This window comes from Chroicocephalus ridibundus, chromosome 7 (assembly GCF_963924245.1).
Source record: "Chroicocephalus ridibundus chromosome 7, bChrRid1.1, whole genome shotgun sequence".
Classification (NCBI taxonomy): domain Eukaryota; kingdom Metazoa; phylum Chordata; class Aves; order Charadriiformes; family Laridae; genus Chroicocephalus; species Chroicocephalus ridibundus.
In genome coordinates, this window is record NC_086290.1 from 28862475 (window position 1) to 29006653 (window position 144179).

Below are 144179 nucleotides of genomic sequence, written 5' to 3' on the forward strand. Positions count from 1 at the left end.
GAAAAGGAATAAATTAAAAGGCATGTGTCCTACTCACAGAAAGCCTGTTGCAGGCAGTCTGTGCTCACAGTCCCATGCATGAACTGACAGCATGAGCTGAGCTCCCAACCCTCAGATTCCTCCCTCTGTTGGAGGCCGGGTGTAGCCCTGTGCCCAGCAGCACCCTGCTGCCGCCTCCACCAGTCACAACTGCAGCAGCACCAAGAAACTCCCTTGCTTTTAGCTCAAAGGTAACAACAAACACCTAACTTTATATCTTTGCAAGCCACTGTATACTAAAATGCAACGCAAGACTACAGGAAAGTAATTTTTTTTTTTTGTAGACAACTGAAATGGGATTCAAGACAATGAAAGATTTAAGACTTTCCTCTTTTCACCGTCTTCGCCTTGGTGAGCGACAGTCTAGCTCAATTATTTGCAGATGATATAAAGGCCACTGCTGAAAAACTACAGATGAGTTATTCTCAAAACACACCACCTGAACATACACAATGCTTGTTAGGTTTGCACACGGCTAATTCTTCCTGTCTTTTATTTGCCAGGGGGAGTATTTAAAATAATTACACAATTACAGAAAGCTGCATGAAAGAGTTCAGTATGGATTATTTGACTTAAATTCACACTCTTCATTGCTTTCTAGAGTCTCTTAGATTATCCAGTATAATTATATAGCTCAGAAGACAAGCAAACCACCTTTTATTAAACTTCAATAGAAATAAAGTAGCAAATTTCATAGATGCAATGTGATATTAGCCAGAATTCATATAATCCTGATGACAATTTAGGGAATTCTCTTATTTCTCTTTTCTCCTTCTATTTCCTTGATAGTTTCATGCCTTCGTGGATTTTGGATCTTTGATTTTTTTGTTTTTTCTTTTTCCTTAGCGGGGTGCTGAAGAACACTATGCCATTTACATCATTTTGGCCATTGACTTCAATGAGAATAAGGCTAGAACCAATAATGCATGTTATCATGAATGCAGCTCGCAAACTGTAACCAGCTAATTCTCACCACTCTGCTGTGAAGGTGCAATTAGTGATGCTATTATCCTCACTTTATACTGCAGAAAGAATTGTAACACAGAGGCTGAGTGACTGCCGAGGGCCTTGGAGGGAAGCAATGTTTGTACAAGAAAATAGACTAAGAAAGAAGCTCTTGGCTCAAAGGGCAAAAAGCACTTTTCATTACTCTGAAAGAAGCAGCAAGCTTTAGCTAAAACATCTGACAAGGATGTTCTAGGTGCAAAACTAAGATAAGACAAAGGAGCAATAATAGATACACCTGAGATGATTAAAGACATTATTTAACTTTTTTAGCATACCAAAAAGCATCTGTGCTTATGTGGGTAAAAATGATAACAGAGCAAGAACAGCAATATACACTTCCTCTACACACATTCACATTTAATCTGCGGAAAACACAAAGGAGATACATCTACATGTAAAGTTTAGTTAAGTTTTGAATATTTTGGAAGCTTGAGTGCCTGTACATGAGTTATGGTGCACATTCATATTTAGGTATATCCTTGGCTATGAATCCCCATAGAAGAGATATACATAGGAATAATTATCCGTGCCACAGAAATCATGGGAAGAGAGACGTTGGTACTGTGTTACCATCTATTCTCAATTCTGCGAGTACATTGTTGAAATATTTTATTAGCTAAGGTAGTGTTTCTCTCCTCTTTGCTGTCTGTATCAAGCAAAACTCTCCTCCCATGTGCATTCAGAGCTAAATATGAGATTCATTATACTTAGTCAAGGCTGCATGACTATTCACCGCCTGAAAAGATGGGTTACAGCAGCCTGGACAGTTTATCCCAGAAATTTTGCTCCAGTAAATCAGTGTAGAATTAATAGAGTCCCAGGGCAGAAAACCATAGAAATTAACACAAAAAAGACTCCTTTGATAGGCCTGATACCAGGGCAAGTAAAATCAAAGGCTGAAAAATGAGACGTATGTGCCTCAGAATCTAAAACCTGAGGAGAAACTATTTTGTCCGAATATAAGAAAAGTGGGTTTCAGCAAGCTGCCAAGTTTTAAGATCATTTTCAGAAAAGATGCAACAGGTGAAGTCCAAAGGGTTCTGAAATTAAACTAAAAATTAGCTAAACCCTAAATGAGCTAAACCACTAAAAATTAGCATTTCTTTGTTGTCCACTTCTCTCTAAACAGGTTTCTTTTGCCCACTGATAAGTTGAACCACATAACATCCTCTTCCAAAGTATGGCCATTGCATAGGTAATAGGAGCTGCCCCACCAGCTTAAGTGGAAGCAGTTGTAGGATTCAGAAGGTGCCACCTGACCAAGACTGAAAGATCATGCCAGGCAACAACTGATGCTGATGGGTCAGAGCTACCTAGTCCAAATTAATATCATCTCTGCAAAGGAGCTAAACCACCACTACAGTGTGCTCAGCTTAAAAATCTATCAGAAACACTAGGAGGGTAGTAAGGGGACATTTAAGTCTTTCCCAGTGCAGGGGCAGATTTGCCATAGCTGCACCACTGGTGGAAGAGGGGATTCTGCACTAAGTTAACCGTTTACACACCTATAAACTACACTGCTGCTGAGCTGCAGGATTTAAAGGCCTTTTGAAGAAAATGATTAACAGCAAGTTAGCCATACATTAATTTGACCTCATACAGATCTCTGGAATGAGCCCTCCATATTAAGTGAAACAGAATGAGCACCTGAAACAAAGCTGGCTGATAAAAAGTTCACTTTAAATGGTTTTCATCATATGGACTTCACTATTCAAATAATGTGTAGAAAGCATATTCTTGGCATTGCATACAACATGGGCCTTCTCTTTCTCAGAAGGAAAAAAAAAATAAAAATCTTGCCTTGGCTGGAGGTGAATTCAGTAGAGACCGGGTGTGCGTGTGTGTGGAATCAGTATCAATTTCAATGGCACATCAATTAACAGAGGTAGCAAAGACAAGGGTGAAGGGAGCTAAGAGAAGTACGAAGTGCCTGAAATTCTTAAAAGGGTTTTCAGAACAGAGTAAGCATACCTTGTTCCTTTGAGCAAGCTATAAATAAGTTCATCTTAGTGGCATCCCTCGCAAATTGCATAGCTTAAAGAGAGCTCAAGATCAAAAGCATTATCAGGCAAGTAGATTTTTGTGTGATGTAGCCCCCTTACTTAAACTAAAAAGAAAGCTGAAACACCTGACCTCAAATGGGGAAACAAGAGGCACAGACAGGGCCATTTGAAAGTGTTCAAATCAAGGGCAATGCTACTGGAAATTATTATTGCTTCTAGAAATATAAATCCAAACTAGCAAACAATTTATGTTAAAACAGATTTGCTGATCTCTAAGCCTATTGCCTGTCTATGCAGAGCTGGAATGTATGCATCAGAGACCGGTCTGGTGTTTTATAGACAGGTTTATTCGCTCTTACAGCTTCAGCCACTGAGCTTGTTAAATTGGTAAAAATCAGATTATAATCAATATAAAAATAACAAGCATAAGAAAAATATGTCTATCCTGAATTATTGTGGTATAAGATCTATAATGCATCGCATATAATGAGATTTTTTTTCCTTTCTTCTTATTGCTCAAGCATTAATTTCCATGTCAGGGACAGGGGATTGGTAATGAAATAGAGATTGGCAATGGAAAAGCAGCTTTTCGTCGGCAGGCTGCCAGCTAACTCCTGTCCCATCAGCAGAGATCCTCCTTGGCCTTCCCCAGCTAGCAGGCCAGCTGTCCCGCTCCACTTCTTACCAGATACATTTCCATATCAGAAAAATTAAACACCGCCTGGAATGGAAACTGCCCAGGGCCGGCATGCAGAACTGCCCTCTCCTGGGCTGCTGGCAGGCCTGAAGATCCAGGCGTGACACAGGATGGTTGCAGCAGTATCGTCACCTTGCTTGCTTATAAAAACAAGCGACGAGCTCCAACTGCACTACTGCATTTTGCAACACTCCCTGCAGTTACAGAGAGCTTCTGGGGAAGTTTTGAGAAGCCATTGCTGGTCTATAAGCTAGTTTGCTTTGCACCTGCGCATGTTTTCTTGCTGTTTTTGGTAAGTACACCAATACCGTTTGGCGCTTGGATTGCTCCGCCTCGTGCAGACGCATGTTGAGATTACACTCAAGGCTGAAGGCTGCAGCCCCAGAGTGGCTGCACAGACCAGCTGCTCGCCAGAAGCAGAAACCTTGGGAAGCTAAGTAGGGAATGTAATTTAATACCTGCTCCTTTGACTAAGGGAACACTTTGACCCAAGATATGAAGCAGCAATTACTTAAGTGCACTTACAAAGCTGTGGAAAGGAACTCTACTGTAATAACGAGCAACAATATTCTGCAAACGGGGTACGTGTGATGCATCATTCAAATGAGCACTCACACCGAGCACAGGCAAACAGAGGCAGAGACATGATGCTCTCAAGGAAACACTTAACGCCAGCCTCGCAGAGAAAAAGATTTCTAGTGAGAGAAAGGAGACTTTTATATCTGGAGATGACTAGGCTTCCCAGGAACACTCTGCCTTCACAGAAATAATGGCTCTGTCTGCTTCTTCATATCCCAGACATGCCAGAGCTAGGCAGGTCTTGCCAGGTGCTGCATCTTTTATACTTTTATGATGCTTTAAAGCTTATTGCCATTATTATCATAATATCAGCAAGTATTTCTTGGTACCACTGAGGTCATAAAATACCAGGCAACAGAAGTAGCGCCTAATCTTCACTTTACAGTCACAGATTTGTTTTTAAGACAGCAGCGCAGATATCAAGAAAAGGAAAATTCCCATTCCTCTACAAGTCAATGTTAAAACTGTCATGTACCCCACGGTCTGGAAGGTAGCCTGCAGCATGAGAAATACATCATCAACTGATGAATTTGAGTGCTCCAGGCAAGATATATCTCTTACCATTGAAGCCAGGACTAGCATGCTGGACTGAATTATACAATGATGGGAAGAGAAAACACTTTCTGGATGGAGGAGAAATCTCAAACTTGGAACTGCCAGAAGAGTGCTCAGGGTGCTCAACTCCTCTACTTTACTTTTCCAGGGCAAGAGCAATCCCATTAGGGGATCTTTTCTTTTTCTTGTACTGCCCAGAGCCAAGGAACAAGCTGGAAAGGGAGAGGCACGGCATCTCGGGAAGATGCTTAGGTTTCTTACTCCTGCAGTTTTGAGTGTGGTGGCGGCTTCCAAATGTTAGAAAAAAGCAACAGTGGAAGTGATCAAATGTAATTGGTTTTTTGGTTTTGTTTTTTTAACTCAGAACAGATATTATTTGTGATGCTTTTCCTAACCTCAGGTACAGGCTGCACCAATCTTCAGGTTTGGTCTATGGAAAGCTTTATAAAAAAACAAAAAACCCAAAAAAACCTAAACAAGTGTACTAAAATTACAAGACTACCATGTAAAACCACCTCCCACCCAGCAGCTGAGAAACTTAGTTTGAGGCTGTGGGACTATTTAAACCACTCCTGTCACGGCTCGGCAAGTTTCTGTGCAGTTGGTGGTTTGAGAAGGGTCCAGAGAGGCTGCCTGATCACCAGCCCTGGACATCGCCACACAGCAGGGTGTCTCCACATCTGGCAGCATTTACTATTGCTCTCCTGCCTCTGGCAGGGAAAAGGAGGAGGGAATGGGGACTGGCATGCTGCCAGCGCTCTTTGGCTGGCCTGAGGCATGAAGGGGGCACAGTTTTCCATCTTCTTCACAGCCATCAGCTCCAGCTGAGAGCTGCGCTGGAACAGCTTTACTTGCTGGCTTATCCCATCACTGTAATAGCTGTAGTTGACATCAGAGATTCATTTAGGCACTTCAATTTTGTTATCAGTGTTATATTGCTTCCATGAGCACATCACTTAAGCCAGCCACAGACAGCATGCTTTTAAAAAGCAAAGTTATTCAGAAAGGGAAAAACCCCAAACCAAAACATCTAATCCCAGAAGAATGTTGTTTTGCTAAGAGCGTTATAAGCAAATCATGACAAAGTAGTATATAGCCCTATCACCTCACAATTCAGCTTTTCTTGCTGTCCCAAGGTGGAAACAGCTTGACCTAGAGGATTCTGTCAATTTTCCTTCCTGTAGAAGGAAAAAAAAGCCAAAAAACCACTAATGCTCATTACAATAAGGCAGCTGAACAACTTCTGGTTGGTTTTTGTTTTTAAACACTTTCCCCAGTTGAAAACTCTTTCTGGGAAAAAAAAAATATATATTTCTGCATGGAAAAATTATGTTTGCGCATGGGGATAAGGATGGATGACTCCTAGTTTGCTCAAGGTAAAAAAGCTCTGTCACTCTAGAGAAATAGTTTTATGTGACACAATATCCTGCGATAATGCAGTAGTAGAGAAAGTGATGATTTATAGTAGTTGATAAAGGGGAAGAGAGAGTGGCAGCAAGAACTAGTTGGCATAATTGCAGTTTTACCACTCAGACTTCCCACTTTTCCACGCCTGGGCTGGTCTCTCTCTGGGAAGAGACCAAAATAAAATTATTTCTGATCCGCACTCTTATAGAGTGTTTTTTGGCTAATCTACTAATCAATCATAAAATAGGCCTCAGCATCCACAAGTTCTTTCAGGGTGCACCTGAAAATAAATATTCAGCAATGGTCCCGACAAAGGGCCTCTAATTAATTTACGCAGACCCTGCCTATGAAGTCCTATGGTCCTAAGTTAAAGACTTTCTTCAAAGGTAGCATTCAGGAACATTCCGCGAGTGTATTTTACAGGTTTTTATATCTGATGAGATCACTTCTTGGTTTCCTCTGCTCCAAAGCACACAGAACTCAGGCCAATTCTGTCCTCATTTAAAACCAGCCTGTGCCATTGGTTTCAGATGGCTGTGTAGCCCAAGTCACAACTGGCTCTACTCCTGTATTTCCTGAATGTGAAAGACGTGATCTCATCAGGGTATTAAAGATCCTCTGTAGGATGAGTAGTCACATACAGAACGGCCTGTACCTGTCAAACACAAAGCCAGCAATGCATGAATTGAACCGCACCCCACAGGAGTTCTCACAGAAATGGCAATATCCTATTTCCAGTGAAAATGGAAGTAAACACAAGTGGCACAAATAGCCTATTACAGTTTTAAGACAAGTGTAATTTGATAATTTTTGCTGATATTGAGACAAATGTTTTTCTTTACCAAGAAGTACTGGGCAGATTCAGTTTGGCCAGAGAATAGCTGCCATGATGCCAACTGAGGAGATTTAGCACATACTGGATTTAACCTATTTTCTTCTCTTTAGACCTCAATTCTTCAGTCTTGACAGGATTTCAAAGAATCTCTTTAGCATCAGCTTTAGTGGTTTTTGGTAGAGAGATACTTTTAAACTGCAATTAAAACACCTCAATCTGGAGTTGTGAGAACCAGGTGTGGAAATACATAGAAAGCAAAACATAAATACTGCGCCCCATTTCATACTTCACACTTAAAGCAGCAATTCAACATGGTTAAGTGCTTCTCCAAGGAACTTTGCAGATTACAAGGAAATGTAATACAAAATAGTAGTCAGGTTATCGAGATTGTACATTTAATAACTACCTTTACTGCTCTGCTACTTATAATGGCTCTCTTGTCCATGCAAAGGGTTTTCTGTGCCTGGGAGATGCAAGTAACCTGTAACATTTAGCAAAAAGATGTAGGGCAGCCTAAGAGACAGAGTTGATCTTATAGTCATGTAACCTGAAGGCATAAAACAGCTACTTGGTGAAACTTGTGCAGAGATGAACAGTCTCAGAGAATAATAAGCTAACAGCAATAACCTGTACTATAGTGAATGAACACAATTTGAAACCAGTTTTGGTAAGCATGTTGTGCGAACACCTATGCTACCTCAGAGTATTGCTTTAAACAGGGAAAAGGAAAGTGGTAAATAAAGCCATCATGTTTTGCACACGTACATACCCAATGAGACATAACCCCAGAAGCTTAGCAGAAGTAGATGGTACAGCTTTGTTTTCAAATAATTTCAGATTGAGCTTTTTGATGAAGAGGATGATCCCATGGTTTCTTTTTTGTCCCCAGAGCTGCTTAACAACTCCCAATCCCATTCGGAATTGGTCAGAGTCTTGCACTGAACACAGTTATCAAAAGAGTGTTTCGATCTCCAACAAAAATCCACATTTCTAAGTTGAATAATGCAGAAGAAATACCCATGTACTGCAAGACTGAAAGAGATAATATGTACTATCATTTCAAAGGAGAGCTCTGACTTTGTACCTCATTTCATAAACACATAGTTATAAGAGTTGAAAAGCATTTTATGGTCCACAAATAGGACACTAGTGACCAGAAAGTAAAGGCATCCGTAAAACCTACAAACAAATGTTTTGAAGAACTGAATTCAACCCACACTGAAGAGTACTTAGATTTTGTTTAAAATAGGTGGAGAATAGTGCACTCCATGAATTACGTACAATTCAGCTCACATCTGTATTGCGGAATGCAGTGAAAGCCTCCTGCCAGCCGCTACAGGGATCCAACACAAAGCCAGACAGAGGATCCGTAGTGCCTACCTCAGAGCAAGAACTTTAATACATCTCTACTCAAAGAGCAAGAGACCATTTCATGTTGTAATTCAGAAGGTGGTAGCAATATCTTTGCAAAGAAGGGAGAAATTCTTTGCATTGCTTCTGAATATTTCTTGAAGCATTTTCTTATGAGATTTTGTGAAGATTTTCAGTTTAATTTTATATAAAGCAAGCTCCCCAACTCTGAGTAAACTAATAGTGCCTTTATTTTCTGTTCCTCCAGCTAACTGCTTTATCTAGTAACTTGTCAAAGCACCCAGCTTCAGAATAAGGTAATATTACATTATCTTCTTTTTTAGTTTTTCCTGAACATTTGAATTTGAAAGTTAGTTCAACTACCAAAAATTAAATGCACTTAGTACATCCATTTCAAAATTTTGCAGTAAACTGTGCTTGTAAGGTCTTATTTCAAGATTTTTGCAAGTAAATTTTTATGCCAGAAAGGATCAGATTTAACTCTACTATACAGACAGAAAGTTAATATAATATTCCGCGGCAAACAAGTCAGTCATTGTAAAAAGAGAAACAGTCATACAGAGCAATAGCACCAAATAACCCTTTCAATGGAAGCTTGCAATTTTGCAACTGATCAGTCCTTCAAAAATAAAGAAAAATATTAAAACCTGTAACAACTGAAAAAAACCCCAGTACTTAAATGGGGAAAACCCTTCAGTTTTGGCTTAGCCAAGCCCTTATTAAATAAAACTCAAGTATGGCTAATTTTTGCTTCAGATAATGCTGAATCAGATTTTTGCTAAACTGTATTTCAGCCAGATGAGAGCCAATTTGCATTTATTCTGTCTAAAGGGAACATAGGACTTGACTACATTCCTTTCTCCATATCAAGTGTCATGCACCGTTAGTCTCATAAAACGCCATTGGTCTCAGAGCAACACTGATCAATACATTCTTTTTGCCCAAAAAGGAAAAAAAAAAAAGTGTACAAATGGGAAGCTGCAGAAAGGACAGAGCCTCGAGTCAGGGTCAGAGCACACACGTTTTCATCCACATGTGGAGGATGCGGAGGTCTCTGCGCAGCTCTTGGCTCTGGCAGATTAATTCTCACTCTCAGCCAGACACTAATGCTTTCGTGGCTACACCCATCAGTACGGAGGGTCATTATGCCTAATCCCGTATGCCAGCCAGAGTTTAGCACAGTTATTTGTCAGATATTCTGGGTTAGCACTATTCTGTTTATTCAGCCACACTATAATAAGCGAGATCTTCAATACAGTTGATTGGGCATTTATTTTTGACTTACCATATGTAATGTGTCTAAATGAATACGGAATAATTACCGAAACCATTTGTCCTGGTTTGAGGTACACAAATGCTTTGGGATATTCGCATTGTCGCATGCAATTGCTTTTGACTGTATTTTTAAGAAGCGGGGCAGGCGATTTCCTAGTGTATCAGATTTTGGGATGGCAGCTCCCTGTGACCACCTTTTCAGCTTCCAGGGGGAAACTCTTATTTCTCCCCACAGCCAGAACATCCAGAGACAAACAAGATGCCTGGGACCTTGCATGCAGCCTTGGTGATACCACCAGGGTGGTTTTATCACTCTGTGTCATGTTTGATTAGCAAGAACTCCTATAATAATTTTACCCTGCTTCTTTAATGTGATACCCTACTCCCAGTGGCATGCAGTTAGACACAAGTAATAATATTTCTAGACAGAGATAAGAAACAGCCTATCTATTGTCACTTTTTGTGGTTTCTTGGCCTCCATCTTTCCATGTCCCACTTGTTTCCATGGCTTTTCCCCACTTCCACCAGTAGGCAACCCTGTAAATACCACAGATGCTCACATGGCACTCCTCCTTCCTCCGGACTGACCTTTCTGCAATATCACATACAAGGCAGCCAGGCGACAGATTTGTCATTCTGCCACACGGCACCAGGAACCGCCGTGGGGACTGAAGCTGAAAATCCAGTTCAGACTTAAAGGCATTTAAGATATGGAAGAACCAGTACAGAGTTTTTGCTTTTTATTTGGCCTGACTTTTCCACCCCTGAGTCCTCAGACAAATTCTGACAGCACTGACCTATTTCAATTGCTACTTTTACCTTGCACTTGGCTGTGTCACTCTGCACTGCAGGCTCACAAATTGATCTGCGATTCCCTTTTTCTCCTGATAGTTAGACAGTAGCAAATCATCCACACATCTCCTCAACAAGGCAGGAAATTCTACCGTTTGACATAAAGGCAGGGGTATCCACACTGAACAACTTCCCATTTTAAGCTTCTTTTCTCTCTACTGTGTTTTTCCCTATTTTAGCAGCTCTAGCCCATCAAGTTTCTCAATGTGGTCCGCCGTTATAGCTTTGTCAGTTAAAAGTACAAATGCATTTTATGCACCGTAATCCTCACAACTCGCCCGCAACATGGGAAAGTGTTATTCATGCTCCTCTGTTATTTATACTCAGAAAAATAACTGCTCTAACACAATGCTACACAAACCTGATAAGAACAAAGCCCAATTACTATAACAGGACAACATGTTCAGAACTTGAGAGCAAGGCTGATAAGCAGCCGGATAACAGACTAATGAGTAAAATGCCTGGAGCTTATTAAATGGCTAATGAAGGTATCCAAGACACCTGTAGCATTTTAGAGAGGAAAATATAAAAAGCTCCAAATATGGCATTTAAAAAATACACCACAAACGCATAGTATATTAATTCGTCCACTTCGAGTGTGAGCAAACAAGTTATCAGAAAAATAATCTTTTTATCATAAAAATCTTACCTGGTTATATAGAAAAACATATATAATGGAAATTAGTAAACATGCCCTGAATAAACAGTAGACCCGCGTAGTGGGGCAAGGCTGGGGAAAGGTCTGGAAAGACTCTGGAGCAGCAGCTGTGGCCATAGGCGAGCACGTCCTCACAGAATTGCATTTGTAAGTGCCACTAGCCCTGAAAAGACTTAATCCGAAGAGAGACAGAGACCCTGGAGAAAATAACCAGTATTAGCACTACAGCTGTTTAGATTTCTCAGCAGGACTTATTTGTGCATGAGCATAAATAGTACACAGCACAAACAAGGTAAACACAGACCAAAGCTGAGATGAGTACATCACAGAACTAGTGACCATAAACAGCGGGTGTAGCACCACTTATAAAATTATTAATATTATCCACCTTAAACGATAAATATCCTAAGAGATATAAAGTCTGGAACCATCATAACTTCTAGCCTGAAGCAGTGTTTCTCCACTTAGCAGTGATAATTGTGTTCATTTCTTCCTGCTTGTTAGGCAAACAACTAGCAGTGGTGGAGGAAAAGTCATCATGACAAACCTTACAAAAGGCCTTGTGATAAATGGCAACAGTTAAGGCCAGCAGCAAAATAACTCTAAAAGTAATAATGATCTCCAGTTCCCCATACAGTTGGCTCCTATGAGATCTGTTGAAAAACATCTCACAGCAATAGATGCGAGAAAAGATGAGCTGCGGTTTTTGCCTAAAACAAGGCGAGTGCACAGTAGGCAAAGGCTCCAGAGGAGGACACAAGTATACTTGCTTTTCCCTATTTTTCCTGTGTGACCTTGGGCACATTACTTGTCCGACTCTCCGTTTATCCTCTGCAAAAAAGGAGATAACTACACAGGAGCATTGTAGAATCCACTAATTCTTGAAGACTGTCAAGTACTAAACTGAACCAGCAACAAGTACGTAAGTCAGAAGGAAGGCTGTCATGCTAACATACATATAGGCTGGATGGGGCTTTAAGCAACCTGGTCTAGTGGTAGGTGTCCCTTCCTAAGGTGGGGGGCATGGAACTAGATGATCTTTAAGGTCCCTTCCAACCTAAACCATTCTATGACATCACAGGGCATGTTGCAGTAAGACAAGGGCTAAGTTTTAAACGAGAAGACGGTAGATTTAGACTAGATACAAGGAAGAAATTTTTTACACTGAGGGTGGTGAAACACTGGCACAGGTTGCCCAGAGAGGTGGTAGATGCCTCATCCCTGGAAACATTCAAGGTCAGGTTGGATGAGGCTCTGAGCAACCTGATCTAGTGGAAGATGTCCCTGCTCATTGCAGGGGGCTTGGACTAGATGACCTATAAGGGTCACCCCAACCCAAACTATTCTGTGATTCTAGGATAACTGAAGTTGTCATTTCACTGTCCTTGGTGTTTTTCTCTTCTTGCCCCCTGCCCCGCAAGAAATAAAAATGATCTGCTACAGTTTTAACACCAGAAAAAGGAAAATCAATTTAACAGGAATTAGTTTAATATCTTGGAAGAGCTCAAATACAGACTTCCAAACTATCAAGCCTTGATTAGGACCTAGTAATCCAATGTTTTGATTTGATTAGGGTAAATGGAAAATGAGGCTCCTACACACTGGCCTTGACCTTAACTTGTTCTCCCTTTGAAAGGTCTGCGTTTAGGCCTCAAATACTCAGAAAGATGACACATTTCTGTTACAAAATATAATCAAGTCCCACAATTTTAGACATGCCAAGTTGAAGTTCCCACACCTATCAATGTCACATATGAAGACGGTTTGTTCATTAGGACGACAGCTGCTGCAAGAAGAGAGGGAAGTCACACCAGGGCTTGCTTGCTCTGCATCATAGAATCATAGAATCATAGAATTGTAGAATTGTTGAGGTTGGAAGGGACCTTTAAGATCATCGAGTCCAACCTTTAGCCTACCCTGACAAGAGCCACTTCTAAACCATGTCCCTCAGTGCCCCATCTACCCTTTTTTTAAACACCTCCAGAGATGGTGAATCCACCACCTCCCTGGGCAGCCTATTCCAATGTTTAATAACCCTTTCAGTGAAAAAATGTCTCCTAATATCTAATCTAAACCTCCCCTGACGTAACTTGAACCCGTTTCCCCTCGTCCTATCACTTGTCACCAGGGAGAAGAGGTCAGCCCCCATCTCTCTACAACCTCCTTTCAGGTAGTTGTAGAGGGTGATAAGGTCTCCCCTCAGCCTCCTCTTCTCCAGGCTAAACAACCCCAGCTCCCTCAGTCGTTGAGGGATGTTCCTTTCCACACTGCGGCTGACTCCAGGCTTCGCCTGTGACAGTCCAGAGCACGGCACACAACCCATGGTCCCCACAGGAAGAGGGACTCCCCTGTCCCCACTTCCACAGGGCAACGGGGGCTGCTCACGCAAAGCTGCTCTTGGAGCTCCAGCCAAAATCCTGGCCCTGCTGGAGTCAATAGGGAATGTGCTATTGACCCCCACAAGGGTAAGTTTCACCCTTCGTTATGAAGTGTAAACAGCCTTGATGTATTTCCAACACCACATCCATGTTTGCAAGCTTCAGGAACATGCACATATTCAGTGTCCTGTGTCACTCAGACTGGATGAAATTGCACTGTTCTTTCAGACCAATTTCCAGAAACAGGATGATATTTTTAAGTTCCATCTCATGTTGTAAGAGACTTTAAAATAAAATCTAATTTTACATTTATGATTCATAATTTCATGACATAGGTCAGTGATAACATTTAATACAACACATCATTGTACCAAATCAGGTCACAAGCTTTACAATCATAATGACACATCAGATTAAGCCACACCTGAAATATTCTATTTTTAAAAGCTTTAAGGGTGGATGCTGCTACTTAGTACTCCTTGAAACTTTTTACCTTTTCTAAATCAAAATATTTCCTTTTTCCCCTGTAATGAGACACATCGTTATTTTCCAGATCAAAGTATTAAACTCTATTTTCTAAACAGAAGAGCAGCTGCTTTCAATATCTTTGAGCTTCTAGTATTAAATTAAAACAGCCCCTTTTGACTATGGGGCCTGTCAGGAACTACAATTACTCAGTACCTAACCAGAAATAATGCAAAAACTATGTAATAGCTATATGTAACAGTACATTTTAGAATTACAGTGGTCTATTAGTCAATTTGAAGTTTCAAATGCCTTCTAAAATACTTAATTTCAGGAAACATTCTAATATAATTTTTTGTTTGAATATGGAAAAAGAAAAACATAACAAGATGTTGGAACTTCTACTATAACAAGTAATCCATGTTAACCAGCTCCAGGTCTGGGCTGAGATACTGAGAAGTGGAAGAAGCTGAAAGGATCCAGTTTATTAGAAAATGATAGTTTAAATTTTTATTTAATAACCTGGAATCCATCACAGTAGTTGATCATCATTTTCCCTCTGCAGCAGAGAAGTTGCTACAAGTCTTGGGTTTCTATGTGACTCTGTTCTTCCAACACTTTCAGGTTTTGGTTTGTTGGTTAGTACCCAAGAACAAACTTCCAGTGCCAGATTTTTGCATAACGATGCTGCCTCCATTAGCAGGGACATCTTACAGAAGAGAGTCAGGGAACAGCACTGCACCAGGTGGAGACCAGGAGTACCTGCGCAGACCACAGCCATACTCTGGCCACTAAGAAATTTTCCCTAAGCCAAAGAGTTTCCAGCACAAATAAGGTGCTGACTCCACCTATGTTTTCTGTCCCTGCAGGCTACTCTTTCCTTTTCATAAAGGAAAAGCTCATTGTTCTCAGTACTGTCTGCCATTCTGTAAACCATTCAGCTTACCATCTGAGATGCTGGCATAAGATTTCCTCACACACAGTTTTCACTGTTCATGCAGCCTAAACACCTCTGCCCTGTCTTCTCTGGAAACCGGCTCCCTTGAGAAGGGGAGTTTGACAAAATACTGAAGTCCTAGTTCCTTTGCCCACCATGGGCTGCAGCTCCTCTTGGGTTTCTTTTGAGGATAAATAATTCCTAACTTGTAAACCTAGCTACTTGAAGTCCTGTGCATCCATTTTGAGTAAGTGGAAGAGCACAAATTGTCCCCTGGCCTCCAAAGAAGCAGAACACTCTTTGTACAGGATGAAGAAATCGTTCAGTCTAAATAGTGAGAAATCCTTATGTTTTTGTGGGCAAGATGATGCATGCAGAGGAAACGGCACTGAAGTTTAAGTATATACAACAGGGCATGGCTTCCCCTGGAGCTGGGGGTTCTCTCAGTTTTTGGGAGGACCAGATAAAGGAAGATTCAAGGAAGAGGAGAGAAGGCAGAGCGGCACGCACATGAGGAAGAAGGAGAAGCAGAACATTTGGAGGAGTGGGTTCAGCCAAAGCTGAAGCAGAACCGGCCCCTTCCTCTGGGTTTGGAAACACGAGTGTTCCCCAAGCACAGCACCCAGAGTCACCAGTGCCCACAGGGAGGAGAGCCCTGCTGTGGGTCAGTCAGGGACCCTGCATCTCCTACCACCCAGCCCCGGGGGACAGCAGCTGTGCTGCTCCCAAATACACTCTTGTAAGCACTCTCACGGTGACCTCCACACCACCTAGCCTGCAGTAAATCCTCATCAGCATTTACTCTGAGGAATTAAGGGATTACTTCACTAGAGCTGTCTGAAATAAATACCCTGGAGACAACTTCTTTAATAGTTTACTAAGCGAACAAGCCCAGTTTAGTTGATGCATCCCCAAGAGCTGCAGGAGATTAAATAGTGGCCTCCTGTTGCCCTCCCCGTGCTGTCAGCCTCAACGCCAGCACAGGCCAGAGCAGGCATCAGCCTCCGCCTGCACCACATCTCGGGTCCTCAGCCAGACCCCTCACCTGCCTTCCCACTACTGGCAGCACCCAGCTTTTGAGCACCAAAAGTTTCCTTCTCCTTTAGCCACATCAGCCACAAGAGGCAGGCTGCGTGTACCTTCACATTAGCGCACCAAGGGCTGAAGCCATAACCTTTTATTGGTATGAGCACCCCTACACAAGCATTAATTTATGACAGGAGCCAGACAGCCCAGAACCTCAGGATGACAGAGAAGTGCATGGGCAGGCATGGAAGAAGTTGGGCGCTCACAGTCCAACCACTTTGGTGAATAGGCAACAAATTTACACGGTTGCTCTTCCAAAGATAACCCCCTTCACTAAATAAATCCCTTGTTCCTCAGCTCCAGAATAAATCTAAATGCTGTCCCAACTCACAGACTGTAGCATGTAACTCCTACAGTACATTTAGAGGGTATATGCACATGTAGAGAGAAAGAAGCTCAAGAAATAAGTGATAGCAGCTGCACACAGCCAACCAGGCAGCACAAGTACAGCAGGAGGGAGGCAGGGCACACAGAGGCATTGGAAAGCATATGGAAATAGCACTGAGTTTATCCCATCTATCACCATAACACAGGGCTGCACATCCTTCTCCAGGTTCTGCTGCACGGGGGGAATTTTAAAACCAGGTTAGCCCAATTTGTCATGGAGTTAACTTGGTTTCCTAGCAGGGCCATGCATGCCTGTCATTCCACATTCTGGAGGTACTGGCAACTTCAGGAAGTATTATCTATTTTAATCTAAGCTTCAAGCTCGTTTGGAATTTTTTTTTTTTTACATCCCCAACAGCATCACATGAAGCCTGAAAAAGTCCTAAGAATTAATTTTTCTTTAAATCAAGCACAGATCGTGCCCAAGTGCTCTCAGAGTGTCAAGTGAAAGCCACACCAAGCCAACATCTAGACTGCAGAAATTCAGGACCAATGTATTATACAGATTCAGCACTTCAAAAATTCCACAGTTTGTGCAACATTCAAACAACATGGAAGAGGAGCACGGGTGGGGACATGTTACAAATTTTCTTTTTAAGGAAAGAAAGAATCTAGCCACCTTTTTGTTAGCTTTTTTCACCTGAAATACACTTGTCCAGAAAGAACAACCAATGCCCCCAGTGGAGATACCTCAGCTAGGAAAGCAGAATTAAAACTCAATTATGAGTAATTCCCTACCCTTTCAATCAAGGTTTTCTCCATTTCAAGACATAAGCTTCAGGCCAGAACAAAGTAACTCAAGCGACCACTCACCACCAGTCAAATGCCTTAAGGTATTCCCAGATACTGACAGAAGTTCCAAGAGCAGAGAAAATGTTTTTCCCAAGGGTTTTTTCTGCATTGTTAACCATGGAGACCCCTGCATCATTGGCCTCATCTCTCCCACCTACTCCCCTTTCCTGGGAGCCCAGCAGCTCCATGCTCATGCTTATTCCAGGTCAGGTGCCACCACAGGTGCACTTAAAGTTAGGCCTCCAAATTCAAGCTGCAGCTATTTCATTTGTCATTAATAGAAATACACAACCTCCCAGCTGCTGTAGTTCAACACAGAAAGGTTGAAACTTGATACTTGAACTTATGCCAGGACCCAAGGAAATATCCAGGCTCTCTATAGAGTCCGTTTTATCTCCTTCAGACAAGTGATCAAGCCCCTGGTAAGCCCCACACCAGCTGTTACTAACCATAACCATCAACCAGGCACCACCAGATGAGCTATCAACCAACCAAAGCTCAATGACACCACAAACAGAAGCCCAAGGCAAGTGGATTTGTAGAGCCTTAAAAAAGCCAAAGGAACTCGCTTGAATTTGGTGGTCCTCTCATACGCACACACACACGAATATAAGTAAATATAAAAATTTTGTCTATTCCACTTATTTCCCCAATCACCAGGACCTGTGATAAAGTAAGGAACTTTTGGAATACAGGGTAATAAAACCAGAAGTTTAACACCACCCTGACAGATATTTTTTCTGCAGCTACAGTCTTTTTTTGGTATTCACTCTTAGGTTGTTCCTATGATGTATCTTCCAGCCAGTGCATTCTACCAGCCTGGTCTTCATATAAATTTAATTTAAAAAAAAAATAATTCCCAACTCTTTAGGGTAGGAGGAGGAAACATTACCCCACACTTACAGGGCTTCCACACAGACCACATGGAAGCAAGAGCTGTGAGGAGCCCATTTCATCTACTTTGTCAGCAATCTTGAAATGAGAGGAATTTAGGAATCTGCTGCTAACAGCCCAGTACACAACCATTTGCTGTGCCCCTTGACAAGTGGCAGGCAGCAGCTACAAACATCTTCTGTGGGATCTCAGAGAGTTCAGTAAGGGTTACGTATCTGTATTTTCATCACTTTTGATGAAGTACTTTAAGTGTTAATAATGAAATTGGCCAGAGACTATTAAATACTGACTGAAGTGACAGCTCTGCTACATTATTACAGTGTTGGCACAGCAATCATTCTGCAGGTTAAGTTATTTTAGGATGAGTGGTGTTTAAATTAAATATAGTCCCCTGTGTTCTTGTTTCATTTAAAGTCAACCACAGACTGCATGCCTGAATATTGTGCAGAGTCAGTAAGTTTTGCTGAGTCCCAGTTGTTTGTTTTGGTTTTATCCTTTATTATTCCTTTTGCCAGACAAGATGAGGCATTTGAAAAAAATCCTGCTGCAATACTTCATAGGCTTTCATAGCATGAGCCAGCATGAATGATGCCAACTCAGTGAAAACCAGGCTGAAGTAATTTAACCCAAATAATACATACAAATTCTGTACACCATCTTAACCACTGGCACTAGGCTTCAACCAAAGAAAATCTGAGTCTAAGTTTCCAGTTTGTTTTCTATAAAAATTGGTAGCACTGAGTCAGCGTGAATAAAGACAGAAAATCCCAGGTTTACTCTATCCAGATCTTCCTCCACAAGCAGAGATAATAGAGCTATTGTATCTAAGGTATAAACAACAGCTTCGGGTTTTGTTATACTGTTAATATGGTTGGACACAATTGTTTACCTATTAAAAGCATTTTTCAGATGTGTATTATCTTCTTCAGACAGTTTATGCCATTAATCAGATTTAACTAATCGCTTTCCTGGAAAGTGAGCGCACTGCAATACTTGTAACCTAGCTACTTCTTACCAGGGAACTATTTCAAGTGACAGTAGTTTATACTCCACTTCCCCAAATGGCTTGAAAACCCATAGCAAACATTAGCATTGTATCCATTATTAATACTTATACAAGTACATTTTAATAAACACTATGTACGTATACATATAAGTACACGCTCTTGCGTCAGCCTTTTGAACTGCTCATAGTAAGATGTTTCCCAGAGCATTTACTGCTATGCCACCAAGTGCAATTACTGTTGGCTGAGAGACAGCCTGATTTGCAGGACTAGAAAGAGTACAGAGAACAGTGTTGTGAGGCTGTAGGGAAACCGAGCTGGAAAATAAAGCAGCGAGCTAGATGGAGATCTGCAGGATGGCCCTTTCCCAAGGGCACCACCAGAGAATGAACACAGCCCACAGTGGGTGCGGAGGTCACAGCCAGTCAAAGGGTTCGTTTCCATTTTAACGTGAAATAGCTGCACTTGGGATGGGGTGGATAAGATAGAGAGAAGCAGCGGCATACTTAATAATCATCTTTATCGCCATGAGAACTAATAACAAGACTAGACCCCACACAAACAGTAAAAATGAAAAAGCCCTCTCACTGACATCTAAAGATATGCCAGCAGTGCAGGAACCAGTGCATTCAACTCCACAAACTTCAAATTAGTTAATCTCCAGCGCCAGTAGTAGTCTTTCAGAGATAAGATAGACAACAACCAAAAAGCCTGACCAACACTCAGCTCAATACTTCCATAGTCACAAAGCTATAAGAAACCAAACCAGCAAATTTAAAACCAAGTACTTCAGAAGATATTTGCTTAGGAAACAGTTGTGGTATCTTAATGCACTTCAGTCCCTACCTCCACTCTTGGAAGTTACTCATCTTCCAGAGCCCAGCAGCCTCAGCAATACAAAACCTCAATAACTTACCTTCCAGTCCTGCAGAAACAGGTCTCCACAAAGCTGACAAGAGTCCACATGCTCCCACCAGCTCCTGTGCTGCAGCCAAGCCCACGGCCCCAGGGACAAGGAAAAGCCTTACCCCAGCCACCCCCCTCCCAAATCAAGCAGCCTCCAGCACAGCACTCATTGCAAACAGCTGAGAGGCGATGACAGCCCAAACAGCTCCAGCTGTGAAACCAGGACCAAGCCCCCCCACAGGCAGGCACATAGCCCGCACCTGAAGTACATCATTGTAGTGGGGACGTATCTTAAATACCAGACAACTGAGAACAAGAGAACTGCAAGTGAACTCTGGCTAAATCAGGTAGGTCAAAGCCCCATGTCATAAGTTTTACTAAGGGAATAGTTTTAAAACCCATTCTGATTTTTTTTTTTCCTTTTGTGTCTAACTTAAGTGTGTGGGTTTGGATGACAGGACAAGTGGGAAGTTGCTGCCAGAAAGTACACAGGTCCTTAAAGGTACTATATGAAGGGGACACGTGGATGTCCCCTGAAGGACAGAAGGCAGTGAGTAAGTGGTGGCCCAGGGAGTGCCAGGTGAGGGAAGCCAAATGCAGGAAACTGAGAAGTTTGTGGCATCTGTGTATGTGTTAAATCACCTATTCTGTGAAAAAGGCCAGTCCTCCAGCTTAACACAATTAACAGATTTTTACTCACCACCTTTTCTAAGCATTGAACCATGGAAAACTGGGCTTTGGGCAATTAGGGAAGAAGGACATGAAATTATCCAAACAGCTACCTCACATTTAGTTGAATTCATATTTGCAGAATATTAAAGCCTTTGGACACCATCTTTAGAAAAGAGTAGTTTTCTGCATACCCAACATAACACCTTGGAAGGATCCTACAGTTCTGAGCAGACAAGCTCGTTACTTCTAAAGCTAGACTTCTTTTAGCTGTCATAAGCTGGAGGTCCCAGATCCCCAAACAACTGAAAGTCTCGACACACGCCACGTGTTCCTGGGGTTTGCCGAGCGACAAACACGCAGCCTTGTGAAGGCAGCAAGCCCCCTCGGCTGAGTGCTGAGCTCGCGCATGGGTATTTGCAGGGTCAGGGGCCTGAGCGATGAAGAACTCATGGGATATACTATAATAAAAACTGGAACTAGCGAATTCTTGCTTGACTAGCATTTATGAAGATTTATTGTAAATATATGTAAACATTAAGTAATAAGTGGTGTAAAATATCAGATTGTTACATGCTTTAGCTGCTCTGTGTGAAAACATTTCACCTAAGATAGCTTTTAAAGTAGTCCATGAATATCCATGCTTTGCCATCTGCTTTTGAATTGAATGATCCCTCGAAAGCAGCACCATAAATATTTCCACAAATGAGCGATCTGTTCACATTATATCCACTAATGCTATCTTATGGCAGAGCAAACAAATAACTCAGATGTCACATCACTGCACACTCAACAATAAGGTGCACTCTGGCTGGGTTTTAGCACATTACTGAGAACTGCATCACTGGTTGTCTCTGAGGATCTAACCTGGCTTTTTAGCGACTTATTTCTTGACAGCCTGTCAAGAAAGGCTGGAGATGCACACTGAAGAAAGAATACCTTTAGCATCTCTTTTTTATTTTTTTAGAGATGATGAATTCTAATCTGGGTTAACTCTCAAAAAGATCTGAACAACAGGATGAATAGGAAGTAGCAAAAGAGGATTTATAAAGGTGGTTTTATAAAATGAAGTCTTAAAGGCAGAATATGCAAGAGAAAATTTTTATGCATCAGTTATACAATCTGCTAGTCCAGTGAAGATTTTAAAATATAAGAAATTAATTTTGCATGTTTATACAATTGGTAGCTATTTCAAAATGCCCTCATCAGCTTCTTGGGAGACAACGAGAGCTGTACCAGTCGAGCAAATGCACACACAGGTTCTCTGAAGTTCATTGATTGAGCAAAACGGTTCCTCATCAATGTTCATAAACTCCAGCTCCCTGCTTCATCTTACCAGCAAAGTGTCCAAGCTGAAAAAAGGCCCTTTGGCATAGGGGATTCCAATATATTTATTTTCTGTTCAGCACTGGGCAGATCGGTGTGTGCAGAGAGGGGTGCTCAGCGGTGTGGGGAGCACCCCACCCTCCCTCGCAGCCCCTGCTCTCCAAAGCCCCGCTGCAGCTTTGCCCTGGGGGTGGGTTGGTTCGGGCATCTACACAGAGGCAAGGAGAGCTTAAACCAGAGCTTGTCTCTGGGGCGGCAAGGCCGGGGAGGCTTCCCAAGGCTCCGTACCAGCTGAGTGCTGTGGTGCTGGCTGAGTCCACGCCACGTCTGCCGCTCCCCAGGGGGAAGCTCTGCGGACGCCCCTCTGTTGTTCCTTTTCTTTTAAAGTAACCACTGAAGAAAACCACGAGGTGGGCGAGTGATGTCAAATGCTTAAAGGCAGCTGAACAAAACCAGTCTGGTCTACACGTGACACCCCATCACTTACTGAGTTTTTATTTCAAAAATGAATGAAGCAAACCACTGCTTTAATAAGGCTCTTTGGCTTGTCAGAAATAAAACATGAAGCAGTCGGAGCCACAAGTGGGGAAATTATCAAGGAAGATGAGTTAAAGTGCAGTTAATGCAGTTTTTCTTGTAGATGCCGTTCTTGTGACAGATGGCCTGGTCTTCCTGCTGTCCTAACAGGAAAGAAATGGCCCTGTGGGAGGAAAGTAAACAAAATTTCAAACAGATCTATTGTTTCAGCAGACAGGAGAGACACCATACACTCAAGTAGCTAACAGCACTGGCTGACTAACCTCAAAGCTGGTCTTTCATATGAGGATAGACCTTTTCCTCTTTGCTGCTACTTGAGAGTACCCTCAAGGGACAGCCGTGCCTGGGAATTAGGAAGCTGACTTTAACATCACAGCATACAATGTTATCTAATTTTGCCCTTGGGTTAACTGGTAACATCAAGGACATTACTTATTGGCTAACAAATAGGAAAAATGAGGCATGGTGGTAGAAAAAATAATACTCATATGATGGCACTAAGATCTATAGGTTCTAAAAAAATTAAGAATACCAGATGTTACTGTGCTTTCCAGTTGCCATGCAACCACAGCTACCCTGCTACGCTTCACCTTCCTAATCTCCTTAACAGCTAAGTCTAAAACAAGTACAATTAATTCCCCAGCGAACAAGACAGGACATCACCCAGTCCTGCAGTTACAGAAGTGCTTTGGCTGTTGGTATATAAACACTGAGCAGATACAGCACCAGCAGAGCACGGCACCGAGCGGTGGTTTTGTAAGACTAACACAAGTCACTGTTGCGAACTACAATTTTTCCTGTAGTACAGGTTTTTACAACGACTCCTAACAGATATTTCTTACGCTGCTTAGGAGACAGTCCTTGCCATCCCACTGGTGATCCAGGCAGCCTCTTACCCTAGAAACCCAGATGGAAACGGGTGTGCTGTGCTCCAGCTGAGCAGCATGTAGAGGCTTTAGGACATGTAGAGTATTAACAGTTTACTCACTATGCCCACTTATGCCCTCTGACAATAACTATATGAATAACGATCATATTTTCTCCTTTATGATAAACGTCTTGGGTGATTTGCTTTGTGTGTTTTTTACACAAATAGCTTCTGGACCATACATATAGAAACATGATCATTATAGCTGTGCTAAATCAGATCACTTCCATTATCAATAAAATGGATGGTGAACAGTGGCTTTGCTTCTAACAAATATTTGTATATATTTGTATATTTACAGAAAGTAATAAACACTCAAAAATCCCTTTTATTCTGAAGTGGGAGTCATTTACACCAGGCACAGACACGTTCTACATCGCTTCCTGACCACAGTGCAGAGCTTGTGAGCAGCCATGGAAATGACTGGAATTAGCACTGACTATGAAGGTGTTCCCAGAGTTTCTGATTCAGCAATGAAGATTTTATTGTAACGACTACGGATTGTACAAGTGACATGCCAGTTTTGTGCAATCCCTTATTTCACAATACAGAAAAAAATACATGAAAGAGGAAAAAAGCTGCTCCATTTAATTTCCTGTGAATTCAAGCTCTGGGCATCGTCGTGTATTTGCATATAAGACGTGTAGGAACAATAATGAAGACATTTAGTGCTTCGATAATTATGGCTTTCTGATATTTTTAAAGGTGTTCCTAAATGATAAATACTTCGGTTACACACATGATATATATGCCCTCAAACATTTACAAATGGTGATCATTCTCCATTCATCTGCTGTAGAAAATACTGCATTGGAAAGGGCAGGCAGACACACTTGGCGAAATAGGGTGGTATTAAAGCCTTTCTTTTTCAGACCTCCTGTGACTGTCCTGCTCCCTCGCAAAACTTCCCATGCACAGATTGCTGTTCCTGCCTTCAGCCCACTGCCAGGAGTCACCACATCCCCCCAACATAGTCAAGTTTCCCAGGCTGAGCTGCCCACTTCTGATACAGTGACCTTGACAATGCGGTCAAAACCAGGAAAGAGTTAAACACCTATGTGCACCGGGGCCATGTCTTCAGGAGAAGAAAATTATACGTTGGCTGTAGTACCAAGAGCAGACCTGTGCCTGGGACTCAGCTTCCAAAGATCTCCTCTGAAGATTTCGGCTGCATGGTTCGGAAATGCAGCGCTGTGGCCAGCTGTTCCAGTGGATGAAGACGAGAGCAGGACTGACTGGTTACTCCCAAAAGATACCGATAAATGGATGGTTAAATACCTATTCACCTGTCAGTTTGTGGCTTTTAAGGAGGAGGCTGATAGGAAGAAATTAGCCTGGGCGTGGGGTGTTAAAAGAATTTTAGCAGTCTGACAGGGAGCAGAGTTGTCTCTATGCTGTGTGTAAGTCAAATAGATCTTACCCTTGGCTTCATGGCGCAAGTATGTACTTGTCCAAATTATGTTCTCATGGGTTCATCGGGATTTTAGGATTTGCCAGTCTTCATGCACTGTTACTCAAAGAAAAGTTCACAGGAAACAATCACATGCTGTCTGCATAAAAAGGTTTGCATAGCTGTGCTTAAAGCCAGCTCATGTTTCAAAGTCAGAAATGGTGGTGTTAGGCTATAACTTGTCATAGCAGCAAGCACTGGTGCCGTGATCTCCCATTTCTGTTTCTCAGGCACCTGGAAACGCACAAAATAATTTTTCAGTGTCATACAAACTACTACAGAAATCAGTTAAAATGAGATTTTAACGTTCTGATTATATACTTAGATTATTAATTGCTAGTCCAGCCCTCCCTATATTTTGCCCTCTTCTCATTATCTTGTGTTTGCAGTAGATGATAAGGGAGAAAGACAGACAAACCTGAATGGTTTGTAGCCAGAGGGGCATTTAAAATATTGCTCTGCACCTGGGAAACAGGTTTAATTACTGCTGCTGTCAAAATGTTTTAATGTAAACAGATTTCCTGATGGATCACATTTCCTTACTGTGAACTATCATCCCCCAAACACAATCCCCTTTATGGTAGGGCTTAAAATGAAGGTATCATAAATTAGGGCAATGAAGCTTTTATGATTAAAGATGCTTCATCTGCTTTTAATGCCTCAAATTACAGAAACTATAACAAGCCTTCACTTCAAAATTTAAATAGGATTAAGAGTCTGAAACTCTCTATAAAGTAGGTATCATAGGCCTGATTCATTCTGAGATGGTGGAGAGCTTTGCAGGAACACAGGAGAGAGGCAGCTCCTACTTCCTCTCTTTTGGAATTGGTCTAGCTGTTGGCTTACATTAAAAAGGGACTGAGAGTGTCCTCACCCGTGTACCAGAGGTAGTCTTTGACAGAGCAAGGGAATACTGTGATTGCCTCAGCCATGCTTTCTCTGTCGTATAAAGCTTCTCCCTCTGGAGACCTTCCTAAAAGGCACATGAGAGCCAGGAAGCACACTCTCTGCCTGCGCCTACTGCTCTATTCCTCAGGGGTACTTTGGGTTCTTTAAAATAGGCAATGTATATCTATTCCATATACTCCTGTATATCTATTCCAAAAGAGAATTCACCATAAAAATACCTGCACATGAATTGAGTGATGATTCTGATTACCCTGTTGTATTTGATTTATGTAATCATCTTACCCTATTCACTTTACTCCTGATAATAACTTTTGAGAGTGTGTTTCATATTAAACAGTGTTTGTCAAACGCAGATTTAAAATCTGTAATTAAAACATTTGCTTCCATAACATATTTATATTCTGCTCATCCATTCAAAATAGAGAAACATGGATCTTACTTGACTAGGTACCAACAGGTAAGGAAACTCAGCTTTCAGATGTGCATATTACCTCAGAATTAAAAATAATAATAATAATAAAAGAAAGAAAAAAAGTAAAATAAATGAAATCATTTCCCGTAGGTGGTACATGAAAGAGGAACCTCAATTCATCTTATAAATTATTCATGGTGAATTATTCACTTGACTCATATAGAGATAAAGAAGGTGCTTTTTTATACTATAAAATCTACTCAGACTTAAAACCTGTATTAATATGAAGTAATGCATGATTATAGTTGGAGATGTACTTTTAAATCATCTTTGTGAAATCTGAGTTTGACTGAAGACACTTACTAAATATGCACTCTGTTCCTTGATATGAGTAGTCACGCGGGAAGTGTGCCAGCAAAATGCAGAATTCAAGAGAAACCAAAGGGCACCCAACTTTGTAGATCACGAGTTCCCTCATTCTTCTGGGGGATGAAGCAAGTAAGAAAAGTCCAAAACACTCTAAGGGCATTCCTCAAGATTTCTGATTTGTGTTGTGGGACCACAGCCTTCTCTGCTTGTACCACAGCAGACTTTTCAAACTGTTTGTATTTTTCCTAATACTTATCAGTTAAGATCTTTTTGCTAAATTATGGCAAGTCAAAGCCCTGATCCTCCCAGCCTTTAACCACAGTAACGGCGGTACTGTGAACATTCCCACTGATTTATTGCCGTAGTTCAGATGAGTGAAATTACATATGCACCTGCATGTTAGCAGCCTTAGAGACACAGGAAGGAAACTCTTAGTTAATCAAGGCAAGTTTTCCAACCCTGAAACACTACTGTAAATAAATGCCCTACAGAAACAGAGTTCCTATTTGAAAAAGTCCTTTTATTAGTGGGAAGCTCTTGCAGAATCTCACTACTATGAGTTAGGAATATTTTCCCCTAATTTGTGTTCTACATTCATTCACGTTTGTACCATTTTGTCCTGCTTCAGCATGTTAGCATTAGGACCTGACTTGAAGGTGCTCCAAGTTTGATTAATACCTCACTTTTTTATCTGAGATTCAATGTAACACCTCACACTTGACCAAATGCCACTGTATCACATGAAAAGTGACTTTCAATAACTAACATTCTATGCTGATCAAACATAACTGTGCTAAATGAGAGACACCGAAGTATTCTGCAGATCCAGAAACCTGTTCACACCTAACAGCATGGCCTACAAAGCTGTAGTAAGCACATGTTACCTCTATACTATAGACACAAACTAGTTTCCATGGTGATCTCACATTTCAGAGCAAATACTAACACTAGGCAAACTGGGGAGCTGGTGAAGATGTCTAGATGGTGGTATGCTACTGGACATTACAACTTTTTTCAGGTGATGACAGCAGTAAACCCCTCCAGACTTACAAGACCGGTGTCGTATTTGGTCTTTGCCAGGAAGCTCCCGGCCCACCCTTTCAGCGGTTGGAAATCAATGTCATATTTTAACTTCCCTCTCTCCAGCAAACACAGATGTCGATGTAATATTGCTGGGCATGTTGTGGGCTCCACTTGGTCCAGTTTACTAGAACACCCATGGCTAGCCCTGGCAGTTAACTTCTGATTACACCACACCATGCACAATATTGCCCATGGTCCGTTGCCAGACTTCTGTGCTAGCAGACTCCACATTTCCTTTAGAAATAGAAGCTTTAAGTCCAAATTTTTTTACGAACGGAGGGGAAAAGAAAAGCAAGTGCAGTTTACCATTTAAAATCAAAGCTCTATGTGCAATAAACTTTAAAAAAATGGTGGTTAAATTGAGATGCCAGAGATTGAATGTCACCTAAAATCACTCGGTGACATTGAAATTCATATGTTTTTTACCGTATATTTGTTAAGATAGCCAGTTTATTTGTTTTAAGCAGGATCTTTTCCGCTGTTGCTCCTTTTAACCGGTGAGATTAAGGCCAGCATGAACTCTAGCCATTTAAAGTCAGGCTTCATTCCAATAGTAAGATTGTCACTAAGACGAAGATTGATAAATTGATGAAAAAGAAACGTGATATGCACAAAAGTGTGTCCAGGCTCCCTCAGTAGGATGGCAGCTATTTCATTCAGTTCCCTGGATTTTGTTTGCTGATTTAGAGTGATACAGATTTTGTTCTGAAGATACTTTTGTTACTTCAACTTAAGAAAAACTGCAAGATATAAAACTATCTTTTGGATGATTCATTAATATTAATAGGTTTGAATTTCATTCAGAGAATTTAGAGCACTGGTTATTTTCAAGAAAACAGTATAAATCCATAAGATAATAATCATTAAGTTGTGACACTATGGTATTAATTTATTACATCACCCAATACAGTAGCAACAGTTCAAAATCAGAAACTCACCAAAGAGTTTCTATTTTGAGTTCTAACCAGATGACCAACTGTCTTTAAACAATACTTTTGCTTAAAACTATGGTTTTGTATATAGACATGGTAATTAGAATTTTTAATTATAATGCAGATTCTTAGCATCATTTATCTCACCTCACCCTGTGCTTGCTGTCAAGAAATTGCCCTCTTCTTCCATATCAGATATATTTCTATGAATTGTATAAGTTTTTTGTGCTTTACTTTTACCTTGAAACTTTTAATCCCAGGTGTTCAGTGCATTTGCAAAGGATTCGTCCTTCAATAGGCATTTTAGAGACAGGCCTACGCTGCAAAGTTTGCATCTGTACCTTCATTTTCTTTACAGACATCAGGAAAACAATCAATAATATGTCGGAGAAGTTGGAGAAAACTTGATGCCGAGTAAGAAGAAAATAGAAATTACTTTTTTCTTTTTTTTTCTGGGAAGAGATTTCCTGGAAGTTTCTACTCTGGAAGATGCAAAATGCAGCTACGAGATGCACAGCTGAGGTCTCCCTGTCCGAGCAAGGCAATGCAGAGCGTGGGAAGTTCTCTGCCTCCGCTCCTTCCCTGCCGCTAAGCAGCCACCCTGCTCCTTCTAAAAGCAATCAATAGGGATTTGGACATTGCTAGCAGACAGGCATAGAGCTGTCATCACAAAATTAAAACACAGAAAATAAATGTAGAACAATCTGAGGAAGGATAGCCTTGAAAAATAAGCTTTTACCGTTCAGTTAATTAATTCTAGGAAAAATTTTTGATCAAATCTGATTATTAACCTTGCTATCAGATGGTGAATCTGCCTGCTTTTCTGAAGCGGGTGTTGGCTGATAGCCATATCTTATCTTAGGTCATACATCTCCAAAGACTTCTATTTTTTAAAAGAAGGCTTACATAGGGAAGGGGCAGGAGGTCTTTTAAAATTACTGTACAATGCACATATTTAAGTTTATTTGTAAGATTTTGCAAGACGCTTGTGTGCCCAGCAATGTGCCTTGCATGAAAGGTGTTTTGATTTATCACTGAAACAAACATTTGAATGTCCTTTTCAGAAATATAAAAAACTGCTATAAAGCTTTTTCTAGAACAAATTATTTAATGAATACCAAGCAAAACCATTTTTTTTGTGTTCTTAAGCCAAAACTTCTACTTTGTGGGAGGGGGGAAATATTGGTTAGCAAGCACTTATTACTCAAAAGAAGGATAATTACTTTTGCTGCTGTGAGAGGGACCGGATACTTATATCTGGAAAATAGTTATTGCAACTACTTTCTAAAATGCTTCATAATTATACAGCAGTACTGCACACTGCAGAGTTGTTTCCATGCTAAACATCAGTTTGGACATGCTCAGATTTAACAGGAGTGAAAACGAGTACCCATTTTTCTCGAGAGCACTGTGTTGTGGGAACATTTGTGTTACAAATCTGCCACACAAATTCATATAGTCTGGGGGACTTCCGGAAACTGACCCTGTATCCTAGGTTTGAGATCTATCATGTATTGATTCCAGCTTTGTGTTTACACCCAGAATAGCAGGCTACCTGGTACTTAAATTTTAGTTAAGAAAAATCTTCTGGGAATGTGAAACACTGACTTTGGCTGTTCCTTTACCAGGAGGCAGAAATGCAACAAAACACACACAAGTTAATCTGCATTTGAACTCTGTCAAATGTTGGATTGACTGTTAAATGTCCCTGATGCTTACCCAATTACTGTTTTGTGTATTGCACAAAATTCACAGTTTGCAACTTTTTACAGGTCAAAAGGATTTTTTGGAAAACCTTCCTACCAATTTTATAGGAAAAATACAGACAACTGAAACAATGTGTGTATTAGTTATGTCTTTGTATTACTGCTAAGTGAGGACATTTTCTTTATGGTTCTTTCTTTATGGTTAAGAACAGAAGCTTAACAAAGGGATTTCATATTGACAGTTACTTTTGTAGGAAGCCAACACGGTCAAATCCCACCTTATCAAAGAAAATTTCAGCCCTGGACACAGAAACTGTATTAGAGAGTTAAGATCCACCTCCTGTGAGCTAGCTGCAGGTCCTCTGCAAATGTCCCCTGAGATGCTGTGCACCTTGGATCATGCTGCAGAGGACCAGAAGCTTTAATTCATGCTTTATAATATTGGTCAGGGTACCCGTCTCTTCAGTCCTTCTCTGTACCCGCTTCCTCTATAAAACCCCAAGAATCAAATTTTTCCCATATGTGGGTCAGGGTGGACGCAGAACCGGTGCAGAAATGACGGCTGACCATAGTAACTAGATGCAGACCCTACTTACGGAGTGAACACAAGCTGAGGACTTCAAGGACTCACAGCCTTTTAGCCACTGGCCCCCAACATTACTACAACCACGCCTTGAAGCAACGAGCTGGCGGCAGACTGCCAGACTTTTCCGGCTGGGACTGCAAAAGGGAGTGCTGCTCAGTAATAGAAACTTAGAGCACCATATACCAGAACAGATATTTTTATAAACTAATTTAGTACAGACACCAGATTTCTCATAGTTTTAGGGAGTGCTGAATATGACCCTTTCTATGGTCCTTGCTGTCAAACAGCAGTATGGTTAAAATACTATTACAAAACCCAGTTGTCCATCCCCACCGTATTTGTTGCATTACTACCACCTACCTACCCTTCCAGTTACGTTTAGGAAGTTGTTTACAGAATAAACATAATAAAAAATGCCGTAAATTGTATTCTAATAAAAGTTTAAAACTTATTTGTTGTTGTAAATAAAATAGAGCATCTGAAAGGATATTTCTCTGAGTGACTGCTGAAAATCCATTATCTGTAACATGTGCAGCAGAAATTTCTCATTTACGCTCACCATAGCATTAGTGGCCTGAGAAGAATCTATTTGGTTCAGTGACCTATTATCCATGCTATTTGATTAGATGCAGACAACACTTTTTTATTTGGATAAAACTCAGCTTAAAACATTTTTAAGATTTCTTTACTCTTTTAAGGAAAATGAGAAAGATATATTGTACCACAGTTGTTTATCATCCTAAAATGGCATAGTATGAATCATTCGAATTGAATTGCAAAGAAAAAAAATCTGTTCACTATATATGAAGACAGTCAGTACTTAAGAATCAGAATTGTGAAATAACGGAACTCGCAAAGTACTTTAACATCTGAAATGGAAACATTAAGGGCCACAGTTTTGAGACACTGGAGCACCTAAAAACATAGAAAGGCACCTTGCGGAATTTCAAAACCCCCCACTCGTGCATTCAACCCACATTTCTGTCAGCATGAATGTCGTGCTGGACACATCTGTCTGCATCTTTATGTTTTGGTGCCCCTATTCCTTTTCTTCGTGAAGCCAGTGGTCTGCCCGGATGGGAGCAGGCTCGGCCGCGGGCTGCTCTGAAGGAGCCGAGGGCCAGCACAGGGGCAAAGCCCTGGTGTTGGCAGCGTCACTCGCTCAGTTGTGCAGAGCAGCAGCTCGTCCTCTGGCAGCCAGCGGCTCGGCAGGTTTTGTTGACTGTGGCTGCAGGGAAAAATATCCCCCCAAACAGTGACTGTTTTGGTGGCAGTCATACTGGAAGGAGCCCATTTAGTCCTCTGCTCTCTCCTGCTGAGACGGGTAACGTGCACCTGAGGAAGGTACCGTCCCCATGCAATGGGGATGTGCAATTAGTATTTATTAGGCTGAATACAGAATAGAATTTTGTTGGCAGTGTGCTATATTGAATATGGATAAACTGCAATGTTATCAATGAAACTGCCTTCACTGCTGACTGCTTTCCATTGCGTAAAATAAGACAATTAAAAGGTGTTTCTTCAGCTGCCTTTGGGGGACAGAATTATGGAGGCACCTATGCACCCAGTAAAATCAAATGAGATGATATGTAAAAGTTTTTCACAGTTGGGCTATTAATGACTCCACTTCTCACAAGAAGTCTATTTTACATTTAGTGCTTTATAGCAGTATATAACAATAAGATAAGATTTGCACCACTCAGACTTCCAGTTTTTTAAGGCACAGTCCTCAAACCATACAACCCATAGATAAATTTGTCAGTGGCTGGGAGCGTACTCAAAGAGGGATTAATAGGAAAGAGAGAAAAAAAGGTTGCAAAGTGATTTAAGGGAGGAGAATCTCAGCAGGGATACAGAACCATAGACACACTTTCAAAATTTTCTTTTAAAACGTTAATAAAGGATATTAAGTACAGAAGTGCTCTATGGAAACACGGCAGATGCAAATATTAGGAACAAAGTAGGAGCTAACCTTCAGATTTTGGATTAACACGTGTTACAATTCAACAAAGCCTGTGAAAGCCCATCAACTCCAATTCCTTGCCTTTCTCCAGGTCCAGGTAGCAAAGGACAGTTTAATACTCTGGCTAAGAGGCTTAAGTAGTGGCTTTTGCACAATGTTACTGCTTTTCTGTCATCAGGGCTGCAGCTATGGCTGTTACTCCTACTGGCGAAGAAATACAAGTTCAGATTTTGCTGGGTGCTTTGAAATACTTACTTAGGCAGACAACGCAGACAATTCAACCAAAAAGTAATCATTAGTTTCTCCCAGGGAATGTAACAGAAAAATCTAACAAAATTCAGCAAAGGGCAACGTTTTATAAACAGATTAAATAAGATTTGGTGGATATGACAGAAGAATGGACTGATAAAGCAGAAAAGTCAGAAATAAGAACTTCAGGATATCTTTGTTCGGTTAAAAAATGATTTCTGATGGGAACATAGGCAGTACTTGAATGGAATTATTCTTAATTTTCCCAAAAGAGAAGAACAAACATTTTTAATGAAAAGTAAGTTCAGTCAAGAAAGTAGCAAAATTAATTGTCTTTACTGATGGTATTCAATGCTTTTTGTAACTAAATTTCAAAGCACTGTTTAGAGAGAGCTCATGACTATCATCTATGATGCTATGATTCTATGATCTTTATATTATAGACATGGAAACTGAGATACATGATCAGAACAAGCAGACTACAGAAAAATGTATCCAAGAAATTGCCAACACTGAAGAACAGATTGTGGAACCAGCAGGCAAATGGATGTAAAGAGGAGAGAGAGTGCACCTATAAGCCATGCTAAGCAGCTCACGTGGCTGCTATTCATCTATTATCCTCCATACATATAATGAACTCTCTTAGACCAAAAAGTTAGCCATACAAACCTGTATCTGTTTCTCTTATTGCACATAAATATTTTCCTTTATTTGATAAAACAGATTTAAATTACTGCTGCATTGTCAGATTATGTTTCTCTGGCCTATTTTATCAAATGCATTGGCTAAATCTGTGTCAGGCGACAATTTTGCCTGCTTGGATTTCATGTAATTGTCAGACATATAGGCCATTTCAGCAGTACATTCATAACTATGTAACACCATTTCAAATTCCCAAATAGCTGCCAAGTGCACAAAAGATATATTTTCAGTTCAGCAAACTTGCTACCACCACTTCTGCTTTTTGTTTGTTATGCAAACCCAACAGCATTCAGTATTTTTGTACAGTTGATAATTGCTAATTATGGAAGGAAGAGTTATCTGATTGTCAACCATGGAATCAAATGAACTGAAAATATTCCATCAAGCATTTAACGAAAGTGTAGGAAAAAGACTGACTAAAAATAACAATGAACGTGTTCTTTGCATTGAAAGATCATTGGCAGAAGTAAATCGCACAAAATTCAGATCCTTATTGCTTAATCATCTCACATTTCATTAGCTACAGCTGCCAATTGTCTTGTGCAATGTGAATTGCTTTTCATAACAAAAAAAAAAGGAGAAAAAAAAGAAAAAAAAGGAGAAAAAAAAAGAAAAAATGTTTCTTAGGCTGGAAATCGGTATCACTAAGATGCAGTGTTGGAATGCAAATATTCATTTCTGAATTAATTCATGACAGAGGGCTTGGCCAACCTGAGCTAATCACACCCCTGGGGTCCTCTAATCCTCTAAAGCTGATTATCTCATGATTGTCACACCCACTGGGAGTTCCCTTTGTCATTAGCAAATTCAAACTCTGGTTTAAAAAAAAAAATACTTGTTTTGATGCTAAGGTTGGGTAGTGAATAGCAGCTCTAGCTCTAATCCTTTGGCTGGCTGACAGGAGGAAATGCACTCTAGTATGTCTCATTGCTCCCTCAGAATTATTAGGATTCAGAGAGAACCAACAGCTAGCAAGTCAGGTGGCAAGACTATATACTGATAAGACAGCTTTGTCCCTCCAAACTTAAAGCAGATGCCAGTAATAAATACATGCAATTCTCTTTTTTTTCTAGTCTTTGTTTAGTGTATCTGTTTTGATGGCAAATTGGCATCAAGTTGTGAAGAAATCTGTGCAACATAGATTGCAAATATGTTGTCCAACACATGCTTCATGATGTCCTCTTCAAAATCTGTCTTCTGCCATGACGGTAGAAGCTGCAGGAGGAGCAGACACGTTCACGGCATGCATGGGAAACAACTGCTAGTGAACAGGTGACATCTGTCTCCAGCAGGTACTTCTTAAACACGATTTATAAGATTATATCACTAGAGAAGTAAAGTCAAAGTTTAAAGCCCACTGCTGGGGCTATTACATGTGCAAGCCCTGCAAAACACAGTTTGTTCATTCAGCCACATTGCACAGAAATTCTCCATGTGTGATAATTTTCATTTATTCAATATGAGTTTTGTGTGCTGTGAAACTTGTGTTGGACAAACACTATAAAATTTGAATTTGTGTCAAGCTGGAAAATCGTGCGGGAAAGCTTGCACTGAGGGTATGCTTTGAATTATTCATCACAGTTGTTGTTGAATTTGCATTGTTTGTTGCCAGCATTTCCAAGCTGCTGGAATTTGCTTGATACGTTAGCTGTCTAACCACTGTATTTAAGTGTACCGTAGTGGCTTTCCACTTCCTAATACAACCACTACTTGTCTGTAATCTGAATTGTTTAAATTTCTAATAATGATTCCATGGGATATTTTTTTTTTTACCTCTGGGGCTTTTTTTTGTTTTAAATAAAAAAATTAATCGCAGGTAGGCAGACGTGCATGTGCACGTGGAGGTATGGGATGTGCAAGAATGGAAAATCTATTCAATTTTGCAGTTGGTATATGAGAAAATTGCTGGTACTTGTTTGGTGTACTTAGAAATACTAGTATGACATACTCTTGTGTCATTTATTTTGAATCCACGCATACATTTAAAGTTTCACTCAGATGTAGAGTGTCCAATTACAATATGCAGCTTGTCTCGCTCAAGGAAATTCACACCGATCCTCTAAAGTTTGTATTATGAGATTTAACACTCCTTCTGCATGAAAACTTTTAAGATGCAATATAATGCGTATTTTGTGAAAACATGTAGCCCGATGTGAAATGTACATAACCTGGCTCATAATGTTCCAGGAACATAAAGAAGCGCGAGATCTGCTGTATAAGTTTAATCATGTGTGGTTTGCAATTCATTTTGCATTTTGCTACTAAGTTTTTGTTCTTTCTTGAATGGGATGAGAAACTTTTAGCAGGCAAGTTAAAATGTATTACACTTTGCATACTGCAACTGTTCTCTGTCTATTGTGAAGCTGGTATTGCATGCACGCTGCTGTTCATGTGCATATTGGCACTTCCCTCAGGTGTGCTGTAGGGACGGTATTAAATGCTCCAAATTCTAGATGCATGCTGAGATATACGAGCTACACAATGAGAAATTTGTGCTGAGTTCACCATGAGTGTATCACTTATTTCTCACAAGATATTTGCAACCTGTGTATTCTATGACATTTTCATTGTGAACAGGAGATCAGATTTTACCAAAGGGAAGTAGTGCTGTAGCAAAATCATGTGCTCAGAACACAAACACACACACACAGATGAACACACAGACAGTATGATCTTGAAGATACTACAGACTTCACCAAACTCTAACTACCAACAAGAGTAGCAAGATTTTTCCTCAAATCTTCATATGATTCTGCATGAAATTCCATACGGAAAGGTAGTTTCACGTAAAAGATTTTCGGTACATTTGTGTGAGAAACTTTTTATGAGCTTGACAATCGTAATGAAAGATTTGTAATTCGAGTTCATTCTGAAAATTCATACTATGTGCATTATAATCTCAAACCCAGTTCTGCCAATCCTCAACATTCACAAGTCTTAATATACACGGTACTTTCATACAGCCCCAGCTCCCTATATCAAACACTCGTGGAAGACTTTAAACTTTAGTTTAAACAAACTACTCATGTTAAAATTACAAAGCAAGAATTGAAAATGCAGAGCTTTATACACATGGACCAAACAAAAATCAGCCGCCACTACAGAAAACTAATTTTTTTAAAATCCCTTGACAATGACAGTAAAGCTTCTACACTGGAAATGATGGAGAAATCTGAAATACTAAAGCCATTAAGTTAAAAGACATATATATCAAGCAAGTTATTGCGCTATTCAAAATAATGACTTTAAGAGGCTTTTTTTCCCATCGGTAAGTTAAGTTAAAAAGCTGAAAAATCTAAACTTCGATGATCATGTAAGAAACTGCTATCAGAGTGTACAAATAATCTGAATTAGAAATAACGTACATTTTACTTTAAGTAGCACTTTACTGGTTTTATTTTTTAAAAGTTACACATCTGAAGCAAACTGTTTTTTATCATATCAGTTAATACACTGTGAAAGGCCCATGGAGAATGATAACATCTAAACTAGCGTCACAGACAGCAAAAACAATTGAGCTGAAAGAACTCAATTTACAATTGTATTGGTGAACCCAAGTCTTACTGGGTACTTGCCAGTGTTTTAAGTCTTCAGTTCTCATTGCAGAAATCATTATTTTCCTGACTGCTTTAGACTCTAAATCTTCAAACTGTTCATTAAAGCTTGTAAATCACTTAGGAACTTTCCATAATGTTATGATGCAAGCCTAGCTCTCTGGAGTATAGATGTGCAGCACGTGTGTGTGTGTGTGTGTGCGCGCACAGATGCACGTGTGAACGTATTTTCCTCAATGTGTCACCAACAAAATGAACTGTTTGTCTTACGAAGAATGACTGAGCTTCTTTCAATGTAACTATAGAGTAGAAAAGAGAAATAGGATTTTAAAAAACCCTCTCACTTCTTTTGGAAGCTATGCGTATACCAATAATTTAGCATGGGGGGAGGAAAGAATTTTGATAGATATAACAGCTTTGGGCAAAACAGGTTTTTTGTACAGATCTTTTGGAAAAACTTTGCTCAGCATCATTGTAGCGCTCTGTGTCACCTGTTTTGTACCCGAAACAACTGACCTGGAATCATCTCCAACCGTTCATGGAGATGATTGGCATGAAGAGATGGACACGATGTTCAGCCATGACATGTCACGTTTCCTCACAACATGCCTCATGTAGGGAAAAGTCTTGTGGTGAAATTGAAACATGCCAAAACCGTAGCACAGTATGCATGAGTCGGATGGAAATCAGGTTGTAAAAAATGTCTTCTAAGCCTGGGAATGCACTAGGCACATTTACTTATATTTATTGAGGTAAAACAGAGGCCTTACCAAAAATCAGACTGACGCTGTGTAAGAAACATGCTTTTTGACACCGAAGGAGAGGGAGAGCTTGATAGCTTATATTGTATATTCTATAGACAGTTATGTGGACCCTATTGGCTTCTATAATATTTTGAAAATGCATTCACAATAATATTCTATTTCCACGCTAGTAATGTCAGTGGGAGTCCTGGTAGTACGCTATTTAGGCACATTGAGAAAATAATAGGATTTACAATAGCTGGCAATTTGTTTTCCACTGCCACTATGTCTGCTTTTGTTACAGTCTTTGTAGCTGTTAGAAATTTCTTTCTGGCTATTCTGTTCATCTTTTCCACAGAAATATTTCTTCAGTGTGAATTGCTTCAGTATGAATTGGAGTGCTTTTGCTGCCATAAGTTTTCATTATTAGACCTAATATAAATAGTGCAAATGTTTTTCCAGGAATAGTCATTCACATTTTTAATGTTTACTACTTATGTTTGTGGGCCTGATGGATGGTCTTACCAGCAGTACTAGCATACTATTTCAGAAGGCAGGGAATATTGCCAAATACTGGTAGCAAGTTGTTGGGGGTTTTTTAACATAAAAAAAAAAATAGATTTAAAAATCAGATTTTTTTAATTTTATTTTTTTTACTTTTTTGGGTAATCCTATCTGCACTAGAATGTTTGCTCTGTGAAGTATGCTTATTCAGTCAGGGAACGTGATCGTGGAAGGAAGTTTGAGCCTCATCAAAACTAAGCAACACAAGTTCTTATCAAGCACTGTCCATCACAGGTCAGTTGGGTGCGCCATTTGCAGAATTCAAGGAAAAATAATACTGCCAATAATGAACATATTAAAGACAATTAACAAAACCTGGCACTTTAAAGACCTAGAACATGTCATTCAGTAAAATTGTTCACTCAAATTCAGTGTAACACCCCTGGGAAAGACAGCATGGAGAGCTGTGTTTGTTGTGCAGTTGTCCATTTCCTGTCTGTTCTCAGGTTTGTGCATCATCACATAACTATTTGTGACTACTTTACATGTTAAGCTCACTTTAGATACTGCAAACTCCATCATAAATACCATCAGATCTGGGAAAATAATATTCTATGTGATACTGTAAGAATCCATAATAGAAAACCTGTGAATTTGCTGCACAGATGAAAAAGTACATATTCAACTATGAAAAGAGATATAGACAAATACTTTAAAGCTCTTACGAATTATGTGTCGCACATTGAGTTAACTGAGATTACAAAGGGAGTAGGAAAATGAAAGCATAATAAAGGTCCAAGAAAAAAATAACTTTCTTACTTTAGATACTTAGTCAGTAATGTCCCAGTGCAGTGTAAATATCTCATTCATATATAGCTATATGCTGATAAAATTTTATATGTTACTTAGAAATTGGTTATTATTTTTAAAAAACTTGCCAAGAATAGCATTGCCTAATATTTGCTGTGCACCTGTGATCTAGTTCTTCCACCTGTTTGTCTGGATTGTCACCTGCTGCAGTGCCCCAGACATGTAAATACATGAAAATAAGAAGCATGTGACCTATTAAGCTGCAACTTTGCTACTTTAACTTTTCCAGTAACCATCTGGAAGACACAGAATGATGAGGTTCATCTTTTCTTCCTCAATCATTTCCAACTGTTGGAGCGGGCCTAGCCTCCAGATTTGGGGGATCTTTGTCTTTTAGATGTGTGTTAGATGGGAGAGGAATGAACACATCTTAAATGGAGAACTACAGTCCTAAACTTCTTTTTGAAAATCCATTCAAATCCCATAGCAAATTGAGTGTTGCTCTGGTCACCTACCACACAAGGACAATAGCAATTAACTTTAGGATAGTCTGCAAGAGCTGTGTCGCTACACAAGTACCCAGCAGAGCTTAATCCAACACTTGGATCCACAGACCTTGTCTCAAACTCAGACCTGTCAAACTCCATCTACCGACCAGATGATGCTTGCAGCTAGTGCTTGACTCCTAACGGTGTGTTTCATTCTGTGCCCTCATCATTTGACTCACCAGCCAATTTTTCCAGCTGGGTAGGGATGAGTCCAGAAGAAGCCAAACAACTAAGTGTAAGGCTAGATTCAGGAACAGGCTGGTTAGATGAAATTTAGAAGTCACCAAGCTGAGCTAGCACCACAGGACACACCATTTGGTCCCAAGGCTGGGGTCCAGACAGTGGTCCCAAAGGCACAGTCTCAGTAGTACCCTCTGTGGACTAGGGTTAATGCACTTAAATATTGTGTCTTTCTGTTCTCAGATCAGAAGATACAAACACATTTAGTAAAAGAAGATTATTAGAGGTTAATTTGCTGTAATGTTTTCTGCCAAATTACCAATTAATGTAGCTGGAAAGAAATATTTTACAGATCTATAATCAAGCCCTGAAAGAAATTGGAGCTTCAATTGGAGCCTCTAACTATTAATGTATTAAATTATCCTGATACATCTTCAGCTGATTATATCAAGCACTCTTCCAGTATTTGAGAAAGTAGTAATAAATTAAATGATGAATGCCTATTGATTATTTTTAACTTGTTATCATCCTCTAGATTTTGGTGTGGATATTGCCAACTGTTGCTGAGACATGGTGAACACAGGCAGTGGTTTCAAACAAATACTTAACATCTGCATAATAATTGTGTATCAGGGTGGCATTTTTTCTCGATGGTCTATTGCGAGGTAATGATGCAGTATGGCTATTCTTTTTCGGCATATATATATGCTTATGTACATAATAGCAAGTTCCCTTCAGATGCAGAAAGACTGCTAACTGAAATGTTCTTGAAATGTTTTTGTTCTTCTGTTAAGGATGTTCAGTGGGAGGTACAGAGGAGGAGAAGGAGGAGGAGTCCAGACTCCAAGCCTTTCATGTCTCATTGTCACACCATGCCCCTTCGGAGCAGCAGACCCTATGCAGCTATTGCCAGAGGAACACTTTTAATTTTTGAAGATAATTAATGCTTAAATTAATTTTTAAAAAGGGACCCTTTTTCACCTTCTCTCCTTTTCACCTTCTGACCCCTACAGAAGGGGTGCTAGAGGCAGCAAGTATGGTCTTTCCCTTAGGAGAGAAGCACTTGCTTAAAAGGGTATGTAGTTTCTAGGTTTGCCTGTTTCATTTTAAAAAAAACAAACCCCCCCATAGAATAAACACAGTGTTAGATCAACATACGTGTTAAACACTGCATGCCCGGGTACACAGTTACATAGGTACCACAAAACAATTGCAAGGACTGTGTTTGTCAACGTTTACAGATCTGGAAGTCAGAAATACCATTGCCAACACATTTTGTAAAGCTTGATTGCAAAAAAGTCCTGAAAATGCTACCATTGGCATACAAGTCATGGTGGTAACATTATTCTACACAGAGAAATATTGTTGTAATCAGCAATTTTCTAGGTGCCAAGTACTTTTGGTTTCAACAGAATTCTGTTTATCTATGCAAAACTGCTACCAACAGTAGGTTTTCTTTACTGCAAAAAAATTACTGGGATAGATAATTGCTTCTATGATACCTAAAAAGTAATATTCATATTAGTACAGTGATTTTAATAAATATATCACGTCTTCTTAATTTGTTGCATAATAAATTCAGTCATTTTACAGCATATAAGAGTGTTTTATTGGCCATTACAAAATTCCATTTCCTTCCAGATAGCTCCCTGCAGTTTTGTCTCCCAATTACAGAAATATCCTTGAATGTGTTTCTAAGAGAGTTACAGGCCAAACTACATAAAAAGACAGCTGCAGACCAGCTGAAAACTGACTTCTGAAAGCGGCCAGCTACCTGATTCAGTTTTCCTTTAGCAAATTTGGCCTGGAAATGCAATCACAAAGTTAGGTCCCACAGGTTGGTGGGAAAATACCTTTACATCCTCCTTGTCCCAGGCTCTCCACATAATCAACTTTTAACAGGCAGGGAGAAGCAGGTGCAGAATGTTACGCTCCCTTGAGAGAGATCTGTGTGGGTCCAGGTGGCCATGTGGCATCAGAACCCTTTTGTGGTGCAGCGGAGAGCAACTACAGTTGCTGCACCAACAGCAAACAGACCCAGAGCCCTTCTACACAGACGTTACGCTATTCCGCTGTCCTTGGGGCAGCCCAAGCACACAGTATTGGCTGCATTAGGTCCCTGCGTATAATCAACTGGAGGACATAGATGTGTGATGACTGGGAATGAAAATACAGTGGATTCTGAAATAACAGTGAATGAGTTAATTGTATTAAAGGATAGGAATTGCATATACTGTGAGTTAAGAACATGTAGGACGCAGCTGGATAGAACAGTCATTCAGTTAAAATGGAAACAGTTTATGAAGGTTGAGCTCTAAAATAAAATCCATTTTGCTGTCACTACAGGAAGTTGGAATATTAAATCTGACAAAAAGGCTAAGCAACATCAACTGAAATTTGATTTCATGTACATCGGGTCAAATCACACGTTGCAAATAAGATTTACTATAAGTTTAGTGTTCATGAATCATTTGTGAACAGATTTGCTTTATTTGTAGGCATACACCAAATTGCTTCTATGTAAGCATGCCACTCTCCTGCATTGTTTGCGAATCGCTCATATCGACTATTCATAGCATGTAATTGATCATTTAGCGCACAAGCCAAAATTTCCATTCTTGAAGGATGACTTAGAATCTCCAAATAAAACAGAGATGAAATAATAATGAAAAATACACCTGGACAAATACTCGTATCTTCTGAAATTTGTGAAATTTTGGTAGATATTCAGAAACTGTGCAAATATGAAGACTGGACAAAAAAGTGAAAGTGAATGCACTGGAGTTCATTGACTAAGTCAATAATTAAGGACTGTGTTTTAGCTCTAATTCTAAGAATTTCACAGCAAAATCATGTAGAGGTATTAAAATTTCCCTGAAGGAAGGAAAAAATAGTGTTGAATGTAATGAGTAGCCTTTGGATTAAAAAATAACTGAAATATTACCTAGTTCCATGGAGAAAAAGATTAATGAAAAAAAAAAAAATACACAAAGCAGCAGAATACAACTCTTAAAAACTTAGGCAAATCATGAGAAAATTAACTTCACTGCAAGCTAAAATAATTTACGCTCCATAGTTTAGATGACGTACTTCATAGAAATGAAGATATAACCAGCATCTTTTATGAAAAAGGCCAGCTTACTACAGAGAAACTACAGAGATTAGAGAAAGAGGTTTCAGAAAAACAATTGAAAAATGATCTAAGAAAACATGAAAGCGATTCCCTGAGAACAGGGAACTTTATCTGAACCAGAATCTACTGATAATCCAGGAATGTTTAATTTGGAGAAAGCTTTTAAGGCAAATCTAAAGAATAAGCGTCAAAAATTACCATAAAAGAAGTTTAGCTTTTGCCAGACAGAAATCCTTCCTTCTTCCCCTATCAGTCCTCAGTCACCACCTTAATGGTCTTAACCATCAATCAACCTTAATTATCACCCATGATGATTATTTAGAATCTTAACTTGAAAGCCATGAAAATGAAAACAATTCTACATACCAGCACTGCTTTTTTTGTAACGTATTACCATCACCTTCAGAAACCATGTGAAAATGTTCTGGCCAGAAGGGGAAAAAATAAAGCTAAATGACAAATTGCTAAACAAACACATTGAGAAAAGGAGTGGAGTGATCTTACTATAAAATTAAAAGAATGGCAATGTTTAAGAAGTCTGATCAGTCAGAAGGACATTCCTGAAAAGGTGTCCTATTCTACAGAAGAGATTTAAATATCTTCTGGTTAATGTGTAAAATCTTGTGAGACAAAATTGAAGACATTTATCTTATTCAGTACTTGTTAACGTTTTTAATAATAAGTAGACTCATTGAGTCTGTCATCAACACTACATTCTGACTGCCTGTTTTCAGTACAGAAAGAGAAAAATGTATTTCCCTTTACCAAAGAGCTTTATGAATTTGGGTAAATCAGTGAGTCATGATATCAACACTTCTTGTCATTTTTTCCTACTTTTTCTTGTTTGCTTTACTCTCTTACAGGTGAAACACTGAGTATGAAATAGTGGAAGTAATGAAAATCTTGAAAAAGTAGCCTGACTCACAAAATATTATATTCTAATGTCCACAACAGCAAAAATCAAGATTGCAATAGCTCCTGTGAATAAAAACCACGTGGATGATGGAGTTAACTCTTTCTAAGGGCTCAGGACAAACTCTTTTTCTGGTCACCGTGCCATTTTTCCTTCCTAAAGGACATGACCTCAAAGCAATGGTAGACATTCAAAAGGTTTTTGTGAAGAGCATGAAAAATGTATTAACTTCTCATGCAGTGTGACATCTTACCTGCTGTTATTCATTATTACATCCAGTAACAGGAATAGGAAACGCTACGGAAAAAACAACCCAAATAGATCCTTCAGCCAAAGTTAGTGGAACACCGTTGTGTTCGATGGTTTGGTTCAATTAAATTCCAGGGGTTTATACAGCCACTAACACACTGGAAGGGATAAGAATCAAAAGAAGAAAAACCAGCACGTGGCATAGAGGTAACAGATCATTTTGCAATTGACATTCTAAGAGGGGGATGACATAGCCAGGCACCATTTAAAGCAACAAAACTATTTAGGGAACACTGTTCACAGAAGAGGACGTATAGAGCTGGGAATGTGGTTGCTGCACGTAAATAGGAACTGCAGATAGAACCAGCCTTTTCTGTTATCTACAAAACTTAGATAACCATTTTGCTTAGATAAAGCAAAACAGTTAGATAAAACCAGGATGCTCCATCCTGTCTCAAGGCAGCCCAAAACAAAGGGCCTAGTGTCTTCAGATTCTTAAGCTTGTCACCAGTGCTGACATTAAAAAATTATTGCACAAATTTGCACAGATTTTTTAAGGCATATTGAGGTAGTTTTCTATTAATAAGACACTATTATAACATTGCTATAGCAACTCTAGAGTTATGGTTGAAAAGACATTTTCTAAGCCTTTCTACCCAGGTGCTTCTAACTTTTAAAGCTTCTGAAAAGGTTTTAAAATGCTCACTGGTTCAGCTTAAATATTTCAAGTCTGTTGTTAACTTAAAAGCAAACGCTTTAGAAAAGTTTTTTTGCAGGGGAAACTTCGTGCTTGATGAATCAGTGCATATAAATATTATACTTCTTGCATTAAGAAGTATGTTCAGAAGACGAGGCAGTATTCAATGAAAAGGGAATGAGAGGCAGAAGATGCTGATGATGAGTATGGCTGTAAGTTTATGCAAACCTAAGTCAGTAAATTAAAAATTATGATATCCGCAACACCTGTAATGCTGCCCTGAGCAGAGAGATTAACATACTAAGCAGTGCACACATTAAACGATTAAAGTAAGCAGCATACACAACAACACAAAGCACTATGTAAGCACAAGTTAAGGTTATTTGGGGAAACAATTTCTCCACTTCTGTGTACAAAACCTTCTGCTAAGATAGCACTCTCTGGCAGAAATGCAGCAGAGATGAGAAGAAAGCCCATAAGCCTGTGGGAAGCTTCCCTTCGACAGCCTGTTTCCACTCAAAAGGAACAACAGTTTGCACCTCCAGACCTATATGCAGGGCTGAGGATCAGCTCTCTGTCCACCAAGTGAAGCAGGTCTACTTTGGCTCTCTGCCATTAGAGACCACACTGCTCTTGGAGGAAGCTAGACCTGTGCGCAGATTTCTATTCCTCCAACTATGAAAGGACCCCCTAGGCAAGTACTCTAGGAAGCCCACTATTTTTCTTTTCTGTAAGTGTCGCCTGAAGACTGTGAAACAAATGAGACATTCTCACGGCTGGCATGTTTTCATTTCTGGTTAAATCAGAAAAATCAAATATTCTCACAGAAGGCAAATGCTTCAATTATTTCATTTTTTGAGCCAATGCTGAGCCATGCTGCTCTGGTCACAATGAGACAATCATGACTGGAATCACAGGAATACATCTCCCTACTCCAGAACACAATTGAGCTATTTCTGATGGATATTTTCCTCTAACACCTTCTCAGAAATCCTCAGTGATTCCATAATCTCACAAGACAACCTGCCCTATTGTTGTCCCACACTTAGGGCTAGGAAGTTTTTCTTGATGTCTAACATAAATCTCTCTTCCTGCAATTATGTTGAATTTATCTCTTGAGGATAAAGTACTACGTTCAGCAAGAGATGATGTGTGAATGATGATGTGGTGACTTGTGAAGCTACATCATCTCTCCTCGATGTGCTATTCTTACAGGACAGGCGGTTTATGTTTTCACTAGAGATCATTCAGTTGAAAAAGATACATTCACCTGGGGGAAATAAAAAAGTCCACATTGTAATGAAATCTAATTTGCTAATACTAATTTTTTTCAGTTTTACAGAGGATACAATGTACAATATTGTTTACAATATAAATATACAATCTCATGAAGGGTTTTTTCCTGGAATGTTTTCTGTTTGCATATAATATAAATTAGATCTTGAAGGAAAAATTGCAATGGTTTTTATTTTTGCATTTAAAAACTGTTTTCCATATGTGCTGAAGAGCCTACAGAAAAAGTCCCTTATAAGTAGCAGATACATAATAATAGACATTAAAGACCAGAGTATTTTCAAACATCTCTTTGAAAAATTCACATGGCACAAGTTCCTTGGTTCCTGCAGAACACACCTAACAAAGACACTGCTTTTATAGCATTTATTGACAGAAAGTGATGATTTCCTATTTTAGGCAAGTTCCTAAGCAGCTGTTTCTGGCATAATCAGAGAAGAAATACATATGGAAAAGACACCAACTGAAATATTATATTTCTTCCCTGCTAAGTGAGTAGTTTATCAAAATATCTGACTTTTCTTTTTTTTCTTCAGGAAGAGATGACCACATTTAATTGGTCGAGTCGAGAAGAATATACAGGCAAACACTGCTCAGCTGTAGACCAGAAAAGATTTCAAACTTAGGGGACGGAATGGGACTCAGACTAAATTAAGTTTTTACATCAGAAACAGCGAGTTCAATTTGCACATCAGTCGTCAAAGAAAAAAGTAATGTAAGTTTGGCTGGGATACAGAAGATGTGATCAAAGACATCCATGTAGGATGAATGTAGGATGTAGGGATCACAATCTCATTTTTAATAAGGGTATTGAAGTTGCTGCTGTTGAAGGTCTGAATTCATTCATTGTCTCAACAGTCCAAAGGGATGATAACATTGTTAATATTGTTAAGAAAAATAAACAAGCTGGAAGATCCCAGAAACAGAGCTACATTTCTGCATTGAGGCAATTTGGCAATTTAGTGACTGCAAAAGCTGACAAAGCAGGAGGGACAGCTGACACACACTGCCGCAGAGAACCCTCAGCAGTACAACAGCTCCTGGCAGGGAACTTGTATCCAGATCCAGACGTGCTGCAGTGGAATTGCAACTCAGTGGAAATCAACCGTTCAAACTGTGTCAACTGTGTCTGAATTGAATCTTTTGGCTTTTATACTGGTTTCAAATGAGCCTTCTCATTTTTTCCCACGATAACAATAGTTGCTTTAAGTGCTATCAACAGGGTGGAAAGATGACAGGTAGCAACAGCCACTTTGGGATTCTTAACAATTCTTCTGTATTGCTCATGGAGGTGCTGCATTGGTGACAGCATCGTCATTACTTCTGTTTCCGAGATAAAATGAAAAGCGCTAGGGATTCAGCTCTCACTGTAGCCTACCAGGAGCTCCATAAAACAGTAACGTGAATTTTCCACATGGAACATTTCACACAGGTCTTTCCGTAGAAAAGGAGCCCTCAAAGGAAAAGCAATCTATTGACTGAAGATGGGGGCTGACAATGTGGTGAGTATGTACAAATAAACTGTTTGTATTTGTAAACATCTACATTAACCACTTAGTTAACATGGAGTCAGAATACATTGTATTTTCTCCCTTTTAGGATCGAGTCAGGCCCTTTTCCCTGCGAACCTGTCCATGAAATTCTATGGTGTCCAAGAAGTTTTGCAAAGCCAAAAAATAGTTAGTTAGCAATTAAATTTGATAACTAGTCACTTATTGTGAAGACAGTCATATAGAAATATGTTTGCTGTCAAAAGTGCTCATTTATCACTTACATGATACCTAGGGGACATAAGTATGCTGAAGCATGAAAACGGTGTGCTGGAGTTAAAACATTTTTGTTTTTCCGTTTCTTCACACCTTCAAGTAAGATATATGATGTTGCTATCGAAAACCTATTCATACTTGAAACCAAGCCAGGTCTGAAACATGTTTAACATATTCTAGGTGAGGGAAAAGATAATAAGTAAATACGGAAAGCCATTTATTTACCAAACCCCTGCAGCTATTGTATTGTTTATCTCAGTGCAAAATGTTACCAAATAAGAATTGTGACATTCCTCACAGATGTAAATGATTAATTGCACACAGGACACAGAGTGTACAGCAGACTGCACAGGATGCAAAAAATTTCCCATTTTGACTCAGATTCATTTTTAACTGTCACTAAATACACCTAAGTACAATTTCCAATTTTTTTGATACATTTGGTTTTGGTTTCTTCTGTGTGTGTGAAAACATCTCTCTGTACTCACTAGTCTTATATAATTCAGGATAAAATAGGGTGAGTTACACAGGTGCACCAAGATACCTGCAGGAATAATTGCATAAAATTATCTTTACAACACCCAGATTTTTTTACACATTTTCTAATGTTGTCTGATTACAAATTTCTGTCCAGGAGTGATTCCCTGCCATTTTTGTAGGACCTGGGCTCACTCACTGCAAGATGAGTTCATTCTACTGTAGACCACAGTCACTTTTCATCGTAATACACTGCACAGCTACTTTACTGTAATTCATCTCTTTTCAAATGATTTAGCCATTTTCTGGTTTGATCACAACTGGGATGCTATTACTTATCTTTGCTTATTTTTTCGTACAACACCGGTATTAAGAATTCCATGGTACTAAGTTAAGACTGAAATATTCCAAGCATGTGTTAAGGAAGCTTCAACTTCCTACTGTCAAAAGGCAGTGCAACTGAAAGCATGTGTTTTCTTTAATCTTCCTAAAACATACTTAACATATAGAAATGTTTTAAAACTATGGGAACCATTTTTCTAACTATAAGCATCATCAAATAGTAGTTTTGTGAATATCAGAATCCATGAGGTCTTTCCATTGGAGTTGTACATTGTGATCGATTTAGTTTGTTACTGAATAATATTAGCAATATACCACTGGCTCACTTGTTACTGGACAGCGAAGAATTCACACAGGACAGAAATTGAAGGCTGCAACTGTGGGAAAGGCAAAAATCAGAGTTTGCATCTGGAGAGTCCACAGAGGAGAGAAACCCTGACTGAAGCTCTAACAATATAAACTCTAACAATGAAATACCTAATACCATGTGAGTCCCACAGTCCTCTGCGTGTATTTTCTATTGTCTCGTAAGAATGAGCTCAAACTGCATTCTTTCTTTTCAAAGGAACATGAAACAAACTCCTTTTCTTCTGTGTGGACATCTTCTTCGACAAAACTTAAAGACATTTTAAATCCCTCTGCTCCTCTTCTAAGGTGTGCCAAAGGCTTAATACTTTATTTACAGTGAAGGGTAAATATATACATTTATACAGTATGATCACAGAAATTTTGTTTCCTCAAGAAACCAGGCCTAAAACTGGATGAAAGAAGCACTAACAAGGAGCAGTTATTTTATTACGGTGAGAGGTGACAAGGCTGAACAAGCAGACATTCAAATGGGAAGAGCTGATCTAGAATAAAAGGTCAAGTGAGGCAGTGAGGTGGGTGACCAACCTGCCAAATCAGAACTTAAGTGGATGAAAACAGACAAACAGAAGGAGAGAGAAAGGTGAGAGAGAAAATCAGAAAAGAGAGGGATGAATACATGAAGGAGAACAGGAGCGTGGATGAGAATATGGAGAGTATAAAATGGCTTGTTGGGGAAAAAAGATTGACACTGCTTAACAACTAGTCCCTCTGGAGGACACAGTCTCAAATTATTTGCAGGCACAAATTCATTCACCTTCATGCAAATTATGCAGGGAAAAAGAGGAGGGCATCTCAGAGGAGATGTTACCCACACAGTCCTTCCACTTCTCTGAGGAAACAGCATCTGCTCAGCCCTTCCAAGGCAAGGAAGTGAAAACTAGCTTTATATAACAGCTGCAGATGTAGACTGCCAAGAAGTCAAAGTAGTTCACTGCTCCTTCAAGAGTCTAAAAATCCACAGCTCCTGTGATCCACTGGACGCTTGTTGGGGGCTGTAACAAACAGTTTGAAGAACTCCCCTGTGGAAATTATCAGTTGTGGGAGCAGAGAGGAATGATGCAAGTGGAATGCAAGAGGAATGATGCAAGAGGAATGGAACCTCCAAAGGAAAAAACTCTACGTATTCAGGTGACATAAGAAATGGCAGTGATCAGAGACTCTGGATGTTGTTGATACTCTTCAAGATGGAGCAGAGAGAGCAAAAAAAGCATGTTGCATACTGCAACTGCAAGAATGAGCAGCTGTTCAGCACAGACATTTGAATGATGTTTGAAAATAAACTTCAGTAAAAGAAGGATCATGCTCCAGGATTGCCTAGGGAAAGAGGACTTGGTGAAAGAAGTTACAGAGCTCTGTGACAGCTAATGAGTAACTAATAATGAGTAACTGTATGTAGCCACCGACACTATAACTGTTTTGGAAATGTTATAAAAATTGGAATAATTTTAAAGATTAAAATTAACCTGATCTGAGGATGAAAAGGTCTTTGGTTTTACTTAGTAATTTATTGTGGGTTTAATGTTAATTTAAAACATAGAAATGCAACTGGATGATTTTAATCCTTTCCTGACATTGGCTTAATGAGGGCCAGACCATCTCGTCAGCTCTGGTACTCTCCTTGCTAATAAGAGGGCTGCGGTGGGTAATGCCGAAGAGGATGTAAAAGGCAATCGCTCCCCCTGCAACTGCCCATGCTCTTCAGAACCACGGCACTGGCACAAATCACATCCTGCATAACCGTGGAAAGGCAGACATGAAGAGAGGAGGTTTTGTTCGCATTACCTACGCCTACAGACGTGAGACCTCTCCACTTCTCTATTGCACCTTCTCCAGAAAAAGAAATACCATAGTTTGAGCTTCCCTGTGACAGCAGATGCTGAACAGTCCTTTTTTGGTGGTAAGAAAAGTACATGGTATGGAGGGAAGAGACAAGGTTGGCATCTTCTTTTCAGCTCTTGTAAAGAAATTATCTCTTGCCTTCAAAAGAAATGTCATTTCTGTTTCCAGAGAATGATTGCATGAGGAACCCAAGCAGTTTCTAGGACTTGGCTGTGTTTGATGGGAATGGGGAGTGGGGGACAATCACCACAGCAGACAGGAGAACGCATTAGCACCCTTCTTCCCATTTGTAAAGTTGATTATTTTCCAAGGAACTCTGAACTGTCAGTACCTGTTTCTTTTAAATTAAATTAGATAGAATATATACAGATGGAAAAGACAGCCCAGAAAACACAGGTTATTCTGTATTTCCAGCTGGTGGTCTCAACGAACCTTAACAACAAGTACCAATTAAGGCTTCTGAGGACCCTGAGATGTAAGTAAAAACAATTCTCATTTTACAGATGAGGAAACTCAGACACAGAACAGTTCTGTGACTGCTGGGGTCAGAGTGTAGCAATGCTATCTATCTCATCTGTCAATCTCTGCTGCCCTTTCCCACAGTATATGATCTTCTCTCAAGAATTAATAACCAATATTACAACAGGCCACAAGTCTAAATTCACTCTTTCCTTTCCCCAGACAGGGTTTATCTAACTTATTTCCTCTTCACACTCTCCATTCTGACCTTTTCTGCTTTCCCCTTTTCTTCATTGCTGCTTTAAGCTGCATACATTGTGGGGACAGCAGGGCTAAAATAACATGTTATACTTTACCCAAAAGGCTGTGAAAGTTGTGACCATTCTTATCTGTTTCAGCATGCGGTTCAAAAGTCTTCTACTATCACAAGACTTACCCTTGAAGTTAGGAGAAACACTGTTTCTAAAGTAAAGTAGATGGCAGGAAAGAACATTGTCTGAAAATAAGCTGCTCTAGCTAGTGACTTGGAAAACAAAGCTTTTAAATTTAATAATGATATTCTGAAACTGACCCAAATTCTGTGTAGGGCCAGCCTACAGAGGGAAGCAAACCTCTTAGATTCCAGGCAGCAGGGTAACTATTAGTGAACAGGTACACCTCAAGACAGAACAGAAATCTCCCCTTTCTAGTGGTTGGTGAAAAAGACTATTTATGTGTTAGTTAGAAGATCTGTTTTATGTGGAAATGTCAGGAAAAGTAGTCTAACCTGAGCACAGTGCTGAACAAAATACAAGTTTCCTTCTTCAGATAGGATCTTGACAATCTTGCAGCTCCTTTGCCAGGTGCAGAAGCATCCTGCAGCAAAGGTGGACAGGCATCACCCAAAATCACAAGTAGACACACTGTACGTTTCTAGGGCATACCTTGGCCCAGAAACCTGCCAACATGTCTGCAGGATATCAAGTTCTGTGCCTGCTACACGATTACTGTCCAACAAAAGAAGGTTGACCTGTTCTGGTAAGTGTGTTCACGTCTCTTTACAATACAGTCCTTCCACAGTTCACTGCATTCAGCCCAGCGTGAGAAATTAATCCACAGCCTCAAGATACTACAGAGGACCAAATTTCAGACTGTGGAAATCTCAGTGACAGAGTTTATCTGCAAGTATTACATGACCTGCAAACTACGTCACAAATTGGATTTGCTTTATTACTGTTATATCTGACAATACCGTTAAGAAAACGGAGGAAGACATGGGAAGAAAAGTGAAACATTTTTACAAGTGGTGTTCACCTGCAGGAGGCCCCACATTCTCAGAAAAAAATGGATGATTTTTTCCTTAGTGGATGCTTTAAAGTACCTGAGCTAAAAAATTTTCAGTTGGAGGACAGACACACCAGGGTACGTGAGCAACTTTATTTTTCAGGCCACACCTATGTTTATAATTGAGTTTGTGATGGGACCAACATGTGCCAAGCTGGTTACCTCAATGACAATCATGTGACTGACTGGAGAGATGATTTGGGAATGTCTGAGTACAGTCTGTGCGAATACCGAAGTGCCTTAGGAAATGAGATTCACCGGCATGTAAAACCTACAAGCACCAATCTTGGGAACCGTCTCTTGTGGGGAGATCTGAGAGCTGGCTTGAAGGTAGATATATTCAAATGATACTACTACCATTTTAGCATTTGTGGCTGAATAGTATTGCATACCTTCTTGCCTTGCTGTTTGCAACAGCCCAGTGGACTGACTTTGGCTAGCTGGCACCGTCTGATCTGGTTTTGCTAATGAAGGTCAGGGTGGAGCTATAGATCAGCTCTGAGGTCGAAATTTAACACTTCTGGATCTTGCACTCAACAGCATGGGGTTTTCTGTTAATAAAGTACAAAAAGAAACAGAGATAATCAATTCACCTATAATTATTCAAGAGAATGGTGCATTTATTCACCTCTGTAGAGTTTTTCTTTTTTTTTTTTGCATCAATGTGTAGTAATGGACAATGCTAACAGAGATCTATATATCTGAATACTGTGGAGTGGTAGATAGCCGCTTTCTCCCACTTGTTTCTCATTTTCCTTTTTTTTTTTTTTTTTCCTCAGAACAGAACCACAGCTTATCCCCTGGTAGCCCTGAGCCTCAGCACAAAAGTTCTTCCTATTCTGTTGGACATCACTTGTATGAACTAGGCTTTTTGATAGTTCAGAATGACCCCATCAATAGCATATTAACTGCTAAGAAACAACGCAAAGAAAAAAGTTGATTTGCACTTTTAAAACTTTTTTCATGTACGTGTCTACTTGTAGGGTACGATTTCGTGAAAGATAAATTTGGGAATGTAAAGACTGACTTTGCTGCTTCCTTGATAGAAGAAACCAACGAAAAATAATGTATCATTAAAAAGATTTTTGTTTACTTCAGGATTTCACACATTCTGAGTCACTTATCCATGTCACCAAAGTTTAATTTGATAAAATGAATCTTAATGTCACTGTATTTCTCCATTGAAAGAGGTATCAGACAAGCGTTTCAGCCAGACTTATATTAGCACCATGGTATTTCAAAGTTAAGTTTGAGAAAGATAGGAAAAATGTAATGTGGAGACTTAAAATGCACATTGCAAAATGTCCATTATTAAATGGATATGCTTTAACCAATTCCAATTAACGGAACAATTTTGGTTCTACATCTCCTTTATCCTTGCTCTGATGCTGAGGCAAGAAAGTACCACACCAATATGTCAGATATCAATACCGGATATTAGAAGATATCATATGTAAAATATTGATGTGAGTTACTAGCTTTTTCTTTTTTTAAACAATTTGGCCATCTGTTTATGTGCTGGCATTTAAATACTTACTTAAAATACCTGTGTCCCAGTTTAAGACTAAGCTAGAAGAATTTGATTCCATTGACCAAGATGTTCCCCATCTTAAAATTTCCACTAGTAGGATTAATACAGCCTACTAGCAAGAATATTACTATTTAAAATCATGATCAGCCTGACAGCAAAGGCCAAAAGTTCATTCTCACACACAGCTGAAACAGGGACAAAAATAAGCAGACCTCGGGAATGATGATCTCCATTTAGCAAATTAATTAAAACAACCTAAGGTAACTTAGGAATAAGAATACCCCTGAGAGATCTTTTCATGGCTTTCAAGATCATGGATACAGTACAAAGTAAAGCAATCTTTTGATGTTAGATGAGTGGAAGCAGCTTCATTGGCATATATTTTCTGCTGTTTTGAAGTTAACACCATGTTCTTATTTGTTCTGGCATAGTACAGTCTCCTCTGTTTTTATTTAACCAAAAAGCACTCTTAAAAACATAGTGTGTTAATATTCACATTAAATATTGGTGAGAACATAGTAAAGCAGTAGTAAAATATAACTGTTAGAAATTCAAGCATGAATAGGCAATGCTATAGTTGGACTGATCCAAGCAGAGCTGCTGTGAATTAAGCCTGTATTTCCTAGTCTTCCTCATCAGTGTTGCGCAGAACACAGGAGCATCATTTCAGCTTAACTCCAGTTGGAAACCCTAAAATACTTTAAACTTAGGCTTTAACTGACACTTTCATTCTGCTAATTATATTTCAAACTTCCGCCTCAAGCTCCTGCCCCTCCACACTGTGCTATCCTCATGAATAGCATATTCAGTGATATACAAGTGCAGTCATACAACTCTCCTACCTGAAGAGATAGGGTAGGTTAATTTACATATTTATTAAACATTGTAAGTAGAAGCACGCACTGCTGTGCCATGTTGCATTGTGAAGGAGGGTTCCCGTAGCAGCTGGGATTACTGCACTGGAAAACACACAACAGTCACTCTGTTGACATACATGTGAATAAAGGTAGGGAAACGACACAATGGGTATTTAAGACAAAAGCAACCTGAGGGATAACTGCACTCGGCGGTGTAGCTGTGCTCTGCGGGGGCACGGAGAACATCCTTGATCTCTCGTTCTCTGCTGGGAGCGCAGCACACGTTGCTGGCCAGGAAGGACACCCACCCATCAGCTGCTACCCCGCCAGCCTAGCAGTAATGAGGGACTCCAGAGGGAGCCTGGTTCAGTTCTCACTTGGAAGGAAGATGTTGCTCAAAAGTGTAAAATGGAAATGCTCATTATAAAAAGTTTCGAAAGCTGAAAGAAGGGTTTATTGCTGAAGCCATGGGACAAGACTAAAATCAGACTGGCCTCACACCTGCTAATCATAACTTCTTTCCTGTGCAAAGATTTCTGGCTGGTAATACTAAAAGAGCTACTTGAAAATAGTCACATCTTGACATCACACAGATGGGGGTGATAAAAATCACTGTAACACTAAAAGCACCTAATTTCTAAGCCTGCACCCCTTCACCACGCAAATACTTCAGACAAACCTTTCAACATGCTCAACGACAAACATAAACCCTCCACCTACCCCACAGGATTTAATCCATTCTTGCCCTTGAATTTTCCCAGTGTATCTCTAGGGCCTGACTTTCCATCTCAGCCGGCTTTAGCTGCAATGCTTTAAGACAGCCCCACCCAGGCTCTCCGCTTGGATGTGACTACTCCAGTAGAGGAGGTAATAGAGCAAATATGTGGAAGCTCTTCAGCCAGGGCTGTCCTCCCCTCTCAGCCCTCACCACCACCGTGGAGATCCATTCCTGACACACATTTGCTCCTGCTGCGACTGCTACGGGAACAACTCCCATTGAGCAGGGCACAAAAGAGACTGCCAGGAGTTGCAACACATACTCCCATTGCAGAGACTGCCCAGAAAGCTCAGGAGTCCGGAAGATCAGCCCTGCCCAATTATTTGCAGCTGTGATTTATCACGATCGGGCCGTGACCTGTCTTTCCTGTCCCTTTGTGGAAGGTTAGGGCTCCTACAGCAGGAAGGGATTGGATAAATGCAAACAGTGAAAAAGCAAGATGCCGCAAAGCTACTCCACAGGAGTCTTTGGTAATCCCGATCTTTATACGCTAAAAAAGGTATTGCTTCTTTATTGTAGAACAGGCGATCAGCCAAGCTGGCCTTCTATCCAGTGCAGACATGATAATGGGAAATATGTATGGGCCTTACCCTATAATTAGGGTGCATTCAGAAGTGTCACAGGCTTTCCAGGCAGGCAAATGTAAAGCACGGTGACTCACTACTAAAGGGTGTGACAGGTCTCAGGGATTTCTAAGATGTTCTTTAAATGCTGATTGGTTCCTTCCTCATCCATGGGAAGTCAGAAACCAGAATCTGAAGAGCCTGTTGGCGGCTGATGTGTCAAACTGCCAATAAGCCAGATAGAGCTGTTTGTGCCAACTGTCGCCAGCCCTAAAGGTGATGAAGGAAATCTTTTACCCAGCTAATCCCATGGAAACAGGTTAGCCGGACTGAAGTGAGAAGCTGTCCAGGATCCTTTTTTTTCAATAACACCCTCAGGATGGACCAGTTTAGTAATTTTTTTTTTTTGAAAAAGCATTGATCAGTTTATGAATAATGCCTGCCCTATGTGTATGTTTCTTTCTGACCTCAACTCGGTCAAGTGAGTTTGACTTTATAATTATCTTGCCTTCTCCTGGCTGGCATGAGAGAGGATGTCAGCTCTATTACTACCAACCTATTAACTTTCTGCTTTCACTCAAACAGCACAGACTGGTCTTCTGGAGCCAAAGTTTTTATGGAGCCAAAGGTTTCCAATCTAAGCAGTCTGTAGATAGCCCTAATATATATGCTTGTGTATATACTTATAGGTAATTTAATCTGAGATGGTTTGGGGATGGATTATTTCTATTTGCAACAGGGAAATAATAACTTTACCAGGCCTTCAACATTATTCACTACAACAGCTACTGCTTTCATGGCAGAATATCACACACCCACAATGACAGCGTTATTTTACTGTGCCTTGTGTGCAGAAAAAGGGGCAGATTCTCACACTGAAAGTTTTCTGAAGACGCTGGTCTGCCAGGGTTGTATCCGTAGAGACAAGTTCTCCCTAATTTATGATTTACACACTATACTGTCGAATATACACCACAATATTGGTTTATGGAGTTTATGAAGTTGCTTATAAACCTATCATCCTCACACCTCGCTACAGGTAAAAGTCTAACAGTGTTTGCATTTTGCTCTACTGTAGTCACACATTCATGATATGGTACCAAAAATTAAGTCTGCGTTAACACAAGCTGAAACTACCCACATATATACACCAAGGATATTTTTTTCAATTAAAATTTCAAGGAAAAAAAAAAAAATCTCTTCATGATGTTGCTGAGATGTTGTGAGATGAATACTCACTGAAATAATGCTTATTTATAGAGGGAAGTACCCTTATGGAGTACAATTTACTGTTGTCCAGTAGACAGACCAATCCCACCTGAATTTTCTCTTCTTAATTTTTCTCACTTTTCTTGCAGCTTTCCAAGTAAAATGAAAATTATAGAGATTAAAAGCTGGCTAATACATTCTACTTTCAACAAAGAAAGTATGGATTTTTTTAAAGCCCTGATACTCATTTGACATTCATAGACACTGGATTCATATGAATGACTACAGGAACTCCAAAGGGGCCATTATGTTTTTTTCTTGCATCAATAATCCACACACAAGGAAAGAATTTACACAACAGAATACAAGGACTCCATGGGAACACTGAAATAAAAACATTTCCCCATGACTTTGTGCTTCAAAAGCATGGATTTACCTGTTAAGTTTTTTAAGCACTTAATGCTAATCTTCCCATTAAAAACTAGTACTCAATTGACTATTTAGTCTTTTAGTGTGTAAAACACGATTCTCAAATGCAATACGGTATATGAACTATATGAACTTACTATCTAGTTCATAGGATTATGATGAAGATTAATTAATATCTGTAGTGCTTTAATGTACGTCAAGTATTTTTCTATGGATTGAGATACAGCAGTGTTCAACACTATAAAGAACCCTGGCTAATTAGCTAACTCCTGTGTTAAAATACAGTTGGTAAAATTCTCCTCCTGGACTTATTCAAGCACATAAGGATCCAGAGAAAGTAAAGATATCCCGAAAATTCCCCCCAGCATCCTGAGTTCCATGCCTTGTGGCAGTCTGCATTAGAGCAGTCTCAGGACTACTGCTGAACTACATTGGCCTCCAAAAAGTCACTCTTCAAACAAGAACAACTGAAGCACAGCAGTGTTCTGGCTCTTGCCTTCATCTCTTCTTCTCACCCCCCTCCCCATCCTTCCTCCACCATAGTCCCGTGCCAGGATTTGTAAGGTGGCAACACAAAACCAACAGATGGGCTCAACACCAGCTGACAAAGGGACCGGGAGGTCGTTTCCTAACGGCTGGTTCCTGCCCACTGCCACGCTTAGTTTACTTCTCGGTTTCAGGACAAAAAAACTACCTCTGCTTTTCTTGTAAGTTCTTGAGGATACAAATTAATTGAAACATAGTAGGAACATTGTTCTTCAGCAGCTTTTTTTTCATTCATAAACCCAAATTAACCTATCGCATCACAATGCAAAAATAATCATATTTATGGTAGTGATTTTAAGTTTAAGGCACAACAGGATGAGCTGCAACTACTGACTCTGCAGCAGGCTTCCTGCACTTGCTTCTGTATGTCACTACATCTCTTCCTGGCCCAAGGAACATTCTTGCCTAGTTAAAATTGTTAATTATCTTGGTAAAAGACATGCTAGATATTTGTACAGTATCTACCTTACATGGGGCACTATCTGCTACAATGACACTAATAACTAATAAAAACACCATCTAGATTTTACCCCATCTGCTTTTAAAAATAATTGTTTTGTTCATTTCCTGGTTCTGCAGTTTGTGCTCATCTAGCTGTGGTGTTGTAGTAGAGCTCCAACAGGTACTTTAACAACACAGCCTGGTATGGGAACACACACAGAACAGAAAGATGCATTGCTAGGTGGAGATATATTTACTGTCAGGAAACAATGATTTTGTGATAAAGAAGATGGAGTATACGACTGTAAACATTAAGTAGTATTTTCAATTGAGCTCCTCTTAATCATGAAAAATGTATGCTGGCCTTATTTTACCATCTGTAGACCCTTAAAATCGTAGGGGCAAGGAGATCAAGCAATGATTTTTCCATCCCTCACAGTTTTCTTGTGAGAAGTGGAAAATGCCTTTCACCCTAGTTCTGGTGCCAGGCATTGAGTTGTTTGCTATCACAGAATTTCATGTCAGATGGAGGAGACTGAACTGTGAATTCCTAAACCTAGAAAAATATTTTCAGATGTCTGTGCAGCCCAAAGCAGCTGTTAAACCTCTGCGTGCTGACAGTAACATCATACCTGTGCTCTGACAGAGCAGGGATGGAGACATACCCAAAAAGACATTTGGCTTCTGAAAAACATGAACCGCCTTTGGGAGCAGGGCTTGTGGGGAAAAAAAAAAACCAACAAAAAAAAAACCAAACCCAAAACCCCCCAAAACCAAACAAAACCAAAACACAAATAACAAAGGCAACTGATTGGGGAAAAAAATGCAGACCTCACCCACTCCTGAGTGCCCAGACAAGTCTGAACAGTCCTTAGGAAGGCTCTGCACTTCACAATACTGGCTGCACTTTCATAGTTCAAGTGCCCAATAAACTGGCAGAGAAAAAGCATTCATGATGGGTACATCAGTTAAAATCACAGTGATGTCAATTCACAAGGGATATAAAAAAAAAAAAAAGCCAGAGAGATCGTGATATGTAGCTTTGTAACAATGGCTATTAAAATTGGCATCTCTCCCTCTTCTCCAAGCTGTACCGTACCTCTCAGCGCAGTACTTTTTCTGTGGTTGACAACATAACAGATATACCCAAGGAAGATACAACCTCATAAGAAGAAAGTGTCATCCTTTGAGACCTGATGTCAAATGAATGAATATTCATTCAAATAAACATCTGTTATATCCACATATTGCTGTAGTAAATCTGTTCTAATAAGGTACAAAAGGCTGGGAAAAAAAATAATCTAGACTGCCTTTTCAATTAGTCTCTGTTAAATGGGCTTTTTTTTTCCACTTTTTTTCCTGAAAGCCACAGAAGCCACACAACGTGTAGTAGTTGACGTGGTGTGCAGCCCTTGACCAATCTACTTACTTTTAGTCTGTAGATACACACTCTTGTAGTACTTTTTTTTTTTTGATGCCTGTGTTAATTTTCACCTGAAATAAAATAAAAATTTAAACACTTAATCCTGGCTTTCAAAGCTCCAGCAAGCCTCATCTTGAACATCATCAACAGAATGGGGGAGGGGGGGGCAGAAGGAGGGGAAGAAAAAAAGAAAAAAAAAAAAGGCTCTCAGTGCTGACTGATAGATTTTTGATATTGCCATGCTTCCCTTTTACTAATTATGCCCAGATTGCTCATCATGCCAGATACTGTTTATGCTAGGAATTTTCTACAGCATACCTCAGGGGCAAATTGCCTGTAGTGGTGATCTGGGAATTCTCTATAGCCTACTTTAACAAACAAACCTCCAGTATTCCTCCACATCACATCATTCAACTCTCTTGCCAAATCTCCAGCATGCTTTTCAGCTGAGCTAACTTCAGCTACCCAGAGAAGGGTATTCCCTGACACACTGATTGTTTATTCCCTCTAGAGCACAATATACACTCCCTGACCCCTCGATCCTGCACAAGCTAAGAAAACACAGTAGTTTTAAGTCATTAGGCTGTTGATAATGAAAGCCCTTGAGGTAAAAGCCATCGAGGCGAAAGCTCTTGTGCTGGACAGCAACGTTAGCCCGAGATTTCATGTAAATTGCACAAACATTTACAGTAATTGTTAATTCCTTCTCTGCTGAAGCCAGTTATCCGCCACCTCATCTACTTTTCACAGATAGAATAAATCTTCTTTTACAAGTGGATTTTATTGCCAGTATGATCAGGCTCCAAGTTTGGAATATTTAAGTTATTTCAACTGGCGGATTGCTTTTATCACACAGCGCACTCTTGGCGTACGACAGGAAAAGCTGTTCAAGTACACACCAGAACAGCGCATCTCCATCCCATGCCATCTCCCTGTGACACCTACCGCAACTGCTATTGATTAGCCCCTTTCCTCTTTAACACATTCAGAATTCGGCAGGCAGGCTGCTCACGCAACAACTCCTAATCCCGTTGTTAATCCTGAATACTCCTACGGGGAGCGGTGAGGCTGCAGGGCGGCACTCCAGCTGCAGCACTGTGCTGATGCCGCAGGGCCTTGGGTCTCCCCAGCCCCGTGCAGGCCTTGGCTGGTGGGACAGCCAGGGCCGCCGCCACGACGTGCTGGGGCTCCCATGGACACGGGAGTTTCTCCAGTCCCCACACGTGAAGATGTGCCAAAAATAGAGATATTTTTTGGAGGGGAACACGTGAGGGAGGCAATGGCTGGATGAAAAACCACCCGCGGTCCCTGTTGCATGCCAGCGGCGCGTGTCTGCCCCTACCCTGACACTGGGCCCAAGGCACGAGGCAAGCTGTGAGGTGCGAGGCCAGGGCGGCAGTGGAGGAGGAGGCCGGGGGTTGCAGAAGCCCCACGGCCTCCACCGGGCCACAGCCGTCGGTGGGCACCGGCCTGGCCAAGCCCGCAGTGGTGACCGGCAGGCGCCGGCGGGCCGGAGGCAGAAGCCAGCCGGGACCCGGGCTAGGCGGGCGGCTGTGGCGACGGGAGGCCTCGGGCCGGGCCCGGCCGGGCTGAGGCTCCGTCGAGGGCCGCCCCCCCCCCCCCCGCGCCGCCGCTTTGTCCTTGCCCGGCCCGGAGCACGCGCGCCCCCGGCCGCGACGGGAGAGCGCCTGCGCGCACCCGGCCCGGAGGGGGGCGCGCTCCGGCGGCCGCCAGGCGGGAGCGAGCGCCCCCTTCTCCCCTCCCCCCGCCCGCCGGCAGCGGCAGCGGCGGGCGGGGGCGGTCGGTCGGTCGGTCGGTCGGAGGCGGCCGGGGCCCCCCCCCGCCCCCCAACTCCCCCGCCCCCGCCGGCGCGCACCCGCCGCCGCCCCCCGCCCCGGCCCCCCGGCCCGCCGCGGGAGCCCGCGCCGCAGAGCGGGGCCCGCCAGCGCCACCCGCCGGCCGCGGGGCCGCACCGCGCCTCCCCCCGTCCCCCCCTGCTCCGGCTCTCAATGTTCCACACTGCCCGGCCACAGAGCCGCCGCCGCCGCCGTATAGCCCCCCGGCCGCCTCCGTCCCCTCCTCGGGCGCCGCGGGCCCGGCCCGGCCCCCCGCCATCCCGCCCCTCCGACCCAGCAGCGGGACAGGACGCCGGCGAAGGTAAGGGAGAGGCGGGCGAGGCGGCTGCCGCGGCGGCTGGGCGAGCGCGGTGGGGGGAGGCGGGGAGGAGGCGGGGGGGGGGGGGCTGGTAGAGGAGCTTTGTTCTTGTTTTCGGCGCTCGCTGCCTGGCGGCGGCCGGGGGGGCGCGGAGCCGGCCCGAGTTCACGCCTCACTTGGTGCACACGCACGGTGCGGTGCGGGGCCGGGCGAGCCGCCGCCGCCGCCCGCCGAGCCTAGCCGGGCTCTCCCCACAAAGCGCGGCCGGGCGGGCGGCCGCCTCCAGCCCTGCCGCAGCTCCCCGCCGCGCTCCTCCTCGGCTTCCCCCCCACCCCGCCTTCCCCGGCCGCCGGGGCAGCCCCCCCCCCCACACACCTCCTCCCCCTCCTTCCCCCCCCGGCCCCCCCCTTCTTCCCCGGTCGGCGGAAAAATGTCGGTCTGCCTGGTGGAGCTGCGCGGGGAGCGGCGGCGGGGAGAGCTGTGCAGAAGGTGCAGTTTGAATTATGCTTCTTCTTCCCCCCTCCGGCAGCTCGGTGGTGGCCAAATGCAGTTCTCGCTGCTGGCCATGTAAATAACCGGGGCTGCTGCTGCCCGAGTTGCTTTAAATGCATCTTGGGGTTTTTCCCTTTTTTTTAAAAAAATAAAAAGCAACAAACCCACAACAACAACATCAAAAAAACCCCTCGTTCTCCCCCCCCGCCCTTCCCAGCCCAGCCCTTTAAATGCACAGAGCAAGTGTACATTTCCATCTGAAATCAACCCAAGTGTTATTGGCAATATATTTTCTCGGAGAGAGGGGGAGAGGGGGGGATCTGGCGTTTGGACCCAATAAAATGCTCTGCTCCAGTGTAAATATTTACAGGGTATTAGTGACTTTTTAAAAAACATTTTCAGTGAGGTCTGTTATTTACAATGTGTCATAAGTTATTAATGTTCATTGCCTAAGTACCCTGCTAAATCTGTCTCATGCCTTAGAACAAAGTCGACAATTGGCATATTGTTTAAAGTATGAAAAAAATGCGAGTGGGTTTAAAAATTGGAAATATCTGTATTTTCAGAAGTGTAAATATTGCTTTGTAGCTGTCAAACTGCAGCCCTTGGGGATGAGACAAAGAAGTATATTTCAGTTAATTTCTCAGTGAAACGGAGATTCAGGTGTTCTCTGGAACTTGGGGGATGCCAAGAGAGAGTCCTGCCGGTTGTGTTAACTCTCCCTCTTGTCTTCTCCTTCCCCAAAAAAGTTCCCCACGATGTCCAGTGATAGGCAGAGGTCAGACGATGAAAGTCCGAGTACCAGCAGTGGTAGTTCAGATGCCGATCAGAGGGATCCACCTGCACCTGAACCCGAAGAGCAAGAAGAACGAAAACCCTCTGCCACCCAGCAGAAGAAGAACACCAAACTATCCAGCAAAACTACTGCTAAGCTATCTACTAGTGCTAAAAGGTAAAGGGGACAGTAAAATGTCCTGTAGTATTTTTGCACAGTATTTTGAGTTACAGTACTTGCATTGCGCTTTTCAAGGCAGAGGAGTTCTTGTAAAGCTCTGTGGGAAAGAGCGAAGTACCAACTGTTGTAGTACAGGGGCCTGCCGGGCAATATCTTCATTAATCCGTGTCTTACTGGGGTAATAATTACACTGACTTGTCATACGTCTTTTGAAGACTTGTTTGAGAACTTGGTAACTTATATGCGTTTTGTATTTGCAAAAATGCGTGAGAGACTGTCGGCTTTGGCTATCTTTCTCAGAGTTAGGTTTCCATGCCTGGTTGGTATAGGGTGGAGTCCTCCTGGTGTATTCTATTATCATCTGTAGACTGATGATGAGCAATGCTCTTTAATTAAAGAAGTCATGAAACCCCAGTGGCTTCTGTGGGCTTTATGACTAGCTTTTCATGTCAATGCATGGGAGAGCCGTACACACCTTGAAGTAATGGGTTTATTCTGCAGTTCTTTCAGGAGAAACTTAGGTGATTTTTTTCCCCTAGGATCTGCAGACTCAAACCATGGGGTTCTACAGGTAGCCTTTACCTTTAAATATGAAAATCTTTGGGAACCTTGTCTAGTTATATCTGTTGCATTTTTATTTGCATATAGGGTTACTGGCAGTCTAGCTCGCAAGACGTGCACTCTTATAATTTTCTGTGAATTCAGCTGTATGAAATAAGCGAACTTCAAATCCCTTGATTCTAGTGGTCTTTGGAGATGAAACGTAACTTTCCAGTCCTTTCCCTGGAGTTGCTTTTCTTTGCAAACAGTTACAAATCTCCTTCAGCAGGAAAAGCTGTGCAGTAGCCGTAGTAGCTTCAAGTTTTGCTTATACAGCATGAACACTGTACTTGTAACTTTTAGGGACACTTCAGTAATTTTGTATTGGACTTAAGTTCAGTAAATAGTTTTTGAAATGTCTCAAAATTGCTGCAGAGTATGACTGGGTGGCTTTGATGACTTTTGAGCTTGTTAAAGAGACCCTTTGAAATAGGATTGGCTAAAGAAAAAAAAGTTCTGTAACTACTGTGTAGGCTTTGTAATTTGTTGTTACTTACCCTTTTTGAAAAGCCTGAGATGCAGGCTTTCAAGACTGAGTTTTCCCCTGTTGCCTTTATTTCACTAAATTGTTGCAAGCCTAATTCCGTACATCTCGAATAGTTCAGTAGTCTGACTGAATTTAGTGGTGCTAGTGCAAGGGCCTGCAGAGCAGTTTCTGTTAGATCATATTTTAACACTTGCTATTCACGTGAAATTCATGGTCTTGCTTGTATGCGTCCTCTTCTGAAGGGAATACTTATTTGATATTTTAAAGAGGAATTTACTGTGCATCTTTTGAAATTACACCTCTTATGTACCTGAATAAACTATTAAATTGGCAAAAAGTTTTCAGTATTCCTCTTCCGGATCTTAACACCTTGGGAACGGTTGCAGTAAAGCTAAGCACAGCTTATTTCAAGTTATTATATCACTTTTAATCGTGTAAGTGCAGCTACTGTATAAGGTTGGGGGAGGAAAGGCAGCAGAAGGTGTGGAGAGAAGCAAAGTTGATGCCGAGAGATTATTCCAGTAACAGAGACAGCCTGGCAGATCTGCAAATCCACTTTTTAAACACACTGCAAAGTAGTAGGTAAAATATTGTCAAAAGAGTGTGTCTGCTGCCAGCGTGGTTCACTTCTTCAGCCTGGGTCACAGGTCTGCAGCGCTGGTTTAAAGTCATTGTCAAATCTGCCTGTGCCGCCCCCCCCCGCGCCTCATTTGCATATTAGCTTGAAAAGAAAATCTCTCTGGTAAAAAGTGCTCGGATGTGGAAAAGAGTTACTTTTCTGAATACTTGTGGGAAATTTCTACCCAACTCGGTTCTAAGTGTTCTGTTTACATGCCGCGCGGAGCAGGAAAAAAGCTGCAAAGTTTCTCAGCTGTGGGATTTGGGTTATGCCTCTGAGAACAAAGAGGAAGCAGCCATGTTAGCATTACTGAAGGCAAAGCCAATCTTGCATTTAACTGCATGGTGGTAGAGGGCAGTGTAATTCCCTGATTTATTCTATAGACTATCTCAAATGCTTTGTGTCTGTTCTCATTTCGCCAACAGAATCCAGAAGGAGCTAGCTGAAATAACCCTTGATCCTCCTCCTAACTGCAGGTATGTAACGGCTTCTTAAATTGTGGACGGTGGTAGGAGATTAATGTGCTCAGGCTAACAAATGGGAAACTTAGTGTTTACAACTGGTGACTGTTAGACAAAAATTGCGTACGGCAGGTTGAACAAGCGTAGGGAACGTTTGATATCGAAGTTTGCTATTTTGTCTGCACGTTGGAGGCGTAGCTATTAGTGATTGATGTACATAGCAGAGTGTATTCGGTTTGTTTTCCGTAGCTGGTCACTACCTTCGTGAAACATTAATTATATGAACTTCAAAATATGCTGAGGCTTTCAACTTAATGTCTGCACGTAGTTTGAACTGGCTTTTTGAGTGCCAGGTTTATAGAGTTATCACTTCATTCTGAAGTAAAGAACCATATGTGATTTTTATGTGCTTTCTCTTAGTATGTTGCTTAACAGTTAGATAAGCTGAAGCATTGCCTTTAAATTTATGTGTCTGTTGGTCAAAGTTGTAGTGCCTTGATAGAGAATATTTTTAAGGAAGTTTCCCACTTGGGAGACACTTCTGTTAGGTTTTAGAAAATGATATTGTGAGCTTGGAAGATTGAGTGATTTACTCTTAGATAAAGTGATGGTGACTGGAGCACTTGATCTGTAGGAAAGCTAAATAGTAGCATAGCTAGCTAATTTCTTTAAATCTTCTGCATGTTTTACTTTTGCTTAAAGGATGCGTAAAAATTCTTGTTAGCTGTGAGCATCTAGTGTTCAGATTTGCCGTAAAGCTACATTTAAATAACGTTGCTTTCATTTGATGCGTCTCAGTGAGATTTCTGACTGCAAGGTGTCTTCAGATTAATAGCTCATGTGTAACAGCGAGCCCTGTGCATGTTTGAAAACATGCTGGAAATGCTTTCTGGCTTTATGTTGGAATTGTTTGGCTTTTTGAATAGTTGGAAAGGTTTGGTGCAGGTCTTGCGAATTCAGTAAAATGTGAGTTGTTCTCCTGTCTGACTAGTCCGTGAGAGCAGAGACTAACCGGTGCTGTGTTTTATTGAATTTGTGGTAAAGGTGTCTTACCCTGAGGACTGTGCTGTGGATTGCTCGGGCAGTCGGATGTATCTGCATGCAGCGTCGGCGACTCTCTCTTTTCAATAGAGGCAAGCTCTGTCGAGAGAGCAAATTTCTGTTGGGTTTGGGGTTTTTTGGGAGTGGTGGTTTTGTTTTGTTTTGAAATGACTGTTTTAAATAACTTTTAGCAAATTACTGGGATCGAGTTCTGTGCTGGTCACGCACTTTGTACTTGGAGCCTCAAAGGCGGCTCCAAGGGCGCAGGAAAGTATTTAAATGAAAGAGAACGCCAACACTTTACCTTATAGTTGCTAAAAAGATAACTGTAGCAGTTTCGGGTACAGTGAGTTACAACTTGGCTTTTAGAAAGAGCAGCCTCCCCCCTCACACTCTCCAATACCATCTGATATTTAGCTCCTTGGGAAAGTATGTTCCTCTCATACTAGCACAAGAGTATTGCAGAGAGTTTTTCTTGTGAGCTGGTGCTACAAGATGCCCAGGAATGCTGTTGAGAATGATGAACACCCCCCCCAATGTGTCCAAAATTATTCAAGTTTCTCTCCTGCAGAGCGCAAGGGAAAAGCTTATTTTTTTGTCAGTAAGGAATTCAGTGCTTCAGTTCCCATAAGTATTTTTCAAGAGGAATATAACCCTTTTACTCAGTAGTAACTGTATGATGAGTGCATATTTACCTCTTGCAAAATAAAAAATATTTACGAGAGATATTCGCTTCTCTAACAGCGATTCTGGGTTTTCAGGATGAACAATTTGAACAGAGTTTCAGTGCCCAAAGGATTACTGTTACGTTGGAATCGACTTGTTAGAAGGAGCCTTTGTGGTATGAGGAGGTAAATGCAGCTGTGTGTTACGTGCAGGGCGGTTGAAGCTTGTAACACGCTTACAATCCTACAGGTTGTAGGAGCACAGATTAGGCAACAGACTGACAGCAGGCATGTGACACCTCTTCATTGCTCGTCATGCAACAAGCAGCAGAATGCTACTTACTACATTTCTTGTAAAAGAAAAAGAATTTGTAAAAAAACATTAAAAACCCTATATAACTTGGGCATATTCACTTGTGCTTTAAAAATAAAATCCCTTGTGTCATAAGTTCACCCACAGAGATTTCTTCATGCGAAGTTGTTTCTCCTCCAGTTGTAGAGCACACCCTTATCATTTGCAGTCCACATGTTACAGGCTTCACAAGAATTCAACCGCCGACCGATGCTCTTAGATGTTGGCAGTCCTTCTGGTTACTCAGTTACATGAGTGATAAAAAAATAGCAATTTTAAAAATATGATAATGGCATATATAAAACATTAAATGTTACTTTAACAGGATATAGTACAAGTACTGAAGACTATGTTGAACTCTCCTGTATCGCGTTAAACACTGATGGCTGCTGCCTCTTCTCACCTGCCAGCGTAACTGCACGTGGAGTCGCTCCATTGGAGTGATCTGAGGCCAATTTAGCTACTTGAAAAAGACACTGACTAGGTGCACTGTGATTTTCACGCAGAAGAGGTGTAGGTTTCCTCAGCAGTGAGATTTCCCCCTGTCGCATTTGTTCCTATAACATCTGTTTTATAAAAATGCCAGAGCCCCAAGAGAGCCCCGTTCCTGGGTGTGCTGCGCAGGCCTGGGCTGCACATTGATTTCTATTTTAGGCAGAATTTAGGCGGAATGACAGGCACAGTAAAAATGTCTAAATAGCAGTTTTCTGCTTGCTTGTCTCAACAGCAGAGATTGATTTCTGATTCTGTTAATTGGACAATGAACTGTTAGAAAAAGCCTGTTGTCATGCATCACGTTGTCATGTCTGTGAGCAGTGAATATGAACTGCATCTTGGGGGTACCAAATATAAAACTTAATATCTTTATGCTGATAGCTTTACTCTTGAACATACAGTAATCCGTTAAGTTCCTGTGATTTGGGTGTGATTTCCAGGAAAGATAAAACAGAGAAAACAATAAAATTAGATTTGGTCTTAAGCCACTAAAGATGTTGGAGGGAAATTAAGTACTGCTTTATCCTCATGTTTTCTCCTGTCCAACAGAAGAGCCTGAAATGAGTCAGTTACTGTCCAACATGCTCCGTAGCACTAGGACAGATAGGTAAACTGAGGACACAGGTATCTGATACTGTTTTTTCTTGCTTTTACTGGCTTAACTCAAAGCTGTGCTACTTGGTGCAGTGTGCTGTATTTAATTTCTTTTGTGCTTTTAATAGCATAAAGCAAAGCTAAAAAGGTCTTGGCCCTATTGCTTCTAGGCAGCTCAATTTCAAACCATGGCAAAGTGCTTATACATACTTCAAGGTATGGAAGTGTGCCAAACCCCACCGTTATACGTTCTCAGGAAAAACCTGCAAAGATCTTGCACGTAATGCGTCGTAAATCTGGGCTGCAGAGATGCTCTTAAATAGGTTTGACATATCTGGAATAACTGTTTTCAGTTCATGGCATAAAACTGTTTAGACAAGAGGTCACCGCTCTGTAGCTCAGGTTATATCTGAGGCTGCTGTTCTGACCTGCCCAAGTTGGAGGCTGGAGCTCAGGTGGAGCAGGGCACAGCCAGCTCCGACGCTCATTGTGCTTCCTGGATTTTAGGGCTGGCACAAATGAGGCCGTTCCCTGGGGTAGCATGATTTATAGCCGCTTCCTTTAGCTGTTCCTGGCTGCCCTGCCGATCCACAATAGTAAAAACATATATTCCCTGTCTTCTTTCCTCGTTCCTCCTCGTTTCCACTCCAAAATTAATCATTGCTCATCTTCATGGCAAAGTTTTTGAAGTTCAACCCATTATTAAGTAAATTTAATAATACCTGTGCTAGCTTAGTTTATAGTTTACAATCTGTTTTACAACAAATCCTGTTTGGTATAAACTTTGTAGGAAATGAAGGCAAACACCACGGAATCACGGAATTTTTCAGAGTTGGAAGGGACCTCTAGAGATCATCTAGTCCAGCTCCCCTGCTAAAGCAGGATTGCCTAGAGCACATTACTCAGGACTGCATCCAGGCGGGTCTTGAAAGTCTCCAGAGAAGGGGACTCCACAGCCTCCCTGGGCAGCCTGTTCCAGTGCTCTGTCACCCTCACCGTAAAGAAGTTTTTTCTCATATTTGATCGGAACTTCCTATGTTCCATCTTGTGCCCGTTACCACTCGTCCTGTTAGTGGGAACCACTGAAAAGAGTCTGGCTCCATCCTCCTTCAACCCACCCTTTAGATACTTGTATGCCATAATAAGGTCTCCCCTCAGCCTTCTCTTCTCCAGGCTAAAGAGTCCCAGCTCTCTCAGCCTTTCCTCGTAAGGGAGATGCTCCAGTCCCTCAGTCATCTTTGTTGCCCTATGCTGGACTCTCTCCAGCAGTTTCCTGTCTCTTTTGAACTGGGGAGTCTTCTTGGCAACAAGGGCACATTGCTTGCTCATGGATAATTTACTGTCTACCAAGACCCCCAGATCCTTTTCTTCAGAGCTGCTTTCCAGCAGGTCCACCCCTGACCTATACTGGTGCCTGACATTCTTCCTGTATTCCTTTTGGATACACCAACATCAGTGTATCCACTCAGAGCTTAATTCATGTGGTTTAAAAGGCGGTGAGTTAAGATAGTGCATCTTTCCCATGCAAATGGGAGCATTTAAGCATTTTATAGTCTGTTCTGTCAGTTGGCTTTAATCTCTTCTCTTTGTAAAATTAAAGATCAGACATCTGAAAGCAAGTGGTTAAAAAAAAAAGAAAAAAAGAAAAAAGGCCAGACAAAACACGTGCCTTAGAGCACTGGTCAGAGACAACTTTCTTCCTTCAGAACTGCTGGGAAATGGCAACTCTTAACGAGGGAGAGCTGCTTGGATCGTCCCAAAGGCTCCTTGCTCTGTCACATCCTCTAGCTAGTGAGCTCCTGACCTGATAGGTCTGTTGAAAAGATTTTCCTTAACAGGGATTATTATCTTAATTACTATTTCTTTTCAGGCCTTATATGCTAGTATATACTAATGCGATTTCTTGAGCAATACTACAAAAGGTAGCAGCTGATGATTTTGCTGTTTGTAGCCTCTCCTAGGCTTGCAAGTAGGTTGATAATTTATGAGTAGTTAATTTTAAAATTACTTATTTTAAAATAACACTCCAAAGTATGTGCACTGACCACAATGGGAGCAAGGCATGTAGGGGTTTTGTTTTAATACAGGATTCTTCTGTTTCCTAAGGACTGCATTTGTCCCTTTCATTACTGCCACATCTTGGGCTAATTCTATGCTGCAGAGTGTTGCCAACCCAACCCCACGGTCTGGAGTTTGACACAAAGAAAAATGCCTGCAAAACCCTGGCAGACGAATGCTATTACTGGTTTAGTTATGGACCCATGAATCCAGATGTTTGTAACTGTCTTGCTGTGGTTATTACCCCATCAGTGGGGAAGCATTGCAGTATGTATTTAAAGCAATATTGCGAAGGTATTCTTCAGACCAGCAATTTAAGCTCTTTCAATTGAGCTGTCTGAAACAATGAGGAGCAATGAACGATTGTGCTGGTGGTGCAGGCTCTTCCACGCGCAGAGGTAGCGCTGGATTTGAGCTAACGCAGTCCTTGTGTTAGCGAGGAAGGTGCCGCAGCTAAGCTGGTAGAAGCCTCCCTTTTGTTAACGTACTCTATCTACGGTAAGGTTATAGGCAAATGTTTACTCTGCAAACAGTTGTGCCTGTTGAAGATGTTACTGCACAGCGGTGGTTTGCTCCGGTTCTGCTGTGGAGGTGACTACTCCAGTCACTGAGTGAGGCAGATTTATGTGATTACTCCATAGTGCTCCCCGGGGGGAAAGGGGAGAAAAAAAAAAAAAAAATCATCCAAGTTTGCTTAAACGGTTTAAATAGGTGATTCAAACTAACTCTGCTGGATTTTTCCTCCCTCCCTTCAGAGCAGGCATTGTTCACACAAAGCATTTTGTCAGACACACCAGGATATGAATAAGTCAATCCATTCCTTTGTCTCTCAAATGTAATAAGTTTCCATCTCTCCTTTGTCAAAGCCAGGCATTAGTTCTGTTGCTTTTTTGAAATCAGTAGGGGGAAGTATATTCTGAATGCAGTCAAATACCAGGCCCTTGTACAGTAGCACGAACGTGTGCCCAAGTCTTCACATATACTTTTTTTTTTCCCAGCCAACCTGTTGACTTTTCAGATCTATGGCAGACCCCCAGTTTTGTGTTTACTCTGTTAATTTCTTATTGGGCAAAAGTCTTCAGGTTGCTGAATAATGAGTCTTACTGAGATAAAAAAGATGTCAGTTTTGCTTGTTTTCACCTCTGCAGTGAAAACCCCAACTGTGAACACTAAATAGTTCCCTATAGAATGAGAAGTTGATTAAGGTATGTAAGAAACAGTGTATTAGGATTATGTGCAAAAATGCATGTGCTGAAGCTGAATGAGCAAAATTTAAAAAATGTCATTCAAACTCTACTTGATAATGTATCTTCTCATAGTTAGTTTATACTTTTTATTGTCTCTCCCTGCCCAGCGCTTTCTCACCAGCGAGTGCAATAAATGTATGTGACGAGAAAAGAAAGCTGGAGTTTGCAGAATGGTTCTGAGAACACAAGCCCACACGATTATTATGTTAGAACGCTTCCTTCCCTATCCAGAAGTTTGCATTTGCAGTTTCAAAAATACAGTGAAGAGGATTCACAACTCCTGTAAGAACATGTTTGAAGTAGCTCTCAAGTGAATATTGAAATACTACTTTTTAGTATTGTCCAGCTCTGAATAGTTCTGTCGTTCCTTCTAAAGCAATTCCTTCATTTTTAGTTGCTGAATGTAAATCAGTGGCTCCCAGTGATTTAAAGATATATTTATCTAGTGATAGCCTTGATTTATCTAGAATTATTTCTACTAAGCATTTTCTTCCATTCTCTTTCTACCCTCCCTCTTTCTTACCAGGAGAGCATAGTCTAGGTGAGAGTAGGAAGGAGTGATATAATTTAGCACAGCAATTAGAAGTCAGATATTTTTGTATTTCTGTCCGTTTGTAGTGACAGCCTGATTCTGCCATCTTTATGTGTGCAGAGTGCCTTTTACTTTATTTGCCAGTAGTCAGTGAAGCTGCTTAAGGAGTGGGGATGAAACAAATTTAGAAAGGCATTTCAGTAAAACATTTAAGTGTGAAGTACAGCTAGAGTGCACTGTTATTTAACGTGCTTTTATTAAAAAAATGCAACACTGGAAGATTGTGTAACTCCTGAATGTTTTGAATTGTGAGAATATTTAAATTATTTTCTTTTCAGTTGAGAGTAGATGACAGATCCACTAACTCAAAATGCCTCAAGTCTTTTTTTTTTTCCTGTGCTAGTATCGACCTCTCTTGCAAGCTATAAACCAAGGTGTTTTACCAACCCCCACATAGTGAATTTCTCATGCAAGTAATCTCAGTGGCATAATTAATGACAGGGTTATGCAACACAAATCAACAGATCTACTCACGGGAGTAGGTTTTCATGCCTGTAGATTTGCAGGTTAGGCACTTGTGTAAGCAGTGGCCGCAGTGCTGTCGTACACGCTCTTAAATGTCTGTGTGTTAGTCAAAAGGTCGTATAAATCTTTCACCAGTTTTCATTAGCATTACTGTCAAAATGAAAAGAAAAAAAAAATTCATGGCTGTCTGTCTACTCTAGAGTCGTAGAAATAGTTCAAACACTTTTCACACAGCTACTGGCATTAGAGAGCGGACCCTCATTATGTCTAAGTTTTATCTGGAAACAATAGAAGAGCCCAAGCCGGACCAGTTTTTTAAGCAATTATTCAAGCATTGTTGTGTAAAAATTTGTGAAAACCGCAAAGTAATGTGTCCTTAGACTTAAGGACAAATCTGCTTTTCAAATCTCCGTTTGTATAACTCTACAAAGGCCCTTCGGGGTCTGTGATAAAACTGATTAAAATATGCCATGTATCTCTCTATATATGTATTTTTATTACACTCAAACTGTGCATTGCTCACCACTGCCAGCCTGTCATATTTAGTTTGTGATGAACAGTATGTATGGCAAGGTCCTGGCACGCTGAGTGCTTCCCCATCAGCCTGATTTGTCTGTGTCTGTCAGTTACTCTTCTTTGATTTCATCTTTACTTTTACAGACTTGGGACACCTAATTTTAATTCAAATTAATAAAGTCTAACTATAAGAGAATCATCTGAACTACGTTAAACCCTTTATCTAAAATGAGTTGACTACTTTGTATAAAACTGATGTGTGGAGATTTCCTGGAGCTGGTGTAACTAGGGTTTGCATAGATGTGGAACATTTCAGAACAGGCACTACAGACATCATGAAAAATACCTTGAGCATGTTTTCTGAGTTCAGGGCTAGGTAGGCAGGAGCAAGGATATCCAGCTGCCTTCTAGGACAAGAGCGTGCGTAACATTAACCTAGCCAGGAACTATGCTGTAACTTTAAATTGATGCCTTACTTTGAGCCAGTAACTGCTAGTGATAAATGAGTCCTAGCCTGCGTGCATTAATTTGGATTAATTTTCCCCATGCGGAGGGTGCACTATACTGTTGTCTAGTTCAGAACTGTGGCTGAAGCAGTTGTTAATTTTACAGCACTTACTGTAAAACAGACTGGCCAGATCTTTTAGGAACTCGGATACAGATTTAGTCGACTGTGTTGAAACTACTGTTCTAAGCATCAATTTCAGAAACAAATGAGGGGAGAGATTTTCTTGATGAAACACCACTGTGACCTGTAGTTATCAGTGGGTCACTTTAAGGTTGGAGGGATTTGTAGAGAGGGTCTGTAGAGGACCATCCTGCAGTCGTTAGTAATTGATGTTTTCATTATTGACGTGGATACTGGAGTAGAGCATATAAATATTGCATTTGCAGGAGGGGGTTGTAGGCACATTGGAGGACAGGACTAGAATGCAAAGTGATGTGGGCAAATATAGGAAGCGACCTTAAAAATAGCATGTAATTTAATAATGAGAACTGCAAGGCACAGCACTTCAGTAGGCATAATCAGCTGCACAAATCCATAGGGGAAAAAAAGACTGGATGGGGAGCAGTTCTTCAGAAAAGGTGTAGCCGCTCTGAGGATCTTGTGCTTTCCAGGAATCAACAATACGAGGCCCCAGCAAGAGAAATAAATAGAACGGCAGTCACAATGAGGGGATGTATTTAAAAAAAGAAAAAAAACCCCAAAACCTCAAGTGTTGGAGACATGGTATGTAAAGCCATCCCTTTCAGTTCAGCACTATTAAAGGCCAGCTGAAGTACCTTATCCAGTTTTAAGCATAACGCTGCAAAGTGACACAGGCTAGCTGGAAAGAATACAGATTAGAGGAAAGCAAGCAAGCAAGCAAGAATAATCTTTGGATGTAAAGATAGTTGCTGCAAAGGAAATAAGGCAATTGTTGCCAGTCCTGTCTGGTGGTTATGGAGTGCAACTTAAATTGCCATAATGAAGGCCTAATTTAGACATGAGGAGTACCTAGCTATAAAGAAAGTATGTGTAAGGAGGTCGTGGATCTGCATTGCCAGAGATTTTTAAGAACAAAGTTTAGACAAAGGACTGGCAGGAGCAGTTTAGATACAGTTGATTGTATCTATAGGCAGGAAATGGACTAAGTGACCTCTTAAGGATCAGTTTGACCAAGCTATCTGTGATAGTGGATTTAAATGACAATGTTAAAGGAAAGCTCATTAGGAAGTGATATTCCTCTCCTTTAAAAAACTGTATTTTAATCAGGGTTTTGCAGTATAATCATCCTGGAAAATATACAGGTTCTGTAATTTCAAGCAACAACAGTAACAGGAATTATTTAAAAAGTCACTGGAAGTGCACAGGTTTTGTCCTGTTGTCTATTGAAAAAAAAGCAGATGTCTAGTGATTTTTCTGCTGATTTATTATTCCACTCCCTGCCCCCCCACCCCCTTTTGGTTTTGTTTTCATTTTGGGTCCAATCCTACTTTCCTTGCACAAAGTTGTCACGTCCTGCTAACTAGAAATAAGCTAGGCACCTGTCACCAATTCTCCAGAGGTGTGTCATCTTTGTGAGAAACTAATAGCACCGGTTGTGCAGTAGATCTTGACTTTTGATACTTCCTTTGCTTGGTGGATTCTGGATTCTCTGCTTTTGTTCTGCAGGCACGTAAGTACCGCTAAGACCGAGATAAAAAAAAGCAAAGGATATTTTTTTTCCTGCTTCATAGAGGCAGTTTGCAGTAGATATTCAAGCCTTAATGCATCTGTGCACAACACCCCAAATGGATCCAGGCACATAAGGAAACAGTTGTGTAGCAGCATACTGCCACTGACCATGGATCCTATCTCTAAGCACCCTCTGGAGTCAGGGCTCAGAAGATTGTAGTGAAAATGTAAGCAGCCTGGCAGCTTTCCAGCTGATGAGTTAATGCTGCTATAAACTTCGGTAGTTCCTCTCTGAGGCATGCAGAAGGGTGCAGGCGCTGGGAAGGTAGCCAACGAAGGCAAAGAGCAGACGGCAAAGCTAAAGGCCAGCCTCAAGGATTCACAACACGATTGTCTTTGAGGTGGGTTCCTCCCTTGCCGGAAACCCTTAATGTATCTTCAGTGGCAGGGCTGGAAATCAGTAAGCAAATTAAGGTATGCATTCAGTGTGACGAAGCCAGCCTGACTTGTGGAAGCTTGATGGGCGTAGCTTGAGCGAAGGGAGCTATGCCCAGCACTCAGGCCACCACATGGCTGGATTAGCAGTACAGGGCTGCAGAAAGCTGGGGGTTCTCAAGCATGCCAGCTCAGTTCACTGGGCCTGAAGCAGCGGGTTTAAGTTTGAACTCAGGTTATCAATTAATTCTGAAGCCTAGACATGGAAGTCACCAAAGTATTGAAGACAAGAGTAAATCAGTAGAGCACCAGCAGGTTGGATTCCATGGGACAAATGGAAAATGAATGACAGAGAAGCATTGGTGGTTTCCTTTCTGTAAGGGAAAGTTAGCAGCAGAAAGCTGCTTTTTTTTTTTTTTTTTTTTTTTTTTTTTTTTTCAATTTAAGTAAATGCTTTTAGCAGAGTGACTTTGGAGGGGAAAAAAAGGTATTACAATAGATGAGGAGCTATGCAATAAGATAAATGTTCATCTGATGGTGATTCTTGCTGTGAAGCCGCAGCCATTGTAGCAGACAATGGACAGCCAGATTCCTCCCCGCACATAGGCACCTTTTCTAACAAACAAAGGACTTGTCTGCTGTGCAGTCACCACCTGGGATATGCTCATGCTTTAACTAGCTTTTGTCCTTCTCCCTGGTATCTCAACATCAGAGACCTCATCCAGGCTGGAGGATCCATGGGACAAGTGAAGTGGTGCCGGGATGGTTAGCTGACATTGAGCTCTGTGTCTTTATTGTATGTTGGTGCTCGTCCTAACTTGTTCATAGATACCTAGGGCATATCTAGATCTACTTCATTATTATCGATGGCAGAAGCTGTAGTGGTACATTACAGATTTAGCAACACCTCCCTCTACAAACACCTTAAGGGCCCAGTGAACCAAACCCACTATGCCAAAACCCAGTCTTGTGTTTAGAGTTTTAGACTTCAACGTCTTGGGGGGGAAAAAAAAGATTTGGTTTAATTTCTAGCCTATAAAGCAAAAGCAAAGAGAGGTCTTAAGAGAGTAAAATCAACTTGTAATGAACACTGTAACAAACGCTATATTCCCATGGAAGCAAATTTAAGTGATCTAAGTTACACAGCACAACCTACTGCATATTAAGCATAGTCTGAGTGATTAAACAAACTTCTTATGCAAAAGGTGGAAATACTCTACAACCTAAAATTCTATAAGCATGATTAAACAGTAATCAAATCTGAGAGCGTGATCTTCACATGATAAACTATTTGAAGCACAGTCTACGGCTGCAAAAGTGTTTGCTTGTCTGGAGTAGATATTTTGTATGATACCCATACATATTGTAGACAGACAGGTAGTGCCTAGCTCCACGTTCCTCTGCCTCCGCAGAGTGCTGGGATTGCTGGGGGTATGTGAAGAGTTACACTAGCAACCTCAGTACCTCTTTTTTTGAGTTTGGTTTGCCTTTTTTTAAGTAACTGAAAGCCAGAATTACAGCTGGTGTACTTATGTATGCCAGAGCAAACACACCATTACTTATTTTTTTAAAAAAGACACAAGTTATTAAAATAGAAGGGACATCACCAAAACAGAGTAGTAGGAGAGTAGTGATTTGTTTGATAATATACAGTACCGCACCTTAAATAGATCAGCATGTGGAGAAATCATCTAGATTCTCTGAGAACAAATACAGTGAAAGCACTTTTCTTTCAAATGTTTTGGTTGGCTATTTATTTTTCATGGTAATACCCCAGACTTGCATTATTTGAAGTCTTTGTGTTTTGTTAAGCCTGCTTGCATTTCTTAGGAATAGAAGAAATAAAAAAAAAATCTTATCAGTTAGAAGGCAAGCTAACAGTAGCGGTTGTCGACACTAAACCAACTATTGTAGGCTGAGCACCGTGTGGTTCTCCTAGATATAAAGGGAATTCTTGGCAAAGTTCCCACAAAATGACAAGTGTGCCTCACTAGAAATTAGTGAAGGTGGGGTCAGGGATGGAAAAAATAGGGAGATGTGAGCTGTACTGATCAGATAAATGTTTTGTTATTGCTTGATTTTCTTTCTGTACAGAAAGCAAGCTTTGTAAAAATATGCCTTCAGTTAGGCTTTGATAATTCTGATCTGGGCAGAAGGAACTGGGAACTTTTACTTCCTGTGAATTGCATTTGTTTGTCTTTTGTGTGTTGTTTTTTTTTTCCTATGCTTTACATACAAAGTCTAAATAAAGCTAGAAATAATTATTTGCTGAAGGTCTAATAAACTTAATTTGGCCTGGCGTTGTGCGATGGTGATCCGTACTGCTGTTCTCTGTAGTGTTTTGATGGAAGTGAAAAGCAGGAGCTGGTTCTGCAAGTTGAAGCCAAGGTGCAGAAGCACTTGTGAGAAGTTTTGAGCTTTTTCTGTGGAACCACAAGTTTGTTGCTCTGAAGCTGTAGTTACCAAGTATGTAAAGCTGTTTTCAGTAGTAGATTCTTTAAAAAGATATTAGAAATTTGAGGGGAAAAAACCCCCAAAGTTTGTCTTTTTTCTTTTGTAACAGTTAAAAGGGTTGCTACTTTAGGCGCTTTCCATTAGGCAATTGTTGGCTGGAGAGATGGAAAAAGTTTCTTCTGCTTTAGCTCACCACCTTCACATTTAGCCTTCTATCCCTTCAGACACAACCAGTGAGAAATCACATTACTGTTGGCTTGTTAATACAGTTATCAGTTTTTTTCAGATTCTTATTAAAGTTTCTTTCTATCCCTTTCCTAAGAGGGATTGGCGGTCGCAACAAATTAGCTCTTGTTTGGGTGATCACTAGTGAAACAGTTACGTGATGATGACATTTTAACTCTCACACTGAGATTTTAGTAGAAAATTCCAAATTCCCTGTGTCCTTACCCATTTAAGCGTGGGGGGGGAGGGGCGGAGTTCTGTAGCCTGAAGCAGACAAAGATTTGCTAGCCTAGAAATCATAAGGCAAAATTAATCTGTCCTGGCAAATACCTAGGCTGTATGTAACATTGGAAAAATAAATCTTTGAACTTGGGATGGACGCAGCTTTCTGGATTTCTTGGCTGCTCGGTTCTCGTGGCTGGGGGCACATGGCATTGCTGAGCTCCCCGGTACAGCGCTGCCGGCTGAAGTAGCCTGAGTCCCAGCAGGTTGGTAGGGCTGTCTGCTGGCAAGTTGTTCCCCTCTAACGGGTACCTCTGCTTTCTGCGGGCTGCTGAAGTACAGGATTGTGCCATTCAGGGAATGAATGTGACTCCTCGTCCTGCTGGGGTGCTCTTTAGGCCATTTGTATCGCCCCTGAGTTGCTCTGTGTGCTGCTCTGCGGTGTTAGCTGGGGAGCCGGCCCTGCTTGGTATTGGTGCTGTAAATGGCTCCAGCCTACTTTTCATTCGGGCAGGACTGTAAGAGAGGTTTTGGTAACTCTCTGCTTTGTTTTTGGTGTGCTTAATTTTTCTTTACTCCTGTATTCAGATTATGACCTTTGAAGAGTAAATGTAAATAGAATCTCTTGTCTGGATTGTCAGACTCAGTTGTGCTTGTTTTTAAACATGGGAGTCAAGAGACAGGAGCGACAGTGAGCGTACCTTCCTGCACCTGAGACCAGCTGGATGCCTCCCCTCTGAATTCCTCCATCCAGGCTGGGCAACTTTCCCGTAAAGACGACATGTGCCCACCCGTGTGATAGCAGCTAGTTTCAGGAGGTGGGGAGATTAGAGAGCTGTTTGAAAAATACTGCTGCACCAGTAGAAATATCACTTGGGTTGTTTTCTGCTTCTCGAAAGTGTGGGAAGAAGAACAGGTAGTTATGAGAGACGGCATTGCCCCGGGTCTTAGTCCAAATCCATTTATGCCCAGAAGCGTTCCAGGTTTGTTAACTTTGAAAGAGCCATTAACTTTTGAAGCCTGAAGGGGGAAAACAAAAAAGGCACCACCGAATTGTGCAGTGAGTAGTTCGTACGGTGCACTGAATGTTATTTCTGAAAGTAATTCTGTTGATCTTTTTCTGAAGTCGGTCGCTGATCACGAAACTTGAGGGGTCAGTTCTGGTTCGTTTTGCAGTAGATGTCATTAGCAGTGAATGCTTGACGAGGAGCGTCTCTGAGATGCTGTGCTGCAACTGCTTGTGCTTTCCATATGCAACATCTGTGCTCGGTACAAAGGCAGCTGGCAGCATGCAAAGCACCGTGAGTCATCCTGGCACTGCTGGGGTGCGTAACGACAGTCTCTGAGCCAGGTGCAAGCCAGACCCTGGCGTTTTTCTGGTCTGTACACAGAACAGGGCAGAGAAACAGTGGGGAACAGGGCAAAGACACACACCTTTGTGCTCTTCTGTCCTGGGTGGGTGTATAAACCACCATATCCTGAGTGCTGTTTGAAATTGCACCAGCTGCTTGTGGTCCCAAGAGGCTGAAACCTCTCTCGGGAGTGAAGGCATTTCTGGGGGGCCCTGGGTCAGCTCCAGAGCCAGCAGCGCCAGCCAAGGGCACCCCTTTCTCCCGGGGAGGAACAGTTTTGGCCCACAGTGATAATAGAGGTGTAGCCCTGCTCTGCTTGTGGCATGACTCAAAATGACTGTGCTAACGGGTATTGTTAATCCATCAGTTAGTAGTTTCTCTGATTTTTTTCCCTAGCCTCTAAAGTTTCAGTGTTGGAGTCTGGATCACCATTGGAATAGGAACTTGGGGAAAAAGATCTTCCTAAGTGAAGTTTGAAAGACAGAAGCTTTACTGTAAAACCTTTCTCTTCTCATTTTTGGTATCTGCAGTAAGTTGTTCCCGGTATTATTAATTCTCCTGGCAGGTGGAGTTAATTTATTTGTGTGTTAGTCTTCATGCTGCTGGATGAATTATAGATTTAATTATGGTCCAGGTGCTCAGAGCTTTGCTGTTCTTCTAAACGTGAAATATAAAGAAAAAATAAGTCTGAGTAATTTTTTGGCTTGTTGAATGAATGTAAACATCGGGAAACTGTGCCAGAGTATAAATAAAGAGAGGATTTACTTTGCAGAGAATGTTATTATCTACTCCAGGGTATTCTGCTTTGTGGGGAGGATTAGTGCTCTGCGTTTTACTGGGACACACCTGTTTAGAGCCACTACCCTATGCAGCAGAAGGCTAAAAACTTTTACCTATAATTCCTTGTATTTTCAGACAAAGTTTCTTTTGCAATTACAGCCGATTACTAGTGGCCAAAGGTTGAATGGAGTTTAACATAGTCATAACAAGAAACACTCCCTGATTCCCTGGTAGGTGTAAATAAACTACCTGCTTGTAGTATTATTCCTCTTCATCTGTGTTACTTAGTCTTTCCTTTTCTGCCTGGCACAGTTTTATTCACAGTCCTCGAGTGTTCTCATCCTGCAAAGCTACTTATTTATGTTTGTTTGTTTCTTGTCCTAAAACAGTTTTCCATCACTTTCCCTTAATCTGTATGAAAATTTATTTTTTGTATGACATTTAATTCCATGAGAGCTCTTTTCATAACTGGCTGTTCACTGTCGGGCCGGAATACAAAATCCATGAAAAAATTATTTTTTTACTAAGATTTCATAGGATATTTGGGCAGGGGGCAAGTGTATGAGCTATGTTAATTAGCTTGGGTTTACATCTCTTCGTTCCTCTTTTGTTTCTGCCGTTTTAATTACTGCCTTTCTGCTTCATGGCCCTGAGTCAGAAAAAGCACACCATACCTTTCTCACCTTTTTCAGGAAAACTTATGTGTGTGTGTTTAAATGCTTTTCTGAAGGGAGTGTGAATTGGCCCCGTTTCAGCTGCCACCAAACATCACTTGGCAGAGCCTATGGAATAATATGCCAGCGTGTCTGCTGCAGTATTGGGGACCAAAAAAAATAAAGACTATGCTTCTTTAATATATCTTACTATTATAATATGACATTTATACATGCAATAGTATGAATTTTTCAGATGAAGATCAACTCATTTATTCTTGCAGTTGTCCCCTTATGCTCCTTTTAATTTGGGGGTCAGAAAAATTGGTATCATGATTTCATTTATCTTTTTGGGGCTGGGTAACAGCTACCCTCAGGAGCCTGCTGTTCCTCAGACAGAAATAACACATTTAATACATCTCCTGAGGAAGCAGCCAAAAGTGCATGTTCTGACCTCATCTTTAAGCTTTTTCATTTCCTTTACTGACACTTAATGAAGTTACTATCACAGCCATTAAAGATAATTTTGTGAAAGTAGATTATGTAATAATTACTGTTTCTTGTACTGTTTTTAGTACAAAGTCAGGTATCGATGCTGATTCTTCATTTTGGCCCAGTGTGGCAATGCCGGTTTGCTGTGGTTGTTAGATGTGAAGTGTGTGTTGGATGTTTAAGTTTGAGGTGGGTAAGGAGTTTGTGTTGGGGAAATCTGCATGATTTAGAGCACCTTGATGTTTTTATTGGAGATAAGGAATTTGGTTAAATTGAAGGGAACCCTTCCTAATGTCTCTGTATTTTCCCCTTTTTCTTTGATGCTCAGTGCAGGAGATCATTTCCAAAAGTTTTGCCAGTCATGGACTCCATTCTGATTCACTGGTATTGACATTGTGAAGAGCTGTGCAAGTGTCGTCGTAATATCACTGGTGCTAGTGGGCCTAAAAGTGGATTCTTAGAAATTTTTTTAAGCTCTCTTGATACACTGCAACTTTTGGTTAGGGAAGGTACACATGGCAATTTCTTTACTTGAATACATCTTTAATGTGGTTAAGTTTAGAATAAGATTAGGAAGTAAACTCATAGGGATTTTTCCTATTACGGAGCCTAAATTTAGCTTCTCTTTTATATAAGCGCAATTTTAGATCATGAAGTACATCCACTTTGTGGGAGGTTAGTGAATGAACGGACTGGGGGCTGACAATGTATAGGCTTTCAAGTCCTTTACTCAAGAAGGGAATGCAATTGATGTCAGCATGTTAATTTGATGGAGTGCATTTATAGGAGGCTTTATATAGCTGTTGGGTGTTAACTTAGAACCGTGTCTTCATTTGGTACATTTGTTCGTTTGTTGTGTCCTTAGGTTATTTAATAAAACATGCAGTGAACCATTAGAAAAAGCTCCTGGACTTTGTCTTCCAAATAGCTATTGCTGGCAGTGTTAAGGTTCTTCGCATCTTAACAGTCATTTTTCTTTACAGCAAGCGTGATTCTGAAGAATTATTTACTCTCCATGTATTACTATATGTTTTTATTTTAAAACTGATTTATATAGATTGGGGCTTTTCCCGGTTTTGGAAGTCAAATTGAGTGCACTGTAATTTCTGGAGACAAGAATGCTACTGTATAAAATCCTAATTAATACAAAAAAATAGGCAGAGAAACAATTCAAGACAGAGCCACACACTCCTCAGATTCCGGTTGTTTCTAATACTGACAGGCTTTGTGGGCTTCACACATGTATTTTTCTGTCGGGTTGTATGTAACTCCTTACAGTGGTGCAGTGCGTTAAACAAGGTTGGCTTTGCACCACTGAACTGTAATCAGTCCGATCTCATTATTACTCCTAAATCTTGGTTCGCCATAAGCACACTATAGATGCTCCCCGTTTAGTGCCCAGGAACTCTTGCCTTGGAAATTGTGTGCCTTTTTAATGTGTCATGGCTCAATTATCACATTCGTTTTTGGCTGCCAAAATAGCCATATATATTGTCTAGCAAGTGACAGCCTGGGCCTTTATCTCGTCCTGGCTGTTTGCCAGCTGTTTAATTGCAGCCCTGTGTTTGCTGTGTGTCACATCTTATGGTGGTCTATTATACCCAGCTAAAACAATATTTTGAAAATGTTTCAAATGTAAACTAATTCTGTGAGGCTTTACGTCCTGTTATTTACATGAACTGCTGAGGATGTAATGTAAGTCATTTTTTCCCCTACAAATATGAACATTTGTACCTCTGATTATCTCGTGAGTTTCCAGGGCAGAGAGAAGACAAGATGGGGATGCAAAAATGCTATCTTGTCCCCTTGAGAGATGTAATTAAAGCTGTACACTTTTCATGTAATTTTTCATTTGTAGTTTCCAAGGCATTTTTAAAGCCAAATATTGTCTTTGTTCTGCCCTTTAGAAAAGAGCAAGCATGCAGAAACCGAGCTGAGATCTCAATGGGAGTAGTAAAGCCTATGGGCCATATTTCTGCTCAGACAGATACTTCGGGTGAAGGCGACGTCGGGTTTTGAGTGAATGGTGTCGTAGTGAGGCAGAGAATGATGCAGGCGCTGTAGGCAGCACGTTCGGTTTGGCAGCCGCCTGCTTTCCATCAGGAAAGACTCCAGGCTCATGTTACTCCTGGCAGAGCTGAACTACCGATTTGTGTCCCACAGCCCCACACCGCCTGGGGGATGGAGCCACGCGGTGTGAAACCAGGATATCGGAGGGCTAAGCACTCCCCAGCGCCCGAGTGTGCGGGGAATCCTTGGCCTAAGCATGAATCCAGTTTTCCCTGCTCCTCTTTGTACAGCTATTGGTCTCTTGCTCACTCGCTCTCTGAAGAGCATATGTCTTGGAGAGTTTCAGCTCCTGGGTGAGATTCCTGTCTGGTGCAAACTGCTTTTAGCCTTGAAAGCAATGAATGCACATTAGCTAGCATTCTTGGCTATGTAGATTTTTTTGGCAGAAACTTTGCTTTTCCACTGCTTAAAGAAAAAAATCAGGATTTGTTCTATTGCTTGTTTAATAAGAAGAATAACTGTTTAACAAGAAAGACATCATAAAGTCTTGGGAAACAGCTTTGCAATTTTAGGTCAGAGGAACGCAGAGCAGAAGAGAACTTAAGAAAGATCCCATTTTTTGTGCAAAACACCAGATTTATAATTAAGTAGTAAGTTCTGGCTTTTTAAAATGGAAAGGAATAGATAGCCTGTAGGCAGGATTAGATCTAGAGTATTTTTTCTTCTTAGTTGGAGGGGAAAAGATCCCATCTAGCTAAAGCTATCTAGCATGCTGGAAGAGGTTTGTTATTAAAATGGGCTTTTTCAAAAGGAAGTAAAATTGTTAGAGTGCTCTTAAACCTGCTTTCTGAAAAATGTAATATTGTGTGAGTAATATAGTCAAGTGTGTGCACGCATGTTTTTTTCTGGTTAATCTGCTAGAAAAGTTCAGGTAAATAACACACACACAGCCCCCCCCCCACACGTTTTTCAGAGGCTGACCCGTTCAAGTAGGGTTACAAAGTAGGTATTAAAGGATATTTAGGAGAGTTGTGCATATATGGGGCAGTGGGAGTGTGAGTGGCTGTGGCAGTCCTGCTGTGCTGTCACTGCATGTCTTTTCAGGAAATGCATCAAAACAGTTGCTAGCGCAGGATCTACGTAATTCCAGTAGTTTACAATGTGACCAGTCTATCTAGTGTCAAAAATAGGCCGCTTTGCCATGCTTGACTTTCTGCTTGACTAAACTCTTCCCTGTTCCATTAAGCTTTCGTGTAAGTGCTGTATGTAGTGTATTTTGCACGTGAGTTTCTCGCAGATCTCAGATCACATTACTTTCTGGTGAGGATGAAGACACCATGGACCAAGTTTTTTTAATATACAGCGAAAGTGGGTGCTGAAAAGTAGCCCGACAGAAATCCTTGCTGCGTACGTGCCGCCTGGTTTGATAAGGCAGGAGTGCATGTGTGCCGTTGACATGGAGAATTTAGGCAGCCCCCTGATGTAGATGTTTACAAGATTTGTTAAGTTGTTATTTCTCAAGAGTAGTTACAACACCCAGTTATAGATACCATCTCGTTGAAAAGAATTGCTCGCATGTTAGACATGTTCATTGCAAATTAATGGTGGCCTTGGGGAAGTGAAGTGTTTCTTTACAATTCGAGGTCTTTGGGTAGCCCCAGGAGTTTAGATACAAGGAAGTTAAATCCCAGCAAGACACACATCCCAGCGCTGGCAAAGCAATGATGCTACTTACTCATCACGGCTGAACATTCAGTATCTGCTTGACAAAGTTTGCATGGATGAGGACAAGATCAGGATGGGTCACAAGAATGCACAGCCCATACGCTGCTACAGGCTGATGAAGCCTTGAGTGTTGAAATAATGAAATACTGATCAAACGCAGAAAACAGGGGGAAGCAGGGTGTGTGGCAGAGCAGGGTGAGAGCAGGTACCCATGCAGCCGTTGCTGTGGTACTATTGAAAGGTGCGATATGGTGCAGCCGAAATGGAGAGCTGTGGTGAGCCCGTGGCCCGTGGGGCGAGTGTGAACCAGCTGTTGTGCTGGTGCTGGAGGGTTTTCTTCGGCTTTCCAGGCACTGGGCTCCGCTTCCTCTTGCAAGTCCTGTTTCACGTGTTACCTTTATTCGCAGTTTCTGACTTTTCACATCTTGTCCCTCCCTCTCCCATCTTCACAGCTGTGAAGGGAAAATGATTGGGGCTGAACCCTGGACTGTTTTTTTCAGAGGAATATCTGTTGTATATTTGTTGTTACTTTCTTTGGGGATTCAAAAAAAAAAAAATAAGACATCCTCTTCAGGAGCATGCAGCGTGTTCAGGGTTAAAGCAGGCCATGAAAAGGGACACTTCCCTTTCTTGTCAAATTGGCTTTGGTTTCTTAGATCCATCACGCTGGAATGCAGCCCTGAAATGCCAATTTTCTTGTAAGGAGGAAGCAGAGCAAATTGATTTAAACTTCTAGTTGTGTCTGCTGGCAATTTCCACCAGAAGCTAATTACAGCTAGCAGCTACCGCCAGCAGATGACTGAGTGGTTCCACATCTTAAAGAAGAGAGTTTAAACCTGCACAGGGTTTCTTTTCCCTTGGGGTTGAAAGACTGGGGTAAAATTTTTCAAGCAAGTATTTTACACATGCAAACAGAAATCTTGAAAAATTAGCTAAATTATTTTATCAAACAAAGAATATCTGTAGCTATTCCCAAAATTGGAAGGTAATTTATTGGGCTTTGCACTGTACCCCTGTATCATTTCAAGACTACATGGTGTGCATGTTTAAATTCTGCTGTGATTAACCCAGCTTGCTTTCTGTGTTGTCAGTTCTGTAAATTACTTCAGGGTAAATAAAATGGTCCAGACCTTTTTTTCTACGTTAAAGCTGTAGATTGAAAATGCTCATAGGTACTGAAAATCTTGCACCTATTGAAACTGTAATCCACTAACAAGAATCTGCAAGAGTGAACCTTTTTAATAAAGGATGGAGCATGATTTTTTTCAACTAGCATCACTAGGTGGCGTTGCCTAGTAGTCTAACAGTTGAGCATTAGTTTGAAAAAGCTGAAATTAATGTAAATCGCTAGAGTAATTAAAAAATATTTAAATCTTTCAGTGTGTATGTCTCAGGATTTTTTTTTCCCTTTGAATCATGCTTCTAATTCTTCAAGCGAGGGCGTCTCATTTAAGTGTTATTTTTGCACATATAGCTCTTAGGCAAGCAGTCTGCTGTAGTCTCCAGGGTGGTTCGGCTCTCTTCATTGGCTTGCTTGGAAACTTCTTGAAGTCACTTGCTGAGGGACTGAGGCTCAGCCAGACCCCGTGCCACTGTTTCATGCGTGGTTCGCTCTCTACACAATTAGCCCCTTTTAATTGTATGCTGAAAAATTAGCTTGGAGGATGCTGGATCAGACAGACACACAACAAAAAGCCATGCCAGTGTTACTTTATGGAAAGCTCCTGGGATGGCATGGTTTTCTGAAGTATGATGTCCGCTGTCATTACAGGCAATGTGAAATCAACAAAAGTGCTGTCTGGGGTTTTCATTCTGCTTGTTTATTCTGTGCATATTTTTTTTTCTGGCTGGTTTCCTCTGTTTTGTTAGTGGTCAGTCATGCTTCTGGCCGCAGCACTGGCATGATGGCCTGTTCCTGCGTGTGGGGCACGACCATGGCTGCACACTCTTCTCTGGTGTGCTTTGTCCCAGGCAAGGCAAGAGGAAACGTGCCTTTCATGTCAGCAGCATATTTAGCTGGAAGCAGAAAGACGTCAGGTAGGTGGGTTTATTCAGGGAGGCTGGCAGGGAGAAATGATGACCCCAAGCAGCTTGTGTCCGGTGCTCTCTGTTCAACTTCATCATCTGCCTCTTCTAAAATGTAAGTGCGAATTTGGCATAAGCTACTCCCTTTTCTTGGTTCACCAGCATTTCTAATTTAAAAGATCTCCCGCCTAAAATTATAGTTATTTTTAAATTCTTTCTTAATCCATTGCAGATGTCTTTATCAGTCTACTGAAAACGGAAGAATTGATGTTGGCAGGAATTGATATAACTCGCTTGTTTGGTTTCATAACTTAAATAACGGTTCTCGTATGTCAGTCAATTTGCCTGAAATTCTGCATTTAGATGTAGAGAGTGTGCACACCTCTGGTTGCTCTAACACTTGTATTTTCAAAACAGTATTTCTGAAGTTTTTCTAGTGTAGTCCTAGTTGTAGTATAATCTTGCTGATATACATTAATAGCTTGGATGCCTGTAAAGCAGTATCAGATTTTGTAAAAGAATGTGAAAAAAAAAGCGAAATTAAAGAAACCAACAAACAGTAAGCATGTACCAGAATGTATTTTGATGACAGTAGGTCACCAAAGCTACTGTTTACTTAAGAAATTTGAAACTAGGTGCTAGGCCTTATTTGAACAACTTTCTGAACACCACCGCAGTGTATTTCTGTGGGTTAATGTAGTTTTTTGTCATGCTGCACTTTAGAGAAATGGCAAATAAGAACTGGGAGGAGATCAAGGTGGTCTGAGAACTGCAGCACGATGCTTAACAGCCTGCTCTTGTGTGCCAGGGGAGCGGTATAAGAATACCATGAGAGAAAAACCCTTAATCTTCTTTCACATGTCCGTGTGTTTGTAAGTTGGAATGAATGGGAGTAGCTATGAAGTAATCAAATCACTTATGGCTAGTTTTTTATCACTTTATACAGTGTAATTGATAATAAAGGTACAAAATTTGGTACAAAAGAGCATTGGTGGGAGAGGTCTGCATTCATTTAAACATCCCATTTAGTAAAGTACTGAAGCATGTGCTTATCTCCCGCTGAAGTCGGTGGGTTTTAAGCACATGCAGAAACGCTTTCCTCAGCTGGGTCCGAGGGCAGTTAAACGGGGCCAAACACAGAAAGCATTGTGGTGCTGCTGAGTCAGAAATAGCTATTGTGTCCAATATTTACAGAAGAAAGCTCTACCTGTAGCTGTGCAATACACTGCTAATATTTGTAGCAGATCTCAGAGCCTCGTCCTCAAAGATGTCTGATCCACCAGTGGCTCCATATGGGGTTTAGCCCAGTGTCAGGTCAGTGCCTTTGGAAAGCATAGCCTTTGGCGCCCGAGCAGGGTGAGGAGAGGGAAAGCAGGGGAAATGGGACCTGCCTGCTGTCCCCTCGCCTTTGTCAGCTTTCCTGTGGTGGTTTCAGAAATAAGCCATTCAAGGGAATAATATTTCTGCCACTCCTCCATCCCAGTATGCTGTCTACAAGCAGCAAGGGGCGGAAATGTGAAGCCAGTAGTTGTCAGGAGCTGCTCACCGCATTGCTGTTAGGAAGGGCTCTGTTTCAGGAGTGTAAAATCAAAGTACACGTTCAGTGCCAGTTTTTTCACCTAATTTTTAAATTAGGGCTGAATGCTCATCTAATCCTGTTTATTTGGGGGCATTCAGCACATAATACTAAATGCGCTTGATTTTTTTTTTTATTTGCAGGTCACCTTTTAATGGAGCTGTAAAAGTAAGTGTAAACTGCACCTTCTTTTGTCACCAGTAAGTGCTGAAGGGCGTAATGCTCAGGGCAGGAGTGTCTCTGGGCTCACGTGTGGGAAAAGGGTGGGCAACCCCTAGCTCTACCCAGTAAGAGGGTTGAAAGGTAACGTGGGCTTTTCTTCATTTGCACTCTCTGTTTGTACAGGCCTCCTCACCACTGCAAATATCTCTGGTTTTCTTTCTTTTTTTTTTTGGCGGGTGGGGGGGATGCTTGTTAGGGGACCCTGTTGTGCTAATCCTAACACAAAAACGTTCAGAAGGACAGTTTTTGCTCTGAAGAGTTTACCCACTATAGCAAATGGTTTTCCTGGTTGGTTGAAAAAGAGGGCTGGATGGCTTGTCTTGATGACCTCCAGGTCAGACGTAATTAGGAAATAGAGCTCAGGCTGTTACCCCACATAGGGAGGCAGCACTTACCCCTTTCAGAATGTCTTACAGAGGATCTTGGTCCTTGGTAGAAGGACAAGTGCATTTTCCACACGACACGGGCAATTCCTGTGGTCCTTATCTACAGTGAAGAAAACATAATCTGGATGCTTTTTGCACGTATGCCAGAAATGCAGATGTAAGCCAGATGAAGCAGTTGTAGATCTCAAAACCCCTTTTCCCCTGCCTGATTTGCAGCTGTTGGATTCATTAGCGGTGCACATAAATGGGCAATGGCCCAAATGGGGCGGAGCAGTACCCCGTGAAGGCTTTGGGCTGTAAGCTGGGTGGGTAGTGGAATAAAAAGTCCGATCTGGAGTCAGAGTGTCTTTCTGAACTGTCCTCTTGTGTCGCAAGAGCAGCGTTTAACCCCTAGCGACTGCTGCTGCACGTCCTCCTCATTCACTCCCTTCCTTGGCAGCTCCTGTTTGAACAGGCGATGTCTGCATATCCATGGTGATGAGAGGAGATGAGCTTTAGGGTGCTTCACCCCAGAAGATCGGTCCCTTTCAGGCACCAGGAGGAATTGGGTGTCTGGAGGTGGCTGCCAGTGCTCTGTGTGTCTGTCGCCCGTCGGTGGCTGAGCCGCCTGGCCCGGGTGCTGAGCAGCGCTTCTCCTCTAGCAGTTGTGCGATCACTGACATTGTGATTAAGTTCTCATTTTCAAAGGAGACTTGGTGTGTTTATTTTAAGTCAAAACTTTTTGAAAAAAACCCCAAACCTCAACCCAAAACTGTTTCACCATGGCGTTTCCAGGAGCGTGGGAAAAATGCCAAATGGAAGCAAATGTAGTTTTTAGTGGTTGTGAGAAGCGGGTTTGAGGATCTGTGTTACAAGTGGCTGCCATCAGGGCAGAAGTCGTCTTCCTCTCTGCAGAGCTGAGCTGCCCAGTGTAATGTCAGCATTGCAGGAGATCATCTAAAGTGGATCTGATATTGGCCTCAGTGGCAGGCATGTGAATGTCTCTGCTTTGAATCAGTTGCAATAAAAAAACCCAACACTTTGGCTTGCCTTCAGTGCCTGAAGCACACCTTTGTGAGACCGCAGGTGGTTTCATCCCAGTTCTGTTGTTTCAGAGCGAAACAGCTTGGGTCACATTCGTCAGGTCTGCTCTGTGAACATGGAAGAAAGTTGTCTTCAATGCTGGAAGCTGGGAGCTGAGAAGAGCAGGGCTGTGGTGCGGGGCACCGTGGCGTGAGAGAGCTCTTACGTGGAGTTGTGTGTGCATTTAAAAAGCGTAGACCAGGCTTGCAGGCAGCTGCCAGAGGGTCTGTCTCGATTCGCCGTCTCCTCTGGGAGCTGCTCTCTGTGTGAACTGGGGTGTGTGGCCACCAGCAGTGGGAAACGCATAGTGGGATGGAGGCGACGGTGAGGTCCCCTTCCTGCGATGGAGGGAGGGATGGCGAGGAGCCTGAGGCGCAGGTGAGCTGCCAGGCCTGACAGCACAGGCTGCAGAGACCGCTGAAAGGCAGAGCTTCCCAGAGGGATGAATACTGCAAGGGAAAACCAGCTGGCCTAACTTCATCTCGAAGGCTGCCTGCTCGGTACAGAAACCTCACTGGATCCTGCGAGGAGCTGTTTGAATACACCGGAGACCAACGCACCCAGGGCAAGGTGGCTGGTGCCCCTGAGAGGGACCACCTCCATGTCCTGCACCAGTGTGGAGAAGATGACAGGAGCGGCCTGGGGCAGGAAGGCTGGCAGGAGAAGCTCTTCCCTGGCCTTGTATCTTCTAGTGCTCCAGGAAAATGGCAATACTGACATAATAAGAAAAAAGGGATTTTTTTTGCCTAAAAACAAAGCATTAGAAAAACCAGAAGGTTTAACTGGAGATTGCTGGGAGGAAACACTCATGATTCGTGCGGAGACAGAGCGGTTGGTGTGGGACGTTTTGTGCGTAGGGCTGTGTAAGGAGGCTTGCGTGAGAGGCTCTCCTCTGCCGGTCCCCCAGCTCGCAGGCTCTGTGGCGTGGCTTTATTTTTTTCAGACACTGCATGAATCAACTCAGGAGCAGGAGGTTGAAGCAGCGAGACAGCTGTTATCCTCTCCTTGGAGACTGGGAAGTATCAGCATGCCACCAGACCTGCTTATATTACATGTACTAAACACACTCAGTTCCTTTCTTCTGTCTGCTTTTCATCAAAAGGTTAGAGCACAGGCTGAAAGAAGAGGGACTTTGAAGGGCAGGGCCCCCTGCCTAATTATGTGTTAGGTACCTTATAATAAACAAATGAGCTGGAGGCTGTCTCCTAAGTGGTCTAATTCCTGTTGTACAAACCCAGAAAGGAGTAATGGTGTTCAGTTTCTGCTTTCTCTTGATGTTCACAGATGCTTCGCCTCCTGAGCATCGGCTCTTCTCTGCCTGAAAGCCTGCTCTCTGGCCAGGGTTGGCCCTGTTGGATGTGAGACAAGGAGGGGGAGGATTGCTGTTTCCCGGGAAAGTTTATTTCTTTGGCAGTGAGCATTTACCTGGGAGAGCCAGAAATAAGCTTGGGTTGCCAGTCCATTCCAAAGCTGTGATTTGGCAAATGTGGGGCAGTAGGAGGGAGGGCACCCAGCAAGAGCGCGGAGAAGCCCACCTAAAGACCAGTTTGTCTAGCTGTGTTCCCTGGGGGTACCTTGGGCTAGCTGGGGCCCAAGTGCTTCTTTTCATATGCTAACCATGCTATGAGAGCAGCAGTCTACAGCAGAAGGGAAGGGCAAATTTGCAGTCTTCTCCCTTTTTGGTCCCTGGCAAGAGGTGTGCCTTTGGGAGAGAGCTTGGAGAAATGCTTCCTTGACAGTAGGCTATTTCAGTGGCATGTCAGGACCAAATGAGGATGCTTTCACTTCCAGCTTTGTATGGTGAAAGGCAGCCCATCTCTCCAACAGTCTCATCTTCTATGTATACTTTCTGGCAGCTTCCACCCTGGTACCTCTTTGCCTTGAAAAGCGTCTTGTGGTCCTGCTTTTGGCCAGGTCGTAGTAAAAGCAGGCGGGTGCGGGTGGCATGGCTCTGTTCTGCCGTTAGCTGCAATTGCTGGCCACGTCTGAGAATGGCCTGTGCTTCAACTCGTTTCCTGACCCGTTCTCCAGGCAACTCGCTCTTCTGCGTCATCCCAGGGCTTGTGGGATCTCTTTTATAACCCCTGGCTTTTAGCTGGAAGCTTCAGGATTCTTTTTTAATTTTATAGCTTTTCCAATTGTCCAGGGGTACTGCTGGCATTCTTGCCTGACTTCCAGGTCAGGCATGAAAATGAGCTGAAATCTCCACTCTCTTCCTTTTGCTGCCGGACAGTCAGATTGTTACCTGCCTGAAACTCGTTTCCCTGGAGAGACCCCAGGGATGCAGGGCAAGGGCTGAGCGAGGTCGGCTGTGTAAGTAGAACAGGAGATAGAAGTGTCCACCCAGCTAATCATGGTGACAAATATCGCAGGAGGAGCGCTGTCTGTATTTGTTTGAGGTAGGAGGACAAGGAGGCATTTACAGAGAGAGAAAGGAAGGCACAGTTTAAGCATGTTTAGTATGTTTTTGAGTTTAAAAGCATGTAAATGTTTATAATCAAATAGATAATTCATATTTACTAAAGTATGCCTTCAACAAGGAAATGTTGCCGGCTAAGGGGTTTGTAATTGCTTTATTGACGGAGGCTGGACTTTGGTGAGGCTGTTACAGTATTGGCTTGACGAGGATGGATTTGCTAACGGGGTGGGTGATCCTGTCTGGTCTCAGACAAGGCAAAAGAAAAAAAAAAAGAGAAATGGCGGAAATTAAGAAACTAGTGCCAGCTTGTGGCATTGGATGAGTAATCTCAACCAACCATACTGATATTGTAGCTTTAAAGTTATATAAATATATGAGGGCGAAAAGGAAGATTTCATTCAATAGACAGGATAGTGGCAGCCAAGAGAATTAGTTTACATTTTTATTAGGCATTCTCATTAAGGGAATAGGAGAGCAGGATTTATACTCTTCCTGTCTCATAAGGCTTATATGGGTTATATGGGTGTTTCAGTACAGGGATACTTAAGCATCTCAAACTAATGAAAAGATAATTTCAGGGCTCTTGAACTGCTTTATAGCTTGTGATAACGGCAAAGATGTGTTTATTTCAGGAAAGATTGTTTAACTGGTAGAGAAATGTGTGCTTGAGCACTGCTAGAGCAATATGCCAGTGGTTGTCACATGCATATGTAACGCAGCAGCTGCATCTGTGGATCTCATCTGTTTACCAAGAAACCCAAATAATAAGATGGTGGGTTTTGCCTTTGCTCAAAAGAACTGTGAATTAACCTGAAGAGATTTTGTATTTTATGCTAAGAGATTGTATCTTATTCTAAGAGATTTTGTATTTTATTTGGAGAGATTGTAGAGGTTCTGAGAAAGATTTTTCTGTGAAGCAAATATTAAATCTGAAGAAATTATAAATCAATTTTTGTCTAAAACACAGGAGGTCTGTTTCATTTTCAGTTTTATTGCCTCTTTTTACACTGTTTATTAATTCATTAGCTATACTAATTCATTATCTATACATTATTAATGTTAATTATTGTTAATTGTTAAATTTTAATTATTAATGTTAAATCATTAACTATGCATTATTCTTTATACTTTTACTATGCATCTATAGATAAAAGCACTAGTTGCTCTTTTTATGAATTTTGAATTAAGTAAATTAATTCTTACTAGCATTTCTTAGCATCTAAAATATAATATTGTGTTGGTATAAAGCAACTCCATTAACTTCAGTGACATTAGTCAAGCCTCAGACGAGACTGAGAACAGAATTCACTCAAAGGGACTAAGTACACTTGGTCATTTCACTAATGCTCTCCATAGCTAACGCTAGCAAAATATTTCCTATACCAACTAAATATACTAACGAGTATATACCCTGCGTACATCTTGTGAAAAGCTACAGATTAAAATAGCTTTGCTGGTATTTTTTCTACCTCCTCCATTAAATGTTGGGGGAGCATCTATCCAGAAAGCATTTAAATAGAAAAACGTCCTGAGTTTTGTGTCTTCATCGGTCTTCGTTACCTCCCTCCCTCCTGCCGTGTGGCATGTTTTCTTGGATTTGCCTTTAACAGCTCAAGAGCTAAAGCTGCTCATCAGCTGACAAAGGCAGTGGCCGGTTGTGAGAAACCAACTCTTCCCAGGTCTCTGGTAAATCTTCAGGAAAGGGGAGAACAGAAAATCCTCCTGTAATATGTTCTGCATGGGATGTTTCTAAAATTGTTCCCGCCAACATAAGCTCTGCCTCTTTAGGAACAGAAGGTAATATTGTGTATTACGCTGATCTCATTTATCATTTTAAGGCTCCTTTTAGTTGACCACTTGCTGCTGACATTTATAACATTTCCTAGATAATAAAACTGAGCTGCTGTCTGACTTTCCGTAACCATCAGGAGAGTGGTCTTCTCCTCTCTGCTCCTCTCCACCAGTTCCCACAGACCCACTGCTGCCAGCTCCTCAGCAGTCGTGTGAATTCCCCCTCCGAGTTTGTACCTGGGCACGCAGCTTTTGGTTCATTCTTGGATATGCTTTTGAACACTGCTCTCTGAAGTAAGACTCAAGATTGCATCCAGCTGCTCCAGATTATTTAAATTTTTCTGAATGTGTGTTTGTTCTGGAACGGCCCTGCTGAAATGAACAGAGAAGTGGGATGTGCCAAGTGTATCCTTGGTGGCTCTGAACAAATCCCTGCCTGATAACATGTTTCAGTTTGTTGTTCAACAGTGGAGTGAGTTTATTGAAATTTCAATGATCATAATTAGACTTCAAAAGTTAACCTTGCGTCAGCATGCAGGAGAGAAGTTGAATGTTGTCTTGGAGTCAAATTTCAGACTTGGTATCGCTTGTTGCTGTGCGTGTGGTTCTTCTGCCAAAACAAAGACATCTGTGATCTCTTCTCCAACAGGTATCACCCATCTAAGACCAGTAATGGGTCTAGTATGGGGCACACTGTCCCTCGTTTTGGCACGGGACATATGGGTGCAGGCCGCCAGGGCTGAGGGAACAGTACTGATCTCTTTCCAGACACATTTATCTTTAAAATCCTGTGCGCGCACCTTCATTTGTTTACGGTTCCTTGGGATGCAGTGAGTCTGCTGACACAGTCCCATTTACTTGGTCTAATGAGCAAATTACTCCCTACCTCAGCAGAGCTTATTTTTGGTGTTTCTGAGGAAAGTATGATTTTTCTATTTTTTATTCAAAAGAACGACATAGAGTTTGGGGGTTTAGGTTTTGGGGGTTGGGTCTTTATGGTTTGTTCTTGGGTTTTTGTTGTTACAAGGCACATTGAAGTCTGGAGGTGGTGTTTGGCTTTGAAAACTCCTCTCAGTTAGGGAGTGAGGCACAGCCCAGGCACTGGTAGGGGCCTGGATCATTAAATGCCACATAGAGAGCTTTAACTTCTCCTCAGCGTTACCTGTCTTAACACCGGGCAGGGAAAAATGGATTGATGCCACACGTAGATGCAAGGTGGCTTGTTTCCAGACCTCATCCATGGAGTCACCATGGACAAAGCCAGCTTGTGCCTGAGCCTCTGGTGTGGCATATGTTCCCAGGGCAGGGCAGCGTGGTGGCACTGAGGTGAGTTTGAGAAAAGCAACTTTAATATTTGTCCATATTATTTGCGCGCACCACATGCTGGTGGAGTGTTTTCTGCTGCTCTTGCTTCTTACTAGTTGCTTGTTTCTACTGCTGGAGCCTGGTCATTCTTGAAGGATTCGGTCATGACTGGGTAGCTGTGCAGAAATCCCTGAGAACGTTTTTGTAGGTTTTAATTGGTTTTGGAGTGCTTTTGCCAGTGTGTCTTCTGTGGGTGTTTCTGTCCTGTAAGACTGGGATATCTGGCCTCAGGATGATGAAGAACTTTCTTTGTCCATCAGGGAGACCTGGGTTAGTGTTAGACGTGCTGCCTCTGGGATCACTTTTTGTCTTCTTCAGTAATACGGATAGATTTTGAATTTGGGTCCTCGGATAAAGTGAAAATAAAGTGTTTGAGAAAACTAAATCCAAAGAAAGCAGATGTTTCTGTTGTTTACGTGTTCCAAATTAAAAAAAAAAAAAAAGGGTGGTTTTATTTATTGAGATAGAGGGAAGATAAGACGATTTCGTTACAGATGAAAGTCCTTCTCACTCTTGGGGGTCTGCAGAGTAAATTATTCAATCCTATGTCCTTTTCGTGGATATTTGAGTATTGACATGTATTGTCTCAAGCTCTGATTTAGCTACAAGTTGCAGAAAAGTAACAGCAGTGTCATGTCGCTGAAATGAAGGAGGCGGCAGGGAAACAGTCTTGTGCTTGACAAGTGTATAAAATGTAATGGTCAGGGGACTGAGAGCAAGCAAACTCTCAGAGCGTTTGGCTGAGAATTTACTGCGAAGTCTGAGGTTTTCTTAATGCCTTACCATTTTTCGTCTTTCCTACAAAAAACGAGGATTCAGAGTGCTAAGCTCAGAAGGAATGCAGCTGCTGCTGTTGCTTGGATAACTTCACAAATGCCCAAGCGTAAAACAATTGCAAATCTGAATGTTTATACATATGCATTTTTTATGTTAAGCAGACTTCTTGCAGTATCTCTAAAATTGAACGTACAACTGTTCTATGCTGTACAGTCCCTTTAAATTCCTGTTTGTTTCTCAAATTGATGGTGCTACTTTTGCCTGTGTTTTCATACACACTTAATACATCCTGTAATATTTTCTTTCTTAGATATTTGCATCATTTTTATGTTATAATACTGATATTATTTTGATGTCTTTTCTGGAAAAAATACGCTATTCTCCAAAACTTTTTCTTTCCTATCAAGGTTCGTAATGATATAACGTAATTCACTTTAGCAGTGGAACAGTCTTCCTCGTAGTGGTTGCAGGGAATATGTTAGTGGAGAACTTGGCTCAGCGTATGAGCCATAGGTGTTCTCTGGTATTTTGGTATTTTTGACTGGCAGGAAGCTGGGTGTAGACAGTTTGCTCTAGAGGTTATAGATGCAAAATATTTGTCTTACTAAAAGGTGGTGTTTCTAAAGTTCTGAAAAATTACTTAAGATAGAGCGCACAGTCAGGTAGTTAAAGGGAACTTGAGGAACTTGTCAGACAGTTTAGAATTAAGGTTGCCATGTGTAACTTCAAATTTAGCTAACGTTTCTTAGTTTATGAATATTTAATCAATCTCCTCTAATATGTCCTTGTCATTTTCCTTTTCTATTTCTATTCTTCACTGTTGAAACATTTTTAGATTAAAAAGGAAGATTTTTAAGGAGAAATAAATGTTGACAATAGAAATATAAGCACAGCAGATTTGCATCAATATAGTTGTTTGAGATTAACATGCAAACAGCTAGAGGCAGTGTATCATCCTCTTTAGACTTAGTTTATAGTAAAAACATGATAGATTATTTCTATATTATTATGCAACAGGCATAAACCAATTAAGAAGTATTTTACCGTGCACAAAGAGGATCATTGCATTCGTTTGACTAGAAATTCAGGGAGAAAAAATACTCTAGTTTTCAGTAGTTTTCTGGTTGTTATGTGGTTATCTCAGGCATGCTCAGAACAAGAGCTTTATAAACAAAACTTCTCCAGTTTGAATATGAGTCTAAGGTGAATAATTCAATCTGTGTTAGGACCAGCGGTGGTGAAAGATACTTGGGTATTGCTGGCTGTCTATCTGATGGATATTTTCAATAGATATGAAGCAGGTAACTACGCCATTTATAATGAATATTTCTTCCTTGAGTCTATTAGATTGTCAAGGAGAATTTTGTCTTTCATGAGATGAAGATTGGCTTCATTGTAAGAAGAGTAGCAGTTTGAAGGAGTACTTAGGGGCATATTCAAGGGAAGAAGAAGAAGATGTCTTTGAGACTGGATGGGAGGCGTTTGGCTGCGCCAGATGGAGGGAGAGAGGCAGAGCAAATGTAGGCGCATTCTGGGAGAACCGCGGTCGGCTTCTGCTGGCTGAGATTTTAGCGGAAGACATACTTTCCTTGCATTTCTGAAGGCAGGTTGAGAAGGCTGTGAAGTGGGAAGGTGTAGTAGAGATTGAAAATTTGAACTCTGAGGGGGCTGGAAACGTACAGTCTGCAGAAGTAGTACATTAGTTTTGTGGACCTAATGTCAAAATTAATGAAAGAGCAAGTAGATAAAGGTAAGGGGAAGTCAGTGTTTGAAAGTTGGGATTTATTTTTCTGTTGTGTGCTTTCTGATGCCAAATAGTCAGCTATGTTTAGTTTGTTTGTGCTTTGTATATTGAGTGTACCATGTTGTTTTGAATGCGGCCCTTATCTGTACCTGCTTCACCTTGTGCCTTAACTCCATGATACGCTGCTCGGATCTGTGCCTAGAGGCTGTTCAGAAGCTAAAACACAGCCTGTACCTGTTTGTACAGGTTTGTACTCCTGTTTGGGAGTGACAATAAAATTGCCTCCTGTCTTTTAGACGGATTCAAGGTGGAGCTTGACCTTCAGAGCACTTGAGATTTTCAAGGTCCTGGTATTTGAGAGATGGCTCCTCTCTGCTCCGTACCTGCCGTCTGGGGAGGATGCGCGGGTTTCCAAGGTGCATCCCCATGGCGCCGGCTTCCCAGAACCCAGTGAGTTCACCCTTTTCAGTGCTCCACAAAGTTCTCCGCCATCGGACTGGAGATCTGGTCAGGATGTGTAACTGCAATATAATTGATCTGAGTGGATTAGTTTATGGCTGTGTAGGCAGTTGATGTTTAAGCAACTAATGTAATTCTTGTTTGTAGGAAGGGTTGGCGTAGCCACTTCATTGATCTGAGAAGCACAGAAACGACAATCTGCAGAGCATATATAAAGCTTTTAAAAAGGAAAGAAGAAAGCATCGTCAAGAACATATCATCATGATATGCTCCACTTCATATCGCTAATCACTGTCTTTATACCTTCAGTGGTTTAGTGCCTTGTATTAAAGGTGGGCTGCTGCTGCTTCCATGGCTTAGACAAGTCAGTGGTTAATGAGGTTGTGCCGGCTGCTGGGGGTGTCTCCGGGGCAGATCTTTAAAGGGAGGTGCCTGCTCTGAAGTGTTTGAGAGGCACATGGAATTGTTGTAGATTGACAGTTTCAGAACATGTTAGGAGATCTATCTTTTCACAAAACCATGCTCATAAAATTGCTGTAATAATGACTGAAATTTGTTAATGTTTAAAGAAAAGAAGCGCTCACAAGTGTTTAAGGCATTCAGGATAGCACGGGGACCCAAATGCCCAGAGGAAAACAGTATAAATCTTTTTTTTTAATCTTTAATACACAAAAACTCAGGGTGGGCTCTTTAGAGCTGACAAGAGTGACTGTTCCCGTTGAATGCAAAAGCAGCATATGGAAAAAGCCAGATAGAAATTACTGGTGTCATCACTTCAGCATCGACTCTCAGCAGGAGAATAATACCAGATTTTGCAGTACTTCCCTTCCTAGAATATATTTTGAACAGTTTATTGCTTTTAGTCTGATTGGAAAAAAACTGTTGCTGCCTTAACGTTACGCTTTTGGCTCCCGTATGGCATACTCACGTGGGCCTCGAGTTCCTCACAGCCATGTAGTTCAGAAGCATCACTGTCTTTCAGGTACTGCAGTTGCAATTCTGTAAATGGGGACAACTCTTCTACGTGTTGTCCTGAATCCTTTTGAATGAACGAGGCCTCTTGCTTCCTTTCTTCCGAAGGCACAAGGGATGTAACATGTGGTAGAAGGATCCAGTCCTTACTCACTGAATTCTGCTGCTTGGGAGCTGTGGCCTATTGATGATGGAGGGATCATGTCATTCTACGCCTGCCAAAATGGGAGCTTCATGTAACCCTAATCCTCCTGGGTAGTTGTGCACATCTGAACACAACCACTAATTTCAGGGCCTGTTGTGATAGGACAAGGGGTAGTGGTTTTAAACTAGAAGAGGGTAGGTTTAGACCAGATATAAAGAAGAAACATTTTACACTGAGGGTGGTGAAACTCTGGCACAGGTTGCCCAGAGAGGTGGTAGATGCCCCATCCCTGGCAACATTCAAGGTCAGGTTGGACGGGGCTCTGAGTAACCTGATCTAGTGGAAGATGTCCCTGCTCGTTGCAGGGGGGTTGGATTAGATGACCTTTAAAGGTCCCTTCCAACCCAAACTATTCTATGATTCTATGTTTCTAATACTATGTTTGCAGTTTTTCTTTTTAGCAACAGAGGTTTTGTAGTTAATACTAGTGGTTGTTTGCAACAGCAGCTCAAATGAAGATTGTGATTTAAGTGTCACTTGGTTTGGGGCATAGCTGCTCCTTCTACAGTGGCAGTTCCTATAAACTTGATGTTTCCTGAATGCTTTTGTGAATATAATTTGCTGAGAACAATATTTTAGGCACTTAAGTTAGTATGTTTGAGAGGGAAAGAAGTACAGTGTGTTTTAGGCTTATCATCATGCATGTATCTAAATACATTTAATATTATTTTTACACCATGTAATCTGCAGCATCCACAGGGTAGAATTTGTACAAAATAAGAGCGAAGGTACTGCTTCCAGTTTTAGTCATGACAGAGTCTTTCCAGAGCAGGTGGCATCCAGCAGCCTGGGTGTTTTGCCTGAGGTGGAAGTTCTTGCTTTGTTTCTTTTGGCCAAAGAGGTTTAAATAAAGCATCTTTGTGGTTAAACGGGGCATTCCAGCTATACAGCTCGCAAAAAGCCATATGTCACCGATTTCTCTTGGCTCTGGGCATAGAAAACGTTTCCTAGGTAGTTCAGAGTCATCTTTCCTTCCATAGCACAGTCACAGCATGGTCAGGCATTCGCTTCGCAGTCAGCTGCAGCTCTGGAGATGTTACCAGACTTCTCTTGTGGTGGTGCAGACCCCTCCCAACTCTGCCAACTGGAAGAATCATGTGAGTGGGGGTCTATATTCCTGCTTCATACTAAATCCATGCGGTTCCGTGGTACGGATCCCACTGAAATAGGTTAAGGAGAACTGACAGTCCCCTGTGTCAGCAGTACTGCAGGAGCAGAAATACTCAACTAACTCTTCACTCTTCATCTTTTCACTTTATTCCCCAAGAGGAGGCAATTGAAAATCATATCCATTCATGTAAATTGTAGACTTGAACACTCAATGCTCTGCAGAATCTCTCTGCATTGCCACTAGCAGTTATTCAGAGTAAAATTTTGCTGACAGAGTTTCTGCTAAGTACAGTTGCATCTGAGCAAACCTCCGACTTGGTCCACTTCTCTTTTCAGCCCCCTTTAAGATTTTCATATAAGTTGCCCTCAATAAGGGCAGCATTTGAGCAGCCATGTATTTTGCAAAACACATAAATAATTTACAACCGTTGTTTGCATTCATTTTTGTAGTTCTAAAGTTATTTTAAAGAAACAGCCCGAAGCACTTTTTGCAAAATTAATAAATTTTCATGTAAATTTGGAAATGTCTGTACTTCTGCTCAGATCTCCAGAAAAGTGCATTTAGTTCATTAGTTTCATGCTGAACCGTTAACATTTTAGATTGTTTTATTAGGAGAGAACAAAGAACTCCTGGCTTGTTGAAAATTTGTTACACAAAAATAAGGATGAAAAGTTTCCAAAAGAGATGATGTTAAACATTGCAAACTGGATGAAGTTGCGCAGATTGGAAAGATTTACAAGACATCTGGTAATTAGTTTCCAGCTCCTATGGAGTCCTGCCCTGTGAAAGCTGCTGCTGCTCACACTGGAGGGGGAGCAGGAGGGAGTTGAAGCGTAACCCTGAAAAACAAGGTGTCTGTGTTCACAAATTATCAGTGGGCTATTTGAAGAGTCTCTGGGTACCTCTTTGGAAAACTACCCCCTACAAAAAAAAAATACCCGGCATCTTACCCTTTGCAGGATTTTCTCCTCTGCAGGCATTTGCTTGGTGCGATGGAAGAGTCACTCGTAGGAAGTCATTGCCCTGTCCCATTTATTACTCTGTCTGTAAAACAAAATATTGATATTGTCTTAGACACTTGCAGTAAAAATGGTTACGATCAAAGTGATATGTTTACTACTACCTCTTTTATTTATTTTTTTTTGGTACAAATATTTAATCATCTAAACATCAGTGGTAATCAATCCCAGCAGGCTAACTACTAGTAAAAATGTTTATCCTTTTAGTTCTGAAGCTATTAAGCACAATGGGCAGGCAGCCTGTCTTAAGCTAATTTTTCTAGCAGTGCTGTACTTTAAAATCAGGCATTTGCAGCAAGAAAGAGCTTTATTGAGATTAGTTATCAGAAAGAACATTATTTTTCTTAAATTGCAAATGTAAGCAAATGTGTGGTTAATGGGGTTCACTAAATTATGACTGACTGAGAATATGAAGGAAGTAGAGTTGTGTATCAACATATAATATTAGGACATGTTGGAAGTCATTATACTTAATTTGTATGTAACCCGATGAATTTTGCAATGGCAGCCACTAGGCGTATTCTTTCCACTGATAAATCATGCTTATAGTCTGAAATAAAAACCATACGCAGTCTGAGCCTTTTCTTCTTGAGGCTACAGCCGTTCTGTGTCTGTGTTGTAGCGTTATCTGTTTCCTGAACACAGTACATCTGGTGCTGCAACCTGATCTATTGCAGAGAAGGATTTAGCGCCCCAGAAGAGGTGGGTGCTGCCCATGTGCTTTTGCTTTGCCCGAGGTCTGAGTTGATGTATCCTTCTGCAGGCGGTAAAGTCCCACTTTCCCAACAGCTGCCTTGAATCTGGGCTGTGGGGGGAAACTACATTCCTTTTTAATCATAGTTCTGAACAGACAGATGTGTAAAAAGGTGGAATGAAGTTGCAGCGTATCTTAGTCCACTGGTACCAGTGGTCCAAGCTCTACAGCAAAGCTCTGTGCGGGTCACAAATTTCTTGGCCCATCCTGGGTGGCGGCAGCTGTCTTAGAGGAGGGCTACAAAGCCCCGGCTCCCAAGGCTGACCCAAACAGCTTCTGCTCCATAGGCTACAGCTGTCTTCACAGAGAGTGTTTGTTTGAAAGAGTTAGTCGTTAAATTAGCATTGTTAGAGGGAGCAATAGTTGGGATGGAGCTGGCTTTCCAATAAACAGATTTTACTGAGTGAGACTTGTTTCACTTAAATGTTTATTGACTTTTTTTCCCCTGAAATGATTATTATTTTCACATTTTTCTTTAGTGTAGTACACTTTTATGGACTAAAATGAACTCATATCAGACATTGATTTCTGTGTATTTGTATGCATGATGCTTTCTCCATTCCTTTGAATTGCTGTGCTTTTGGAACTAAAGCTGGTATTCACAGGGTTTTTTAATGCTTTTAATACACCAGTTACATTTATATCTACTCTGTACCAAGTGTTGCTTCAGCTGTCTTCAATTCTGCATTATACAAAACAGATTCCTATCCTCAACTGCTTTTGTTTTGAAACTCTCTAAATATTCCTGTTCAACTAGTGAAATGTACATTGCTGGGCTAATGTTTTAGCACCCAAATTGAGTCTGCCTTATGCTCAGTGCAGGACAGTTGCTGCTCATAATGCTGGGTCACTCTACAGCTTCTGGACTTAATGGAGAGAGTGGAATGGCGAAGAAACAGGGAGAGGATCCTGAGCCTCTACTTTGATAAACAGGACACTGCAGATCCAGGCTTGCCCTCGCGGAGTATGATTCCAGTGTGTTTTAAGCCAATGCAGGTTGAGCTGCTGCAGCCCCCTGCCTCTGCCCTACTGCCCACCGCAGCTTCCCGCTCCCCTTCTTGTGCTGGCGCCGGCATCGCATCCCTGCCGGTCTGCAGCCAGCTGCGGCTTCCAGGAGCCCAGGCAGCCTGGCACTTACTTCTCAACCCCCCCAGCACCACGGAGCAATTCAGTGTGGGATTTCGCCAGCACCGCTGTGGGTGTCAAGGGAGGGGAAGGAGTAAGAGGAGGCATGGGGCTGGTTTTGCTGGCACAGCACCAGTCTCCTTGCGCTCAGGTCTGCTGGAATGTGTTATACCCCGCGGGTTTGCTTTCTATATTCAGATTGGCAAAAGCTTATTTGGCAGAACTAGTTTTGTTAAAAGTGCAAAGGTAAAAAATGTAATACCAAAGAATAGATTAAATATAGAAAAATTGTCAACAATGATAAACTCATGCCCTGCACTGAATGTGAAGCTTGTCATCATTTTGCTTTAAGCAGAGTTTAAAGCCTGTAGCCAGAGTTCTGATGATCATTTCAGACCATGAATCTTGTGAAAAAAGTGAAAAACTCATTTAATCAATCCTCAGTGTCAGAAATTTTGTTAACCACTGTCGGAACAGGACTAAAGACAGGCCTTCTGAACGTTGGACTGTAGCATTGAACAGGGTTCTTGTTTTTTAGATGACCAGATTCACGCCCCTTCAAAACAGCTAACTTCATTCAATTCAGATGAAGTAGCTCGTGACAAAAGCCGCGTAGTGACCCCAGCCATGTTCCGAAATGAGCCAGACTTGAGAAGTCACCCTTATTGTGCGGGAGGTGGGGAAAGTCTCTGTGTATGAACTGGGAAAGGTCAATTTTATTTTTGAGAAATATAGTCTTTTCCTAGTTACAGAGATTTCCGTCAGACTTTTATGACTTCGAGTTAGGCATCCAATCCAGGGAGCTGTGGCACGGCACTTTCTGTTTTGTCAGGCTGGACAGTGTGATGTGGAAATGGATGGAGGCAAGAGGGAGGAAGTATTTACAAGTAATAATAGAATTACATTTGGAAGAAAGTGTATGCTCAAAGGTTAGGAAGACGGAACCAAGAACTGATTTGGATGATGACAATACAGACTTCTTTTGGGGGAAAATATTCAGTGCTTGCTACAGGGCAACATTCAGGAAGTTAGTATGAAGCAACTAAAAGCATGAAGCTAATATGCATGTATTAAAGATCATGAAATCCCTAAGTAGACGCCTCTCATTCGGAGTGTTCTTGTGTTTCAACGGAGGCAGGCTGGCTGACTGACTGGTTTTGTCTTTTCTCCATCTTTGTGTGGGTAAGCTGTAATTTTGTTGCTGAAGCTGAAAGCTGATTTTTAGAGGCGAGGGGGGGTGGCAGCTCCTAGCTATATTGCTGTGAAGTGATACAGAGAAGCCCAATCCTGGACATCCCGTACAAGGAGGAGGTTCCACTAGCACCAGGCACGTAGGATGTTCGCCTTCTTGACAGGTGGATACACCCCCATTTCGGTGAAGGTGACTTCCCAGCAATTCTGTCTTTCTTGGGCCTTCATGAAGTACCTGAATAAATCGTGTTCACTAAATTGCACATTCTCCTTTTACGATATTAGAAGAGAGCTTTTCCACAACATTAACACCATTCACAAGTTTAGTCATGGAGTCTGCCTTTAGGCTTGAATTGTCAGACTAAATCACTAATGTGCTTTCTGTCTCAAAAACCACTGCTCGTAGGTGGAGTTCCTTTTAATTTTTGACTGAAGATACGTTTCTCAAAAACCAAAACATAATCCACAGAGTGGTAGAAGATTTTTTTAATACATCAATCAGTATTTGAAATTGGCTAATGTTTCGGTATTTGGGGTAGATTGATAGCTGGGGACTTCATTTGAACAGCTCTAGCCGACTTGCAGGCCTGGTTTGTGCAAAATTGCCCAGTTACTGTTCCTAGGCATGAATCTTTATAAGTTTACTACCGTTTTAAAGTCAGTTGTATTTTTAGATTAATTAGATCCTTTAGTGAAATTAATTGTTTTAACTGTTCTTTCTTCCTCCATCTGAAGTGCGTGCGTAAAAGACATTGGGGATAGTAGATTTTCTTTGTTGACGTTAAAAATGTCATTGAAAATATTGGTAGGAAATCGTAAAGTGGATTTCTCAGTGTCACTTAGTTTTTTGACATGAAGATTTTGCACTGAATGATGGAGGTGACTGATGTCTAAAACACGTGGATGCCACAGAACTATTGAATGAGCTACTAAATAGTGTCATCTCAGTCCAGTGGGTAAGGTGATAGCCTGGGACTTGGGAGATTTACATTGCAGTCATACTCCACAGCACACGTTTTTTGGATGATGTTAGGTGAACTTGTGTCTGAGTGCCTCCATTTTGTGTATTCGTGGGCAGACACCTTAAATTAAGGCCACATGATTTCTCAGGTGTCTGTGATTCTTTCAGTAGGGATTGCTAGCATCAGTGTGGAGGCTGTAACATACATACATATTTTATTCTTCAGTATCGCAAATGAGTTTTGTTTGTGTTAGGGAGTTGAAAAGGATCATCTCTCATGGAAGAAAAGCAAAATTTGCCATGTTTGCTAAATACAGGTTCATCAGTAATTTTGAGTGGAAGGAAAATGTGAACTCTATACCTGGTACACAAATTTCTTCAGCAAAGTGATTTGGCCTTAGTACAAATTGAGTTTTATACTAACAGCAAGAAAATAGCGCACATTTTGCCACTAGTACTACCGGTGTTTCAACACTGATGACAGGGAGCTGGTCTTTCATTTTATGCTAAATTATGGCTTTGTTATTGTGAACACGTGGTGAAGTGGCAGGAAACGTTTCCCTTTACTGACTGACCTGCTCTGTGTTTTAATAGGGAGTATGGATAATTCCTCTGGCGCAGGCACGTGAGAGGGACTTCTATGCAGATTTCAAGATATTTAAAATTTAAAACAAACCAAACATTAAGCATGAACTTTCTTCATGCCTGTGACTCCTGTGATTTCTCTGTTTTCAAAAACATCTAATGTTTGTTTAACTTTTTATGTGTTACCTGGGTAATATATGTATTTACAACTCCTCTGTCAAGAGCATAGACAGAAGCAATCTGATATATTTTGTTACCTGGTTTAAATTCAGCATTTCTGTTGTAATTTAGAAAACTATGTTCTGGGGTTAGTTATTTTTCACAAGAAAAATTGCAGGAATTCTGCCTCCATAATTGGCTACGGTTGTTCTGGAAGATGGAGAGAACCTGAGCAGACTTCTAACAGCAGCAAGAAAGGTCCTAGGAGCTAGCAGGAATACAAAGAGGAAAGTAAAGTTGAACTATTGTAGCAATGAACTAATTTAATGGGGCTTTTGGCAGTGGAAAAACTATCGGCTTTCCAAAACGCATTACTTGGGTTATCTACATATTACAGCTTTGATGGAATTTTCAAATGATTTGTTACTCGGTTTCCTTTGGTAACAACAGTCTATAATCTTCTAATGGCAAGTTTAGCGCTGGAGGTTTTAATCGTCTAAAACACTACAATCTGCCATCTTTAGGGTGATTAATAGCAGACTGGCACTCGGTTAGATTCCCCTAATGGTACAATTTGACGTGAACCAAATACAGCCACATGATTACATTTCCAAGCCAGACCGTGCAATCCAAAGTTTATGCCCTCTTTACGCTGGCTGCAGGAGGACAAATGATACCTGATTAGGCATAAAGCGTGGTGTTACAAAGCTAATCCGTTGACGTTTTTGGAACATGTACCGTTTGGCCAAGTTCGTTTAGGTTGGATCAGCACTTTGCTTTTAGTAGCCACGCTGCTTTTGATCTGGGAGGAGGAGCTCTCAAGTTGGATTTACTGTTGCATCGAACCGTGGCCTCAGGCACAAGTCCTGCGCTGCTTTACAACCAGCTGAATTAGCAGGGGATCCACAAGTTAAAAATAGGCTTTTTATTTTTATTTTTTTTTTCAGCAGTAATTTCTAGATTTCAGTTTTAAGGGCATGATAGACTTTAAGGAAGTGACAGAAGCTAAGGTTTGTACAGTGAACCAGACTCCGTGTATCCTCAGTTACACAGAGCCTCTGTGGATCTGCTAGAAGCAGCAAATAACCTTTTTCAGCAAACAGATGTAGCAAATAGTTCAGTGGCAGGTAAAATAAGAAAGAACAGTTGTAGCTATATAAAGAACACAACAGACTGAAACTTTTTCTTTGTAAGAAATTGCACATAACCTGGAAACCTTAATAATAGCGAGTACCTTATCAAAAAGCGTTTTCAACATGGATTTCATATATTGCTGTAGACAATACACATGTGAAAAATGCTGTAAACCAAAAATTAGGGCTATACCTGAGGCTCCTGACAGTGAAAGCAGTCTCTGCTTTCTGCATATAGGGGATGTGCTACCCAGATTCTGTATGTAGAGGTGCTTAGGCAGTGGCGCTGATAATATGAGTAAGTACTCCAGAAAGCCCTGTAAATGAGGCATTGAAAAATAAAGAAAATGGAAATTTCTGTCCATGCTTGTCAGTTTTTAAAGGTCTTGGGACTGAGAGCCACAAGTGTATGTATTTTAATTAATGTTCATTTCCTTTCTTGTGCTCTGTAACCAATAATACAAGAGAGCATCCACAATTGGGAAAAGAGGATTAAGAAAAAAAGGTAATAGATTTTCTTCAAAACGTTGAAAATATCAAAGCAGGAAAATAATCTGAGCATCTCTCCGTTCCCATGTTTAACATGAAAATACAACTACTGGTGAGTGATTTGTGCTCTCTCCAGGCTTCACAGAGTACCACTGAATTGATTCTCAGACAGCTTGTACCAGACCGAGATTCTTTGGTTCCTTGTGAGATTATTTTTTTTTCTAATTACCAGCAGCATGGCAGTGTGTATCTGTATCTAGATAAAAAGCTAGTGTGCTACAAGGTAGCGTGTGAATACAGAGCTAGACAACCTTTTCTCACTGCAGGGAGGGTGAGGAGGATTTTCTGAAGTACTGAGCTTAGAGGCTTGAGTTAGGAGCCAAGCTCCCCATGCCATCAGTGAAAAGTAGGTGTCACCAGAGGGAGATGGAGAACCTTGGTATTAGGGAGTATTTAGATGCTCCTTGTGCTGCAGAGAGTCACTGATCTCTCTATCCTGATTGTCTGGGAAGTCTGAGGTGCGAATGTCAGCATCCACACTAGATACCCTACATGGTAGATATGAATCCCCACTTCTGTGATAACTTGAAGTTACCTGAGCCTGGGGCTTTCTCCTTCCACTGGAGATGAGTTCCTCAAGCTCAGAAGCTCAGATGGCGAGGCAGGCAGACTCACTACAGATGGGATCTGTGTATTTGCCTGAATTGTATGCGCCGGTAGGATCTGTTGCAGCCCCGTCAGCCTCTAGTGGCATGGTACTGAATTCGAACATCATCCAACAGCTTTAGCTGAGACATTGCTGTCCAAAGCAAAGCCTTTCGTGCTGGTAACATGCTGGGTGCCATTCTTACATCAGGATTTGTAAAACTCTATTTCTGAAGCTGTGTTGTGGATTTTGCAAAATTCACTATGTAGCTTTATAAAGTGGCTTTTTCAAGCACGAGGTTGTGCAACGTGAGGGCATTCACTCTTCCTTTCCTTAGTACCTTCAGTTGAATTAAGAAAATTAAAAAAAAAAGATACCTTACTCCTTTCTTAAAACGCTGTCTTCACTTACATTGCTGTAAAAATTATAACTATACCATTATGACAAATTCCCTGTGGCTGAGCAGTCTGTGAAGAGCTTCGGAAGTTTTACTTTTGCTGAGTCTCATCTTGCGACAAAAGTTTGGGGAGGATGGAGGGGCCTCTTTCCTTACCTAGCTCTCCCTCCAGGTGCCCCGTTCAGTTTGTTTGCTGCTGCCTTTGTGATACCTGCCTGGGTATCAGACCTAAGGGGGGGGCCTTTGAAAGGTGAATGTAGGAAAATAGTCCACCACTTAAATCTGTGCTAGGTAGGCACCCCCCGATGGCCATCCTGGGGTATAGACCAGTACCTTTACTTTTATGGTACCAGTGACATTTCTCATAAGACTGTTTTAGAGTCTGACAGACTTCACTGTTGGGAAGCTTCCTAAAAAACAGATATTATTTTTTCCCCCTCAGTTATATCCTATTACAGACCCAAATTGTTTTTCATAATAAAGCATAACACAGAGTTAACATCAAATCTAGCTAAATTACATTTTCCTTCACCCTTTTTTTTCTTAATTATCACAGTCTCAGTACTATGAAGTTGCATTCTGTCACCAAATTTAGAGCCCCATGTTTCAGAGGAGTGTTGTTGACAGGAGAAGCACATTTAGCAAGAGCAGAAAGCAGCATGCTACCAGCATCATGTAGATTGGAAATTTTTTGTCCTAGTTTCTCATCCTGCAGCTAGTTCCATATGGGGCAGCTTTAATGCATTTTGCTTTAGTGAATTGTAACAAATGCTGAATTCTGATTTCTGTAACCACTGCGTCAGGAGTCTAACAGACTTCTTGCTGGTGTGAATGCCGCTGCATCCACGTCAGTGCTCATAACACTGTGCTGGAAAGCCTGTTCTTTGTCTTTGTGAAACCTGAGAGCCAAGGTTCAGCTGAGTTAGGTTTAAAGGACCTGGTGTGACCCCATGGGCCCTAGACTTTAACCTCGCATCTTCTCAAATTCACCACCTGAAGTCACACTTGTAAATTAAATCTGTTCAGTGGGCTAGCATGGATAGAGTGTGGTTATAAATCCTTTGTCTTATCTGGATCAGGTATATATCCATCAGTGAAATGGCATAATGAATATTTAGGTAGGAAGCAGATGTAGCCATTTAACTTTATTCTGCCAATTTATCTAATTTATTTTAAAAAAAAAATCAATCCATCTTTTATGTACGAAGTAAAAACCTCTTAATTTTGCAAAGCATGTTTTGTCACTTTAGTTAATTTGCTGTGTTATTTTGCTTGAGATTTTTTTAGCCCATATTGTAAAAAATGAATCAAGTAGTTCTTTTATTGAGAATATACTGGTGGTGCCTTAACTGAATTTGTGATGTTCTGTAAGCTGATTTTTGAGGACAGGAGGCTGGTAGCAATGAACTGCACACGTATGCTGTGTAGCCAAAACATTGAAGTTGTCATCAGTTCCGTTGCTCCGTCAGGTTTTTGTGTTTTAAGGGACAGAATAGAGGAGGATTTTGTGTCCATGTGGATTCCATGGGGGAAGTCAGAAGGAGATGGGTCTTTTGGTGATGAAAAAAGGGAAGGGAAGAAAACCATGGCAGTTCCCTGTTGTGGCGCTCTGCCTGGGTTATTCTCTCCAGCATGGCAGACAGCGAGAAAGATTCCTGGGCTGTCACTCACCACAGCTCTCAAGGTTCAAGGTGAGATGCTTGAAAACTGTGCTTGTAATAGGAGAGTGAGTTTCTTGAACAGGAGAACTTCTGTGAATAAAGAGCTCAAATACAGCCTCTAGAAGCACCTCCTGTGCCAGCCTCTTTAGTGCCCCAGAGAAGGAGGAGAGTATTTCTTCTGGGTATATCAATGAAATAGAAAATTGCAGAGTAAAGCTTTATCACTCCCAGTTTTCAGCCCTGGATTTTTTCTGTCTTCTGTGGGAACAGAGGTGTTGGATTTGCACTGGGGAGTGGCAGTTCCCTCGTGGCTCTGTGCAGCACCGAGATGATGCTCTGCGGTGACTCCAGCGGGGCTCCGGCAGCTCGATAGGCAACCGAGGTGTTGCCTGAGGCAGGACTGTGCCTTCTGCTCTTCTCTACAGTCGTCCAAGTGGGTGTAAACTTGTCCTGTCCTTGTGGAAATCAATGAGAGGCCAAGACTGCCGTGAATAGGTCTGATATGTTTTGCTGAGCCTTAGAGAGTGGGTTTTTTTTTACTTCCAAAAAAAATACCTTGGTATGTATACAAAAGACAAAGTAGGGCAGGGCTGTCTGAGGATGATCCCCAGTGGAAATATACAGGTGGTAGAAGCCAAGTGTGATGTCTTGTCTCTGCTCTTTACTCTGGTGTCGCCTCACACCAGTCATTTTCAGGCTGCTAATGAAGCAGGGGTATCTTTTACACCAGTGGAAGTGAGACACCACTTCAGCTGTTAAATAGAAATTTCACAAACCTCAGTCAGGTGTAATGAAATGGTTTGATTTAACAATTTTCTCCTTTATCTGAGTGCAGCTGTTGTTACAGCTTTGTGTTACTTTTGACATCGCAGCGATCTTTTCTCAGCAGTAGGAGGGGTTTCGAATTGTGTTTTCTTCCTCTTACAAGGTTAGGAATTCCCCTTCTTGCGTTATAGCCCAATCCTTTTATGTATTGGTGGCGGTAGCATAGAAGAGGATCGCAGATAGTAACAGGCAGAGACTTATTGCACTTTAGCTTCTGGCTGATGGATGCCCTTGCTCTGACTTGGTGAGTGATTACCAGCAAGTTTGGCACCGGACTGGTGCCACGCTTAATTGTGACTGATTCATTGGGCTGAAATATGTCACTAATTTAATTCAGCTATTTCATTAATCTGATTGAATTGCATCCAGCTGTTAGAGGTGTATGAACGAAAGGTACCTGACACAGGAGGCAGGAGCACTAACCTCTGCATTAAACTGTAAAACAGTCATTAGGACATCTAATGTTGAAATTGAATTGCTCCATAGAAATTTGGTTTCTGCGCACAATACTAATTAGCTGGAAGCTTGATGAATGTCAAGAATTAATTAAAACATTTCAGTGGCCTGAGTGGGTTTTAAATATTGTCGTTATTGCCCCAATATTTTCAGTTCTTACACTAATTGCTTTTTAGAGAGCATGAATGGAATTACCTTCTGGAGTGGCTGAGGGTACAAACGGTTCATTACATCATTGAAAATGGACCTCCTTGCCTCTGGATTTCCCTTTTTTCACTAAAATTTATCTGCTGGGGTCTTTTCTACTTTTATGCATGCATTGCAAATAGAAAGGTAAGATCAGTGATTTTAGACCCAAACTTTATTTTGACAGCACTTTTAGTTTTTCTTTCTTAGCTGTCCTCTGGAGGCTGGCACGCCATTGTTACCTACTTTCATTCTGGCAACAGGAAAATAGCTACAGCTCCATCAAATAATTTTTTGTTTTTAATTAAATAGGATGTCAGCCAAAATCCATGATTATTTTGTCCTGTTAATGAAAGGCCTGCAACAGTTTAAACATTTGGTACATGAAACATCCGCAAGATAAAAAGCACGTTGGGAAATTATGAATTGAAAGGGAATTCATAATCAAAATCAGCTTTTGGTTGTTTTTCAAATATGATCTTAATGTAAAAATAGCTAAATTTTTTGGTGTGGGAATTGCAGATGCATAGCGCAGACTGTTCATGTGCCTTGTCTCTGATGAGTGTCTCCGTGCGTTTGGCTATGTAGTAAGGATGAATGTCCAGCGTGCCACGTTATAGACTGCCGACATATGTATGACAAATACATGAGGTGACATGACGTGGGAAGAGTCTTAACACTTGGAGGGCTTGTAGGGAGACTCCTCTTGAGTGTCGAGCAACGCCAGAAACCACAAACTCCCAGGCTACAGCTTGATGCCCTGCCCTGTCGCTTGCCTCGTGCAATCACATGTGACAGTCCTCAATGCCTGTTCCTTGGGACCGCAGAGGGAGAAGGATGGGGACCTTGTGTCTGCAAGATGTCGGTGGTGCCTGGGAGGCTGCCGAGGTGGGGAGAATTGAAAGGATCTTTTACAGCACTGCATTATTGACTTGTCTGCATAGACGTGATGAATCCACCCCGCCTGCATGAGCTCAGCGGGGTTGTTCTCCATAGCGGTCGGTTCAGATCTCGGCACTTCAGATTCAGGACCTTTTGCAGAAGGTTAGGTTAGTTTTTACCCTGAGACTTGCTTACAGAAATGAGGTTGTGCTTCGATATTTTTTGTGAGGAGGTTAGACGACTGCTGTGTGATAATAGCGTGAAGTCTGATGGCTCAGAAGTCGAGAAAATGCTTGTTCATTATCCCTTCTTTCAAAGCTTTACTTTAATAATTAATTATGCAATAACCCTTCCCCTAGAGAGAAATGCTTTCAGTATTGTACTTCTTAAAATAAACTATTTTTGGCTAGTAGTCTCAATGCTGATTGCCTGGAGGCATAACACAAATATATGCTGAAGAAAGCAGTTATTTGGATTGACAGTGCTGTAAGAAGCTCAGTTCCAGGTTATTTGATTCTGTCTCTCCCATCCCCAGTTTTCCTTCCCGAGGGTGTAACATTTCACTCCAGCCTGTGAAACAAGTGGCAATAAATGTGTATTGATATACGTGTAAGTCACATTTTTTTTCAGGAAGGTATGATTCGTTTAATGCCTGGAGAAGACGAATGTGGTCAAGACAGACAACTCCTTTTGTGTATGGATGTGATGTCATTGGAAGGGCATGATGCAGAAGCCCAGAGCAACCGCATACTCAAGAGAGCAGATCTGGGGGGGTGTTTCCAACAGTGACAGTCCGGTACTTCATGGTCAATCCGTTTCATTGCTGTATCTCCAAAGGAACAGCGGAGTGCCCAGCTTTTGTGCCTGTTTAAAACACTGAGCCCACTGAAATCAGTGGGAAATTAGGCAGGTGTTAAAGATAGGCAAGTGATTTGTATTAAACAAAATGAACGTAGAAGGAGCTCCATAAAATGCCTCTCTCAAAGGTACACCTGACTCACTCTTTCTCTCTCTTCTTTTTTTACACAGTGCCGGTCCTAAAGGAGATAACATTTATGAATGGAGATCTACTATACTTGGACCTCCAGGTTCTGTATATGAAGGAGGCGTTTTTTTCCTGGATATCACATTTTCATCTGACTATCCATTCAAGCCACCAAAGGTAAGGGTAAGGTTTTTATTGTGTTTATCATTTTTCACATGTAGGAACTTGCAGTGAGTGAGTGCTCATCACTTTCTGAATATCAAATTTCTCATGGTGTCCTGAAAACTACAAGGTCCAAAATCTTGGCTTGCAGTTTCAGAAAAATCCTGTGTCTAATTTATTTCCTGACTACCACAGTCAATACTGATTTTCAAGCCTTGCCAAGTGGCAACCTTGGCAACAAGGCAACCTTGTTTGATAATATTTTTAAGCAAAAGCTCTTTTTATTGAATGAAACTAATCTTAAACTAAGATTTCAATTCCTTGCTCAGGAGTAGTATGGACACTTAAGAAATTATAACTTACTAACGGATATCAAAGAAGTTAAAGGTTATTCCTTTCTCCCCTCCCTTAAAGCCGAATTACAGCCTTTGACCAAGTCACCAGAAAGAACACTGCTGACATTCAGAAAGACTAAATACATTCTACCACACAACGTTTCTACAACTTATGGCTCTTGTGGCTATAACATTGTTGTTATAAATCAAATACCTTTTTTCATTCCCAGAAGGAATAAAGAACAATATTCTCTCTTTGTGCTTCACACTTCTCTGAAACCCACAAAATTTAATATTCTGAGTTAAGACTGTTATCATGAAGTGATGTGGAGTTTTAGACAAATTCCTCATGAAAATCTTGTAGATTTTTTTTAGAACATGATCATTTTTGTATTTTCAATAGTTTCAGAAAACATCACGGGTTTTTCCCCCCTGCATCAGTACAAATAAGAAAATTTTCATCATCTTCTTGTGCTTTATATAATTAAAACACGTAAATATTTCTAACTTCTTATTTGTGCAGAATGATGCTCACATGCTCTGGCAATATTAATCTGAAATAATTTAAAAACAAGGATGGTGTTAGTTAGCGTGCTAGCATTGTTTTGGCTGTATATTATGTCCTACCTCATGAAGGGTAAGGCAAAGATTTCATTGCTAATTCGAACAAGAATAATACAATACTCCAATTTTAAATATTAATTTTCATGGTCTATATTTAGACTTTTAAAAGAAAGGAAAAGATCAAATAACACTGCACGTGCAGCCAAATTCTGTCTACTTCTTCACCTTCAGAAACCACAGTAAAGTTACATTTGTGATTAGATTGTTCTTGACATGCCATATGCTCATTAAATAGCGTAGAGAACTACAAAGTAGCTCCTAATTTTTGTGGGTGCCAGACAGAGGGCCTGTGTGGTGCACCAAAGATCTCCATGGTAGGTTTCTTAAAAGTAGCCATGACTAGAGTAAATACATGCTCTTCTGTTAAATAATGGTGTTTTAGCAAATAAGCAGAGAGGAGCTGCCTCCACAGAAGCTCTGCAGAACTGGGAGCGCCCCAGGCGCTGCCGCTGCTCGGAGACGAGGGGCAGCATCCCTGAGCAACGCTGATTGACTCTCTTTCTGTCCCTTGTGCTGTGATTCTAGGTTACTTTCCGTACCAGAATTTATCACTGCAACATCAACAGTCAGGGAGTCATCTGTCTGGATATCCTGAAAGACAACTGGAGCCCTGCTTTGACTATTTCAAAGGTTCTGCTGTCTATTTGTTCTCTTCTGACAGACTGCAACCCGGGTAAGGAGCTGATAGTTTACTGAACGTCCACTCTTAGCCGTTTGACTTAGTTGCCATGGAATGCAATTTTTATATTTGATCGTATGCAGATTAAATAAAAATTAGTATCTTTAAAATGGAGGATGAAACACTCCTGCTTGGATGCAGTCCCACGTTTAATGGCGCTTTTCACTCCTGTGGCAAAACAGAAAGTAAATAGCATTAAGCCCTTTTTTTCCCAAGGTATGGTGGAGAAAATAAGCTGATGTCGTTGAAGGTCTGTATTGCAGGAGCTCCAGCAAGTGAGTACTCAATCCAGGAAAGCAACAAAGTTCTCTTGAGTTATAAACTCATAAATCCTGCAGGTTGTAAGGGGCCGCAGGAAGTCCCTTCCCTTAAGGCAGCAATTGAAATGTTTAATCTTGCAAATGTGAGGGGGACGATGTTCAGAGAGTTTTTTTGCTTTTTTCAAAGAGAGTTCCTTGTTGCTGTTGGAAGAGGAGGAACTCCACCAGAAGCAGCAACAACTTCTGCAGCAACAACTGTGTGAGGAGTGTCATTAGGCAATGAATGCTAATTGCCTGTGGTCAGGGCAGGAACTGAGCAGTAGTGCTAAGATGACAGTTCATCTACAGAAGGCTGGTAACGATCAGGGAGAAATGGATTAGCCTCTTTGATACAAAAGTTTGATGACTCCTGAGGCAAACTGGATCCCCTCTATGTGTGTGTCCTACAGTCCTGATACCCAATGTACCCATGTCTTGCCCAGCTCTGTGACGGCAGCGTGCCAGGCTGCGCTCGCCAAACGTCCCCTGTGCCCGGCGGCCCTTCCAAGGGGTGAAAGCAGGGCACCTGGCTGGGGCGAGATTTGTTCATGTGCAGGCAGCCACAACAGATTTTTCTGTTTTCTTTTTCTGTTCATTGTGCCTTATGTGCTTTCTCTGGGAAATGTCTTGTATGATAAGAGCCCCGCTATATCTCAAAGCATTTTCTGGCCTAACAAAAACTATAGTTTGGAATAGATTCTGTATTTTAAATTATGTGTGTGTTTGGTTTTGGTTTGTTTTTTTTATTGTGGAATGGTTTCTAATGCATCTTCTCCTGCCTTTTGCAGCTGACCCTCTGGTTGGAAGCATAGCCACTCAGTACCTGACCAACAGAGCAGAACATGACAGGATAGCCAGACAGTGGACCAAGAGATATGCAACATAAATGACAAACTACTTGTGCAGTGTGAAGGTGCAGAAGGCAACTTTGCAGTGTGCAACAAATCTTTATAGCCTTTACAATACGGACTTCTGTGTATATGTTATACTGATTCTACTCTGCTTTTATCCTTTTGAAGACTGGGATACTGCCCCCCAAAAAGGTAAATGCTATCAAGAGTAGAAATTTGTAGCTGTAGATTAGTTATGTTTAAAATGCCTACTTGCAAGTCTTGCTTCTTTGGGATATCAAAATGTATTTTGTGATGTACTAAGGATACTGTTCCTGAAGTCAACCAAATATTATAGTGCATTTTAGCCTAATTCATTATCTGTATGAAGTTATTAAAGGTAGCTGTAGATTACTAGGAATTATGTCATTTGTATTAAACCCAGATCTATTTCCAATATGTGGTACATGCTGTTGTGAAAACTGTTTTAACTTTTACCTTTGTCAGTTTGTAATGAAAGGATTTCCTTTTTCCCTTTGTAGCTCAGAGAGCACCCAGTGTATCATCTCAAACACAATAAACATGTTCCCCAAGGAGTAGTTTCTTCGTTTTCCTATTTTAAATTAATATTTGAATAAATTTAATTATAGTAACAAGGCAGGGCCGATGTATCACAGATCCCTGTGGATAATCTTTAAATTAATATACATAAGCAAAGGCTTGCTATTAAATGTTTAATGCGCACCTGTGGATTGTTTAAGTTTTCCCTGTTTTGTTTTTAAGAGAACAAATGTCATTTTTACGATTTCCTTAAATTTAATACAGTTTCGGCTCTTTCTCAAGTTGGAATGAGAGCATTGCCTATGCTTACTTCAGAAGTTAATGGGGCTGGTCGCTTCAGGGCCAGTCCTGCTCTCGCAACAGACTGCCTGGGTCTTGCAACGTATTTTTTTTTTTGCAGGACGAGGGCCAAGTTAGAGATAGTCTGGTGCTTTCCTTTCTGAGTAAAGCAAGTCGGACTTGCTGATCTAGAGAATTACAGTTATCCATTGAAAATGGTCTTCCAAAGCATGATTGAACACTATATCATCTGTCCAGAAAAGAGAGGAGTAGAATAAATTTAATCAGATTTTTATGACATAAAAACCAGTTGTGGGGGAAATGAACCTTTGTTAGTGAAAATGAAATCTGTAAAACTTTTAGACTATGTTTTCCCCCCCTTCACTTTCTGGCTTGGAAATTTTGTAACATCTGTAAGTAACAAAGATATACAGCTTTATAGTACATACAGTTTAAAAAGTAGAGTCACTAATAGTTTTATAATTTAAGCTTTTATAGGTTGCCAGTCACAATATCGATTATAAAAAAGAGACTAGATCCCTTTAAATGATTTTTAAAATTACAGTTAATTTTAAACTTTACAGTCTCCCTTCCTACCTGGTGTTTTTGGAGATAATGTAGCACTTCATCAATAAGATGCTCTGCTCATTTAATATATGAAAACTGAATGTTAAGTTTAAATATTAAAGCAATAGAAAAAATGTTAAAGATGTAGATCTAAAGTTAGCCATCGCTATATCAGTCCCTGGTTTTTGTATCGCATAACTTTTGACCACGAATTGTCCACCCTACTTTAAGTATTTCTACAGATTCCTGAAGGTGGCTTGAAGAACTGTGTATCCCAAATATCTCAACCTAGAAGCCAGTCTCTCTCGGTAGCTACAAGATAGCTTTAGAGTTCAGGTTATAAAGTGCAAAAGGGAATGAGAAACAGGGGATCTGGCAGGTGAATATGCCTAAGTCAGGTAACAGACTAATGCCAGGAGATGAAGTGCTGGAAATCACTGCTGAAGGTGACCAGAGTTTCTCATTATGTCATTGGACATGTGAGAAATAGCACAGATTGGCAAAGAAACAAGGGGCTATCACATCCGGGCGGGACGTCTAAAGTCTGCTCACTGCTGACCATTAGCGCACTCGTGGGTGACACGGTGCTCGTACACCACTCCAGTGACTTTCCAGTCAGGAGCAAACTATGTAATTTCACACGTTAATTGTGTTGCCTACAGAATTTACAGATATTTATATCATAAAAATATTATGGTATAAAAATACAGGTTTTAATCCTAATTTTAATGTATTTTGGTTTTGTATTGTACCTACAACTTCAGATACCTAGGTGTACAAGTGGGATGCCTTTTAGTGTTGCCCCATTTTGCCTTCCTTGCAATTGGATCCTTTACACTGAATTCCCATCCTTTTTTTTTTTTTGTTGGTTTGTTATGATTCTGTTCTTTTTTAATGTAGTTTTTTTGTGTGTAAATTTTATATTACTGAAGTAAAGGTTGTTTTTGTGTAAACATTTAAACTTTAAAAAAAAAAGAAAAGAAGCTAATTTTGTTTCTCAAGTTCTCTCTGCTAAACCATGCAGTAGAAAGAAATTTGTATTGTTAAATAAATCAATTAGTTGTTAAATGAGAATGTGTGTCTGTTTTCATGGGGAAGGGAGAAATCCCTGCTGGAAATATATCCCAAATACCAGTTGCAAAGAGCATCTGGTGTTTTCAGACTGTTTCCTTCCTGGCTGTGCTGGGGTGAATACCGGACACTACCAAAGCACAGCACTGATCCTATTTTACGGTTTTAATTTTCAGTTCCATCTTCTTATTGCCAATCAGGGGGCTCTGTATTTGGGAAAAAAGTGAACCGAAATGACATTTTTGTGAACAGACCAGCTGAAGACATCACACATCCCCTCCTTGTCTCCATTTTGGATGGGCTTTTCTTGTTCTGTTGTCTTTGGGATTTGGGTGGGGAGCACATGTGGCTGGTGGGAAGGTGCCTGAACTGGGCTCTGTGATCTCCAGGCACAAGGAGCACTCGCCTGGGAACCGGCTGTCCCAGCCTTTGAGCTGTGACCCTGCTGAGGAACAGAGAGGGCCAAACCAAACGGGCAAACATGGTCGCATCTCTCCACTTTTCAGCTGAGGTGGTGGCTACATTCAGAGGAAATACTTTGTCATATCAAATGAGAAGGAATAGGTAAATATAAATGTATTAAATATAAATATATTAAATACAATGGTAAGGCAAATAGAGATCAGCCTTGTTATTTCTGTACGAACACGTTCTGGGTGAGCTGCTTCAGGTTCTGTGGTGTTTTACTGATGTGTGGGGCACCTTACGGGGAGACAGTGTCGCTTACTGATCAGTATTGACCAGCAGTTCCTTGAAGTCTGTAGCTGGGAAGGGAGCCATATGGGGCAAGACTGCAAGGTAGCCTGAGGGATGGGATGGGCTTGCACAGCCGCGTAAGGAAAGCAGGAACTGAACCAGGTCTGGTTCACGCTCTGCTACCTCCCTGCCTCTTGGGGGAAAAGGAAACTCTGCCACGCTTTACTGCACACCGGTTCCTGCTCTGCACCAGCTTAGTTGTGGCCATGGGTATTGCAGACAGTGGGACCAAGCTTCTCCCTTTTTTCGCGTTCATGCATGGGAAGCAGATTTGTGGCCTTGCAGCAGCGTCCCCACGATGAGAGAGCTGCAGGGCTCGGGCCGAGGGGCTTCACGCTGGCTGGGTGCAGCTCCGAGCCGCAGGGCAACCCCAGCCACCCCTTTGCTGCTGCTGCCCCAGCTTCCTTGCAGCCCTGCCCGGGTCACCACAGCACCGCAGGGGAGGAAGCTGGAGACCACAGTAGCTTCTACATTGATCTTGTGGTCTTCTGCCCCTGGGGTTTCATCTGCGTGGGCACAGGCAGCAAAGGAAGGACTTCTGACTCTAGGGTGAAGAGTGAATTTCACCTTTCCCGCACTTCCTTCAGTAAAACTCAGCGCTGTGAAAGGAGGAAGGCTCGTGCAGGCATCCTGAACTAAAACAGCTTCAAAGGACGGTGGCAGTAGCATGACTAAAATGAGATTTGATTCAGCCATAAACCAGCATTGTATTTCTGCAGCCCGTGCTATAGCCAGGGAAACACGCATTTGAGAACTCAGCGCTGCTTCGTGTACAGTGTCCCTCCAACCTCTGCATGGTGGCACCACTTGCGGTTGTGTTGCACGGTAACTTCCAAACCGCCTCTCCCTTTCCCTCCCTAACCACCCTGGCTGAAAGTGGCTGGAGAGGATCCCAGGACAACAGGAGAGATCGTGTAATACAGCATGTGTTTTAAAGGGAGAAGAAGTGAGACGACAGCGCAGCTGCTTGTTCTGCTGTCTGACCTTGCTGATGTCGATGATAATGAGACACGTTCAACTGTAGCTTAGGTGGAAGAGCAGATAATGCGCTTGGAAGATAATTGCTGGAACATTTGCAGCACGCAGGGGCTTTTGCTTTTTTATCCTTAAAGAGGGAAACCTGCTTCAGCTTGTCTTCCCCCACCTCTCTGCATGCAGGTCTCTCTGGAGTGCAGTTATGACTGCCTCTGTCGCTGGGTAGGACAGAAAGCACGCAACATACTCGCAACAATTTGGGGGATCCTTAAAAATAAAAACTGCCAGGAATAGATAGAATAAGAGGCATAGTATGTATGAACAATACACACGTATCTCACACCCTCATGGTGACTATGTCTGAGCACAGGCTCTGCGTCTCTAGGGATGTAAGATGTGGTGGGACCACGAGCGTGGATGACAAATGTGTATATTTGTCTCATTCGTTGTCATTATTGCTCATCTGCAGGTAAGGTGCGGACAGCCATATCTGTTTATGTTGTGTTTCCAAGTATTGGGAAGCATTTTATAACTTTGTTGTCCAAGATAAACACCTCTGAACCACCCTGAATCATTACCCTCCACAACATCCTTTGACAGCGAATGCTACAGTTTAATTATGAACTCTGTGAAAAAATACTTTGTTTGTTACATGATTATTTCATGTAACCTGCTTTGTGAACGCTCCATTTTGTGCCTCCTAGTTTTGTACTCTCAGAATTAATGAATAATTGCATCTGTTCTCCTTCTTGATCCCATTTATGATTTTATGTACCATCATTATTATCAGCCCCTAGTAACCTCCTTTACCAGGCTGGGAAGTCCTCATTTATTTAATCTCTGCCTGTATGGAAGATGCTCTGATTTTCCTGGCCATGCTTCTCTGTACATTTTGTAATTCTGCTCCAGCTAATTTAAAGGAATGAGAGCTGCACACTGTATGCAAAAGGTGAACTCACAATTCATCTGGAATAATGTTTTCTGGTTCGGTCTGCTTGCCTGGTAATTTGTACTATTCTGCCTTTTTGACCGTTGCTTATTGCTTAACTACTGCCTCTGTTAAGCTGTGTTCAGAGGTGCTGGAATCTCTTTTTTGAGCAATAGCTATTTTAACCTTTTATGTAGGTCTAACAAATTTGTCTTTCCCGATATCCACCGCTTTGTATTTATCATCACCTAATTCATCTGTGACGTTATCTCCCAGTTCTCAGGATCGTGACATCCTTTATGGTTCTTGGCAGGCAGTTTTAGTTTAGCCTGCCTGGAATATTGTCTCTCTGTGTGCCGCATACGCTGGGGGTGGGAGGTAACAGCAAAAGTAACAGCAAAGTGCACCGGACAGGTCTGTCTGCCAAGAAGGGATGGGTCCCCGAGGACAAATTATCAACTGGCTTCTGAATGGCACAAGTGAAAGCAGCTGCCAACTGTTTTCATCAGTCTGGGCTTTGTCTCCCTCTACAGAACAAATGTCAGGTCATTATTTAAAGAGGAGCTCAGCGTGGGTAAATTTTCCAGAGCGCTGAATGAGCTGTCATCCTGGAGATTAGTTTTCTGGGATATCATATAGGTAGACAGGGGTGAATCGCAAATCCTGTGGGAGACCATTCCTCTGAACCTAGCGACTGGATGTATCTCTGAAGGATACGGTTGGGTTGGAAACCTGCAGTCCAGTGTTCTCTCGTGGCGTCAGGCAGCCACAGTGGGGCTGGAAATGCAGAGGTGATAAAAGGAAACGGAATGAAGCTGTTAAAGTACAGTGGTGCGTGATGGCATTTCTTATACCGAGGAAGGCAGCTTCTTGCAAGCATAGAAGTCTGTGGTTATGTTTATGTATTCCAGCACTTTAAATCTGCGTAAATTTGTGAAAATTTGAACCAAGCTGGGACTCTCTTGACTGCGTGCTAAGTAAAGAGGTTACCAGTGCTTATGGTTCCTAATTTATAGGCAGGCAGTGGAATTAAAGTGACAAATTATTTTAAACTTGTTGTCAGTTTCTGAAGGGAAATATTAGTACGCTCTGTACTTTTCTGCCATTGCCTGGGTTTCCCTGTTAGCTGTGAATCTAACGTGCTGTCTGTTCACTGCTGGAATGGTTAGTTATTATGTACAAGCAACATTTTTTCATCCTATTCACTTCTGAGTGTTGCTGTTTCCGGCCGATTTTTTTCGCAAGTATGGAGTTAATGAAGAACTAAAAACATTACGGTATCATTTAGGCTTCATTTGTTGATTTAGTTGGTATTTTACTGCAAAATGACCTGAATTATCCTTCTTAAATTAAGAGAGTTAAGAATTAAATTACACAGAAGTTCTTCTGGAAGATTATGCTGTTTATTGGCAGGTCTGTTACCTAGTTCAGCACATTATATAGGTAAATCACGGACTTTACTACAATTTTCCTTTGCCTACTGCATAATATTTGATCCAAGCATTTATAAACCAGCAGACAGAATAAATGAAAAAGATGAAGTACTGTGGAGTTTTGTTGTAGTGAGGGAGAAGGAAAATAGAAACTGCCACATGTATGAAAAACATTAAACGTCTGAACTTTGCATTAAAGAAAAACTAAAGTTAGGACAAATCAAACCAAACACTGGCCTTCTTGTCTCAGCTAATTTCCTGCATTGCCATGAGGAAATAAAATAAAATAAAATAAAATAAAATAAAATAAAATAAAATAAAATAAAATAAAATAAAATAAAATAAAATAAAATAAAATAAAATAAAATAAATGGACAGATAAATACAAGCCGAGGAAACAGCCAAATAAAACATTTGAGAAGTTTTTGGTTGCGCAGGCTTTTTTAAATCCAGCGGTAGCGACACTGGTTCCCCCCGAGCCCTGCGGAGCGTTCTGCAGGCGCCTGCTCCTTGGCAGAGCGCAGCATCCCTGGAGGTGTCCAGGGCCAGGCTGGATGGGGCTTGGAGCAGCCCGGGCTAGTGGCCGGGGTCCCTGCCCATGGCAGGGGGTTGGACTAGCTGATCTTTAGGGTGCCCGCTGGGTGTCGCTGCCGCACCGGGTACCGCCACCGCCCGTCCCCGCCGGCGACGGCGGTGGGGGGACACGGGGCAGGCGACAGGGCGATGAGGGGACTTGCGGCCAGGGCCGGCCAGCCACCCGCTGGGGTTCCCACGGCCTGGGGTTGTCCTCCCGAGGTGGGTGACACCTCCCGGGAGCCGGGTGCAGGTGGGACAGCCCCGGCCACCGTCCCCTCACCCGGCGGAGCAGCGGGGGCTGCAGCGAGGGCGCTGCGGGACAGGAGGGGGTGGCCCTGGGTTCCCTCCTCGTGGGGATGCCAGCAGGGTGCCTCGCTGCCGCCTGCTACCTCCAGCCACTGCGGTGCACTCTAAGGACAGACAATTCGCTTCAAAGTGTATTTTTACCCCCAAATAGTCAAAAATAAGAAACTGCAACAGATGATCTGAAATCAGCTACTGCCAGCCCAGTCCTGCATCTCTCCTAAGTTCACTGGGGTGCCTTAGGCTCCACAAGATTAAATGTCATTTACATAAGCCCAACAGCCCGAGAGGGACGTGGAGCGTTGGTGTGCTGGTCAGTGCCTCTCAGCCTGCTTGTTTCTCCTCTCTGAGCGTCACTTTTTTCTCTCAGAGAGACCATATATTTAGAATAGCGGCGCTGCACTTTGACACCACAGCTTCCAAAGAAGAGGCAGTTAAAGAAAATAAATATGCAAGTTAAGAAGTGAGAATTTTTTTCAACTATCATTCAAAGTTAAATCTTTGCAGATGGGTAGATTTAGTCCAGATGGACTGAAATATCATGTTCAGTTTCTGTTTTCTTTATTAGATTAAATATTAGGCTCCTGGCATCACAACGTTCTTTTTCCTCTTCTTATAGGCCATATTCATTCACAAGTCCCCCTCGGAAAACTGGCCTCGCAGACAGCTGGTTTTCTTTCAGTAACAAAGGATTCCGACGGCGCTGCTTCCTTTGCTCCTTGGCACGGTCTGTTCCACCGGTCAGGTCTCGGAGGAGTTTATCCAAATGTGGGGCAGTTGTGGGGGACTACTGCTCTGTAAGCCAGCGAGGCTTCTTCTGGCCCTCAACTTGGATTTGGCCACTTGAAGGGCAACCTCAGCTAAACACTGTAAATCAGGTAAAGCTGACAGAGGTGACTTGTGGCTTTCTCAGCCTTTCAGCTGCAGTGCTACATTTTCCCACTCAGCCACAGTGCACTAGTGCTGCTCCTTTTACCCCTCCAGCAGCAGTTCCCCCATGTAACAAATGGAGTTGTGCCGGTCTGGTACTGTCTGCGGAAAAATGACGTATGGATAAATATTTTAAATGTACCAAATTGCTAATGATTTTCAAAGGCTTTAATTGAGTGATTAAAGCAGCCATTGATTTTCCAGGCCTCAACCTATGCTGTAATTCAGACGCTCTGCAAAGGAAGTCACACACAATCGGATTTAGCCAGCATTCAAAGTGAAGCCTGTGCAATTACCATCGCAAACGTCAGGTATTGTGGTTGCCTTATTAACTTACATTAGGAATCTGTAGTGAAGCTGTGAAATAGCAGTCATCTTAAGACGTTTCCTATGGTAGGGTTTTTATTAAAGACATTTACAGAGCCATAAACTGCAAAGAGGGATGGTTCATGCAAATTGCTGAGATTTATGCTTTGTAGGCCTGCAAATGTGCTGGGAATCCTACAAAACTACTGCCAAGTCCCACAGACTGCATTGGGAGGAACCAACACTTCCTTGCTGTGGACTATTTCAACATTTAACAGTTTAAAACGTCAGCAGCAGTGCTTGGAGAGCTCGTTAAAAATGACCAGGGTTTTTTCCAATCAGGCCAGGATTCAGGCTGGGAGTTTGGCACAGTGAAGCATCATGGGGAGCTCCCATGGCACTAAGCCCCCAGCCCAGGCACTTCCTGACTCACCTGCCCCATCCATCACAGTGATGCTCCCTATAGGCAGTTACTACTTCATGAGGGACCTTCTTGCTCACTCTCTCAGGGTGGTGGACCTTCTATCTGCTGGTTGGCCTTTGGGAAACTTCAAACTTCCATTTAGAGGGGCAACTTCAACCTTCCACAAAGAGAGGAGGTACATTTTGTGACTCAACCCAATTTGTTTGTATAAGAGCAGTCATCCACAGCTGAGGAACATTTGCCACACAAGTGAAATAAAAACACTCACAAAACAAGAATCAATCGAGAAGCTTATTTGAGAGCAATTTGTAAGTGTAGGGACAAGCCAGTCCTTGGTATTCAACCCCCAGCTCTTCAGAAGAAGGGAGTGGATGAGGTCTTTGCAGTGCCCTAAGACTCAAGCACTTGGGAAACATGAAGCTCTGAAGAAGGGAAGGTTTAAAAGTCCCTGTGGATACTACCAGCTCCGACCTGCTAGAGCTGACTTAGTTACTGTGAGGATCTGGCTGTCTCTTGGAATCTAAGATTTAAGATTGGTTTTTTGTTGTTTTCATTGCAGAAAACTGAGGGAGCTCTTTTCAGGTCTCGTCCCCATTTTGGTTTTCTGCCTTGAATTTACGGTAGTCCCTGTTTTCCGCCTTTTGTTGCCATACAACTGACTCTGACGTTCCCAGATGTTGTTAGGGACACATTGGGAAAGTGGCTTTGGGAGCTACTTCTGCTGGTTTAAGAGCAACCAAGTTACTGTAGCAAGTGCCAGGCAGGCTGCAAGCACCAGATGAGTACACCTTCCTTGTGGTGTTTATACTGTGCACCAGTACAAAAGGTTTTTCTCCCAAGACCATGCTTCCAAATGTTGCTACTGCTTTCTTTTCCTTCCACTTTAAGGGTTTTGAAAGAAGAGGTAATTTCCTTCAATTTGCTATTATGAAAAACTGGCTAATGTGAATCTAGGGGTTCAGTCTTGAATTAATATAAGGTTAACACTCATGGCAGCTGAGTGATGGGGAAGCAGAAGCGACTCTGGCTTACGCTGGCTTGCAGAAGGTCCCTGGAGGCCATCACACTGGCAAGAATTATTGCCTGAAGGGCAATTACATTGGCAAGCATCAGCTGGAGCACCGTGCACCCTACTTTCTCACCTCATCATGCCAATTCATGCCGCCAGCTTTGTTCTGACACCCATCCTCTATCACAGGAGCAGGTGGCAAGGAGCCAGCTACGCTCAGCATGGGGTCTCTGCTCCTCGGAGAGCCAGTAACCGAGGGCCAGCTCAGCCTGCCACTGTGGCTGCAAAAATCCAGAACAATGTGAAGGGCAGAAATAAAGTCTGACTGAATAAAACCCAACAGCTTGGACCGGTCTAAAGGACTTCTCTGGTAAACAAGAGGAGCAAGACAGTGGGAGTGAAGAAAATAAAACTGCCGTGCTGGAGTTAGGCCTGACTGGTAGGCAAATGAACAGATGGATGGCTCTACTCATCCTCCTCCTAGGGAGAGGGATGGTAATTCGACTGTGAGACAAGAGACATGGACAGAAAGGTGCAGATTTCCCCATACCGGCTGCCGTGCCTGCTGCCTTCTGAGACGGCCGTGATCCCACTGGGCCTTCATTGCTCTTATCCCATTAGGGTTAGGGATGGGGCTGGGAGACAGACAAAGCCTGGCGCTGGGTTGGAGTGCTGCTGGTTGGAGGCCACCGAGGGAGAGGCCGCACTGCCCAAAGACAGGTCCCCAAATGAGTTTATCCTCTGGACCATGGCTGGGAGTAGTAGGCTTGGCCTCAGCCCCAGACAAGGACTAGGGTTAGGGATGAAGCTTGTTCTGGAACTGTGGGACTATTTCACTTTTTATTTAATAAAATAATAAATGATGGGAAGACTGGATGCCCAAGATTGAGCAGCTACAGAAAGCAAGCACCCATAAGTGAAAAAGAGAAGTGCTGCAGCCCTACTCGTTGCAGACAAAATGCTACTTTTGCAGAGATACCCTGTAATAGGGCCCAAAATATACTTCTGTTCAGTGTCCATACTGGAGCTCCAAAAAACAAGGCAGATTTGAAAAAGAAAATTTAAGAACTACATGAAAATGTAGACGCCTGTTAACAGTACACTAGGAGTACATTCAAAGGAGTAAAATCATTATAAGCAGACTGGAAAGTATCTAAAGAAACCTGTTTCTGGTGCAAAAGGATATCGGGTCTCAGAGCAAAGCTCTTATCAGGAAAGACTTTTAAAAATATGAAGAAAGAAGCTAGCTACAGAATATGGGAAGCTATTAAAAGCAAGCAAACACTAGAGGGCTGAATACTAAGGGGACAAAGTTTGCTGCTGATTTATAGTTATTCAAAGCGGTTAAGAGGAAAGCTGACTGTGAAGAACTATCAAAATAACTCACAGTGACCAGGATTTAATACAGCCAATAAAATTCAATACATTTAAATGTAAAGTGATAAGCAGGAGGAAGAGTCTGACTTTAATTACATGATGGGATCTGAGCTGCTGCTTGCCATCCAAGGGTAGTGCCTGGGACTGGTTGTTCACTGTCTTGTCCAATGCCAGCATGAAGCCAGGACAGCCCAGTTTCTAAACAAACTAAAGACAAAAAATATTCCTCAGATCACTGAGGAAGCATGTTAGGAAACTCCTTTCCTCAGGGATGTTGTTTGGAATGCTGGAAGTCTATGTTGGATTAGAAAAGGTCAAAGAACAACAACAACAACAAAATATTCCCTGACACTTACGTCTGGTTACGGCAGCTTTGAACCATGGGGTTTTTTTTCAGCAAAAGTATTCATGTGAGCTATGACTACATACCTGACTTTTCCTTGTAGTTAAGGATGGGCAGCTGCCATCGACTGCTGCCATACATCCCCCAGTTCAACCCAGAGCAAAACTTACAGGTGGAACAGTGACAGACTGGACCCAAGCCCTGAGATTCATGTCACTTAGGCTTTTATTGCAAATCTGGGAATTACAGTTCTTTGTTTATGTCTGTCTGTGACTTCCTCAAAAGCAGCAACAGGAGAGAAGGATTTTTAATCCTATTGATTTTCTCCCATATATTGAGGTTAAGGGTGGGCATTAGCCTGTCCATTAACATCAACAAGAGGGCCTTTGAAATCAAATCATATGCTGATAATAGATCGACATCGTAAACTTTTGGAATATAAATTTGGAAATTTTGGTTAAATATTCTCCTTCAGATTCTTCCAAGCATCCTGTAGGTGGATCAGCATTGTTATGTTATGCTAACCTCAATGTGTACTTCAATCAGTCCCTTATTTTCATCTTCTACAAAGTCATAATTACATTCAGCCCATTCACAAATCTGTGCCAAGGGTCTGGGATACCTCACGCTATATTGAGACCAGTGGTCCCAGGTACTCATCGGTGTGTCTTCCACTTCAGTACTTCTCAGCAGTCTCAGAAAAAAAGACACAGTGAAGAAGAAGAGATAGATTACATGCTGGGCTGATTTAAATGGTGGCTCAGGTGTTTCAGGACAGGAGCTGTTGCACAGGTGGGAATGACACTAACAAAGAAATCAAGTTAGTATACGGTGTTCCTCAACACCAGAGACTCTCACTGTCCACATAGAGAGCGCTCTCGGCTTCCGACAAAATTAGGGACAGCGGTACGTTACTTCACCATCTTACAGTGAAACCCAGCTCCTGTCTTTTGCCTGAATTCAGTTACACACTCCTTCTGCTCCTTCTTTCCATGCTGGAGAGCATCCCGCACTGTGACTCAAGTTACACACTGCCATGTGTCAAAAACACATAAAACCAAGGCAGCCTGTCCCTCATAAATTGCCAGGTAATTTCTTGTGCTAATTTGAGCTGCTGGTGCTTACAGGAATTACTTGTGTCACATACTACCTACCCTTGCCTGTTCTGCTTTTCTGAGTGCAACAGTTGACAATGACTGGCACGAAAAGCAGAGAAAAGGGTATTTCCCGGGAGAAGAACTGCCAGTGAAGAAAAAAGTGTCCTAAAACTTGCAGATTTCCAGAACATGCTTCAAGACTCTTTCTAGTAGGTGAAATCAGGGGGTTGCAATAGCAATTAAAAATGAACAAACAACAAGACAATTAGCCAAATCCATGGAGTCTCAAATGTGCAAAGAAACACTCCATTTAATGAACACACAATGCATAGTTTCATAGTGAATCTAAACCCTGATGAATATGGTGATATCATTTGGAATTGAAGAGACACGTATTTCTGAAGTTGTATGTGGTACGGGTGTAAATCAGAAACATCTGCCACCAGGGCAAGAAAAGTAAAGACAATGGCTTCAACAAAAAGCATCTTCCCAAACGTCAAGTCAGCATGATAGGTGTGAAGTCATGATTCCTGACACCCAGTTCCAGGCAGGGCTGTTTTTCCCTGCTTCTGAATAGGGAAATGAAAAAAAAAGAAAAGATCTTTCAGTGGGAGAAGTTGCCAGCAGCTGTAGGGTGATGCAAAGAGTGACTCAGAAGAAGTGGTTGCAGCAAGCAGGCTCTGGTTCCCAAAAAACTGAGTTCCCAAGAGACTGAGAGCTGAAAAGTATCTCAAAGCTTCACTGGCCCAGTGGGAAATGTGAAGAGCAGAGCAGCACGCTGCTTAAAAGTTTCTGCTCCGTGCAAAAGAGGGTGCAGACAGCCCCAGCCTCACTGTGCCTGGCCTCGGGACTGGCTGGAGCCCACCAGCCCCAGCGTGGACACCATACACCGCTCGCTCAGAGACGGGTAGGGAAAAACAAGCCCTACCGAGGGACTGACAGCAGAAAGCGGAGCCACTCTGTGGCCCTGGGCAGTTTCTCATTGCACTGTGCAATCTGGAGGTATCTTTGGCTCAGGTTCCTTCCTTCCTTCCTTCCTTCCTTCCTTCCTTCCTTCCTTCCTTCCTTCCTTCCTTCCTTCCTTCCTTCCTTCCTTCCTTCCTTCCTTCCTTCCTTCCTTCCTTCCTTCCTTCCTTCCATTTTCTTTCAATTTAACAACCCCATGTTATTAAATAACAAGGATATGTGCTTTTCAAGTTCTTCGTCCCATCAGTGCTCTCCCCATGGCTATCATCAAACCATCCCATGCTTTATTTCCCTCTCATCATCTCTTACTTCTGAACTGCACTTTATCCTTCCAGGCAGGAGTACTTTGCAGTGCCACTATCAGGATTTTGTCTGAAGAAAATAGGTATTACAGTACGTGATAGGTGAGAAATGCGTCAGGAGACTAAGTTTGCACTTTGGTTCTTGACAGAAGAGTGAATGCCACAATTTTAACCAAATCTGAAATCCTTTATTGTGTGCAAAACTTCTGTCAACATCAGGAGGAACTCTGCTCAAGTCATACTCCCCAAATAAGGCTCTTTTTTTATGGTGATTTATCAATACCACAGCTTAGTCTGCATCCCTAAAAGTAGACACACCACTTACTGGCAATTTGCTTGCTCTCTACATCTTTTCTAAATGCCTTCAGCATTAAGAAATGAATGTTCTTTTTTGGAAGAACTCCATCTTTGCTGGAATTACAGAGAAAAAAAAAAAAAGTCATGAGACCTGAAAAAGAGAGGTTTTTGATTTTACACATGTGTAAAGTGAATAGCCCAGATGTCTTCCACAAATGATTCAGACATCACCATTTTTCTGTTGGCCCTACGCCAGCTGCACTGAAACCAACAGATACTGCACTGGTGCAGATGCGGGGAATCAGACTCTACTCTAAAGAAAAAAACAATTGTTCAAAACATGTCAGGAATCACGTTGTTAAATCACTATAAGCAGCCCCACCAGCCCGGCTCTGCCCCATACATCCGGATGGCTACACCGCATGCTGAGGACTAAGGACTGTACCTATGGGGAGCTGTAATTTCCAGCCCTCTAACAGCTGAGAAATGCACTACAGGCCAACCCAGCCCATTAAACCAGCAGGCAAGGAATACAGGGGGGGAAAAAAGATCTGGTTTTGTGCAGCTGCATTATGCTACATCAGCTGAGTTTGGGGTCAAACAGGTGCCAGAGCTCATGCACAGGCGTGGGTGAGGCCGTAGAGCCAAGAGCAGGGGGAGAGACGTGGAGACGGGGGGGACCGGAAGACATCTGCCCTTCTCAGTTGCAGCAAAATGAGAGGCCCTCTCCCTGCAAAGTGCTTAGCTATTTGCTTAAATCTAAATCGGTCCTAAATTGGGGCCTGCAAGCTCTTCAGGATGGAGTCTCTGTCTTCGGACTTGAAGGTTCTCTGCACTTGACAGTAAATTGCAGGAAACTTCTTTCCCTTTTACTTTTCTTTCTAATGATATTCAGTTGTATTCAATTACAAATAACCTTGGAAATCTGGCACAGGTAGATCTTCCTGACTAGTTATCAGGAATGTCATATTAAATATTACATTATCTCCACTCCCTTAACAGATAAGTCCATTATCTCCTGTCAGTGGCTGGTCAATTTTCCTCTCTAATGAATGGTTCCGTTTCATGACAGAACAACACATGCCAGACCGGGCATTTCTGGGGCTTTATTCATTACCTGTTTACAGTGCTTGAACTCTCTCATAATTTAGACTACGTGACTCATAAATGCCCTCAAGATGCATACTAAAATAAGCCGGTTTTGATCCCGAAATACAAATTCTGTAATATTTCAATATTTCCTTCTCCATAATGTTTAGTATTTATTCTTATGCAGACATGGGGTGATGCTAGCAGTGCTTACTACTGATTACAGAAATCACATGCATTTTTCTTTCTGGTCTTTAGTGGACTTATATGAAAACATAGCTACATTTCTTCTTTAGGCTGTCAATTGCACACGCTTTGACAGCATCAAACATTACTCTGTGTTACACCTATAGGCTAGAGAATGACTAGCAGCACTGCCTCCCAGCTATTTTATCTTCTTTTATGTCTCTATTACTTAAAAGTGGATTTGAACAGGTACCCGCAGAACACGTGCAAGCGTGATTTCTCACTCCTGTTGACTCGCAGAGTGCCAGGCACTCTGGCCGCCAGTACACGCTGCCAGGTGCTGCAGTGACATACACAGAGATGGTCAGCACCAGGATATGAGGGAGGATGTTTCTGCTGAACACGTTATTGCGATTTAGTTAGGCTTTTCACAAAACATTCAGACTCTGGTCCTGTGTGTTCAGTTTGGGAAGGATAGTGCTGTAGGAGCTGAGGAGAGGGAAATAGGAGCACATAGAAATTAGCAGCCATTAAGGACTGCATGAATAGATGTTGGTGCAGTTTCAGATTCTGGGAGGACTTGAAGACTAAGTCATGTGGATAAGAAACAACAAATAATAAAGTAACATCTTGGCCCTTTGCCTAGGATTTTCCCAAAGTTCACATTAACATGTGGGGTTTTTTTCAGTTCTGAATAGTCCTGCTCCAGCCTATTTTTTCAGGCCCATTCACACCAGCTAATCTGAGGAATGGAGCGGTCAGTTTGGGTTTTTTTAAATCAAACCTCTGAAAATCCTCCTGAGCATGTCTTCTACCCTAGAGCCAACACATTGCTAATTAGCAAGAATCACAGGGACATAACCTTTGGAAAATACTGCTGACGCACAGTGCATTTCAAAACAGTATTCAGCATTACAATGTGATTTGTAGAGAACATTGTTATAAATATTCTTTTGCACAAGAAAAGCATGGCTAAGCAGAAAACCTTATCTAATCCTGTTTTATGCCACAGGCCATACTAAGTGTATCAACTGCTATCATACAGGATCCAGATGTAAACATGCTGTCGGCTTTAACCATCTACTAATTTTATATATTAATATAAACCCTATGGCTGAAATGTCTTTTCAGTTTTCTCTTGCCCATGCTGGATTAACACATCAACCGCTGTGAAAGAATGTTTTCAACCATGCCACAGAATCTTATTATTAAAAAACTGTCCAGGCATAATGCACAACAGAAGAGCATTTTAAGCCTCGATTGCTCTCTGCCTCTGCTGCACAAACGTGAACAAACATTTCAGAATTTCCTCTCATCCCAAAACAGAATAAAGAGTTGAAATTTTGCAAGTCGTGGAATCGGAAAACCCAGGCACTTTGGGATTACCTAAGGGAATTTATCTAGGCATTATGCTGAGATAAGATGTTACTATTTGCACGTGTGTTTTCCAGAGCACCACTATCAGCATCTGAATGAGCAGCCAGAACAAAGTGGATTCACCTGACCAAAAATACAGAGGGTATTTCTCGATAATTTTCATGAAAGACAATATTGATGAATGTCATGTCTTCTTGCAAAACTTTTGATTACATCAAATCTGTATTTCCTCAATGAGGAAAGAAGAATTAAGTTTTCTTCAAAAAGAAAAGACAGGGATCAGTACATTGTGCAGGGGTAGTTAGAGGCAAAAGGTTTTGCAGATCTTGCAAACAATGCAAAAATAGACCCATAAACCCTACTAATTTTTTCAGTAAATGCCTGTGTCACCTTGCAGGGCGTTTCCCTTCACTGCTCTTTTGTTCTCATCCACACCTATGTGAAACTAGAGTCACTTCCCCCAAGCTGTTCTGCTTTAGACGTTTTCATTTTCCTGTGTGTGAATTTCTGATTTCCTCTCTTTAGGTTTTGCATTTACCTACTTCTTTAATCCCATTTATAGGGCACTCCTTTCAGTCCTGCTTCAATTGCGCTGGAGATTTTCACATCCTACTATTTCAATGAAAAAGAAAATGCTCTTCTCTTATTCTTTTGCACTATTAATGTTGAATTTACAGCTACACTTTGGAGTAAGATGCTATTCGTGGTTCTTTTTAGCCGAAAGGAAGAATATAATTTCAAATAGCAAGCAGTGGCAGGCCCTGGTTTGCTGCTCATTGGGAGCGTGTTAAACTTCGCAGAGGGAAAAAGACCCTCCGCATCTCTACAAAATCAAACATGCAAAAGAGTTTTCTTCTCTTTATAGGTTTTCTATGCCCAACCCACGTCTTCACTCATGGCTGCAGTGACCTGCCAGTCACAGTCTCTGCTCCGCCGTTCCTTACTGGGCAGAGCACAGCCCCAGCAAACAGCTCCAGGCCATCTTCTGAGCTCTCCCTGTGCATGCAGCTCCCTGGGGAGATCCACCAGCACCCCTCATCCTTCAAATGAGCTTTACCAACATGCTGCTGCCTACAAGGCGCTAACGAGCTCGTGTAGAGTTAATAGCTGTCTCTTATCTGCTTTGTGAGCTTTTGTTGAATCCTCTTTTCATGGTGCAGCTCCGATTTTCAATATAAGCTCTTTCAGCTTTTTGGGACAGCTTTTTGGGAGAGGTGCATTTTTTAAAAACTGTATGTATGAATAAAATCTGGGACAGCTGCATTCTGGGCCCTGGAGAAGACAAATCCTACAATTATAAGACAATCTTCTCCCTCATCTTTGCTATCTTTGTCCGTCCGAACAAATGTGACTCTGAAGCAGTCACATTTGACATATTTCCCTTCAGATTCAAGTTTTCAGTGTCTCTAGCCATTGATGGTGATTCTCAAAGTATCTTATTCCCACTGGATTCCACAGGAAATAAAGGTGCACAGCCCTTTGCAGGTAAGGCCTTGTGCCATTCAGTGACCTACTTCTTTAACTACTCTCTTTCCACGATCATAGAATCATAGAATGGTTTGTGTTGGAAGGGATCTTATAGATCATCTTGTTCCAACCCCCCTGCCATGGGGGCAGCACTGTGGCTGTCATAGCTGTTTGTACCTATGCAAAAGTCCTGTCCTAATCTAGAGGAAAAAGGATGCAGCATGCAAAGACAAACTATTGACAGCAATATCTTTGAAAATAAAGCCATTCACGGCATATGTATCACCATTCCTCTCCATTCTAGTAAGCAGATATTTCTTACCTACTAAGTATTTAGGGCTGAGGCACACTGGCATTTATGACAGCCATTAGTGTACCGTCAAGAGACTCTGTGTACTGTCTTAACCAGTATGGATAGATAGGCTTTGGAAAATAAACATCCTAAAGTACATGAAGCAAGAGTAGCGTGATTTGAAGAACAGACTCTAGTCAGAAATTGCTGTCTCTGAATTTGCTGTTTGGACTAGGTGGAAAAAAAAGCACAGAAATGCCCTTCCTCAAGACCTGTCTGGAGATTTGCTTCTGGGCGACACAATGCAGAATTCTCTGCAGCCCTCCAAGCCCTTTTGCTTTGTCACCCTTAGGTTTACAACTAGTCCCCCAAAAGGAAAAATGTAACTCCACTTAATCATGTGTAGGTTCTCCTTCATGCCCTCACCTCACGCAACTTCAGTGTCACTCGGCTTTTTTAAAGCCATCTCAGGGAGACCCTGGCACTGGCAGGGCTGAGGCCAGGCTGGCAGCGGTGGGATGGAGCCCACTCTTGGGAAGCACTTGGCCTCCCTACAGGAGATGTGTGCTGCTAAAGCCATCCGTGACCTCTGCACCATCAGAAATCATCCTCCTTTCTGCGCTGCTGTGGCTGCTCAGGTAGCTGTGTTTTAGCTAGAAATCAGAGAATCAAAAATAACCCTGCTTTTTTCATGTTTTGGTATTGCTTGCTTGTATTTACATATTTTTGTCTGTCAAAAGTACATCCCTATAATCAGATAGAGAACGTGACTTTCCTTTTAAATCGATTTTGGCTTTCTTTTTAAAATGGTTTGGCAACGGATGATAATTTTTAGAAGATGATAATTTGAATAGACTAATAGAAACGCTGCACGGTTGGGACTGGAAGAGGCCTCCAGAGGTGGTCCAGTCCCACCCCTGGCCTGAGACGGGTCTGCTGGAGCCAGCTGCTCATCACCCAGCCTGGCCAGGCTTCAAGGACCTCCATGGGTGGAGACTCCACAACCTCTCTGGGCAACCTGTGCCAGTGTTTGAGCACCCTCACAGGATGAAGGTTTTTCTCTTATGCTTCAAGGGAATTTCCGGTGTTGAAGTATTTCAAATAATGTTTCTGAACCACATTGCTTTCAAAGGTCAGAAGGCTGTCAGATAGAACAGGACACTCACACCCTGAAAAGCACAATCATGACTCACTCAGTGATACTGAGTGACATACAAAAGCTACACTACTGAGGGCTTCTAAAATTGGATGTGGTACATTCATTCAACAGTTCCTTATGTACTTGAGTTAAGTGGAGGATAGTTTCTTTACTGTATTTTCTAGCCTTTATACAATTCCCAGTGCTTCCCAGCAGCTCAAAACAATCTTTAAGTGAGATGCTGCTTCTGCTGGTTATCAGGCCATTACCCTGTCATTCTGTCACTGTGGCTACTGAATAACTACAACATGCCTGGTACAGTGCTATAAATATGAAGATAATATTTCATAACATCAGTGTCAAATTCTGTAAGCTCACCACTTGCTTTGACATTCTGTTTCTTTTTTCCACTAAAGTTTTCATAAAAATTTGAGAAAGAAAATACATTATTTCTCTCGACCAAACTGGCAGACGTTACCTGGTCTACCACTAAATAAAAGTGAGCATTTCTCACCTAGTTCAAAGGTCCTTAATTTTCCTTTTTGATCCATCTTACACCATTTTACCTCAGGGACATCTGTTCCTGATTTACACCAACAGCCCAGCAGGAGGATCAGACCCACTAATTCCACAAGAGCAGCTGTGGCATGGCTGTGTCCAGCCACATCTGCCCTAACGCACAGTCAAGTGCATCTGATTTCTTTGTTTTACTGGGCAGGATAATAAAACTTTCCTGAACACCAGTATTTAAAACAAGCGAACTATGCGAAATCTCTCCCCTCAACTGCTATTACACAGCTTGCAACCTTTCGTTCAGGAGATTAAGTTTGCATCTCTGTGCATTATCTCTTTGTAATTGGAAAACTTTCGTTTTGACAGAGACAATGTGGCAGGCTCCCTGCGAGTCTCGCTACAAGCCAGGGCTGAGTGCCATCTGGAGAACCGATGCTGAAGTCAAGCAACAACATCCTGTCATATTTTATCTGGAACTTTACAACAGAACAACTAATAACATCTTAAGCTTCATTTGTCTGGCTCTCTCATGCTCTTGGCATAGGTCATAACCAGTAGTGGCTTTGCTGATTTGCTGCATCAAAACTAATTAGGTTACAGTGCTCACTGACAGAGCCTCTCATAATGGCATAAAAGCCTCCGGCTTTAACTTCACTCATTATCATAGAATCATAGAATGTGTCAAAGTACAGTTTAAAACTCGTAAAACTTGCACCTGTATCAGCTTCCCAGTCTTAAACTTTAACATCTATTAGTGGTGCTTATTCAGCTTGACCGAGCTATCAGCCACTTAACTTCATTTTTCCCTTCCTTCATTAAAAGTGCTGTTGGTGAGAAGTGAGGCTCACGGCAAGAAAATGTGTGCCTGACATTGCAGACGCAGATCTCCAAGTCCAGCCTCTTTGCTCTTTTGCATACTTTACAGCAAAAAGAATGTCCTGAACTGACTCAGCGTGGCTCGTAAGCGAGTGCACCGAAGATGCCACCCGCCTGCCTCTGGAGAAAAGTTGGCATAGGTGACCTTTTAACCTTGCTTATTGGAAATCTGTTCTTTTACCAGACACTTTCACAGTTTGTCTTATTCAATGAGTCATACTTAAAAATCTGAGTAAAATTAAGATAACTGTCGCACAAGGTTAAAATTAGGGCAATGCTCAGGGTAAAAGCTGGGGCACATCTTAACGGCTCTTACTTCAAGTGAGAAACCAGCAGGAAAGAAGATTTCTGTCTGCACAGAGGGAAAAAAGAGAAGTAAGGTTTAACAGTTTCCTGCTCAAATGTTGTAAAACATGTCAGCAGGGGGCTGTGGCAGTAAGAAGAATTGTGCTTTCTCACAGCAGGGAAGTGGCACTTCACTAGACTGGCTACATTGATTATCAAGATGAGACCGTCTTAAAGAGCAAGCACAGCACTTAAATGCATTATAATGTGGGGAAGAATTATGATTAAAAAAGACAGCACTGAGTGTTTGCTCTAAGGCTTTCCACCTGCTACTGCTTGCAGAGGCTACGGTGGTGATGAGAGTTCATGCAACTTTCTTTTTTGCTCTTGTCCAATGAAGATATTAGCTGAATCCTAAGGATGGCTGTCAGTTTTGCACTGCACTTTGTAGAGAGCCTGGATTTTGCTGGACGTTAATGCCAGATCGTCTGTGTTTGAGAAAGACATTAGGAGTGTGTGACAATGAGAGTTAAATAACTAGTTATTTATTTTTTTAATTCTTCCGATGCTCAAAGGGATTGCCCTGCTGTTATTTAATGTCCTTGTGTTTCCAGTTTATTTATTTATTCCTTATGGGGTTTTTGCATAATGAAAACATCACAAAATTTGGGAACGTCTAGTGCTCTTATTTGAGATAAAGGCTTTGAATTACATTAAATCATGAATTCCAGTTTAGAGCATTGTAAGTAACATTGCTCCTTTAGACTTGCCTAATTCCTCTTGTTAGATAATTCTTTGCTCTACCAGACCTTCTTACTCTTTCTGTCTTATTTAATGTGTTCTGTGTATTATAAAAAAATATGGAAAATTTTTGAGCAATGCACATCTATTCCAGTGTCATGAAATGGAACATATGCTGTTCACCCCCAGGAGCATTTCCAGTTGGGAGCTGTATGTTTCTGAACATGGATGTACATCAATGGTTGTGACAAACCGTGTGAATGAGTCTTATGTGATAATGGACAGATGTGAAGAAATCAGACCTGGAGTATTGTGTTCATATTGGGATACTTAATTAACTTGAAGAGACTGGATATTTAACAGGGAAAAGTTACTACATGATTAATGATCTGGGTGGATTGCTTCCGGAAAGGAGACTAACCTAGGCAGAATAGGTAGGCTGACAATGCAGAGTCTAAGGAGATTACAGCTGTCTGAATCAAAAGATATTTGAGGATGGTCAGATGCCCAACACACTATGCATTTATTGCTTTGCCACCTTCATTTCAGATTCCTTGTGATAACAATGTTAATCATGTGCATAAATATGTGGAGGTCTACAGCCTAATGATGAAGGGAAATTAGTTAGCATGTCATACACTACTCCAATTAAGAAGTAGAAATTAAAGGAAAGAAAATTAAGACTGAAAATCAAGAGAGCCCTTGTCACAGATGTCAGGCTATGAACTGTTTTCTGTAGCTAATGAGTGAAGTTTCATTGTTTGGGTCTTAAAACCAAAACAAAGCAATCAAATGATTATTAAAAACGGAACAGCAACCAACACACCCTGAATGGGTTAGGCATTCTCTGACTGTGACCTCCGCATCCACGTATCTGTCTCCAGACTGATGTTTTGTACCAATCAGAAGAAAAGGAATATCTTAGTATATATAGTAGTGCTTGATAGGAGCTACGGATACAGATCATTTAGGCTTTCAGGAATATACACGTGGCGCTGTGTGGCCAAAGGTCAGTACAGTTGCTAGCACTTCTGATTTGGGACCCTAGTGTGAGGTGCTAATCCTCACTGTCCCTAGCTTGAAGTATTTTTTTATTGTTATTTGATTTAGGAAACTTGAAATTCTAAGAGTGCTCTCTTGGGACAGTAAAATGAGCTGAGTGAGACCACCATGGGCAAATAAATATACCCTTATTTGCATACACATAGTAATATCACTGAGGAGTAAATAAAAAAAAAAGACTTGGCTGTTATATACTTATTTTGTGGATTTTTTAAAACAAAGATTTAAACAGGAGTGATGCAACACAAACCAAAACTGTGCATACAGCTCAAATTTTAAAAATATGCTTTCAGAAGATATGCATATTTCATTTCCTATTTTTCTTACACCGCTCAGCTGAAATATGAGCTTTAAAACTGCTTGCCTCAGGGAAAAGGGTGTTGCCTAAATTTTTGTACCACATTAGAGGGGTTTGTTGTGACAAAATATAACGGAGGCTGGGTGAGACTGCTGCCCATCGCTCACGCCTGCTGCCAGTGCAGGAGTGCTGTGAGCACCATGTGTTACAGCTGCTTTGTCCTATGAGGTAGCTTAAAGAGGGACATAATCCAGCCATAAATTCACAACAAAGAATCCCCTGCTGTAGAGGAACGCTGCTGGGTATGAATGTGCCACAGTCAATCTGTGCGGAGACATAAAAGCTTGTCGGAAAAGAGGGAGCAGGACTGAGGCGCAACGGGGTTCCGCTGGTGTCTCTGCTGCTGTGTGGGCACCGGGGTGCTCCTGCTGCCAGTCCACGTGGGACTGCGCCCAAACACAACCCACCCAGAGCTGCCCGCTGCTCTCCAGGGAGGGCAAAAGCCACCATGTGAGGGAACAGCTGTCTGAAAGACTAAAGTTCTGGAAACTGTGAGGCTTCTGTTCCATCTGCCTTTTCCCTTGAGTTCTAGTGTCACACAGGAACAACTCTTCCCATCATTTATGCAGTATAT

General features: G+C 41.6%; 1 protein-coding gene across 3 annotated transcripts; it reads left to right on the forward strand.

Moving 5' to 3' along the window:
- The first annotated feature begins 62876 nt into the window (after positions 1-62876).
- On the forward strand, positions 62877-120320 carry UBE2E3 (ubiquitin conjugating enzyme E2 E3). 3 transcript variants are annotated; one of them, XM_063341702.1, is made up of 6 exons: positions 62882-63082; positions 64321-64523; positions 66658-66708; positions 116837-116969; positions 118439-118586; positions 119680-120320. In XM_063341702.1, exons 2-6 carry the CDS (start codon positions 64330-64332, stop codon positions 119775-119777), a joined length of 624 nt encoding a protein of 207 aa, XP_063197772.1. In that variant the 5' UTR covers positions 62882-63082; positions 64321-64329; the 3' UTR covers positions 119778-120320. The 3 variants fall into 3 exon arrangements, with proteins under 3 accessions (XP_063197774.1, XP_063197772.1, XP_063197773.1); XM_063341703.1 differs by lacking the exon at positions 62882-63082 and adding an exon at positions 63446-63568; XM_063341704.1 differs by lacking the exon at positions 66658-66708 and having other exon boundaries at positions 62877-63082.
- The last annotated feature ends 23859 nt before the right edge of the window (positions 120321-144179 follow it).

Coding starts and splice junctions, on each gene's coding strand:
- UBE2E3 (XM_063341702.1), top strand. CDS start 64,330: ATGTCCAGTGATAGGCAGAGGTCAGACGATGAAAGTCCGAGTACCAGC. Junction 116,970..118,438: donor ATCCATTCAAGCCACCAAAG/GTAAGGGTAAGG, acceptor CTGTGATTCTAG/GTTACTTTCCGTACCAGAAT. Junction 118,587..119,679: donor TCTGACAGACTGCAACCCGG/GTAAGGAGCTGA, acceptor TGCCTTTTGCAG/CTGACCCTCTGGTTGGAAGC.